This window comes from Semicossyphus pulcher, unplaced genomic scaffold, assembly GCF_022749685.1.
Source record: "Semicossyphus pulcher isolate SPU_LCO1_2020_fin unplaced genomic scaffold, fSemPul1.0.p SCAF_6, whole genome shotgun sequence".
Classification (NCBI taxonomy): Eukaryota; Metazoa; Chordata; class Actinopteri; order Labriformes; family Labridae; genus Semicossyphus; species Semicossyphus pulcher.
Genome location: NW_027211737.1, coordinates 4473041 through 4617219, shown reverse-complemented (window position 1 = coordinate 4617219; position 144179 = coordinate 4473041). Strand labels below are relative to the sequence as shown.

The following is a 144179-nucleotide window of genomic DNA, read 5'->3' as shown; positions in this document are numbered from 1 at the left end:
CTGATAGGTTAAACAGTATTATAGCTGTCATTAAGAGCAGAACAATATTATGTAATGAAAAGTAATGAAGTACATGTAGTTGGAAATGGAAATGCTTAAGTAAAGTAGTGGAGACTGGGAACCCCAGCAACACCTTTTTTCTAGACTAAACATTTGTTTGACTTGATATGTTATGGTCAGACATCCCTCGAGTTTTATTGGGATGAACCTGGTTAGACAACGTTCCAAACTTAGAGCTGTCGTTCCTCATGAAGCCACTGGAGGGAGCCTTTGCCAAACAGAGATAAAAGCTGTTTAAAGCGTGGACAGATGAGGTTCTTTCATTTTGAGAGCTTTGAAGCATGTGAACTCAGCTAAGATGGAGATTCTATTTTTAGAATCTTTTCTCACCAAAGCTGCATTGATATTTTGATCGGCACGATTTTTCAGGTTAATGAGAAAGTCAGAATAAAAGAAGCAAAAAGCTGTCTGCATGTATTACCAGTGAACGAAGGCAGTGGGAGAAGTCAAAGTCAAATTGTCACCGACCTGTGCTCTACCTGCAGGCAGCACTCTGCCTGAGCAGAAACAGCTTTCTAAGTCTAGTGGGGATAATGCTCTGTTATCAGAGCTCTGTTTCGGCAGCGCTGCAGTCCGTTCAAGGCCGCAGGCAGAGACAGACATAAAGACGTGAGTCATTTCACTGCTATGGAAACCAGTATTTCCCAGAGACAAAGCTCAGAACAGAGGAACACACGTTTACCTCACACAGTGTGGACTACAGCTGAAGCTTATATAACCAGAACATGTTGTCAAGTGTTCACAGACAATGCACCCCCCCTCTGTTCTCTCTGGTGCATTAACAAATGAGCTCTATACAAGGTGGGAGTGCTGTTAAGATACTGAGGCTTCACTGCAGTAGTAAAGTATTAGGGGCAGCAATAACAAAAAAAAGACATAGAGGAGGGGAAGTCATGTTTAAAATAAAGTCTAACTTTCAGCATTAGGGTCATAAGAATCGGAATCAGAAAGAACGAAATAAGCAAAAAATAAATAAAATAAATAAGAAAAAAGAAAAAAGAAAGCAAGAATTATTAGCTGGGGTTTTTTTGCATTTTGTGGAAATGAGAACAAGAATGTTGGAACAAGGTTAAAGTGTCAAGAATGATGTCAAAGGTTGAGAATAAATTTGAGAGGTCAACAATAAGGTCACACTGTTGACAGCGAAGTTGAAATGTTGAGAATAAATTCACAAAGTTGAGAATGAGGTTGAAATGTCAAAATTAAGTCTAAATAACCAGAAAAAAAGTGTAACTTTCAGTCATGATGAGGCAAAAGAGTAAGATTTACGTTTATTTGCATTTTGGGGACACAAAGGGAAATGTTGAAAACAACCAAACAGTTAGATAAAGTCAAAATCTCCAAAATAAAGTCAGTTTTTGGAAGAATGAAAAAAGTTAGATCAATAAAAGATGTCGAGACGAAAGCTTCTGACGTTATTCTAAAAATGCAATATTACAATAAAAACATCTTTCAACCTTTTTAATTTTCAGTCGACCACTGAACAAAGTGTTTCAAATCTTTGAAATCTTTTTCTTCAGAATAAGTCGGTTAATGCAAGCAAGGAGAGACATTTTACCTTTTGAAACTGGAGTTTTCTCCTACAGGAGAAACTTTTTAGCAGTAAAAATAAATAAATATACAAGAATTTAGAAAGTAGCTCATATGAATTAATGTGTCGTAATAAAACTCAATAAATAAAGTAAACATTAAACAAATAAATAATCTGATAAATAAATAAATAATTAAAAAAAATAAGTTGTTGGACGCAGTAGCCGACCACCAAAGCGAACCGGACGGAATCTATCTGTCCTGCTCGAGCGCACCTGGAGTGATTAACAGAAACACACACGGCGTCACAGAAGCAGCAGCAGCAGCAGCCCCCAATACACGCCGTGCCGAAAAACAACATTTAGGAAAGTTGATCCGCGTTAAGACTGCGCAGGAAGAATCATCTACAAATCCGAAAAGGCAGCCGGTAAGATGCTGAAATTTAAACTCTTTCAGAGACTGTTTGGGGCGTTAACTACTGTCAGTGCCCGGCCTGCTTGGGCTCCCGTTAACTCTATCAAGCCCCTAGACGATGTCTGACCACCATGACAATGTGTCTTTTTACTGTGTACAAGCTGGATGGTTATTCTCTTCAATCTGCCGTATTTGGATTTGAACATATTATCATGTTGATGATCGTTGTCACGTGGAAGCACGGCTTGATGACGTATTGTCTTGATCGATTGTGGGTTGTTGTGCTTAAGTTTTGTAGCAAACGAGGTGAAAAAGCAGAAGGATATTTAGGTTAGTTATAGGTAGCTTAAAAAAGGAATACAATTTAACATTACTTTGAATAAATGTGATAAAATCCCTATTACAAGACAGTAAAGTACATTAAATGTTAAGGCTTGGAGTTTAAAACAGCAGTTGGCAATAACTTTTTTTGCATTTAATTTCGGAAAAATGGATACAATGATCAACAACCACGTTTTATTTTATCCCCCTCCGTTTAATTCCACGTCCTACGCACACTGAGGCAAGTAGGCTGCTCACACAATACATTACATCCCTCTTCTAAATAGGTAAATAAATAAATAATACATGAATAAATAAATAAGATATATACATATATAATGCCCTTCTAACAGTTAAATTCCCGTGAAATAATCTAAAAAAATGAACGTTTTGTACTGTGTTCTACATTGTATTTTACAATACAAATAACAGTGTATTCTAATAATAAAGAGACCAACAAATCTTTTATTTCACACAAATTGCAACATGTGTGACATTGCCACAAACTCTGTGAACTGTATGTCTGGTCTCCCAGACCATGTGTGACACAACTGTGACTGTGCCTGTCCCTCATCAGTGTCAGTCTCTCGCGTGACCTCTGTGTCTTTGTGGTCTGCATCAGTCTCAGTATATGCAGAAATGTCCTGTGCATCTGAATGTGGAAACTCCCTCTCGCCTGTCTTCAGTAGAAGCTTCCTGTTCCTCCTGTAGAGTTTTCCATCTGGCGTGATGTTACACCCCACCCAAAGGCGGCCCTATGGGGCTAACAACTAGCCGCAGTGTGACCCAGAAATAACTATGTGAAACACTCAAATACATGGCATTTATTTAAGGACAACCAAAACATTAACTGAAGTCAACTGAAAATCAACCAAAACACAACATTACAAAATCCCTGCTGAGAGGCAGAACCACAGCAGTCCTCACTCTTCATATGTCATGACGGTTGTTTTGGAAACATACAGCCATAACAGGGAATTTCTTCAACACCCATACCTAGTTCTCACTAACTCGACCATTGATCAATTAATTTTTATATACTGTTATGAGAGAAAATAATAAATGTTTTTCTTAATCAAATTTACTTTAAATTAAAAAGAAAAATTCACGTTTTCAGTCACGTTTTCACAGCATCAACCTCCCAAGTTTCCCCTCTGTGATCGTCCGACACGGAAAATCTCCTGTGTGACGGACATGTATGAAAGGGCAACTTTTGGGCTGTTGATACCAACATCAGATTGATTAAATTCCATGTGATCAATGTGTAAATTATTAATGACCAATAAGCGATCATCAATTAACCCATCCCAAGTGAGAACTATGAAGGATCCCGGTTGTTGCTATCAGTCCACAACCACAGCTGGGTGCCATGTGTCACCTCTGTATTCTGACGTTTTCACCAGTTTGCAGCTCTGGCAGTTGTCTTGTTTGTCTGTCTTAGAAGCTCTTTTGCTTCATTTGATTGTCTTGCACTTGAGCTTTACCTTCAGGAGTCAGTAGAGTTGTGAATGTTATCAGTTTGGACTTAAGACGACGTCCCATCAACAGCTCGGCTGGAGAGACCCTTACACCCTTAATTTGGTGTGTTGCGGTATTCAAGCAGAACAATGTACGGGTCACTGTTGCTGCTTTGTGCCTTTTTGTGCTTGTTTTATACTTTGACAGTTTGTACTTTCTTTCTGCTTGTACATTAGACTGAGCCTGCCCTGGACTGGAAGCATCGTAGTGAAATTCCCAGCTCTCCGAAAATCCTTATAACTCACTATTGGCATACTGTGGACCATAGTGACTAATGACAATATCTGAAAAACCATGTGTTGCAGTTATTACTGCAATGAAGTCGACATTTGCATCTTCGTAATTTCTTTCTGGTTGTGTATAAGGAAAACAAAATCAGCAATCAAAGAGAGCCTCTACTTCCCTACAAACAGCACACTGAGACAATATGTCCCTGATTGAGTTGACATGCCTGGCCGATAGAGAATGGCTCGTGCTATTTCATTGCATTTCACTATCCCAAGGTGTGACTTAGGAAATGCTCAACAAAACACACTGCTCAAAAAAATTAAGGGAACACTTAATCGTCACAGTATAACACAAAGTCAGTTAAACTTCAGGGATATCAATCTGTCCATTTAGGAAGCACAAGTGATTGTGAATCAATTTCACCTGCTGTGGTGCAAATTAAAGAGACAACAGGTGCAATGGAGAGGCAAAAGCAAGACAACCCCCAAAAAGGGAATGGTTTTGCATGTGGTAGCCACAGACAGTTGCCGTCTTCTGATTCTTCCTGACTGATTTTTTGAGTTTTGTGTTCTGCTAGTGTCCTTGTCACTACTGGTAGCATGAGGCGGTACCTGCAGCCCAATCAGGTTGCACAGGTAGTCCAGCTCCTCCAGGATGGCACATCCATAGGTGCGGTCGCAAGGTTTGCTCTTTCTCCCAGCACAGTCTCAAGAGCATGGAGGAGGTACCAGGAGACCGGTTGTTACACGAGGAGAGCTGGACAGGACCGTAGAAGGGCATCAACCCAGCAGCAGGACCGATATTTGCTACTTTGTGCGCAGAGGAGCAGGAGGAGGACTGCCAGAGCCCTACAAAATGACCTCCAGCAGGCTACTGGCTTGCATGTTTCTGACCAAACTGTCAGAAACACACTCCATGAGTTTAAAGGGCGATTCTTCGCGTCCCCTCCCGACACAATCAGACACAAGTGGGTTTTCTTTTGACAGGTTTAATGAAGACTCGGTCTCCACCACGAACCGTGAAAACTAATAAAACAAATACACAGTATTAAGCATACAACACGTCAGCTCACACTAAGTGAGCATGATAAAGAAAATACAAATAAACGAAAGGAAATACACTCAAATTACCTCGTTGGCTGCATGCCAGGAAAGGAGCTTTGCTTTAGCTTCTGCCTTCGATCAAACCAGCTAGCATCATATTTATCAACGTTACGCTGGAGCATCCTGCATCCCCACTGAGGCTTTCAAAATAAAAGTCTTCCGCTTTCGCTAAAGATTTATAATACAATAAACGATATCACTCAGAAAACTTTGTGCAGATATAATGGCAACAGTAACACTCCCACCAAATCTCACAACTTTACTTTGGGATTTCTTAACACTTACACGAACTGTTGCAGGTAAATTCTTGAACCTTCATATTAAACATTACATTTAACATCACCTTAGTGCACATTAAGTGTGGTATCCCTTTTGAACATCAAATATTTTGCATAGAATGCCAGAAAATCATCACAATGACACTTAAGTAAAGGAAATAAAGGAAATCAGAAACCCGTACTGATAACCATTCACTGTCAGGATAAACACGGATTATTCAGTATAAATGTCAATGAATACTGATCAGATTAATCCGCTTCTAATAAAGTGACTAGCTTGTGTATGGGCCTCTCTAAGAGCACTGTTTTAGTAGTGGATTTCCCTTTTTCATGTGATGTGTTGTTACTAACCATCAATTTGACCTTTCTGACCCTATCATCTGATGCTACTTGCACTTCTAATACACGGGCCAGCTTCCATTCATTGCATGGGGCTTGGTCATCTTGTAACAACACAATGTCATTCACTTTCAGGTTTATTCTGTCCTTCTGCCATTTTTGTCTTGTTTGCAGATTCAGCAGATATTCCTTTTTCCATCGAATCCAAAATTCATTGGCTAAATGTTGAACTCGACGCCACATCTTTCTGAGGTAAAGATCTTCTTTGACGAACTGTCCGGGTGGAGGTAGGATTATGGTGGATTTCATTGTAAGAATATGATTTGGAGTCAATGGTTCAGGTGCGGTGAGTGGCCTGCTATTGATGATTGCCATCACTTCATAGAAAAATGTTCTGAGGGATGAGCTATCAAGTCTTTGTGCTGACTGGTCGAGAATGGCAGTGAGAACACTTCTTATGGTTCTAATTTGCCTCTCCCACACGCCACCCATATGACTTGCCGCTGGTGGGTTCCACACAAATTCGCACCCTAAAGCCTTCACTCTTTCTTCACTCATTCCTTGCAGAAGGTCTGCAAACTCTCGTCTTGCGCCAGTGAAATTAGTTCCCTGCTCGCTACGAAGTTGACGAACGTTTCCTCTGATAGCAATGAACGCTCTGAGAGCATTGATGAATGCATCGCTTGTCATATCGTCAACCATTTCAATGTGAATAGCTCTAGAGCATAGACAGGTGAGCAAAAGTCCATATCTTTTCTTCCGTCTTTCACGTAAAATGGACCAAAGCAGTCGATGTCGGTGTAGGTGAATGGAGGAGCCATTTCCATTCTGTCTTCAGGTAAGTTACCCATTTTCTGTGTTTCAGTGTATCTTCGGTACTTTCAACACTTAACCCATTTGTATATGTGTTTCGACACTGCACTGCTGCAGCCTCGGATCCACCACCCATTGGCTCGCAATTCATTTACAGTCATTCCACGACCCTGATGATGAATTTTCTCATGGAAGTGCTTGATAAGTAAGCCAGATAAGTGACTGTTTGGAAGTATCGCCGGATGCTTGATGTGTGGGTGTAACGAGGCTCGGCTTAGACGTCCTCCCACTCTCAAAATCCCTTCCTCATCGATAAAAGGACTCAGCTTGTAAAGCTTACTGTGCTTAGACTTCGTAAGGTCTTTTTTAGCTTTCAAGGTCTTTATCTCATCCGGGAACGCTTCCTGTTGAACTAGTTTCACAATTGCAAACTCTGCTTCCTTTCTTTCTTCTAAGTTTATGCTTTCATTGGTTGTTTGTTTTTTATTTTTACGTTCTTTGACCCATCGTTTCAATCTGGCGACTGCTTGAACTACTCTTGACCAGTCAGAAAACTTTTCAAGGCGGTCTAGCAATGATCGGTTCTCTCTTGCTTTAGTGTTGAACACATGAGCTTTGCGCAGTTCAGGATCATTGTCTTTAACATCTCCCACCTTGAACACTGTGTCAGGCAGTTCCTTTTGCCAGAGAAACTTTGGTCCAGTGAACCAACTGGAGGTCTTGAGTTGCTCTGCAGTTAATCCTCGAGATGCATAATCTTCTGCATTGTCCTCAGATGCAATGTAGGCCCACTGTTCAGGCTTTGTGCTCGACTTGATCCTTTGTATGCAATTTGCAACGAACACTTGAAATCTTCTGGCATCATTATTGATGTAGCATAGAACGACGGTGGAATCTGTCCAGAAGTATTCTTGCAGGTCTTGGATTTCTAATTCGTTGCGGAGCATGTCACTGGTTCGTACGGCAACCACTGCCGCATTGAGCTCAAGTCATGGTATTGTCGTCACTTTGGTTGGTGCGACTCTTGATTTTCCCATCACAGGAGAGCAGTGGACTTCTTTGGACTTGCTTACAACTCGCAGGTAAGAACATTCACCGTATCCAGAAGCACTCTCGTCAGAAAAATTATTTTAATTTCCATTTCAGATAGCTTGGGTAGGTCTTTAATCCAGGACTCCCATTGAGGTCTTAAGTTTTCTGGAAGGTCATCGTCCCAGCCAATCTTTTCCCTGCACATTTGCTGGAGAACTTGTTTTCCAAGAAGGATAAAAGGTGCTATGAATCCCAGCGGATCATACACAGAGGCTATTGTAGAGAGCACGCCTCTTCTTGTAAGTGGATTGGTCTTGACTTGGACTCTGAACTTGAATGAATCCGACGTGATGCACCACTCCACTCCGAGTGCTCTCTCCATGTGAGGCAAGCTCAATGCCATGTCTTGATCTTTGACTTTGGCGCGTTCCTCTTCTGGGATAGATGCAATCACAGCTTCACTATTGGAGACAAATTTGTGGAGCCTCAGTTTGCCTGTGGAGCAAAGGGTTCTGGATTCATTCACAAGCTGTATGGCTTCTTTCTCCGTAGAAACACTTGCTAATCCATCGTCCACATAGAAGTTTCTCTGTATGAAGCGTATGGTATCTTCGCTGTACTGACCTTGCCCTTGTACTGCCAAATGTTTCAGGCCAAAGTTGGCGCAGCCAGGAGACGAAGCTGCTCCAAACAGGTGGACTTTCATTCTGTAAACTGAGGGTGCGGCTTCCAGATTGCCGTTCTCCCACCACAAGAATCGTAAGTAATCCTGGTCTTCCTGTTTCACATGAAACTGGTGAAACATTCTCTCCACATCACAAGTAACTGCGATAAAGCTCTTTCTGAATCTGCACAGGACTCCCACCAACATGTTTGTCATGTCGGGCCCGGTAAGCAAATAGTCATTGAGAGATGTCTCTTGAAACTCAGCAGAACAGTCGAACACCACGCGTATCTTTCCAGGCTTAACGTTATGCTGCCTGTAACATCATCCAGCATGACCGGTTTGGCGGTGGGTCAGTGATGGTCTGGGGAGGCATTTCCTTGGAGGGCCGCACAGACCTCCATGTCATAGCCAATGGTACCCTGACTGCTGTTAGGTATCGGGATGAAATCCTCCAAGCAATTGTTAGACCTCATGGTGGTGCAGTGGGCCCTGGGTTCCTCCTGGTGCAGGACAATGCCCGGCCTCATGTGGCCAGAGTATGTAGGCAGTTCCTGGATGACGAAGGCATTGATGCCATTGACTGGCCCTCTCATTCCCCTGCCCTAAATCCAATTGAGCACCTATGGGACATTATGCATCTGTGCATCAGACGCCGCAAAGTACTGCCACAGACCGTCCAGGAGCTCACTAATGCCCTGATCTAGGTCTGGGAGGAGATCCCCCAGGACACCATCTGCCGACTCATCAGGAGCATGCCCAGATGTTGTCGGGAGTGCATAGAGGCACGTGGGGGCCATACACGCTACTGAGTCACATAATGAGTTGCCAAGATGACATTCACGCGAGTTGGATCAGCCTGTGATTTCAATTTTTTACTCTGATTTTTGGTGTAATTTTGAATGCAACCCTCAATGGGCTGATGGTTTTGGTTTCCACTGACCGTTGTTACATCATTTTATTCTCAACAAATTATACAATGTACATCAGTAAAGATTTTCCACTTTAATTATACGTTCAAAAAAATTAAGGGAACACTTTTGGTTTGGTGTGATGAGTTTTGCAGTTTCGGATCTCTGAAATAATTTAGATGCAGAAGAAATCCTGAAGGGCAGACGCAGGAAACGATGTCTCCCTATAGGTGTGTTTCGATAAAGTCGATAAATCTGTAACTTTCTTCATCCAGCTTGATCTGCCAAAACCCTTGATGGTCATCCAGCACTAAAAAGTATTTTGGATTCGGTATGCAGAACACAACCTCTTCAACTGTGAGTAGTGGGTAGTGCTCTGTTTTGAGATCCTATGGCTCTATGCATATCCTAGTCTTTTTTTCTGTGACCACACTCACAATCACAATAGTATCACAATACTATTCACCCAGTTGGTTGTGTCTATTTGCCTTGACTCCCATCTGTTCTATTCTGTGTAGCTCCTCCACTCCTTGATGCCACTGGAATCTTTCTCAGGGCATGCACAGTTGGTGTGATAGTTCGATCAATCTGGATGTGGTGTTTCCCTGGTAAACATCCTAAAACAGAAAACAAGTTATCAAAGTCCTTGAAAATGTTGTTTTCTTCTTCCACACCATATACAGAATCTGCTTTACCAGGCTTTGTGCATGTTGCTTTTCCCAGTATTACAGCAACATGTTGCTTCACCATTTAAAGCTCATGCCATGCGTTTTTGTCCCTTGTACAGACAGGTGAGTGCTTTTTTGCCTAATGGTGGCGTATTGTGGCCAAAATATGCAAAAAGCTTGCAGGTAGATTCTCTCTGTTCTTGAACTTACTGGACATCAGAGAAAAACTGTTTCTGCCGGAATTACATTGTACCTTGGACCCATGTCAAGATATGGTAATTAACAGGAGGAATTTGCCATTTAAGCTTGAGTCCAGAGCCCAACCAATACTGGATTTTTGGGGCATATGCCCTGAGATATATATATATATATATATATATACATGAAAAAGATGGCGCCAGTGTATTCGGCCTGCTGTCTGTCTCTGCAAACTTTGGTTGTGTTTCTGTTGTTTTTGTCGCTTGTCTCCTTTAATGTCAACTCTCTGATATATGATCGCCAAACACTCCTAAATCTTCGACCCTCTTTTGGAAATATGGGTCAGTTTCAACGAGATGGACAGAAAACAGTCTGTTTCCCGCTTCTCTCTGGTATACTGGCTTACCTCTACCGTGCCCCAGGTCCACCTGCGTGCAGAGGACGCAAACGTCGAGGGAAGCACAGGCTGGCTAGTGAAACTGAAAGCCTGTTTGGCGTGCTGTCCTGCTGCTTTTCCTGGATATACCGGGTCGATTTGTCATCGCTTCACTTCATGGCGCTCCGTGGATCCAATCAGCCCCTCTCTGTTTCCTGTGGTCGGCTCGGATGAGGGGCAGCCGACCAGGCGTCTCTCCTTTCCCTACTTCCGCGGGCCCGGGGTGAACTTACACAACCTGAGGCCACTTGCTCGGGCTCTACAGACGGCTACTGCCTCGGCTCCAGCTCCTGTTACGATGGCCCTGGTGAATGCTAGATCACTAGCTAACAAAACTTTTATTCTAAAGGATTTCTTTATGTCCCGCGGATTGGACTTTCTGTGCGTAACGGAAACATGGATGACTATCGGTGAGTCCAGTGCGTTCTGTGAACTTTTGCCACCTGATTGCACATACTTTAACTCCCCGAGGACATCAGGTCGCGGAGGAGGCATAGCGTCTGTTTACAGGGAAAGCTATATTTGTAAACGGGTCACAGGTCTGACAACTAGGACAAGGACAAGTTACAGGTGTCTTTCCAGATGTTGAAGGAGAGCTGGCGTACTTATCACAGAACTGCGAGAGCTGCTAAAGCCCCACATTTTTCTGATATTATTGCCTCTAACTGTCATAGTTCTCTTGTTCTGTTTAAAATCGTAACCTCTGTTCTTAACGCCCCACAATCAGCCTGCCTGGAGAACTCGATTGAAGTGTGTGAGAACTTTTTAACTGATAAGGTTTCGAGTATTAGGGCCCTCATTAGTCCTCCTTCTTATGAGCCCTCCATCTTTGAGCTTGTCAGAGCATGTGACAAACTGGTCAAAAACAGCAGTCTGCCCTTTTTGAGGGATACAGTTAGTCATATGAAGCCTGCTGGGTCTCCTAACGATCCAATCCCACCTCGTCTTTTTAAAGAGGCTTTTCCCACCTTGGCACCATATGTGCTCAATATTATAAACAGCAGCCTATCTAAAGGGACTTTACCTGTGAGATTTAAGCATGCAGTGGTGACACCATTGATAAAAAAGCCTGGCTTAGACTCTTCTGTACTGTCAAATTTTAGGCCAATCTCTAAACTCCCTTTTCTCTCTAAGATTTTGGAGAAAATTGTTTATTGCCAGCTGAAGTCATTCTTAGATGAGCACAACATTCTTTAGGTGTTCCAGTCTGGGTTTAAAACCCGACACAGTACTGAGTCGGCACTGTTGAGGGTTTTTAATGACATTTTTTTAGCCACAGACTCAGGTCCAAGAGAACCAAGACAACACAGTGACCAAACAGCTGCCTTCGACACAGTGGACCATCAGATCCTCCTGTCGCGCCTGGAGAACTGGTTGGGTATTCAGGGATGTGCTTTGGATTGGTTCAGGTCCTATTTAAAAGAGAGAAGTTTTTGCGTTCGTGTTGTAGCCGCTGAGTCTTCTGCAGCGCCTCTCACATGTGGAGTGCCTCAAGGCTCTATTCTTGGCCCCCTTCTCTTCTCACTGTACTTACTTCCTCTTGGATCAATTCTCCATTAACAAGGCATCACATTCCATTTTTATGCCGATGATAGCCAAATTAAGCATGGGAATGCCAATCCTCTTTTAGAGTGCTTTGCAGAAATGCAAAGGATACTTTAATTTTTGCTGCTTCGGCCTTAGCTCTGGCCCTTGTCGCAGCAGCGCTGACTGATGTCCGGGTTGACGTTCTGGAGTATTTGTGTGAAGCTGAGACTCGAGACCTCGTCTCCAGCTGAGACCAACGTTCCTCGTGGTCGCTCATCTTGCAATGTTTCTACGTGCTGTTCACAGTTGTTCAATTGCCTTTTCCCGCTGAGTGGGCAACATTTTACTATTCTGTCCTGGCTGACAGATAGCGAACAAATTTGAGAGACCCAGTAGATTTGACTGAAGTTGCTTTACTGAATGTTCTCAGTTATTTTTTGTAAAACTGCAACACAATGAAATATACACAATGTTACAATTGAAATTAAATATATGCAACTCTGGTCACACTTTTCTTCTTCCTTTTCGGGTAATCAGGTAAGTACATCACACTATTAAATGAGGCAAACAGTTTTTTACAGTATGCTTTCACAGGTAAGTAACAGTGTAAACACAGTAAACAGCAATATTGGTTCACACCTAAACATAGCATATAACACGAATGAGGCTTGACAATGGACTGAATTAGCCATAGAAGCTAAACTAGCCTCTTGCTAATGGTTAGTTTTGCGATTAGCATGAGCATAGTTAGCACGGTTTTTCGTGACTTAAAATAAATGTCTGAAACACCATCTTCAAGATCACAGTGCCACGAAACAACTAAAATAATCATTTGCATCCATACTCACTGTTGGCTCCACTCCAAGGCTCAGACAACCAACTCTCTGTGGTGGAGCACTTGTAGCTTATGCATGAACACTGAAAGTGCCTGGTCATTACAGCCGCAGTAACTCAAAATCACCACCAGGGGGAAACTTAACTTTTTCAGTCACCGACAGGAGTCAGAACAATATTTATCATTTGTCATTGTCATTTATCATCAGAGTGGAATGAAGTTAAAATTCTTCGGGTAAACTTATCAATCCCTTTCAAGTGGGGAAGATGCAAATTTATAACATAACTTGACAGTGGAAAACCCGGAATACGGGGAAACTTGAGAATTCTGGGAACTGTAAGCTGGAACAGCACAAGCAAAAAAACAAAAATATTGGGAAAGCAAAACAAAGCATCATTCAAAATTGTAATCATCTTTACATCTGTGAACAACCTGCTGATTAAATACTAAAGATGGCTGATCAAGCTGTCAGCAGGTCAGTTGAGCAACTCAAAGTGGAAAGGACAACAGCAAAAAGATCATTATCTCTCTTTTGGTCATCAGTTTTATCAGGACTTACAAAGACATGTCTGAAAAGAGGCTCAGAGACAGTTTGAATAAACTCACCATAGAAACTGAAAAAGTCATGGAGGCAAATGATGATGTAGAAACTGAAAACATTGCAGAGTTGGAGATAGGGCTGCACGATTAATCCAAATAAAATCATGATCTCGATTCATACTATGAATTCTATGCAATCTTATTTCTAAATGACAACGATTGTGTCGCATTTTCATTCAGGACATCAAAACAAGCGCTCCCCCTTTCTCCTTCAACAAATGACAATGTGGCGTTACACCACATGATTTAGAGCGGCAGTAACTGGCCAAAACAAACCCATGTGAGAGCGAGTCCAAGACACCGGCGAATGAGTGTGAGAAAAGTTGAGTGAGGAAACCTTACATTGCCTTATTGTCCTTACGAAGGACAACTAAATCGGCAAAATGAATCCAGAAGATGATGGTGAGAACGAGCTAAGGATTACCAACCAACCAATAAGAAGTGGCTGCGAACTTTATTGTTTTTGTCATGTTTGGATTACTTTTATCGGTCCCATTTCCATCCTGGCAGAGGCGAGCCATGGCTCCAGTGTTCACACCAGGGATCAGCTGATGGGACTCCATCACAGTGGCGTTGCTGGCGAGAGACCTGAAATCCTCAAGGAGCTAAGAAGGAACTACTAGGGCTGCAGAGCCGGTAAGGGGGGATGGCTAAGGAACTGTAGGCTCCGTGAACTGTCCGTTTGTGGAAGCACAGCATTAACTGTGACCAGAACAAGGTGCCGCTGTTAACGGGAGTACACTCCGTTATGCGAGGTGGCCTAATAAGTGAGAGTTCCCGTTAACAGGACAGGAACTAAGGCAGTGAGGGGCACTGGGGGGCAAGGCAGCATGACGGGGGAGCGTCACCACTCGAGTGTTTTTTTTCGTTTGGAAGATGTTGCGGGCATGAACTATGTTTTGACGTTGGACAACCCGGACTCATTTATGGGTGGCACAGTACAAAGATGTGTTGCCCTGGTGATCTGCATGACAGATTTCACATTCAGACACACACAGGGAAAAAGTCTAGCATTGCCAATGGACAAAAATAAAACAAAAACAGCTGATGCTTCAGATACCAACAAGACGGCGTCGGCCAACGTTAATGCTGACCAACCGCCAAAATCCAAGAAGTCAAGAAAATATGACAATGCTTACCTTGCTCTTGGATTTACAGCGAATATGGTAGAAGATGAAGAGAGACCTGACTGTTAGATTTTTGCTGCAGCTGCCAGACTTTTCAGACATGTTTGTTGTTTTCCTTAGCACAGATTGAACTTTGGTATTGTTCTGAAAAAGTTATTGCACATTTTATTATATTTCTATTTGAAAAAGTCTGATGGAGCAATTGAAATATATATATTTTTTTGCACAGCAAATTACCCACGATCACGATCTTGACTTTCTTTCAATAAATGTTAATTTGTGACAATTTTGTTGGGGCGGGGGGCCTGGAAATGTTTCTTTCTCTAAAGGGGGGCATGACAGAAAAAGTTTGAGAGCCACTGGACTAACATATATAAACATATATTTGATCATCATTAGCAATGACATACTGTATTAATAACACAATTGCAGCCCATGAGTCTGTTAGTATTTGTTTTATATAGAACGTGTCGATTCAGCTGTACTGTCTACTTTTTCATGCGGGTATCAGAGTCTGAATCAAGAGAAAGTAGGAGGGGGTTATGTTTTATCAGCAATATAGACATAGAAGTCACAAATAATAAAAATTATGATTGTTTATATGTACGTAAGACACACTGTGTTTATCTGGTATAATTTCCTGTATTTTTAAATCTTCATTTTCATGAAGATTCATGAAGCGCTTGCACTGAAGCACATAAAACAGTTCTGTTGTCCACAATTAATGTGCCTTTCCAATATCATGCACCCTTATATTTTTTGTTGCGTTTCTTTTTGTATCAGGTGAGTGCAATTAACATTTATATTAAGAAAAAAAGGTGAGAGAATCATGATCTCAGTTCTAAGCAAGAAAATTGTGATTCTCATTTTATCCAGAATCTTGCAGCCCTAGTTGGAGGTGGAGCGGGAAACATGAAGAAGCTGTGTTTAACTGAGCAGCAAAAAGCTGACCCAACAAAGAGATGAGAGTGAGTTGAAACTAAAGGAGGTCAAATTCCTAATTAAAAAAACTCTTTGGTCAAACCTTGGGGATGGGTTATTGTCTACAGCACATGAGGTGGCAGAGGCTGAGTGTGAGTGCATAGCTGTAAAACCAATGTGATTACCAGTCCTTGCAGGTGGTCAAGCATGAAAAGTCTGCCAAAAGAATTCATGGTCAGTGGAAATGGTGATCAGAAGGAGTTTCAGAGCTAACTAAGGGGCCTTGAACTCATCCTAAAACTGATATCCAGAAGGGTGGACTTAATACAGGACAGGATTGGGGATGCAGATGGATTGACATCATGCCTATCAACTCCAACTATCAAATACAAACCATCACATTGAAACGTACGGCCCTTCCAACGTAACCAGGATAGGAAGTTGCAGTTTCCCACAAAATAGGCACTATCAAGCTCACCCAGGCAGGGACGTCCCTTCCCAGGCATGAACATTTGGTCTGGGGCAGACTCCCTGCTAATGCACCTATGTAATTTTGCAGTACTGTTGTCATCGAACCAACAAGCTCTAAAGCAATGCCACAAGGTGTTTAGTGGGTTGCCCTGTCACACCTCTCTGGGGTGATAGGTGGGTACTGACGACAGTTGTGATACAATCTGACAAAGCTATCGCACTGAAAAAAACAAGCTGGCAACAACAACAACTGGCAGATGTGTCCACGTTTGGCAATCGAGAATCTGGATGCTTTTCAACGCCGACATGTGGTTGCAGAGAAACAGAAACCTCATGGCCTTGAAGAATGCTCACCCCTTACCACACCAGTTTGACTGTTTGGCTACTCTTGGAAGCAACTGCTTCTTCAGCATGATGGACCTAACCTCTGCCTTCCAAAACCCTGATGCACGAGGATGGCAAGATATACGCAGCCTTCACAACTGCCTCTGGACTGCATGAATACAACAGCATGCCACAGGGTCTGTCTGGAATCTTTGAGGACAGACTTCATACAGTGTTTCAGAGGCTGCGGGTGAAGAACTTGAAACTCACTCCTAAAAAGTGCCATTTGCTACAAAAACAAGTCAGCTTCCTTGGTCATGTCATCAATGATAGCGGTTTGTCTGTTGACCCTGCAAATGGGGGAAGATGGGTGCATTCGTTCTGTGCAGAGAACCAAATCATTCCTTGGCATGGTATTTCATTGCCAACATTCATCCCAAACTGTTCCTCCATCGCAAAGCCAGATCTATTACTTTTGCAAGCAAGATTCTTAGCACATCTCAGCAAAAATATCCAGCGCATAGACCTAACTTTTCACATGCATTCCACTTCAGGGCTATTGACTCGAGTTGCTTGCTGAAAGGCTGCAGGTTCACCATCCGTACATATAATAATCCAGTTACTTACCTCCTTACAACAAAGCCAAAACTTGACATGTGAAATCCACTGGGTGTCTTAGCTTGCATCCTACTTCTTTGATCTCAAGCACCTACCTGGGAAAAGAAACAGGGTGGCGAATGCATTGAGTTCAGACCCCTTTGTGAAAACCATTGACCAGTGACTGCTAAAGGTGCCGTATTCCACCCTGGCTCAGGGTCAGCTGCACTGCAGCTGGGATCAGAGCTCTTTGTCAGGCCCACTCGGTTTGGCCTTGCATGTCAAACAACTATCAGGTGCTCAGGATGTCTTGCCCATGCTCTCTCCACCCAAGAGTTATAGTTTAGACAACAGCAAGACCCTTCCATCTCTAAGGTGTCCTTTTGTTGATGCAGAAAGGTGATTATCTAGGCGAGAGTGGCATAGTGCTGATTCAAAGGTCCTTGTGTTTTTCAAGCAATGGGAGAAGCTGGAGGAGAAGCTGGAGGTCCATGATGATGTTTTGTATATGGTGACAAGAGATCCTGCAAGCAAGCAAAGAAGATGCCAGTATGTGTTGACTCAGACTCTTTCAAAGCATTGGGGCTCATGCAAGAAACTGCCCCAATCAACAGTCTCCTGAATGAAATAATTTTAAGCCTTGAATATTTCCTCTGCTGTAGTGCAAGCAGGCAGAGACTGACAAAAAAAAGTCCTCCTCCTGGACACGGAGCTCTTTAATATAGCCCACATAAACCATTAGCTGAGCACAGTTAGTGACATCTGTGGACTCATCCAGCTGAATGTTGATGCTGGACAGTATTTGTGAAAGCCCTTTCTTCTCCAATCTACCAGTCAGGGTCCAGGAAGCAGACACCCTCTCTTTTTTTTAAGAGTAGACTTAAAACCTTCCTCTTTGATAAAGCTAATAGTTAGGGCTGGCTCAGGCTTGGACCAGCCCATAGTTATGCAGCTATAGGTGTAGCCTGGGGATCTGACACACCGAGCTTCTCTCTCTCTCTCTCTCTCTCTCTCTCTCTCTCTCTCTCTCTCTGTCTCTTTCTCTTTCTCTGTCTCTGTGTGTGTGTGTGTCTCTCTCTCTCTCTCTGTCTCTGTCTCCCTCTCTCTCTCTCTCTCTATCTCTTATATTAATGCAGCTCATTAACTCTGTATCTTCTGGTCCCATTAACGTTACTAATCATATATCTTCCCGGGAGTTCTTGTGCTCCCTTGTATTTTATTTGTGTTTCATGCCGACTCTTGCCCCCGTCTTCCAGTAGGAGGTCCTGCCGACTCCTGCCCCTGTCTTACAGTCAGAGGCCCTGTGTTTGCTGCCCCTGTGTTCCAGACAGAGCTCCTGCCGACTTCTGCCACTGTGTTCCAGTCAGAGGACCTGCTAACTCTTGTCCTGTGTTCCAGTCAGAGGACCTGTGTTTGCTTCCCCTGTGTTCCAGTCAGAGGACTTGTGTTTCCTGTTCCTGTCTTCCTGTCAGAAGTCCTGCCGACTTCTGCCCTTCTCAGCCCCCAGCTCCTGCCGCGAGGTTTCGGCACCCAGTTCCGGCCAAATGGCGTTGACCACCAGTTCCTGCTGAAGGGCGTCATCCCTGTGTCTCCTGCCACAGTGTTCCTTTCAAAGGCCCTGCTGACTCCTGCCCCTGTGTTTCAGTCAGAGGCCCTGCCGATTCCTTCCCCTGTCATCCGGTCAGATGCCCTGCTGGCTCCAGCCCCTGTGTTCCAATCAGTGGCCATGCCGACTCCTGCCCCTGTGTTCCAATCAGTGCCCCTGCTGACTCATGCTCCTGTCATCCACTCAGAGGCCCTTGTAGCTTGAATCGCCTTGAAGTCAAATCCTGCATCTTTTTACAAAGTGCTCTGATCATTGGAACAGACACCTGCAGAGTCTGTAGAAGAGTGGTACAAATGGTCAATTTAGGTACCAACCATCCCCCAAGTTTACGACCCTTCTCACATTCCAGAGAAGATAATTCACATGCAGACACATCCTTTCTGCAAAGAATATAAGGACTGATTTTCCTATGCAATTGAAATGTACTTAAAGTAATGTTATGCTGAGTTAACATATTTTATATTTTAATACTGTGAAAATTGTTGTAACATGAATCTGAAACTGCAGTTCTCCTCATCCTGATCACACCTCCTCCTCATGTCTGTCTGATAACAAAGGAAGACCACATGTGGACACGTGAGATCATTTGATCCATTCATTTGATGTGCAGAAAGGTTTACCTGTGCATATGACATGTACGTGTACATGTACATGTATATACTTTTTTTCGTCATAATGGATGTTGCCATCAACCTTGTTGTTCAAGTGTTTAGTTCATTTAATCCATTTTCAACTGGTTTTATTCAACAATTAATATCAAGTGTTTGGTATGGTTCTTTAGTTGACAGAGCCCAACTTTTAAATATGGAGGAATTAAACATGAAGTAGGCAATATTGATTTTAAAGCTTTAAAAGAAATAATCTCAATCTCAGAGCCTTCTCCTCATGAGTGTGGCTAGAGAGGGACCACAGAGATTATAAAGCTGCAAGCAACTTCCTCTCGGACTCTTCTTCTTCTTCTCTCTTCTCCTGTTGCTCTTGTTCCTGACTCCTCTGAGTTCTCTTCCCCCCCTGGGGGGGGGAGGGTTGGCCACATGGCCTGTCCCAGGTTCTGCTGTCAGCTCATGCAGCCTGAACCTCTCCTGAAGTCCTGAGCCGTCAAGAACAGCCTTATTGTGTACTGGGCCACAGAACACCGCCAGTATCACTATGCTGATCCCGTGCTGCACTGAACGTGTTGAAGAAGCCGAATCCAGCAACCTTTTTCAAGGAGACTTTGCACAAAAGACACTCCCAAACGACGTCTGGCAAAACTGCCACAGACTTCACCCCAGCCAGAGAAAGGGGGGTGAAGATGAAGATGATTCAGCTTCCTGCTGAGCCAGAGAGAGATGGAGAAACCCGATTCAAGCCGAATCAGCCACGAGGGACAAAAGCCGCCTTGAAAAGGCCCGAGCGCCAAAAGAGAGTCTGCTGCCACACCCATCAGATGATCATCAGGTGATACAATTACATCTCCCATGTGTTGATGCTTGATGCTAAATTAACTAGGATTAATTAACATGAAACCTAAACCTAAAATCTTTTAAAATTAGAATTACTTTTGAATTGCTTCACAATCTTCCTTGGTGCCCTTTTAAACTCTCAACTGCCGAACAATGCATTAGTAATTAAATCCCATTTAATTCTAAATCATCAAAGAAACCAGTCAGAGATGCCTTCTACAATGTGATCCGTTGTCATTCACTTATTGTTCATCGTTGTATTCATTGTCCCTGTTTATTTCTTCATTAATATTCCGCTTAGAAGTAGTTCAATAAACCTTTCATTTATAAAGACCTTGATCCATGTGATTTGTGTGTATGAAATGGTAAAGTCACTGTACACCATGTCCAAGAACCTCGTAGCAACCCTGAGATCATGAGCCTAAAGTCATTAATTAACTACTAATAAGTTTTCCCTGTTTTGTCAAAATTGGGTGGCGTCCAACACTGAAATTAAGGTAAACCTAAATCCTTTTGCTATTTAATTAGTTATTAATCTTGCTACCCATTTACGCTACACCCTGCTGACTCCTGCTCCTGTGTACCAGTCAGCTGTTCAGGCCGACTCAGCCTGAATCCCCTGACCTCAAGGTCATAGTTCCTGCTGAGTGGCATAAGCCCCCAGTTCCTCCTGAATGGCGTTGGCAACGATTTCTGCTCCTGTGTTCCAGTCAAATGCCCTGATGTCTCCTGCCCCTGTGTACCAGTCAAAGTTCCTGCTGACTCCTGTCACTGTCTTCCAGTCAGAGCTCCTGCTGACTCCTGCCCGTCTTCCAGTCAGAGGTCCTGCCGACTTCTGCCCCGTCTTCCAGTCAGAGGCCCTCAGTTCCTTTTCCTATTCTGGCCCAGCAAGAGGTCTCTGCGAACTCAAGGCCCCAGTTCATGCCGGTTGGTGTCAGCCCCCAGTTCCTGCCAAACGCCGTGGGCCCCCAGTTTCTTACAACCGGCGATGGCCCCCAGTTCTTCCTCAACATCATCAATCCTGTGTTTCCTGCCCCTGTGTTCAAGTCCGATGCCCTGCCGACTCCTGCCTGTCTTCCAGTCAGAGGTCCTGTTTATTCCTGCCCCTGTGTTACAGTTGGAGGCCCTCCTGACTCATGCCCTTGTCTTCCAGTTGGAGGGCATGCCGACTGCTGCCCCTGTGTTCCAGTTGGCTTTTCAGGACGATTCTAAGCCTGAATAGGCTGACCTCAAGGCCCCAGTTCCTACCAAGCGGTGTTGACCCCCAGTTCCTGCCAAACGCCGTGGGCCCCCAGTTTCTTACAACCGGCGATGGCCCCCAGTTCTTCCTCAACATCATCAATCCTGTGTTTCCTGCCATTTTGTGTTCTAGTCAGAGGCCCTATGTTTCCTGCCCCTGTGTTCCAGTCAGAGGCCCTGCTTACTTCTGCCCCTGTGTTCCAGACTGATGCCCTTCTGATTTCTGCCCCTGTGTTCCAGTCAGAGGCCTTGCCGATTCCTGCCCTTCTTCCAGTCAGATGCCTTACTGACTCCTGCCCCTGTGTTCCAGTCAGTGGTCCTGCCAAATCCTGCTCCTGTTGTCCAGTCAAAGGTCCTGCTGACAGCTGCTCCTGTGTTCCAGTTGGTATTTCAGGATTATTCTAAGCCTGAAATGCCTGACCTCAAAGCCCCAGTTCCTGCTGAGTGGCATCGGCCCCAGTTCCTACCACTATGTTTAAGTCAGAGGTCCTGCTGACTCCGGCCCGTCTTCTACTTAGAAGTCCTGCTGAATTCTACCCTTGTGGTCCAGTCAGAGGTCCTGCTGACTCCTGACAGTGTTCCAGTTAGACGGCCTGTGTTGTCTGCCCGTATTCCAGTCAGAGGTACCGCCAACACCTGCCCTTGAATTCCATTCAATGGCCCTGTGTTTCCTGCTCCTGTGTTCCTGTTAGAGGCCCTGCTGACTCCTACCTGTCTTCCAGTCACATGCCCTGTTGACTCCTGCCCCTGTCTTCGAGTCAGAGGTCCTGCTGACTCCTGCCCCTGTGTTACAGTCAGATGCCCTGTTGACTCCCGCCCGTTTCAGTCAGAGGCCCTGCCGACTCCTGCCTGTCTTCCAGTCAGAGGTAACTCCAACTCCTGGCCTTGTGTTCCAGTCAGAGGCCCTGTGTTTCCTGCCCCTTTGTTCCAGTCACACCCCCTACTGACTCCTGCCCGTCTTCCAGTCCCATGCCCTGTTGACTCCCTCCCCTGCCTGTCCTGGCCTCAGAGACACAAGTCACACTTTCCTCCCTGAATCTGGTCTTGGAGCACATCAACAGTGAGATGCTTCAAGATCAAGAGGAAGACAGCACTCTCTCTCTCTTGTTACAGCAAATTACCACCAAGAATAGCAATGCAATCAATCCAAGTAAAACTTGATTCTGAAGTGAAAGTTGATGTGTCCCTTCCTGCAATCAGTGCAGATGCTAATCCACATGCTTGGTGGAAGGCACATATGGAAGAAATGCCAATGCTTTCGAAAATGGCCAGAAAGTGTGTTCAGTACAGGTAGCCATATAACTTTCTCCTCAGCGGTCAAGACTGAGCACTGAAAATGTTAACATGCACACATTTCTGCACTATAATATGAACTGAAAGGACAGGAAATAAGTGCACAATTTGTGAAAAAGGCCCTTATGCAGAAAGGTCATGCAGCCTTTAAATCCTTGTTGTTTCAGTGGGGGAGAGCTGTGTGAGCTGCTCCTCCTGTAGTTTGCCTTTCATGTGTATATTTTGCTCTAAATGTACATTTTTTTCCTCAAATTTTCTTGTTTGATTTTTAGTACTGCTTGCTTATTTTGTGATATATATATTATGATGTATATAATTTTATTTTAGTTCTTTTTTATTTGATACGTACCCCTTTTTAAATGGAGCCCCCAGCTAAAGAATTTCTCACAGTTGTACTTGTATAACCGGAATGACAATTAATATCTTGAATCTTGAAATCTATAGCTAGCTTGTATTTAATTAGTGATGTAGATCGTTTTTTTTTTTTTTTTCATTGTCACAGTATTATTTATCTTTTAAAAGGCAGCTACATTGTTTAAGTTAAAAGACAGCTAGATATTTTTTTTTAATTATTTTTCACTACGATTACAAGTTCTCTTCTCAGCTCCAAAAGAACTGTCGAAAAAATACACTAACTAAAAAAATACTAACAATTTTGTGATGTATTTGCTCACAAGAGCCATGCACACAGAGGTCAAGCAGCCTTTGACAACATTTTTGTTTAAAAGGGAAATGCATAGCTAATGTGTAGCTTAAAGGGACACAGACTTAGTTTATTTTTCTGTTAAAGTATTATTTTTATTTTTTATAAAGTATCATTTTTTTATCCATGTTTCCAATTCAAAAGGGAGAGAAAGATTATATTGTACTGTTTGTACAGTACATTAACATTTCTAAAGAATGTTCATGTGACTTTATACATTAGTAATTTTGTAAAATTAATTAATGCATAACAATCGTGAAACCGTGATAACCATCATATTAATAGACAAATAGTTTTAATGTGGAGCATAATAACATTCGCTAATTAAAAAAATGCAGTTGATGTGTATTTCATCTCTGTTGTAGTCCCACTTTAAATGTGTAACAGTCGTATTAGACCCTTTTGCTTTAATAGCTCCATGCCAGGATAATATGCGGTTATGATGCACGTACATATTAGCCCCTGAATGCATGCCTTCATAGCACATAGTTTATTTATTTATTTATTTTTGTGATACCTTTCTTCTTTGCTGGTTATTGAATTTGCTGGTTCTCTCATAGTAATAGATTAAAATATTGTCAATTTATCACTAATTAATACATGACAGTTCAGTGAACCTATCTCTGTTACGCCAGCAGAGGGCTCTATTACCTTGCTAATTATCCTGGTGTAAGACAATAAGCTACTGAAGTGCCCGATATCCTGCGCCTTTTACCTGTGATGTTAGATTTGTCATACATCTGCTCCACTGTTCACCTGCCTTCTCTCAGTTATTTTCCACTCACCATACACTCTGCCGGTCAGCCATTCCAACCTCATCAGCCAATGCTGCTCACCTGTGTATGCAGCTGCTTTCCATCTGCAATCAAGCCAGTATATAAGCCTCTCCTGCTCACTCACTCGTTGCCAGATAGTTCTTCTCCTTCCCATGCAACAATCTTAAGCATTGTTTCCCTTTCTCAATCCAAGTTTATTGTTGATTTTGACAACCCCTCCCACTCTGCCTGCCTGTCTTGTTTTGCTAGCTTGTTTTAGGTACTGGGAGTTGGCAGTTGTGGGTGGAGCTGGGGTGGTCGTTTGGCAATACCTGCCCACCTAAGCTGGGCCTCCAAAAAGGAATAAAGGCCTGCGTTTCTTAGAGTCTCAGTGTCTCAGGAAGAGCAGCAAAGATGACCTCATCAACGTCCTTCTAGACACAGTAAAGCCTCAAAGTAGGGCTAACCAAGCACTAGCCCAAACAGCACAGAAACAAATGGAGCATGAAATGGCACACACTCTTCCTTGCCCTGTATGCCACCACCTCAAAGTCAGGTAACTTTGATCACCCCAACTCCATTCCAGCCTATTCTACTATACCAGCTGCTTACAGTACATCTGTGGATGAGCAGACAGACCACCTGGACCTTCCCTTCCGACCTTCCTGTCTCTCACCTCCTAAAGCCCAGTTTGCCTTATTCCCTTGGTGCATTGCACAGCAATCTGACCTACCTCTCATGCACATATAACGGTCCAGCAGCAACCCAGGTCCCGCTTTGCAACCTCAGGCTTTGCATCAGGTCCTACCAGCAGAACAGCACTATTCACCACCACAGCCTACAGATTATATGCCTACAGCTGTTCCCTACGCACTGAATATAGAGCCCAGAGTTATTGAAAAGTGGAAGTCCCCTCATTTCATAACCTTGCAAGGAAAGATGAGACACAGTATATGATGTAAAGGATGGCTCTTATTAACCTATTGCCCCCAGATGAATTACAAGAACCACCTCCTTCTGGATCATCTCAAGGTGGATGCTGCTCGACGCCTGGCTCTAGAATATTCCAACGCTCCTAATTCATCACATGTGCACTTCAGGCCCTGAATGAGAGATATGAACAACCATTGAGGAAACTAAAGCCATCATGGAACTGCAAAATATTCGCCAAGGAGATGGGGAGGCGTTTGACAATTTTGTCCTGCAAATTTATTGACTTATTGAAATGCTTCAGACCCTGGGTCATGACGGATATGCTGACCTCTCATGTGGGGTCACTCTAAGAGGCTCTTGGAAAAACTTCCTGCTCACCACTACTGTCAGTTTAAGAGGTACATAATTATGTTAAAGCCCAAAGCTTGTACATATAACGTACTTGACTTCTCAGCCTGCCTACAACAGGAAGTCCGATGTAAGCCACGTGAGCCTCTGAGGCTAAAGCCCGTGAGCAGTACTGCAGTTCTGCATGACAGAGAAATAGAATCCAGCAAAACTCATACTTATACTCCTGCATCATCTCCAGCCCTTACGAAGCAATACAAAATAGACCAAATTATCCAGGGGATCAAAACCAATAAATGCTGCTATGCTCATCAGGCTGCACAGTTTGAGTTTTAGAAGCCTTGCTCCCTCTGCAATGGGAAACATCAAGATGTTAACGATCAGCAGAGGGGGGAAACCAGTTCGCTAATCCTCCCATTTCCTCTGTAGCCAACAAACCCCCAGCTCAGGTAACGTCCCAAAAAGGTCATCCTTCCAGAGTACATTATGGTAAATGATAAATGGACTGTACTTATATAGCGCTTTTCTAGTCTTAGCGACCACTCAAAGCTGCTTTTACACTACATGTCACATTCACACATTCCACATACATTTATACACTGATGGCGGAGGCTGCTACGTAAAGTGCCCAACTGTCAATCAGATATCACATTCAATTCATTCAGCAATTTGGGGTTCAGTGTCTTGCCCAAAGACACTTCGACATGTAGGCTGAGGGAGGTGGGGATCGAACCTCCGACCTTCCGATTGAAATACGACCGACTCTACCACTGAGCCACAGCGGCCCGGGATTATTATTATCTGGACAGAGCAACCACTAGTAGTCGTCCTAAAGATCAAGAAAGTTATCCTTTACAATGGAAAAGTAGGCAGTGCTGATTGATGGTTCTGAAAGGGCCATTCTTCTACCAGAAGCTGCAAGAGAGCTCCAGCTGCATGGAGAAGAGGAGGAACTAGTTCATAGAACTGTAGAACAGGATTTAATCATGACTGGGTCCACAGCTGCATTACAAATCTTCTCTGCTGAGAACCTTTAATGCAGATTTACAATAAATAATGCCTTTACCTCAGATGGACTTACCCTATCTGAACCTTTTTCATCCTGTCACAGCCCTACAGAAGAGGTAGAGTCACTTACAAGGGCTCCCATCTAAACGCCATAAACATTTCCGGCTGAGATAACACTCATTTGATCACTCCTATCGTAGGTCCAGGTCCACAAGGGTCCTTCAAGTGTCCCTGCAAGGTGTAAAAAGGTTGGTATGGGCGCGTCAAGCAAGGGACATCCAAGGTGATGTTGTCACCACTCACTGCTTTCACCCGTTCACCAGGCTGAATTGTTGCAGGATGTTGAGAGATTGTGGCAGCTCAAGACCCCATAGGCATCAGTGAGGATATCAAAGAGATGTTCCACCAGGTCTGTTACCTGCCTAAAGCTCTCCTACAATTCCTTTGAAGTGACCTAAAAAAGGAGGTACCCCCCAACTGTGCATGAATGGCAAGTACTTCCCTTTGGTACGATGTGCAGCCCGTGCTATGCCATGTATGACGTACAGATTTTTCTATGTGGTTATTACACAGCTGTTAAATAATTGATTCTGACTGGTTGATTACGGCATTCCGAGGTTTGCTTTTTATTGACATGAGACCGTTGCTATGAAGACCAGACCATTTCTAGGGATTCGGCTCTAATCACACAACTGTTATATCAATCTGCCGAAAGAAGTCTGGGAAATTTCACGTTGGTCTGTTTATATAGGGGGGGGGGGGGGGGAGAGACAAGAACAACAGACACAAAGCAATAAAGGTTAAAAGATGCAAAAACTGTAGGCTACGCCAGAGATCTGCAAAACTGAAGATGGCACAACATTAAATGTTGAATCAAAAAGAACAAGTAAATAGACTGACGGTGACGAGGGAGGAAACCTCAATCAGGTGCTGCGCTGATTCCTGCCTTCTTGTTCACCTTGTCTTACTTCAACATCTGTGGAAAAGTTTATTTCAATGTGAGTAACAGCAGCTATGTTTTAAAAAGGCTACAGAGTTAACCGTTGCTATGGACATAGCTCTCACTGTGATTGCTAAGAACGCAACCTGATCTCACAAACTCGTCAAATCAAATAATTCCGCAGAAAGTCCAGAACATTTCACTTGTGTCTGTTGATGCTGTGGCAAAAGGGTTAGTTTGCCTACTAATCTGCCTCACAACATGGAGGATCTTTTTAATATTATTTTTAATCTGTTTGGAGAGCATGAAACTTGGGATTGTTGGTTAATGGATGAAGAGTCACCCATAAAGGGGAAAAAAAGAGAGGAGGAGAACAGCACAGAAGCAGCAAGGGATGTTAAAAGACACAAGGAGCTCAATGAAAATTGCAAAATTGCATGCACAGCTTCCCTACCAGTGATAAAGCACACCATCTCCTGGACAAACCCAGGGCACTGCTGGCTACAGGTGACTTACCCACTGTCATCAGTCACCTCCCCAAAGAAGCTAGGTCAGATAGTTGTGAGTTTTAGCTGTCACAGAACTAGAGTGATGCAAAACAGCTAACACTAGGCATGCTCTGGAACTGTAAATCAGACACCCTCAGTTACCAGCACTATTCAGTTCCATATGGCCATCCTACAACGCACAACATTTATCGCATGCTGGCTAGCCAGTATGATCTGCTAGGCTACCTTATCCCTTACACCACCTGGGCCAAGGTACTGGTCCATCACCTGTGGGACAAAGAGCAGGCTTTGGTCAGACTCCACAACCCCGTTGCACTGGATAAAATCAGACTCCCGCAGATATAAAGTAATTATAGGCACCCGAGTGGCTGAAATCCAGGACCTCACCTCTCAGCATAATTGGCATCATGCCAATTCAACCAATAACCCAGCTAGCCGACGAAATAACCAAAGGCAAATCTCTCCAGGACTTTGTACCTCCCAAAGGATGGCTTAATGGCCCTTTGTTTCTCCATCAGCACTCTTTTCATTGGTCCCAGCACCCCACAGAAATGAAGACAGAGTTAAAAGAAGAACTGCACACATCTGCCTTTTGTGGTCTAACTCCACTGCCAGTCTTGTTTATACTGATGCTCACCTGTTTCCTACTTAACAAGCCTGTTAGAAGCTACAGCCCAGAGATCACAAGGCAGCAGATTGGGGGCTGCCACTGTGGATGACTTCAGAGAGTCTGGAAGAATCATCTTGCAACAAACACAACTAGGCAGTTGCAAGGAGGAAATCAATAACTTTAAAGGCGATAAACGTGCCACAAACCAGCAGGTTCAGCTGCCTAGCTCCTGAGTTTGACAGCACAATGCAGCTTATACGAGTAGGAGGGTGCCTTTGCAGAGCCACTCAACTGGACACAGACAAAGTTGCATCCCATAGTATTATGCTCAAAACATCCAGTCACTTGGCTCCTTTTCCAGCATATTGATAAGCAGTTATGTCACCCAGGCCCAGAAAGGGCCTTCTTTGATATCATCAGGACGTACTGTGAATCAAAGCAGCCAGGCAGTCCGTGACTACCAGCCTAACTGCCCAGGATGTAGACAGTGGCATGCTAAAGCTGTGACACCCAAGATGGCAGACTTACTTCCTGCTCGGCTATGCCTCCTAAAGCCAGCCTTCTACTCCACTGGAATAGACTGCTTTGAGCCATATTCTGTTAAATTGGGCCTCAGAGTTGAAAAAATTATGAGACGTATTCAAATACCTGACAACAACAGTGGTATATCTGGATCTCCTTTGCAGATTGCTTTTTACCTGTGATGTTTATTAGAACCAGAATCAGGTTTATTGCTATTATAGGTTTACACATACAAGGAATTTGTTTTGGTGGTTTGGTGCAGAACAATTTACACTAGAACTAGAATAAAAAAAGTAAAAGACTTAAATAGAATAAGATAATAAATAGGCAATAAGAATAAAAATATAAAAAGCAATACGTACAACAGGTGTGATTAAAAACTGTACAGATGTGCGGGATATTAGAGTGCAAAAGCTTACAGTATAAAGTTGAAGTTGAAAATAAAAATAGTGCAGTGTACAGATGATGTAAAAGTACAGTGTGTGTTAATGTAACGAATAGTCTGAATTAGAGTCTTAAACATTCATGGAATGTTGAGTGACTGACAGGCTGGATGAGAGTCCATGTCACGTGGGGGGGTGGGGATTTGGGGCCTTGTTGACGAGGCTGGCAGCAGAGGGGAAGAAACTGTTCCTGTGCCGGGAGGTTTTGGTCCTGATGGACTGCAGCCTCTTGCCAGAGGGGAGGGTCTCAAAGAGTCTGTGACCGGACTCAACGATGGACCTTTTTGATTGAGGGCCTGGCTGATGATGGTCCCCAGGAAGCGGAAAGACTCCACAGTGGTAACAGTGGTAACAGTGGAGTCACTGATAGTGATGGGGGCCGGTGTGACTGCTTTCTTTCTAAAATCTTTCTTTCTTTCTAAAATCCACAACCATCTCCACTGTCTTCAGAGCATTAAGCTCTGAGGTCCTGGCTGATGATGGTCCCCAGGAAGCGGAAAGTCTCCAAACCAGGTCACCAGATGGTCAATCTCCCACCTGTAGGCGTATTCATCCCCACCAGAGATGAGTCCAATGAGGGTGGTGTCGTCTGCGAACTGCAGGAGCTTGACGTACTGATGACTGGAGGTGCACCTGTTGGTGTACAGGGAGAAGAGCAGAGGGGAAAGAACGCAGCCTTGAGGGGAGCCGGTGCTGATGGTCCTGGAGTCGGAGATGTGTTTCCCCAGATTCACGTGCTGCCTCCTGTCGGACAGGAAGTCTGTGATCCACCTGCAGGTGGAGGCGGAGCTTGTTTTGAAGCAGAACCGGGATGATTGTGTTGAAGGCATAGCTGAATTCCACAAACGGGATCCTGGCAAAGGTTCCTGCTGAGTCCAGATGATGGAGGATGAAGTGGAGGGCCATGTTGACTGCATCGTCTACAGAACTGTTGGCTCTGTAGGCGAACTGCAGGGGGTCGCGGAGGCAAGGCTTGGTGTTTAAAATAGCATTTTGCAGTAACTTAAGTTGCATTTAATGTTGGAAAAAAGGTTCATCTAACCTGAATGGTTTCCCTAAATGTGCCTTCATGGCAGAAGTCACATTCAGCATGTTCAAATGTTGGTCATGGTGGCCAGCTGCTGAAGTAGCCTAGCTGGGTATGCATCACCAACACCTGCTGTAGCTAAAGTTGCTTTGGCCATGAAAAATCACATTGGTAGTAAATAGTCATGAGCAGGGCTGGATTTACCTGTTTGAGACCCCTAGGGCAAACACCTGTGGGCCCCCTTTGAGCCCCCGGAAATGTGATTATTTTTGAATTATTTTAATCATTCACGGCACATAGATTCCAGAACATTTTGTTGAGGAGTCATTAGTTAAAAATTCTATTACTTGTTAATCACTTAATCAGTTGTCAAAATGTTTGTACATTTTGTGTTGAAGTGGCTCATAATGCAAGAATGTAATTCGCTGGCTATGACTTCTACAGTGTGAGCATTTGCTGCTTTAATCTGTTGTATAATTTTAAACAGAAATAGCTTTTGCTCTTAATTGTTGGTCATTCAGCAAGAAATCAACATAAAACTATGCTCTAAACATTATGTCTTTTTTGAGCAAATAAAAGAATTCAAATAATCACTAAACAAGGAGAGATTTCACTTTGTCACTGATCAAAACTTTGTACCAAGTACATCCTGTTTCCATAGAAATAGGTGACCTTTTAATACCACATTAGGCGTTGATGCTTAAACAACCCATAAAAAGTGTATGTAAAGAAGAAAGTTTTGGTTACAACCAGTACTTTTTGTCAGTTAGGATATGTGTGTAGGTTACATTTCGTTTTGTAAATAACTTTACATTATGTACCTAATGGAAAGCGATTAAGTAAATTTAAAACTGTGTTTTGGTCTCACTCAGGACTGGAACTCTTGTCTTGTATCTGTGTGACCTCTCCATCACCCTGACTACAATCCCATGCAGACCTATATGTAAGAGATATAAGAGGTGCTGAAAAAAATCTATTCATGTCAGAATCGCAATACTTAATTTATACAATTCTGAATCGATTTAAAACTTCCACAAATCAATTTTTCGAAACATTTTTTTCCGTCCTCGGTAAATGTTCAACATCAGCCAGTTTGCACACGGCAAAGACGCTGTATGCATTGTTGGCCGTGCACCATTTCCGGCTTCCAGGTGGCGATATGCACTTTAAAGTTGTTTGCGATCCACCAGTAAACCTAGAGAAGAAGAAGAATTTCCAGCTTCCGTTGTACACAGAGTGTGTCGTCCTGGCTTGTTAGCTAGTTCTCAGCGTCGGTAATGTACAGGGGAAGCCTTGACCAATGCCCACAGAATAGCTCTTACCAAGATATTTGTGGAATTCACCACTCACTACATCACGGATGCCTGGCAGCTCGAGTCTCGTATACACACACAAGCTGAAAATCAATGTCTCAAAGAGCTGTCATGCATTATTGTGTGATTGTTTTGAAAAACATACAAAATAAGAGTTTTACAGTGTTATTTATGTAAAAATTTTAAATGGCAAGTTTCTGATAAATACAGAGGTAGCTGGCCTTAATTAAGTTTTTAAGTAGGTATTTCTTATTTTGCGTAACTTGCATTTGTTTTTCTTAAAATGTTACAGGTGAAGTCGAGTACTAAACAATGTTTTATTTTTGCAAGTTAATCGATAGTCCTGATGAAGACTCTGCTGAGTCAAAACGCGTTGACTTGAGCCATGTTATAATAAAGGATTTTTATTCTACACCTGTAGTGCCTGGAGTGCCTGGGATGCCTGTTGACTTCCCTTTCCACACCTTTGATTTATTCACCGTCAGATAGCTGGACAGTTTTTCTTATTCTCTGTACATTGTCTTTTGTCTTAGGTTTGCCTCTGTGTGTATATACATTATTGTATCAAATATAAATAATGCATAATCTTGAACACTTTTTACTGTGCTTTAATGGCATATAATAATTTGCCACTGTGGTTTTCTTAGCACACAGCAGACTGGAGTAAATCCTGAAATGAGCACCCCTTTGTAACAAATTGGGGCATTGATTGTCAATCGGGAATCGGTTTGAATCGAGAACTGATTTTGGATCAAATCGTGACCTTAAGAATCAAAATCGAATCAAGTCGTGAGATATTGAAAGATTCACACCCCTAAGTCAGTCACAGCCACTTAGTGTCTGGTTTTGACCGATTAGTTTGAGTTATCAAGTTGTTTTGCCCCCTGAAATAACCATTTAAAATAAAGTCACACAACTTAACAGAATAACTAACTGATTGAGACAGCAGTAGAACAGCAACTCCTGTTTACTGTGAGCTTAAATTACTGTTCATTTAATTTATTGTTTTTGCCAGTCAGTGGCAAAAACAAAAACATTTTTAGGATGTTCTTTGATTGGGGTGCATTTATCCATAAGCCTGTTTCGTTGCTGCTGACTTAAGCAATCTACTCAAACAATTCTAAAACATTTTGTACATGATGGTCATCTACACTCTAAAATATGTAAAACTGAAGCCCATGTTTGGAAAAAAAACATGTAACGAACCTCTTGTCCAAGCTTTTCCATTGTTGATGTTCGAGTCCAATGAACTCCTAAAAATATGAGGTAAAACAAATACTCCAAATAACTCATCAGCTCATTTCTTTACACCAAATATGAAACATGAAATATATGCTTTAGTTTATAAGACTTTTTATTGTGTCTTAAGGAAATCTGTTTTGGGAATATGTGGAAGTGTTTCACTCTTTTTGCCGGTCGAAATAAAAAAGAAATATTGCAAGAACCAATACAAGAAAAAGTGATTCACTCTGATGGGTTTTTCTGTGGTGAGACGGCTGTGATAGGACACGGGAAAGGAAACACACAAGAGATGTTAGCAGTTACATCAGCCACAAAGGGGTTACATAATTGTGTTTAACAAAATTCTCTAACATCTGCCCATTTAATATATATATACATCTCTATAAATCTAAGTGCCTTTTCTGTACAAGATATATAATATTTGCACAGTTTGCCTTCATAAGAAGACAAAAACCAATGTATCATTTACACGTTGTTAAATAGTACAGTATTCTCAACCCTTTAATGCAGACACTTGAGAGCTGCATTACTCACACATCTTATCATCAAACTCCCACATTTCTCTCGTAATCGCTATTACATCACTGTAGTAGGATTATGTCATTGTTTAAAAAAATAGAATATAACACTTAATAGAATTAGCCCAAAATACATTTTTGACAGCATGTCAATTTGGATTACTTGGCTCTTCTGTATTACTTTGGATTGTGGTTACAGTTATGAAATGAACAAATATTAAAATGAGTCAGCTGCATGGAACAAGCAGACGGTTTTGAAGGAAGAGACCAAATAAAATCCACACACGACTGACTGTACTGCTCTTTTCTACAGCCAAGGTTCACAACCAGTGCAGCTAATAACGCTCAGCTGTAGGCAACAGCATGCTTCTGCTAAACCAGCTGTAGTGCTTTAATTTAGTTCACAGCACAGGTTGAAAATTGATATGGCAATAAATTCATGCTGTAAAGACAAAAAGAAATAGCTCTTTTGTAGAACAGATCATAAATAAATCCTTTAAAAAGGACTCTCCAGTGATTTACTGTTGCACTTTCATAAAGTCTTGGTTTAACATTGGTCTTTTGTTGTCATCCACCAATGTTTATTTTTGTCATGTGTAACTCTTGGACTGATTATCTGCATACCCAACATGTTCTCACTCCCAACTTGTTAATAAGCAGCTTTGTCTGTGGCCTTTAGCATCAAAATATGACAATCTAGGTTCCCCTCTAGAATCAGTTTGGCACATGCAGGCAGGGCTAACATACAGTATGTATGCGACTGAGATAACCTACACACATTAGTAACTAACACATGATATATCAACAGTGTTGGGGGTTACAAAGTAATCCATTAGAGTACTTGGATTAATTTTTTGTTGTGACGAGTAATGTATCGTGTTAGTTTTGCAAGTCAAGTAATCTCTTATTGAGTTACTTTTTCATAAAAATGTCTGTTCTTGGAAAATAAATTGCCTTATTTCTCTTTTCCTGAACTGTTTCTGTTTCTTTCTCCATACCAGCAGAAGGTAGACAAAGCTGTGTCAGTGAGTAGCTAGCTAATTCAACAAGCGAGATGTCAGAGATGACAGCGTTTACTTCGCGTAAATATTCACATTATTCTGAATGTTTGGGTGAAAGGGACGAGAACAACATGACGGTGAAATGTAAGCTGTGTCTGGAGGATAAGTGCTCGTCAGCTGTGAAGAGCTCAACTTCAAATGTGAAGAAGCATCTGCAGCTAAACACAGCTCCACAACACTGGTGGGACAAAGAGCCTGTGTTGTATTGTTGTCATGGAAACAGCTGTGCCTAATACTGTATGCCTCTGCCCAGTACAATGTCAGACTTTTAGCATCATAAGGAGCTATAAAGGTTATACTGCGTCCGTCTTTCCTGTTATTAGGCTGCAGAGTTACAGATTATGGGCCGTAAACAAGGCTATGCAACGACGGTTGAGTCGATACATTCAAAGGTAGAGGTACAGCAGGCTACACGCCGTCCTCACAATATAACACACTTGTAACGAGTCGCTAAGGGGGTTTAATTTTTAGTAACGCAAAAGCAATCTAACGCGTTACTTTTCTCAGTAGGTAATGCAGTAACATAACGAGTTACTTTTTAAAGTGACGCCACTCAACACTGTCTATGAAGTACCCGACCTACATTACATTAGCTACTATAAAAAGCACTTCTTAAAAGAAGTCAAAACTGACTTTTGGTTTAACACCAGAGTGGAAGCAGGATCTTCTGGATTTGAAGTAACTGTGCCCGACCGCCACCCCAAGCATACATTTATGCTCTTTATAATAAGTCACCTAACTTCAACGGCACATCAAAACAATAAGCTAGACAGTGTGCAGAAATGACACTAGAGGGGAAGATACAGATCATACCAATTCTGACAACTTGGGATCAAGAACTGGGCAGCATATATTGTTTTTGGGTTGTCATGACTGCATTGAGCTTTGTCTACATGTACTGTATAAGTCCCTGTACATGTGTCATTGTTTTTTTAATGGGCAAAAATATAGGTATGGATTGACTGCAGAGCTGTTATATGACAGTAGGCTGCATTAGTTTTAGATGGTGGGCCCAATAAACTGGCCGTGAGCCGTTTGGACAGTTTTCTTGTCCCACAGTCAGTATGGCTTTCTTATTTTATACACACCTGAATAACATCGTCTGTTTCTGTCCCTCACAGTATGTGCACACCTCATTTCTATAACAGGAAACTCCAATGTGATCAGTGTTTCCTGTACAGTGCATTAGCAGCTCACTGATCCTTCATCAGCGCCCCACAGAGTGCAGGACCTCCATTGATCCTCACTGTACAGAGCTTGGCACATGCTGCACTTAAAGTTATTGGAAGAAGACATGAAATGAAATATGAGTGATGTATTAATGTAATCTTTGAAAATATTAAATATTCTTCTACTGTAAACTATTTGATATTATAAAAAGTTATAGAGAATCATTTCATGTAGGGAATATAAGCAATCTACAGTATATACAAACTAACACAGCAATAATGTTTGTGTAATACATATTTAAATACATATGGCAATACTGAAGAGGTGTTAAATGATTGATTGATGATTTAAACAAACATATGCTCTGAAAATAAAAGCACCATTTTGGTTTAAATGAAGGAGCTGCTTTTGTATAAATCTCTTGGGATTCAGAGTTTGATGAGGTTTGATTTCCATAAGCGGATGATTAGATTGTAGAAGTTAAAAGAATGATAAACTTAAATATACCAGATCCTCTTTATGATTAATTCTTATAAGGCAGACATACTGTCATTTTTGTGAATTCATTTTGCTATGATATGCTGCATTCCTCACAAATCAGGGAAAGTCATTACGGCAAACATGAGTCAAATGATAATTGCAAAAAGGTAGTTTGTTTTAACTACTGTAAATTTTAATAAGTGGTCTTGTCTGTTTAAAACATACTGTGTATACAGACTGGATGTAGCCATCGTTGTGCTACACCTTGCCGTAACATTTTGAAGCCTCAACTTTGGCATTTTGGCTGTTGCCATCTTGTTTTTGAGGCGCAAGAAGTGACCATATTTTCACCAGAGGATCCGAGCGGTTTAAATAATGCTAACGTCATTATCTTACACTAGCTTGGCCAGCAAGATGCATCCATTGTAACTCTATAGCCCATTTTTTTACTAGCCAAAATTAGCATCCAAATTGATGTCCCACTAAATGTACTAACTAAAAAAGTTAATACCCAAACGCTGAACACCACCTTTTTCACATGGCCATGCCAGCGACTTGTCGCTCACAGATGCCATGCCCTAAAGCACACCCTGCTTCATCGTATAATTTATTCTGAAAGGGACTATAATCCCAGTCTAGACGAATCACAGCAGCTTGGTTAGCAGCCTTATGCTTTCAAATATGTATATCTAGGTATGTCTGTGAAGGTTCCCAGTCACCCAGGTCATGGCAATTCTAAGCTTAATCCAAAAGGCAACTGGACTTGATTATAGTTCTTGAAGACATTTCACCTCTCATCCAAAAGGCTTCTTGAGTTCTAACTGACTGGTGGACAGAGCTAGAAATATAAGCCTCTGTAGGTCATTAGTATGCTAATAGATGTGTAATCAAGGGAGAGTCATTACCCTGAGCTGTTGACCTAATGGCAACAAGCATCGTTAGTACCCTCTGGTGTTGGTGGGTCGTTAGGTTCACATGATCCTGAGTGTGAGTGTGATCTTAGCTGTTTGGACAGAGAATTCAACACTGCATTGTAAGTGGGTGATAAGTGATGTCTTGGTGTCCTTTGTCCAAAGGACGCTCCTTTGAAGACAGCAGGGATCACATCCTGGCCAGAGAAGACCGCTTGTTTGAAAGAGGTGTCAAGGAAGGATCTATGTTAAGTCTGTGTGGTTGTGATTTTGTCCTTCCAACTTTATGTTCATAGTCACAGTATTTATTTTGGAGAGTACAATGTTCTTATGCTGATAGAGATACAAACTCCAAAGAGAATATATGAATTACAAGATGTATTTAAACTTAACAAACCTTTTAGAGCCTATGTCTGCCTCTGGAGCAGCTCTGCCTCCCCAGGTATTTTCTGAAGAATAAAAAACTACATGTCACCTGAAGACTGACTTGGTGGTAATACAGGTGGCCGTTTTTATATTATTTGGTGTGGAAACAGTTCTATCAGTACATACTATCAGTACTCCTGGTGAAACATGCAATAACATTATGGGTTTGAAAACTAATGAAACTCAATTGACTAGTGAAGGAAATGCAAGTAACATTTGACCCAGGTATGACTGTTATGGCAAATATTAATATGATATCCTTTTCTAGATTTAAATTGTGCAAATCTCTGTAGAGTGCAATCAGCAAGTACCCAACACATTTTCCAATAATTGTCTGCCTGCAATCAGAGTGAGGGTCATGATTATTGGACAATATCATGTGCAGTTCATATGGTTTCCTCAAAGCAGTCAGTGTCTTCTTAAACCGAGCTGCATAAAGTGCAAAGTCCTCCTACTAGAGTCCTGGTTCAACCACCAGGAAGTCAATGTGGTCCTTCTCTTTTGTCTTGAAGGCCTCAGCGATGATCCGGGCGGCGTCTTTATGCTCCCGACCTCTCAGCGAGATGCCGTTGACCTCCAGGATGACCTGACCCACCTTTATCTGGCCGCAGTTGTGAGCTGAACCTCCTTTCTGTAAACAGGGACATAATGGACACAAAAGAAGGAAAGGCTTAGAGAGAGCCTCATTCAGTGACTAATCAGTGATTAGTCAGGAGAAAACTGTTTCTGTTGTTATAACCACTTACAGTACACAGAAACTTTTCTACCATTTGGTACAAACTAGAGTTTCAGATCCTCCAATAATTGTACATTTTATTCTTGGATGTTTAGTGTAGTTGTAATAGCAGAGCTTTCCTCTGCATACACTTATAGAAAGGAAAGAGAGACCAATGAAGACACTGAGATGTCCTTAGTGATGTCTAAATGTGTGGTTCTATTTAATTCTTCCGAAACTGCCATAGGCCATGCTTAGTACTGGATATGATCCTTCTTGCACACTTGCAGGTCAAGTATCTCTCATTTTGGATAAGCTAACAGAGGTAGGTACAGGGAGCCTATTCTCATGTCTCCTTTTTAAGTTTATTACCATGCTGCTGAGTGTTTTCCCTTGCTTTGATTGGCATACCTGCTTCAAAGCAGCGAAAAGCTCCTTAGTATTGTATTTCTCCCTGATGTGTGCTTTCCCTCATTAAAGCCTGCAACAGGAGCTCCCTGGTCTCAGGGCAGAGGCTGCTACCTGGCAACTGGTTTTGCTTGTAGACGCAGAGTGATTTACAAATGAGCATAGACCCTCCCCACCTCAGGGTGTCTTGCCCGGACAGAGGGCTAAGAAAGTTCATTGTTTTGCAGCTAAAGTTGACAAGCTAGCCACTGAAATTGCTGAGATTAAGAGACTCCCTCTTAACCTTTAACTAGCAATCTGGAGGGGAGGTTGTGGAGCCTGTGGGCTGCTCACTCAGAGTAGGAGGAGGGTGCCCTGTCTACAAGAGCTTACTGTAGCCAGTTCTGTGAGGACAGGTCGGAACACAGGGAAATACAGGCTTCTAGATATGCTCTAACAGAGGGTTCCAGGAGACAGGAAAAATGGATCCAGTGCAGGTTCTGAGGCTGCCCCACCAACAGTTAATCCAAAGGTCCAACCAACACTGACCTGCTGGGGCCTGAATGAAGCAGGCGTTCAGGCTAGTACATTTTTTAGTCTGACTACAGTCGGCGATCTCACATATGATCAGGTACTCAGGAAGGAAATAGACTCCAAGAACTAGAACTGAAGACACAGCTAAGTGGGTTCTACTCAGTAAATGTTTCGATCCTGAAAGAGAGGGTGGGTTTTGCCCTATCCTGGATTTTAACACATTTCTTAAGAAGTAACCCATTTACAGGCTGAGTACAGCAGATGTGCTCCAAACCCAGATTCGGTAGGGACATCTTTAGTGATGAGGTGGGATTATATACTATGTACCCCCTATTCTATGGTCAGATCACATATGACTTGTTGATACAAAATATTTGACCTGCACATGTGGGAGAAGGATCATGTCCAGTGCTAAGCACCACCATTGGCGATTTACTACATTTCATAGAACCACAGTTATGCTTAAAACTCTTGTTTTGACTGCAACATGTTCATTCCCAACTCGTCAAACACAGCAGCTTGATCAATGATATGACAGGTACCACTGTAGCATCAGTTTTTCATGTGCAGGGCTCTGCTGTCAAATGAATCGTTGGGCCATGTTTTTCTTTTTAAAGGGTGTTTCTGGTATTTTTAGGGCCAATTTTTAGGTCCAAAAAATAAACAAAGCCCATTCCTACCATTGTGAGAGAAGGCTTTATTACAGTTTAATAAATAAAATTAATATTATACAGACATCTTTATATAAAATGGGATTGTGTTGGTGGATTTTTGATTAATTATCTCAGTAATTCTATAATCCTTGCTACAGACCTGCTTGTTTAATGCTGCCCTGCAGGTTTTATTTGTGGATGGAGGCCGGCACGAGTAATCCTCTTGTTGAGCTACAAATACTGTTTTTTATTAACAGGTTTTAGCATCTGCACCATTCACACTAATTAAAAGAAAATGCTGCAGCTGAAAAAATCCAATTAGACAACTGTAAAAACAGAATGTGAAGTTGGCTGCGACTGTAGCTTTCATGAGGTTTTCATTGTTTCAATACATGTGACTGTCAGTGATGCTAACACTAAATCCTGTTTTCCTGAGGGAATTCCCAGGAATATTATGGCTATAATCAACCAAAGTGGATAAGGTGGTAAACAAGTTAAAATAGGATCTCCAGTTGATGTTGTGTTGTCAGCAGGTTTCACTGTCATAAAATGGCCAAAACAAATCAGTTATTTCCGCACTTATTTGAAATTTTCAGTATTATGCACAAGTCATAGTTCTTCCCAGTTCCTACATGAAAAAGAAATTATCTTCTATTCCTGAACTTGAGATACAGGAAGTGAGTGATCTAATCTGTCATACTAAACATCGATTGTTCCGCTCTTACAGAAAGGGGAAGTTCTGAGGATTCAAGGTCACAACCAGGACTTCATTAAAAGCGTTTTGCAATGACAACAATCTCCATCCAGAAGAGCATTTTAGCACCATTTCAGAACTATTCCTTCATACACTCGTGAAAACGGTTATCACAGGACCATTCATTTACACTGGACATGCTGGTGTAAACAGACAAACAGAAAAAACACTGGTTCTCTGCTGGGACTTATCATTACCATCATATGCCTCTGCAGCCTTGTTTCCTTTTATCTTGTATTGCAGCAAAAAAATCCCCAATGACCCAAAAAGCATTTCCCCACCCGTGGACCAAAGAAAGAGATCTCTGAAAAACTGTTGATGGGACAAACTGCAAACAAGGTCGATTATGCCTCCTTATATTCATTAATTTTTCATGCTTGTGGATTTTAAATTAATAAAACTTTCTTAAGCCAAGAAAAGCAGTTTAGAAATCCCTGATGTCATCACAATGTAAGTCTATGGGCTGAAGCAGCAGCCAGGGCTGCTGGAGAAACACTACATACAATGTGATGACATCATGGATTTTCAAATCCCTTTTTTTGGCTCAAGGAAAGGTTCATAAAAATCATACCTCCATGAACTCTGAGGTTTTCTGTCAACAGTTTTACAGACCTGTCTTTTTTAATATCTATACGGAAAATATTTTGTGCTGCAGTGGAATATTTTCCTGCAGTACCTTGATTTACCACTGTGAAAATTGGAGTCAATCCCTTTTCCGTGCCTTTCTGAAAAATCCATGAGAAAGGCTGATGTTACTGACGCATCATAAGAACGATGAGACCCAATTAGCAAGCAAAAACCAAAGCAGAAAGTGTGACTTTTCGAACTCAAACAGGTTCTGCAGCATTTCCAAAAGTTTCAGTTTTAAAGGCTCTAGACGCCAGAGAGAGGTCGACACTTGGTGTAACAGCAGCAAAACAAATTAATGTATTAGTGCAGACTTGAGATGACGGAGATGAGTCATTTGTCATTAGAGTCTGTTTGCATGTGTGTGTGTGTGTGTGTGCGTGTGCGTGTGTGTGTGTTTGTGTGTCAATTTGTGCACTGTGTAACATGACCTTTTCTCTTCTACTCGGCGGTCAAACAGAGCCGTTGGGATAATCCATCCATCCATCCATTGATCCCCCCATCACTCAGGACAAACAGGACAAATTGCCTGATTCAATTTAATCCTCAGAGCTAAACATGTTTATTAGCTGTGACATTCAATTACAAAGCCGTAGCTGAAAACATCGCTGCAGGGCATGCAGGCCAAATTTAATGAATTCTTATTCTGCAGACTGGCCAAGACACTGTGGGTAGGGTAATGAATCAGACACACTCTCTGCTGCTTGTACAGCCATCACTAATGTGCCTATGAGCAAGGCATTAACCCGGCCTGCTTCACTGCAGCTACTTCTTGTGGCCAGAGGACGAAGCTGAGGTCATTATTAGCAGCTGACTCTTGTTAAAGCTGTAATGCATTAAAGGATTCAAGCATCCCACAGGCTGCATCACTGTGTTCTGTAAGACAAAACTCGAAATCAGACATATTACGGAGGAAATGAAAAGAAAGCTTTTCCAGCTGTTAAAGAGAGTTAAGGATGTAAGATTGGATGACTAAGATGCCTCATGTGTCAGAAGAATCTGTACTTGTGTCAGTGCGGGGAACGGAGGCAGGTCTGGATGCCAAACCCAATTCTTCCCCATACACAGCCATTCTTTTCCTCTGGCAGCGTCACTGACAGTTTTGGTCGAGTATCAAACCACCTGTTGACATGGAGGATTGTTCTGAAGGCGTTGAGAGGCACATTTTTTCTTCTTATCTGGCCACAACATGAAACAGACAGAATGAGCTCAGAGTTTTTGTCACTGAAACAAGCACAAAGTGTCCTCCCCACTCTGGGGGTGGAGCCTGTGACTGGGCGGGTTGGTGTGAGTGTTTGACTCACTCTGTCACATCAGCATAAGAAAATAATGTATGCATGTTTCTTTAATGTGAACATGAGATTATTGAGGGAATTAAAGCTCCTGTGAGGAACTTTCGGTTTGTGTTGATTTTGGCGCCCCCTGTGGACAAAGCCGTACCTCTTATCTCTTTGTCCTGCACATTTGTAAGTGGTGCTTTTTAACACAAAATCAACACAAAACCTGCTTTCTTTCATATGTCATGTCATATGTATCACTCACTTAAAATTTTCGCCCTGGAAAATGTAAACAAAGGCAGCGTGCAGTTAATCACTTCATCTGACACCTACCCCCCTCCAGTGCTTTCAGGCATTAGAAATGACTATATAAAAAGAATCAATCTTGTCGCTGATGGTCTGGTTTGCTTCTGTCATATAGAGTCATCAGAGTTAATTTCAGACTGTTTCATAACCAGTGAAAAACTCTTTAAGCTAGTGAGATGTGGGCTAATTTTCTGGTAGACTTCAATATAATCTGACGTCCTTATAGAAGCCCCCTGCTGACCAATAAAGAGAATAAAGGCTAAGGGCCTGTGTCCAATTATGCCGTTTTTTTGTGCTGGTGGCCCCTATATTCTATACAAAACGCAGTTCAGCGCTTTCAGCTCAAAATACCCACAGCGTCAGCTGTTTTCTGTCACTGCGCTCACGGCGCTCTCAGTTGAAAATAGTTCAAGTTTTGGAACACCGCAGCACATGTCAATGTCTCTTCTCCCTCACCGACCAATCAAAATCAAGAAGTGGCGGGACTTCAGATATCCACCTTGTCAACAACAATGGCGGAGGAGAAGCTAATTCTTTTCTAGTTTTCGAAGGTAGAATTTCCAGGGCAAGTTTATTTATGGAGCACCATTCATAAAGCCATGCTTGAATTCCAGGTGTAGAGCTGCTGCTAATTCCAGGACATGATTCCTTTACATCGTCTTCATGTTTTCTTTCTAAAGTTTCCTTGAATAAAAGCAATTAAGCACACAGAGCGATTTAAAACCGACTTAACAGTCACTTCCAAGGGAAGCGGAAGTGTTGCCTGAACTTTCCTGATCTAGCAACTTTAAGCGCCGGTGAGAAGCTCTGAAATCGAGGTTGTGGGCGCCGCCAGCGCATAAAGCGCTGTTAATGGACACAGGCCCTTAAGACACCTTAGCGTGAGCTTCTCTTTCAGATGCTACTTCCACTTCTTATGATCAGTCCGATAACAACTTATAGCTGAAAACCGTTCACTGTTTTTGCCCACAATAAATACTACTTTTTGTAGTGCCAGAGTTTTGTTTTCACTGCAGTTCACCCAAATCTCCTATCAAGTTTTGGAGCTGTGCGCGTTATTCTTTTACACATAAAACATAACACAGCAGACTCTCCAACTTGCAGGTTACATTAAAGGGCAGCAGGTGCCAAGCTTGACAAAGAAGAAGAACCTGTTATAAAAGAAGGAAATCTGTAGCCACAGCAAATAAAATATCCTGTTTGCCAAGCCTTTCGTCTACTCTGTCAAGTCAGCTGGGGTTAGAATGACTAATATTTAAATTTATTGTACACTTTAGTCTCTTCAACACCAACAGTGATTCAACTGTCTGTGTGTAACCATTTGGAAACCTGAGTGTCCCTTGATTAAATCCCCATGAAATTATTGGAATATAATTGGCCAAATGTGCATGTTGCTGTGTTGCCATGTTGAGCTGATTGTGGGGGACGTTGGGCTGATGAGCAGCTAAATGAGCGTGTGGGTCATCAGCATACAGGCTGACATTCCCTGTCATCCGCTGTCCTGAGTCTCACAGAGACGAGAGAAAGGAGTCATTGTTATGGAAATCGCTGCACAGTCACAAAACTCCTCAAGGATGCCCAGCGCATAAAACTAAGTTGTGCGTGCGCACGTGTGTGTGTGTGTGTGTGTGTGTGCTTGGGAGGGGGGGTGACTGCTGAGGTGACTGGGGCTGTAACTCATTCAGTGATTAGCTGATGTTATCGCCTCCACCCATCAGCCCATATAAAACACTTATGGAAATGTTCCACTTTGCTTTCTTGGTTCTTTGTTGAACTTGACAGATTGGGAAAGATGTCGGAGAGAAATATCAACAGCAAGACGCGTGTATGTAGGACTGATTGCTTCAGAGAGCTGCCGGTGCAAAACAAAGGTAAGACGCTGAAAGAAGAATAATCAGACGCTGAAGGTAGACAGAGTTTCTATTGAAAAGACTCGAGTGAATTTTCTCTGCATAATTTTTCATTTGAGTCAAGCTCAGTACCTTAAAGTAAAGACACTGAACACTGACACAGAACAAAGGCTTCTGTCCATAAATCAGCCAAACCCAGTAACACTGCTGTCTCACCTGAATGGTGACGATGCGTGGCAGAGGTTGGCGTGTGTTGGCTCCGCCCTCTATAGCGATGCCAAGGGTGTTGGCATTCTTCATCACTCGTACCAAGGTGGCCATGGTCGCTGGGACAGGGGAGGCCGTCTGCTGGGACACAAAGTGAAGACAAGTCACAAATTAGAGCAAGAAACAGCAAGATTAAACTTTATCTATCCAACACCGCAACATGTCGTAGATCTCGATCAGACCTGCAAACATACGTCAGAAGTAAGAGGCTACCTTACTTCTGACATAGGTGTTACTTTTGTTCTATTTCTGTGTTAACTGTTCTGCACTGAAACACCAGGAAAATTCCTTGTATGTGTAAACCTACTTGGCAATAAACTTGATTTAAACTTTACTGTGAGTGGTCAGGTGCATACCGGTGAGGTCGTCGGTTAGTTTAAACCTCTTACTCAGGCTTTTTCAAAGAACTACCTCTGTCACCCTGGATGTGTACCATAAATACTGTGGAAGGAAATGGTTTCAGTTTTCTTTGATCTTCATATTGTCTTTGTGTATCCTAAATTAGAGACCACAAACTATTAGTAGCTGAAGTAACAAACGCAATTATTTTTCCTTCTGGCAAATAAAACATAAATATGCTCACTAACTCCTAATTGGGACAATTACGTACAACAATGAGCACTTGTTTTCACTGATGACCTCTATGAGAGACTAGTGCCTGGTGGGGACAGGTGGCAAGTGAGGCAGAATCGAGACATTTTGTATATGTTTGGAAACTGTATGAGCTTCAGAGTAGTTAACATCCCAGCATGGCATTACTATTCTTTTCCCCTTTACTCTTCATTGTTTAACTGAATGAAATGATCTCCCTTTGGAGTTTGGAAGTGTACGACCATCAGCCACATGACTTTGACTCATCTGCAGCAGACTGCCAGGTATGCACCAGTCAGGAACAAAGATTATCTCCCAGGTGTGAGACATGAAGCTCAAAGCCAGACAGGACGAACTACCTCTGTTGTGTTTCTGTAACTGTGGCTCTCCTCTATATGTAAAGTGGATAGTTTAGTATTGTATAACTGCAGTAATTATAGGTTGCATGTGCAATAAAGACTAGCAGATACATAGATAAATGCTTTAAAGAAAATGGTACAAGAGTCGATCCTTAATTGTGTCTTTATTGTTACAGGAGCATTTGTATGTTTTAGATGTTAGAGCCGCTTTGAGCTGAGCTACATGTCGGTAAAGAAAACTGTGCAAACAGTTTTAACAAAAGTTTAGAAACATGCGTTTCTGATAAAGCTGGAAAACAAGGAGGAATAACTGAAACTGGAAAGGTAAAGTCTGAGGTTTAGGAGGGATGCTGAAGCAGTTTGAGTGTAAAGTGCTGTCTTTATCTTACCACACTGAATCTGCAATCCTCCCCGTATGGTTTATTGTTTGCTACAGCAAAAAACAATGCCTCTCTGTGTGATGCAGTCAGTGTTTGTGGCACTTAAAGGATTACATTTCACTGAAGTGCAGCTGAGAAATCAGATGAAACAGAAACATTTCTTTTTCTTGATGGTTTTCAAGATCTTTCTGGAGCTGTTTCATCTCCTCCTGCGACTTATTCACAGTTTCCTGCCTGTCAGCAGCTCCTCCTTTTCCTCGTGTTATTTACTCTGCATTGTAAGAGTACACTATTTTAAACATGTTTAGGATTTGCATGTAATGTTTATTTAGAACATGCCGAATTTGCTCAAAAAGATGTAAGCCGGTTAGGGTTGTTAAATTGGATCCACATTTTGGAAAATTCCTGTGATATTCCACATTTTACATATTATTCCAATTTTATTATCAAACTTCCTTGTATCTGTTTATGTTTACTGCATTGCAGAAAATCTTAGATCCCTATAAATATCCTTCTCTCTTTCTCCATCTCACCCTGCAGTAAAACTCTCCTTGTGATGATTGTGTATGATTAAACCTGCTTCATCTCTTGTGCCCGCTTTCATTATTTTATTGTAGATTTTATGTTCATTGTGGTTTTTATTATTATTTTAAATGTTTAATGCTTTTATTCTAAAGCACTTTGAATATTTGACTGAAGCTTTCTTGTCTTGCTGGAGTAATACAAGAGTTCAAAAGTTACTGCAGTTTGAAAGTGAATTTTACATTTATTTTTAGTGTTTTTTTTATCTAACCAACAGACTGGTGATGATTAAGCAAATACCAGCCGTCTGGTTATCCTATTAGCTTATAGCTTGCCTTTGATTCTTTTTAAATCATCCAGTGGTTGTATTCTGTGGACTTCTTTTCCTGCTGTGCCAATGGACTGTGCAAAACATCTGTGTGCTTTTGTCTGTGCATGAAATACGTCCGGAGTTTTTGAGCCTCTGTGATTAAAAATTTGCATCATGCAGTTATTTTATAATCTGCTTTAATGTTTTTGAGTTTGTACCAATTTCTCCTCTTTGTTTCTCAGTGTCTTGTGCCTGCTCTAATTTGAGGATTAGCCCAAATGGCACAGCTCATCTGTAATATTTTGACTATTCTTTTAAGCGTAATTTCTTTCACAATTATTTTCCCCCAGGTAAGATGGTAGAGGGTTTGAAGACAAACAAGACAAACCTCTAAATTACAAACACAGACCATTAAAAAAAACATCTTATTACACTCAAATAAGAAAACAAATTGAGTTTAAATGACTGTTTTGTCGTCCCATTTTGTTCTGTGAGTGATGGATTGTCCCTGACACTATCTCCTCCTCTGATGCAAATAAATTGAGACAGAGCGTACTTCATTTTTCTGTTAGTTTTCTAATCTGTTTGTTTTTTAATTGGCCTGCAGACACACAGAGAGCCCTCAGTGCTTTCAGCATTATGAGTCGGGGATAATTAATCTCACTGTCATGTGTGCAGTGCTTTCGTTTGTCTCTGAGAAAATGTGGTGTGAGTTATTTTTGCTAGCTTCATTTCCTAAAGCCAACGAAGGGAACAGAAAACATGATCAGCTGATCTTATAAACTAATAAGAGACTTGTTATTGATATTAATTGTGGCCTAAATCCAAACACATTTGTAAGTGTTGCAAACAGGTTTCCAATGTCGAAATAAAATCCTAAGAGTTTCACTGGAGTTGAGGTGTGCTCCGGTCACCTCGATGGTTTCATGTAAGGTGGCTTTATTTAAATCAAACATGTTTAAGTGAAAAGTAAGTTTCAAGTCTTGGCTCATATAAAAAAAAAAGTTAAATGACCTGAACGCTGTCAGAAACAAATAGCAGCGCTTTCTCCAGCGGGTAGACAGTAAACATGCAGGAGACTCCAGAGAGGCTGCTGTCCTCACTGAATGTGATGTCAGAGTTGGATGCTCGCTTGCTGTTAGCACGCAGTGTAAGTTTGGCAGCGAGTAGCTCCAGTGAATCAGTGTTGAAGCAGTGAGAGAGAAAATAACCCGCTAGTAGCCTGCTAACTCATAATGCTAACCTAGCTAACATTGGGGCCTGAAACAGCACAAAACACTGCACACACACGAGCAGCTGTGGCCAAAAGCTGCTTGTGTCTAAGCTCAAGTTTCATGTTTCCCCTTTTATATTTCCACCAAGACCATGGTGGGAAATAATCTCAACAGTGAACCAGTCTTTGTAAATGTTATTGTCTGTTATTGACACTTTCAATGTGAGGGAATTTCAGACTTAAACAGCATTTTTAAACTCTCATGCACTCTCATGCATAATTGTTGTTGAAGTGTTTTTTAAAAAAAATTTATGACAGCGAACTCACCTGTCTTGTGGCTCCTGCAGGAGGTGCGTGGGCCCCCAGCTGCTCCTGATGGCCCTGCTGGTTCTTGCTGGGTCGGGGGCTGCCGTCCTTACTGAGGCCTCCTGCCTCAGCAATATCCACCCCGCTGTCCTCACTCAGAGTCTGCCCGCTGTCTGACAGCTGGGACAGGGTGGCCCCTGGATGGGACAATGTCATGTTAGTGTACAGAGGCAGTACATACATGAGGACGGGTGTTGACTGATCTCGGATAGTGGCCCTCAGCACGGTTCATCGTGATAGTTGATATCACGATAGTGGTCGATAGTTTCATCTGTAATGGATATATAGTGCCTACAAAGGAAACTAATAAGAGAATAAGTTTAACTTATGAGTTAACTTATTAAGAAATTTAACTGTAACACAGTTGTACGAGTCTGGGACTCCATTACTTGGTAATACTTGTAGTGCTGAGAAATGAAGGAGCCTGAGACCCAAGAGAAAAATAATTTTGGGAACTCTACAAACTAAGATAAATTATAATTAAAGAGAAAGTAAACTTAAGCCCAAATACTGTTGCCTAGTTCTGACCAGACCTGATCTTATATTTTAATATATTTTGTATTTTAATGTGTTATTTTTGCTTAATGTCATTTTTCTTTTAAAGCTCTTAATGCTGTTTTTAACTGTGTAAAGCTCTTTGAATTGCTCTATGTATGAATGTCGCTTTAAATATACTTGCCTTGCCTATCGACATTTCTTTTTCTTATTGTGATGTCATTTCTTGGTGCTGTGAGAACTGACTTACGAGAGAAAATATTTAACTTTTGTGACTTGATGAAACAGACTGCTGATGAAGACTAACAATAAGTTACTAAGACAACTAAGCAGACAGAGAGACAGACAGACAGAGGGGGGCGGGGCCAGCAGCGGTGCAGAGAGCAGGTGTGCAGGTGTGTTTTGCAAAGTGATCAGATTAAAGTAGATTGTGAACTAAAACTTAATAAGGTGAAGAAGAGAATACAATTAAAGTGTGGAAGTAAGAAATATGCATCTAGAAAGAGGGTCAGTCTACATGTGATGTGCTTCTCACAGAAATCATTGATATATACGATTAATTGCAATCAATTAATTACAAAGCCTGTAATTAATAAGATTCATTTTTATTATCACCTGACAGCAATAGTTTTGATATGTGTGCATGCGCACAGACCTGGGTGCTACAACAAAATCCTCTTTCCCCACTGCTGAGAAGAATCCGAGAGGAAACACTGACAACCTTTTTATCTTCTTGTCATCATATCTGTACTGATGGCACTTTCCATATTGGTTTTTACTAACGTTATATCCTTAACCTGGTTTTATTTACCTGGTTTTTACTGATGGCATAGTATATTATTATTCTTATTTTTATCTTGTTTTTACTCAGGGTTACCCTTTTAGTCTCGAGCACTGTTGTCCCTTTATGTATCATGAAAAGGAGGCCGACTCACTCACTGCAAAGCAAATCTACTTACGGGTACAAATAAAGTAAACTAACCTAACCTGTAGGTTTTGTAAGTCATGCTCCTGTTTTGGTTTTAATTTAATAAAATTACAGAAATAACAAAAAAGACGTCATTAACAAATGTGAAAGAAGACGAAACGGAAGATAGAGGCACTGACTTTCTGTTGTGAAGAGATGAGAGATCAAGGCTCTACTTACTTTGGGTTTTATTTCAGATCATTTAAACAGGATCATACAAATATCCTGCAGCCAGACCGCAGGAGGGTTAAAAGGGTCCATCTATCGTATGTTCATATCTTCTTTACAGTAAATATACAGTGAAGTTATTGTGTATATAAACAATATAACCACACACTACTGGATTTCTGGACTTACTTTTAAGAAATATTGAATTATTTTATGTGGCACTATCACCTGTTTGTTGTACAAAGCTTTTTGTTGTTTCTATTTATTTTTACTTATTTTATAAAAATGTATCTGTTCTTCTCTCTTCAGTCCTGGCCCACAGCGGTCTTATCTTAGATTAAACACATTATTGTTTTCACTCACTCGCTCACAAGAGTCAGTATTTTTGTGATGTTGTGCACAGAATAATAAACCACACGTAGTCTCACAGCCAAAAACCTCTCCACAGTGTGAAACCTCATTGCATGTGTTGATGTGTGATATGTGAAGTTCCTTTTAGTAACACTGTGGTTGTAAAACATTTGTTATATAACAAAAATGATACAACGTAGTAAGCCTAAGTTAAATGTCAACCGTGGGTTAATTTCAAACAGAGCATGAGACAGGTGATTCTTCCTCAGGCTGAGACGTGTGAGGTTTATCTCTGATGACACTGATGCTGTGTGTGAGTGCTGGGCAGTGACCTTTCTCACATGCAACACACAAAGGTCAAGACTGTATGAAGGCTGCCTCATGTATGCACCGCCGGGGGGGGGCGAGCCGGTCAAAGGAAACTTTATCTTTGTCTTGGTTTTTACTTCATTCTGTGATGTGTAATTATCCAATATATTCTCTATATCTAAATAGTTCTTTTAACATTTCAGCATAAACTCCATCTTAGTTTATTCTTACCATTTTGTTCTTGTCACGATGCGTTTATGTTGTTACTTATGGAATCGAACTCTTTTTTTTTTTAATTCTGCGGTTGTGAAGCACTTTGTGATTTTTGTTTTGAAATAATTTTTACAGTAGAGAAACAATGGTGACATAAAGATAAAATATAATTTCTGTCCTTTTGCAGTCTACAAATGTTTGTCATTTTGTAATTGACTAAAAAAATTGGAAAAATGCAAAAAAAAAGTGAAACATTATATTTAATAATGCTGTTAAAAGGTGTAATCTCAAACTTTTTCATGTAAATAAAGGTCTGTTAAGTCACTATCTATCACCAATGAGGTAACACAATGGTGACTGAGCCTATGGCCCACTGATGAAAGTCTTTGCATTTGCACTATATCATATTTTTATGGCCCGGGTGTCTGTGGCGACATTCACGGAACAAATCACAAGTACGCCCAGTTAGCGACGCATCTTCCGCAAAAACCCTGGATGCTCGCTCATGTGTGCAAGTGTCCGCGCGAGCGCATACAAGAAGGTTCCCTCGACGACCGACCGTGTCGCTAGGGATGAGGATTTTCTGAAAGTTACATATAGCACCTTTAATTACAATATGGTCACTCCTGCCCAACAATGACAGAGGCCTTATGTTGTGCAATATGTGTGATTGACACTCGGAAGTCTTCTGGAGGTCAAAGGACTGTGAGGGAAATTCCTGTGATCAACATAACGTTTCATCCATGAACATGTGTTTGTGAATATGATCACGCCTTTGTCGAAAATTGATTCCTAACTAGTGAAGAAATGTGTCTCATGTGTTCACCATTGTATATGTGTGTTTATGTTGTAAGCCAATGATAAATAAGATCGCTCAATGTAAGGAAGTTTAGTCTGGATGGGAGTGTGAAACCCCTTCCTATGTGTGTTACGTTGTCTGCTGTATCAGAGAGATGTGAGTAAAAGAAGATTAGGGATGATTGATAGGGATATTGATTATTTAATGAACTCAAATGACATCCTGAGTATGTGTATCCTGTTGTTTTGTCAAAGCCTAAAGTCCACTGTCTCAAGCGTTATAAGAAGGGGAAGAAACTGTTACTCTACAGTCATTACAGGATGGCTCTTGCTTGCAAGCAATAATGGTCGACCACGTTACTGAAATGTTGTGCTGGCTGATATTTTGTTACCCTCTCTCACCAATCCTAGACAAAGACTGATTTTCAGTTGTCACGACAGGACGTTTCCAGGCAGGCTTTTATTCTGAAACATCTGCAGGAAACATAGTCTGTCATTGAAAATAGCTTAACAAAGGAGGCAAATTAAAGTTTTGGAATCAATACGTTCATGGAAACAGAACATCTGTGCAAAATACAAAGTCAATGTTGTGTAAATTAGATTAAAGCAGAATTTATCATGTGTGATATGTATTGGGACTGTGGGGGGCCTACATTAAGGTCCAGACTCCAGTATTTTGTGCTCGCATTTTTAACACTGTAAAAATAAGAAGAAGTGAATGAATATATCTGCTGTCACATTGTATATTTACTCCCTGCTATCAGTGATGTGTTATTTAATACAGTCATTGGTAAAGTTGCATTAGGTAAACAAATACGAACTCTATTGGTGTTATATCTTATGTTTAAGTATTATTTTTAAACTGTATATATTTCTAGTCAGGGAGACAACACACACACACACATACACACACACACACAGACACAGACTTGTGTACCTCTTTGCTGTGGTCTGGAGTCTGCAGACAGCCGGTTCATGTCAGTTACGATGATTTTCTGGGTGAGAGCCGGCGAGCAGGGCCGGTCAGGACTACAAGGTGGAGCAGCAGGTGTGATGAGGGAGGGGCAGGGGGAGGGGCATGGTGAGGGACGGGGTGATGGATGAGGGGACACCATGGGAGAGGCCGCTTTGGAAGAGGAGGCAGACTTTGACAAGACGGAGGACTTCTCGTAGGAGTTGGATCTGGAAGAGAGTCTGACAGACACCTCCGGCTTAGCAGAGTCCCGGTGGTGGAGGAAGCCCGGGCAGGTGTGGTGTCCCGAGCTGGGCCGGCTGTGGGGGGCAGCGTGGTGGTGGAAGTGATGGGAAAAGTGGGAGTGGTTGAGGTGTTCAGAGTCGGAGAGCTGGAGGGAGCTCTGGCAGGTGTGGTGGAGTTGATTGGGAAGCGAAGTGTGGTGGCAGGTACCAGAGCAGGAGTGGTGGGTGGAGACTGGGGAGGGCTGGCTGATGGTGGGGAGGGATTTAAGTGACTTGTGGAGGCACTCCTGAAGGAGCCGGGTGGGGCCACTGAAGAGGAGACTGGAGCTGGGCTGCACCAGCCGGGCTGAAGGCTTCCCTCTGAGCTCCCTCTCTCTGGACGGTCTGCTCTGAGCCTGGAGGGGAGCAGCTCTGAAGGGGGGAGGAGATTCAGCTGAAGCCTGCCTCTCGTCCTGTCAGGGAAAAGAAGGCAACAGGAAACGTGAATCAAGCATGATAGGTGCAGTTATCTCTCTGAGCTTAATAAGTAACTAAATAAAAAAATAGATAAAAATCCTTAAGATGTCAGTCCGGGTTGATTTAACACCTGTGGTTACTGACTTCTTTAATTCTGAAAAAGAAATGAGGAATTTCATTTTAATGCCTCTGTGTTGAATGTATGGCTATAGAGCTATGATGTTTGAGCTTAGCTTTGCAGAATGGAAAATTGGCAGTCAGGGAAAACAGCTAGCCTGGCTCTGTGGGATAATTAATCTGCAACGCCTCTGACGCTTTAAAGATGGTTCAATCTGTGCACAAACCAGGATGTAAAAGTGTTGTTTGACCATCCATCGCTCCATCTTTCTACACATCATGCATCATAAATGTCTGTCTTCCTAAAGTCCCCTGACTTGTTTGTGTCTGAGCGATGGTCTGTGTGAAGTCTCTCTGCTGCAGTCGGTGCAGTGATAATAATCCTACACTTTCTTGATGTGGGATGTAATGAACAGCTTTAATGGAGGTCCTAGTGGGACTCTCAGCTCTAAATCTCCTTATGAGAAGCTAATTAGGCCTCTCAGAATATAGAGGCATTGTGGTGCGATACATTTTATCTCCATTTTTAAACGGTATTCAAAGAGGGACAAGCATGCATCTAAACAAAGACTGGCACATACCAGTGCTATGCTTTGTAAGGCATTAATGTTCTCCCCCTCTCCTTTTTCCGTCCAGCCACCAGCAGAGCCGTCAGTCTGAAAGAAACAGTATGAAGCGTTTTAGTACCACATGGCTCATTCTGTTACTTCAGCCTACTTAATGCAGATGCCAGATGGATGGGATCTGCCCCACAGGACAACATAATGAGTGCAGGAAAGTTTGGACAGTTAGAACAAAGTGTTTGAGAGACAGCTTTTTATGCAACAGCTGAACTGTTTGAGGTCCTTTCAGGCTCGAGGCTCTTTTGTTTCATCTCTACAGAGTTTTCACAGTGGGCTTCAGGGAGCCCCAGGAGACTTTAAAGAGGTCCAGATCGTCTTCCAGTGTCATTCACTATGAATTAACATATGTGACACGAGTAAGACTATTGAAAATAAGAAGCTTACAACACATAGTACGTAGAAACCTGTGGGTTTGTTGTTTAGTCTGTTGGCTTGAACCAACCGCTCTGCTCCTGGAACCCGTTCTGTCGCCTGGGAGTCCTGTTCCATGATTTCTTTGGGGACTCCCTGAAAACAGTAATTCTTCGGGGGCTGTGCCTACCATCCTGTGTCAGACAGAGTGTTGTGTGTCTGATTCTCGTTGGCTCACAATGGTTGTCGTCTCTTTTTGGATAAAATACCTAAACTGTAATCTGCCTACAGATTCTACATTACTATGTAGAATCTGTAGGCAGGGAGATGGATTTTTAGTACAGGAAGTGTTCTGGTTTCCGTTGTACGCTTGTAGTCCAAGTTGTATTGACTAATCACGTATCAGCAGGCTGCAGCATATGCATGAAAAACAGTCCATGTGGAGAGCAAAAGCAGGCGGAACATAATCCGCTGTAATGACATCTCTGCTCCCATCAGCGTCATGTGACAACGATTTATCTTATTAATCTCTGAAACAGACATCTGCATGCTAACAGCTAACAATCTGTTCTAGATCTAAGATTCAACTTCACATAAACTCCCTGACGCTGTGCCATGAAAGCCGTTCAGCGTTTAGATTTCCCGACTTCCTTGAATGCATCAGAGATGATGGGTCCGCCCTCCGTTCAACAAACTTGTCATGTTAAAGTAGTTTTCTTCTCCTCTTGAGGACAGACCTGACAAAGCTTCATGTTGTTCCTAATCTGCATCATGATGTTGTTATTTCAGAAAACTGAAGAGCTGTTAATTAAAGTCGATCACAAGAAAATCTGTTTCTTTTTCGGCTTCATCCCGCTGAAGTCAGCCAGAGTGCAGCCTCTGTGTAACTTACTGTTTAAACTGAGACTCAGCACAAACAGATGAACACACGGTCGCTTCTCAAGTTGCTAAGTGGTCTGTAAACAATGTAGAACACGGGAAAGGAAGTCTTGGCTCGTTTATCGCTAAATATTGGCTTAATCAGATAACTGTAAAAATTCACCATCACTCCCAGAGGCTATATAGTCAGCCTAAACTGTGACCTCAAAAGTACTTCATGAAGCTGATCTTTGTGTTAACGTGCAGATTAAAGTTCCAGGAGAGGTCAGCCTGACTGAAACTTCACACAGAGATGATGTGTTTGTTTGTCATCATCCTTTAATGAAGAGACTCTTAGATGTGTGCTCCTTGTAACTTTACTGCTGCACAGCTGCAACCGGCTGCAACTGTTGATCAGCACCAGGGGATTACACTGGAATGTATGGATGACTAAACAGAGCTGAAATATAAAGAGATTCGGATTGACTAAATCATTTCCAAAAAAGTAATCCATGCAGATCTACTGTTTTGTTGTATGTGGTGAAACAGTTTGGTCAGGTTCAGGAAAAGATCATTGTTTGTGCTTAATCAATCCATCAGCATTGTATGTTGGTTTAACACACAGAGGTGTCCTGCGTTAGAGTGTAACAGCTTTTATTCTGAAAAACCATCCAGGCAAACTACTTTGTTTCTATGCAGTCCCAATTTATTTGTGGCAGGCCAAACCTTATCTCCTGGTGATTTTAAATCTCTAAACCTCCATATGGATCGTAAGCCTCCTTCTGACATGAGGAGCAGCACAGGTGTAAAGAATAAAGGGCTTTTCTTTTCACTTAACAACGTCTCCACGTGTTCACAGCATCAATCATTGAATGAGCTTTTCATGGCTGGATTAGAGGAGGGGTCACCACAACACCAGATTTACTTATTGAAAAAACTTTAATATTTCAGCTAAAATAAAATATGCTTTCTATTGGTTTTAAACTTAAACAGCAGCATCCTCCACTTATTTCCCATCAGAATCACACAGTTGTCTCTTAGACTCCATTTTAAAAAGTGAATCCATGCTCCAAAAGGTCTGTGGGGATTGTTATGTCATTATATTAATATAATCTTATTATTCCCTATTGAACTCTTGAAATGGAACTGGGCATTAAGGAATCAGTGGGAGGCAGATTTGGGGAATTATCCAATTTATATTTTAAATTGCTGTCGATTGTCTGAAATTAAGTGAATTGGCTAAGTTCAGTCCTTTACTGCAGGCAAGCAGCCACCACCCTCACACTCCGTCACACTCACACTTACGTTTCAGTTTCCGTTATTCTAGAAATCCATATTCAAAACTTTTCAGATGATTTTAAGACATATTACTTATACTGGAGTGAAGTAGCTCCCCTGATACACTGGAGCCATTCTGGTGCCCGAGGTGGGCTTAGGATTTAGTGTCCCACACCTCAAATGGTATACTATCAGTCATCTGCCACACAATACCATCTTTTAAATATATCGCATCACATTTGGCAACACAGTTATCCAGAAGAGACCAGATAAGATTTGATATTTTAATAAAGATCGAGTTTACTACAATGTGTATTTGAGGATCAGGACATCGTCGGGCCTTAGACCACGAATGAATTGATGAAACTGTATGCCCTCCTTATTCACAATCACAGTAATCACGGACATTTAATAAATGTGTACCTCATTTAACATTGACTAGAGATGGGAAAATGTCAAATTAATTTGTTAACACGAGTTTATTGTAAAATTACAATGTTTTTTAACTCTGTTAATGGACTCACTATACAGTACATATTTCAGATAGAGTTTATGTGGTGTAGTGCTGTACCTCTTATCATCTCTCTTTCCTCTCTCTGTCATGCTGCTGCCTCTCTTTCCCTTCCTTTCTCTATTACAGGGATTCCAAGTGTGGTGCGCGCACCCCCTGGGGTGCTCGAGCTGCCTCACAAACACATGGGAAAATAGGGTCTAGGTTGAAGTTATCCTTTAACGTGCAGAAAAGAACTCAAGTGAAAACGGAAACTCAGTACTTTTTATGTGTTAAATAAGCTTTACCATGGGGTTATTTCTAAGACTAATTATTTGTTAAATTATTTAACATTATTTAACTGAATTTCCCCCCAGGGATTAATAAAGTATTTCTGATTCTGATTTCTGATTCTGAAATGACCAGAAAACATGATATATCGTTATTGAGATATGTAAATTCCTATATCGTGATATAGGATTTTGGCCATATTGCCTAGCCCTACACCAAAACATAAATCAACAATCATTGAGACGGTACTAGAGGCCAAGTTCCCCCCCTCCCCTCTACTGAAGATCAAGTTTGACTTTTCCCACCTGTACCTGAACCTCTCACATCTCTGGTCTCCTCTCGTTGTAACTTGTGTCAGGAAGTGCGCAGTGAGTGAGCAGTCGAGCCAGTGAGAGAGAGAGAGAGACAGAGAGAGACAGTAGCAGAGTGACGGTGAATGCGAGCAGACAGAAAGGCTGGGATTGCAGGTGTCAGCCTGGCAGTAGGCTTATAATTTAGTTGACAAAAAGCTTCGCACATCCGTTTCAAAACAGGTGCGTAGGAGAGGAACAAGTCATACAACAAAACCAGGTTTTGCCTGATGAAGGTCTCGTACTGAAACATTGCAAATAAATGTCTTATATCTGTGAAGGCTTATAGTTAATGTCGTACCCGGGGCTGCATTCAAAACGTTTGAGGCTCAAGCCAGCGCTCCCCAGAACGTGGCGCCCTAGGAGACTGCTTATGTCGCCTATGCCTTGAGCTGGCCCTGGATACACATCTTACTCACAAAGTAAGATGACTTGTACTGCTTAAATGAGAAGGTCTATTGAACAGTCATTTTCATTATGGCAGGATTCTCTTCTGTCAATCATTCTGAAACACACAAATCAGAGCAGACCAGAGCACTGATCTTGGTCTGCCAAATAAAATGTATATAAAAATTGACTACATTATTTAATTTTAAAATGTACTCTTATGTACTGTAAATATAATCCAGCAGGGATGTGTCTGCAGATCATATCTCATTAGTCCCTGACATAAAGCGTAAAGCACTCCACCCCCTCTCTTGGCATGCTCCTACATTTTACACTATGTTAATTACAGCTATTGGCTCTTCATAATGACTATCTCGTAAGCCAACCTGCATAGAAATATCTATCTAATGAGACAACGAAGTGTCACAACTCAGTTTTGCTACAATGAATCTTACTGTTTCTCGCTGAGTAACTAACTGCCTGTAAATTAAACACAATTAGCTTTTTTATTGAGGGGTTGTAATTTCACCACCACAGTAATGAGTGTGTCAGCGCGGGCAATTACACAGACACATGGTGCTCTGCTGCAAACAGCGTCACCAGCAAGATTTTAAGGCAGCAAATCACACTAAGGCAGATGCAATATAAACACCAGGAGTCCGGCAGAGGGCCAGGATCATGCAGAGGGAAATGACTCTCACTTTGCTCGAGCTGAAACCAAACTGTTGTAGGATAAAGTTACTCTGTTGGGTTTTATAACAGGACGGACCGAAGGAGGAAGTGGATCAGAAGCAGTGACCTGGCAGAATGAGGTCTCCGGGGATGGATGGTGGAAACAGTGAAACATCAATATTACAGAGTCTCTGACCTGCCACAGAGAGGAGCTGATCTGTGTCAAAGACTGATGCCATGGAGCACCATGGAGGGAGGGGGAGCATATCAGTGTGGTGACCCTCACACACAGTGATCTGTGTGGATCCTCTAATAATGAAAGTCAGCTCTGAACGGGGGTTGGAGAAGAAGTATAATGCAATATTTCCTTCTGCAACATTTTGTCTTCTATATTTTCCAAATCCTAACTTGTCAAAACCAGCAGCTTGCTCAGTCGCCTCACTGTCCTCTAGTTCAGCGGTTTTCAAAGTGTGAGGCGCCAGAGGACTTCAGGGGAGGCGCAGCGTGAGAAAAAATAAACCAGAAAAACTAGAGAGAGAGAGAGACACGGATAATGGAGCGAGCAGAATGACAGTGTGAGACCATGTTAACTACAGCTTCATATTCAGTGTTGCCAACATTCGGCGACTCTCCAGACCCCCTTGGTGACTTTTTTACTAAAAAGTGACTAGCAACAAATTTAGTGACTTTTTTAGACCAGTGAAATATATCATATCCATGTCTGCTGCACGGAGTAATCACAGTTCACGGCTCCTTTGCCAACAGCTCCGAGTTACTCTCTCTCCTCTTGTCCCGTGCGCAGCAGGACTACACAGTCAGTCAGGGGCGGGCGGGGCTAAGCGTTATGCAAATGAATATGTGATGATGTTACAAATTAGCGTATGAGGTCATCTGGGGACTTCTAGCTACTTTTGGAGCTAGTGCTAGCTACTTTCATTGGAAAACAGTTGGCAACGCCGGTCATATTGAGACCAAGCAGTCTGTGGATGCTGGGGAATCTACACAGGTAACATATCAAGGTCAAGGTCAAGGTATCTTTATTTGTCTCCCGTGGGAGAAATTTGTCTCGGACAGAGGGGTCTGCTGCAGACAGCAGATATTTGAAGCATATTTTTAACACACGTGCTGGGACAGAGCCGCTCCAATGTAATTCAATGCTGCATTCTCCACCAGCCGAATATGCTGCGCAGGAGGTGGGCGTAATATGCGAGTCATTTTCTGCTCCCTTGTTTTACGCATTGAGTCTATTTCCCCCGCTGCTGCGCATCAGCGAAGCGTAGAAAGCCATTTAATGCAAAGTAAACACATGCCAACAACCAAGGAATCCGTTTTAAATGATGTGATCGCTTCATTTTGGCAAACTTCGATTTCAGTTTCCTATTTAAGTTATTGATCAGCTAGACGAGCAGGCTGGATTAATTTAAATGAGCAATTAATACGTACATTTGCTCAACATCCTATTAATTCATTGTCATTTAATTTCTACATCTTATATAAATACAGAATTTATGCAAAATTAAGAATTAAGTCTACAAGTCGGTTGCAAAGTTGATTTTTCTACTGTTTTCGGCAGACATACACATTTTGGCGACACTGCCCCTCCATTTATGGCCAGGAACTGCAACTACCATTGGCTAACTGAGACTCATCTATTTGCTGTAGTCGCAGCCAGTATAGATTGTAGATTGTAGATTCCTAGTTACAATGAATGATTTTAGTTGGGAAATTTGAGGCTGTTTTCAATTTAGTTAATAAATTGTGGAAGAGTCATTTAAGTTAGAGTGTGTGTGTGTGTGTGTGTGTGTGTGTGCATTTGAGAGAGAGAGAGAGAGAGAGAGATAGAGAGAGAGAGAAGTCGAGTGTCCTCTGAATGTTGGCCTGTCAGCAGTCATGTTCTAACCAATGACATCACAGAAGCTGGGGCCTTAATTAATACACAGCACACTGCCTCCACTAACAAGCTGCTTTGTGATTATTGAATTTATTTTTTCTGGAAAGCACTTTGTGCTCCTGTCTTGAAAAGTGCTATAGAAATAATGTATTATTATTATTATTATAATTTGTTTAACAGCCTTAAAGAGGACTGTGTAACTGTGGTTATTTTTAAAATGCACAACAGATGATTTTTTCACCTGTTTTAACCCATCATGTCCGTCAGTCGTCAGTCAGGAGACGCAGCTCATTGTATTAAATGCTGATGAAATCAACGAGCAGCACTTTGTGCAGTCAGCTTGCCGAGTATAGCTTACAGTGAGTCATTTTTATCAATATTAGTTGTCAGATTAACAACAAGCAGCCACGTAACAAGACGTAGCAACAAGGCGATCATCAGCGCAAAAGAACCTTGAAAAGTTTAAACTTCCAGCCTGAGTTTGTCCTGTCAGCGCTTATCTCGCTCCACTACGACTTAATTATTTGATAAAAATCTTTGAATAAGGTCACATTAATGAAGCAAAGTGGAACCAGTTCAGAAGGATTACCCCACACACTATTACACTGAATGTCACATTTTCAGCTAATATAGATAAGGGACGCACCGCAGCAGGGACGCTGAGTCCTGCGTCGTGGACCACAGGGGCTGCGTGGTTGCAGTGGCTCTGTGGATGCATCACTCCGATGCCTCCATGCCAGGCCTGGTGGGCCTCCCTCTCACGGTGCAGCACCAGCCTGTCGTACAGCTCCAGATCCTGAGGAGCCACCAGACTTCTTACTTCAGACAACATGGACAACTGCAGAGCGAGAGAGGAGAGAACATGACTGCTGTGTGTTAGATTTATTCATGATTACAGCATCTTTAAAATATTCACATCCTTCACATTGTGACCTTGGCCAAAAACAGCCCACACACTGTAAGCAGCCCAGGGCAAGATTAGACTCGGGTCTTACATTTCAGTTAAAGTACAGAAAAACATGTCAAGAGAGAAAAAGATCAACATGTTGTCGTTTAAACATGACACTGTTTCTAGACATTTTAAACACAGTTATGCTCCATTCAAAACTGCAATTACACAATTGCCTTTATTCACCTGTGAGAGTAAAAATCTACACAACAAGAATTAGTCTTTAACATTTAAACTTATAATGTCATTAAATTCAGAATATTCACATATATCAACATATTGATGAATTTGCAGTTCATTGAGTATCACTGTAGTAAGAGAACATACTGTATGACCCGGCCCATACTGACCGGTCTGGTACTGACAACCACAAATGTGACAAATATCTCATTTTTTGCAGCCAGGTTGTGCTGGTGTGAGAATTGAACGTTACATTAGATTTACAATATGTTTGCTTGACAGAGGTTTACAACACAGGAAAGTGAGTCAAAGAATAGATTACAGCAGGCAGCTGAATGTAACATAGGCCAACAGCTTGCAGCTAACCAGACGAAGGATAGGAAGGAACGCTGGACTTCAAAAAATGCCTGAATCTGCAGTAAACCAGATCATCCTAGTCTGCTTTACCATCTAAAGATCAGATCTGACCTAAGTCTCTGCCATGATACAACAGATTTGTTGTAAGTAACAATAACTCTGATTATATCTGATTGTAAGCAGCCAGGCTGTGAGGCTCTAAAGGTCTCTGGGATTAGTGCCTAAGGAGGCCGATGTTATGACCGGAGCACTGTCTCTGAGATTTACCCTCTCACTTGTTGGGAGAAGTTGACAAAAATTAAAAAATATTACAGCTGATTGACTTTGTAAAGAATAATTTGTAAAGACTATAAAATTCACTCACGTCTCCAGCAACACAAAAACTGAGAGTTAACAGTCTTGATGAGATGTTGTAACATAAGTTACAGAAGCATTTAATCTGAGTCGTGAGCTCTGCTATTTGCTTGTAAATCTGTGAAGGACAGTTTGGCACCAGGAGCTGAGGATGTGTAAGATTTACTGTCATGTAAAAAAACGGATGCATTCAAATGGAGGCAGATTGTTTGTGTAACACCTTCAGCTGGATGACACAGCTGACTTACTGCACTGTAATAGCTTTTTTTGTTTGGATATAAAATCCTCTGAAGGATGATCCTAATATATTTAACCTGGGATCTATATATTTTTGACATAATTGGCATCTAAATGACTAACAGGTAAACACTATGTTGGAACTGCTCCAGCAGATTGCTTCAGAAAAACGAAACGGCAGGAATGTAGTCGCAAGACAATGCAAACGATCAAAAGGTGCTTGTTTTTGCCACGGACAGGCTTGTTGTTTCTTTAAAAATCTGACAACTTTACAGAAAGGATCCATAGATAAGATATAAAGGTAACAATAACAAAACCATTTATCATCAATTATTAATTAAATCCACTTCATCCTCCAGGCCAAAAGCCGGATGTACAAATTCCCTAAACTGTTCCTGACATGTGAGTCACCACATCTTTTTTTACTACTTCTATTACTAACTTTTAGATACATTCAAGTTTTCTTCCTAAAGTACGTTGTGAACATTATTTCAGATTCAGAATATTCGGCTCTCTTATTGACCCCTACGAGGACCTCCTGTACTCTCCCCTCCGGCTGCTGTACCTTTGCATGTGTGTTGAAGAGCTCAAACAGAGCCATGGCCAGAGGCTCCACACCGATATGGCCCTCCTGGTACTCCTGCAGGTAGTAGACCATGGTCTGCCTCTCAGGGTCCGTCAGCAGCATGTAGGCCTGCTGCTCCAGAGACACCTGAGCACCTGGGGGGCCAACACCTCTGTACCCTGCAGGCTGGAAGGACAGATAGGGCAATGCATAAGGACAAATACATATAGGATAAGAAGAGTTATTTCCCTTTACAAGAGCCCAGGAGCAGATTGAAAGTCTTCAGATGTGTGCAGACCACCCCTCTCATCATGTGTACACATGGCAGTGCCCGAGCTTATCACACTCAGGGAAAGGCAGCACTTCAAAGCTGCAGGGCGGTTCTCAGTCAGAACTTGTTTGCCTTTCAGGCTCCATCATTGTTATCTTCATAAGCAGCTCGCCTTATGGAAACAGCTCTCTCACTGTTGGTAGACTGACTGACTTTCAGAGAGTTCCTGAGGCTTTATACCGACTGTGAAAACCTTTGTATTAAATAAAGAGAATAAATAGGACCCGGCAAGCTGCTGGGAAAGATTCTTCCCTCCCACAAAGATTTACCAACGTGGGGGCAAAACAAATAAATTGTTCATAAAATGGTGGGAATGGAAGTTTAAGAGCGCCTGCATTGACGCGCTTCAGATGATGAAGCTCCAGTCAGACACAACATTATAAATGAGACTGCAAAAGTCCATTAATGAGAAAGCTTTTCTCTGCATTAAAATACAGAGCTGAAGGCTAAGGCGCTCAGAGAGGACCGAAAGAGGAATAATGAAGACAATACAGGGATGAAGAGGAGCTCGCACTGTAATTTGTTGGATTGGAAAATCAATAGTTGAATATTGAATTTGACCTTGAGGCTCCTTCTGGCAGGTTATATGATTGACTTTATGTGCACTGACATTATAAAGAAGGAAACTGGCTATGATTGTGTCTGCTGTGAGAGGCCTGTAGCTGGGGACAAGAGTCAATGAAGTTAAGGCGATCAAGTGAAATGTGAATTAAAAAGCATCTGTGCTAAAACACTGACCATCCCTTTTGTAGATCAAAGAACAAATTATGGTAACAGTAGCAAAGTGACGGGGGAGAGATTAATCGAGTTGTTGCAGATTGATTGGTTGAAATTGTTTGGTGCTAATTTAGTTTTACCGGAAGAAAAAATTATCGGATTTTGATATAAAAATACGAAGAAATGGATTTTCTGTATTTTTTTTGGCCTATATTGTCAAATAGATGCAAAATTTTACCGGGGATGGGATCTAAAAGGATTTAAATGACGTTTTTCATTTCACCTCGACTTTAAAGGATAATTCCGCTATTTTTGTAAACCTGGGCCATATTTTACATGTAAGTAAGATCACCCAGTCCAACCCATCCTGTCTACGCCCTCCTGATTACCTTTTATGGAGTCCTGAGGGCTTTAACAGGAATTTTCAGTGGACAGGTTATGTTTATGTATAATGCAAAGAGGGCAGGGAGGTCGATGTGTACCTATAAAACAGATCATTTCCCTTCTGGACATTCACCCTTTAACCCAGGACATGGTTGACTATGAGCACCCGAAGGATGTGTTCAGCATGACCGTTTTGTGTTTGCAGTTAACAGTTTGCAGGTAAATTTAGGATGATTTTTCCCCCTATTATTTTGATTTGCTGGTGCAGATAAGTTGTATATGAAAATAACAGATTTGTTAGAGTTAGTATTGGCATGTGTAGTGTAGAGAGATAGAGAGAGAGAGAGAGAGAGAGAGAGAGAGAGAGAGAGAGAAGTCGAGTGTCCTCTGAATGTTGGCCTGTCAGCAGTCATGTTCTAACCAATCACATCACAGAAGCTTAATTAATACACAGCACACTGCCTCCACTAACAAGCTGCTTTGTGATAACCCTCCCTGTTCGAGTCACTAAGAAGCAAGCACTGAATACTACACATCCACTCCTGCAGAACCCATTCAGCTTTCAGAGCAGCCTCCTTTATACAGTCTTGATTGATTAATGGTTACCCAGCGGCTGCTGAAACGCTTGTTGGACATGCATTAAATCAACATGGCCACCCAACAGATCTTAAATTACAAAACTCATTAGGTCCGGGCTGCCTGGGGCACAGAGCTGTTTCTGAAGACTAGCTGCCTAATCATAGCAGAGCCTTTGATGCACACTGTGTTGTCTTTGTGCACATATTAGCATGTAGCTCAGCTGTTTACACTGTCAATGGGGTTCGTTCAACAAAAGGGACAACAGGAGGGAGGCGGGGAATTAGTAACACAGGATATAATAGAAAGTGCTGATAATTACCATAACAGTTGCATCAGACTGATTCATATTCACAGACATGGTGTCAATGTTGCAACATCCGTCTATCCACCTTCATCTCTGAAATATTGTAGATTCAGTTCTTTGTAGCTGATAATATCCCACAAGAACCTCATTTACATTGTGCTCACAGAGGGACCAGTGCAGCATAAGTTCTCAGCTACAACTTGTTAGCAGTCCTCTGTGTTAACAATCAGCCGCAACCTCTGGGGCTGAAGTATCAAAAGCTGCAGTTCCCGTTTTGTCCACTTGAGGCTGTCTCCAGCAGTGAGTCAGTCCCCATAGAGCCCCATGTTAAACTTTACAGCAGAAATAAACATGTTTACAGCCTGGTCCAAAAAACAGTTTGGGTCTCTGTAGCTCATTTCTCTCTTCATGACAACTGTACGATGAGAATCTTTATAGAACTCACCTGTTTACATTATATTAAGGCTTAAAGTGATGCATCATTAGGGGCGTGGCCTCTTTGAGTGACAGCTGGGAGCTGCTAGCTGTCTGTCACCTCAGCTAATTCCGCCTCTGAACTTACATGTACAACAGTACTGCAAATTAAAAGTCAGGTGAAAACAAGTGGTTTTTAATTTGATTTTAAAAATACCATGAAAGATTGTCCCTCTTATATCCAGACACAGTGAGGCCCACAGTTTAGAGGCACTACTTTTATGGGAGACATTGAAACCTGTTGAAAAGTTGGTGCAAGTTTTTTCATCACTGGCTACCACATCGCATTTTCCTTACTTCAAAGTTTATGCTGCAGTTATTTTCTAATGCTGAGCCAAATATGATGTGAGTGGGGAAATGTAAATAGTCACACTCTGATTTAACAACAGCTTCTTTTGTTTCCTATAAACTGAATATAAAATTATAAAAGAAAGTACACAGTTTGCAATCCCTGAAGCCCGCATACAAACATTACTCTTCTGGAAAGTTGTAGTGAACAAATAGATTTATGTCTGGCTGGGGTTTATACACTAATGCCTTTGAATACAAAGGCATTAGTGTATAAACCCGACAACAAACAATCACAGCAGAAGAGCTCAGTCAAAAATGTGACATAAATTCATGAGACATAATGCAAATATCTGCAACAACTTGACAACAAAACTTGGCACGACACAGAGACGATAGTACATCAGAAATAAATCCTTTCTGGAGAGCTTTAGCATCGGGGATCAATGTGCATCATTCCACTCAAATATATGTGCTCTATGGAGACAGAGGCAGAGGGCAGCTAGTGCCGTTCGGCAGACTGAAAGCAGGAAGAAACAGCAAGACTGGCTCTGCACACTGAATGTTAACAACACGATGTAGCACAGTACTTTTGAAAATTAAGATGATCATATTAGTAAATACTCATGATAATAACATGAGCCTAATAAGTGCACATTTTGTCAAACTGATTAAGATGTATGTGTTGAGTTTTCCGGTGGTTGTGAGCTCCCAGGAGCGTACTATAGCTAAATAACCCAAAATGTTTGTGTGTGACACGGTAAAGCATCTTTACTTTAACGCCAATGTTGACAGGGCCTACTCCATTGTGCTCAAATGCATAAAAATTAAATAGTGATAGTGTAAAAAATGTGACTGATATGAAAAATAAAGTTTGAGGGGAGTTTCTACATGAATGATTGGGAAGAGCTTAATTATGAGTGTGAATTTTCTGATTGACTCACATTATAACTAAACTTCCTACAAAGTTTTTATTATGACTTTAATTAATAATTAATGACATAATTAATTGAATATTAGTCCTGATCACAACTTTGTCTTGCCATGATTAAATGGTTGGTGGTGATATTGACGTTTAAAATGCTCCCCCCGAAGAAAACTCCGCTGCATATCAAATCAAGCGCTCCCTAAACTAACAGCCACTCCACCAGGGGGCGATGGAGTGGTTTTGGCTTCCCTTTTGGGGGAGCTGGCATGTCATGTGATGAGCGCCTACCTTGCAGCGGCAGTTTAGAGTGGAAGAGTAAACAACAGAGACGGTCGGAGAAACTAAAGTCAAATGTCTGGAACAGAAGACGAAGAGCTGGTCCCCTGAAACGGCTCGTCAGCGCTTGTTTGGGGGTGTTTCAGGTTTAGTGCGAGTGATGTTAAGAAGAAACAATAATCAGCAGAGAGGTCATGAAACCTGCATCTGATTAGAAAATTGCAGTAGGCCATATTGCGATTTCGATAAAATTTGGATTAATTGTTCAGCCATACCTCTGTGTTGTTTTTTTATTATGATCTAAAAATATACGTATCTGTTATGTCTTAAAGTGTTGTTTGTGCAAACATGTCATGGACATTAAGTTTAAGTTTAGGGCGAGTGATGTGAAGAAGAATCAACAATCAGCAGAGAGGTCATGAAACCTGCGTCTGTGCCGCAAAGCAGCACGACTAACTTGTTGAACACAATGAGATTACCCATGGTGCACCACATTCAGGTAAAGAAACAGATTTTAAGTCTTGGTTTGATGCTAAATTTGTACATGAGCCTGAATGCAGCACCAAGTGGAGCTGAAAGCCTTGCTCTGTTAAATTAATAAATAATCGTGATCTCAGTATTGTTCCAAATAATGGCCATAACCATGAGTGCTTCAGTTTTAAACATATCATCTATTTAATTTAAAGCAGAGAAATTTACAGAACAGGTGGGAAGTCTTTTAAACAATGGATGTTGTGTGTTATTTGAAAAGAAGCAAGAATGCCACTAAGTAGCTGATCACTAGAAAAATGTGGACATAGTTGATTGATGAAAATACAGCGGTATAATATTGACATGTTTGACGTTCTTACCTTTCCTAAAACAGGTGTAGCTCTGGCTGAGGAGGGTCTGCAACAGAGAAGGAAACAATGCATATCATTTTAAAGAAACAAACTTAATTGAAAGCATAAAAACATGTACGCCTCACCAACTTTTATGCATGAAGAACATTAAAAACACCATTAAAGCCCGGCCCACCCTGAGGCAGCACAGAGGCAACATGAGTTAATGATGTGTGGAGCTGAGAGACACCTTGTATGATTTCCAAAGCAGCAGCAGGGAGAGAAATTTATACCTCCCCAAATTCTCAATCAGGGCCAGCTCCATTAGGGAGACAGATGGAGGAGGGGGGGGTCTCCACACATTGCTTTACTGTCAAACACAATCCTTCATGTCTGGGACCTCCGAAACAGTGATGCAGCTTACATAAGATGAGATTTAGTTCACAGGACGACCATTTGGCCACGGTGTTCATTGTTCAGGAGAGAGAAGAAATACCTGCTGAGGTCTCCTCCACTCCGAGACGAACAGACAGAGTTTAAAACCAGCAAACACAATGAAGAAAGCAATTTCACTGTTCGGATATCTCTGACATCGAAGTTGTACATTTGCCAGAAACAAAAACTATTAAAATAAAGTTTGTATGAGTGTTTAAAGTAGTTTTGTATATTGTTGGTCTGTAATGCAGGTTTGTTTCCTTTCAGTAGCCGTCATGAGAGCGTAGGGTTACTGTCATGTGTGATGGTCACCCCTGGGGCAAACAGTGAGCATAGAAACGTGTGTTTCTGCAGCAGAGGGTCGCTCAGTCTTTCTCCTCTCTTGTGTGCAGAGAAAACAGGCTAAATATGCAACACAACCTACTTTTTTGGGGAGTCGTGGCTCAAAAAGGTTACTATAAACATTATTTTAGTTTTTGTACGTGGCAAATTTATGACTTTATAATCTCATAAATGTGCCATTATGTGACTTAGGATTTTTTTCTCAGAATATTACTCTTCCCCTCCGGCTCCATTCTTTTAAAAAATTTACAATGGCCCTAATACACTGTCGTAGATAAAGGAGTTTGGTGGCGTTGAAAGAAGGAATAAACAGTTGAAACTTTCCATTGAAGAGTCAAATCTGTTAGTATAGCCCCAGATAAACTAAGTTTTCTTATTGGACCTTCAAACAGGTGTTATTAAAATGAATGGTCATTCTCAACAGGTGAATTTATAATATCAACACTTGAGTCCAGAGATGGAAGTTACAAACATGTTTTAATCATTTAAATCCATTGTTTTATTCACTTCATAGCACTGAAACAAATCAGCACTGTCTCAGATTAGCATTTAAAGTTTAATACCAGATTTCACTTCACTTTCACTTGTTAATAAAATCTCATATCATGCTTTAGCTGTATATCTCAAAGGAAAGATAGAAACAGTTACCGTACATGGTGGGCTATGCGAGCACTTATAGAACTGAAGGTAACCTCTACTTCTCCTGGTCTCATTACTGAATAGGGAACAAATGATGTGTGTTACTGAAAAGAGGAAATTAAGAAAGATATTAACTTTCTTCAGCTTCCTTTGTGTTGTCTTCACTTTCAGTCATTTCCAGCAGCATCTGAAACGTGTAGAAGCAAAGAACCAATGACAGTTCTTGTCATCTATTGCAGCTGCCATAGCCCTGAACTGCAGTGACATTTGTGAAGAGGTACATGTGAGCTACTGTGTAGCCTAAAGTATGTAAGTATTGTAACCTCTAACACAACTGCTAATGAAAATTAATAATGTAGTTTCCTTTAGCAGTAATGCATTTCACAAAGTTTCTGACTCTGAAGTATCACAGTGCACCTCAGCTGAGCTGTCGGCGGCGTTTCAGTGAGAGAAGCTCAAACACACAAAGCTACATGATCCAGTTTAATCAGTTCATACTGAGGATTTCATGTTAAAGCTCATTTACTCATTTACACGGCGATAAAGGTAAGGTGGTTTCCTCCGTTTACCTTATAATTAATTTGTGGATAAAAGTTTATTCCTGTGATAAAAATAATATTTGACCAGGTCAGTAAACTACAAAGGGAAGAAGCAGTTATCAAACACCATTATGTCTCTGCTGCACTAGTATAGCGCACTCACCTTGAACTGCAGGCACTGACACTGGTCTGCATGCCAGCAGTGACGCTGGGGCTGGTAGCAGAGCCTGGGTTAGCTGTAGCGTTGGTCTCTGCGATGGCCTGACTGCAGATCCACTTGGTCTCATCCACCACAGTGCGTGCGTGGGGCAGACGACCCACATCCCTCACCTTCACCAGCAGGTGGCGTCCTGTTTTCAGGATGTGGACCGCCTCGTCGTGGGAGATGGTGACAAAGCTCTGACTGTTCACTTCCAGGATCTGGTCGCCCACCTGTAACAGACATGTATCATTCAAAAACCTCATTCTTCCTGACAAACACATAAATGGAAAGGGCCTTAATTTCCGAGGTGTCCACCTTCTATCCTCAGACTGTGAAATGTCACTCGTAGCCTAGAGTGATGTGTGGTGTTACAAGTGCAAGAGTATGACTCATGGAGTATAGCCTTTATACCAGACGTGACAAGTCTGGCCTTTGTCAGCAGTGTTGGACATTTGGTTAGCACTAGCTTCAGCATTTTCAGGTTCTAGTTAAACCAAAACTCTTAATCTTTTACATCCAACTTTTCTGATAACTATTGATCCACAAGTGAACATTTCGAGTCTGTCTCACCATTTGGTCAAAATAGCCTTTAACTAGTTAAATAGCATTTTGGCCTCCAATAGCTAACTTGTGAGCATTTTAATCGCATTGAAAATAGACTAGTGGAACATTTGTCAGACAATATATTTATTATTATGAGTTTCTTTAACAGGGACAATGCACATTCAGGAAGATTGCTGTAAATGTGCCAAAGTTAGCCAAGAGGCTATTTTTCATCTGTAGTTCCTGGACAGATGTTTTGAGTCACCCTAAAAACTTAAAAACAGAATATAAAATTTAAATGACGAAGTTATCAAAATCAAGTTAAAACATGCAACACAGAGGCTCGCAATACACGATATGCAACAAAACAAAAGATAAGGGTGTTCCTAAATATATGGACTAAATGATACCACACTGTGCTGCATTATTAGAAACTGTTACTAAAACATGCCAAGCAGAGGCACAGACAAAAAACATGCATAATATTACATAGCTACAAACATAACGACAGGTGACAGCAGTCAGCAGTACAGACAGCAGACTGAACAATATTGTGCAATTGTTTTAGTGCTGACAGGACTGAGAACTAATCAATCATTTCTTTAAATGAGTTTTAAATCAACTGTATGTAACCCGTTCTCTAATGGTTGCTGGGATGGAGTTCGATCCTAGTGCAGCTTTAACAGAGAAGGCAGACTGACTGAAGTTGCTTTTTCTAAGTGGGATAATGCAACCCCCTCTTGCAGCACCTCTTGAAACCCGATATGCGGTGGTTCTTATGCTGACAAACTGTCTGAGCAGAGATTACAGACCTTTTTCACCTGTGCTTTAAAATTAAGCTGGGAATCAACCATAACTCAGAGATACTTGTATTTGGATATGACCTGTAGTCTCTCCCCTAATACTAAAACATCTGGCTCAAACCTAGAACAACTTGTTTTGGTGAAAAACAGGCATACTGTTTTAGATACATTTAGTTGCAAACAGCATTGCTTCAAACCTGCTGTTACACGAACTGTGGTGTTTATCAGTTCATTAGCAACTTGTCTCTTATTGCTACCATGTACAAAGATTAAAAGTGTCATCTGCATACATTTGGATGACAAATCACTGATATATAGAGAAAATAGCAATGGTCCCAGAATAGATCCTAGTGGCACACCTGTGGACTGACACAGTGCAGCTGATTGATAATTCTGTACTCTGACATACTGAGATCGCTTTAACGAATATGATTCTATCCATCCAAGTGTATGTGATGAAAAGTTGAAGCTAGATAGCTTAGACATGAGAATTCTATGATTGACAGTGTCAAATGCCTTCTTGAAGTCAAGAAATACAGCTCCGACAACACCACCTTTATCTGTTAGAGATTAGATTCTTTCTGTAAAAAAATAGTTGGCTCAGTTGAATATTTGATGTAAAGTCAGCTCTTGCTTAAGCCACATCTCTTTTTAAACAGTGTTACTGTGGGTAATCCACAGACCTCACTGACAGGAGGTTATACCAGAGTGTCTTTGGTTGAAGGTTCTTCTTCTGAAAAACAATGAGATCTCTAAAAACTAAAATATATATAAATAAATTTGTTGTCATTGTTTATTTTTTGTAAGTCCCTTGAACGTTGAAGCCACAGGTAATAAAGATAGAAACCTGGAACTGGAGCATGGTTTCTTATGTAGTCAAGGGGCCAAAAATAATGGAAAGGTTCATCTAGATTCACCACTATCACAGCAGCATAACAGAGAGAACATCACATATACTCACTGAATAATGTTTTCTCCCTGAGGTTATGTGTGCACCACTATGCGTGCTTTGATTCCCAATCTCCATTTCAGGCAATATTTTCTTCTCTGTCTCAGCCTCAGGCCACAGATTTATCACCAAACAATGAGTAAGAAACCCAAGGTCAACTTTCCCAACTTGTTGACTTGTCTGCAGTGTGCCACACACAAACACACACACATAAACTAATACTGCATGAAGCTAATTATCCTCTTTTAGACAGCCAGAGTAAAGGTGACATCCTGGCTCACAGTGTGTCAGAGGAGAGTATCACAGATAAAACTATGCCATGACAGAAAGAAAGAAAACTGTGGTCATTGCTCTGTGGTCTGAGACGAGACACTCATGGCTCTTTCATAAAAAGCCTCTCTCTTCCAATTCATAATCTAAAGTGTTTTGGTCTCACTGTTTTGTGCTACAATGCTACTGTCATTAAACCTTTATAGTAAAGGTAGTTATGGCTGCATTGTAGTCCTAAAGCCGGAGATACACCAGAATCAAATTTAGAACCAGAATCAGTTTTATTAGCCAAGTTTGTGGGACATACTTAACTCTCAATGTACAGACACACAAACTGACATAAGACAAGGACAAGTTAGACAAAGTAACACTGACACTTAGACACTAAAAGCTAAAGCTACTATATACAGGCCTATCGATACAAATTTATATTGTATATATTTGCTTTTTAACCTTGCGTTCGCGTACACAACCGGCTGCATCGTGAACGTAACTGTTCACAGACTTGTCTATGCACTATGTGTGTTACCGGAGGATACCTCTAGAGGGCACACCAGGCTGAGGCCTTATGCAACTACTGTACGTGCAGGATGGAGAGAACAGGTTACTGTTATGCTTTTTCTGAGATCACAGCAGAAAAAGTGACAAAACGTTTGTGTGTTCAGTGGACAGAACACACCGTCGGCACTGTCCCCACTCCGTTTCTCCAACATCCTCCGTGCACGGAGGTAACGTTGAGTTTTGCAGGTTTCCATGTCGACTTCCAAAACAGAACTTTTCTGTCTCCAGCTGTTTGACAGGCATGTTTGTCTCTGTGCAGTGGCACTGACACATCGTACAGATGTGGATAATTGTGGACTTGGTCTATCAGCGTGTCTTCAGAACTTTCTGCCATTGTTGTCCCCGCTGCTGTGTTGACCCTGTCACATCCCCTCTGCCTCTACACTGCCCCTACTGTTCATGTGCATGCTGCATCTCACGTACATGTAGCGTTAATTTTTGAGGACATGCACAGCTGACGCTCCAAACAGACGCAATGAACATGTGGCAGCCGTCATGCGCACGTGATGCGCACGTCTCTGGCCTTGACCGATGAATTCTTACAGTATTTACATGAAACACTGATTAGAAAGGCTGCTTCCCAATTTAGAGAAACCAGCACGAGTAAACTCGATTTTAAAAGCATCCAACCAAAATAATTCCACTTTGCTGAACACAGGAACATGCTTAAGGTGAGGGAATAAAGTCACTCTCATCACTAACAGTATCACACAGCCTTTGATTGCTGTGTGACTAGCTCGCTAGCTCTGACTTAAAAAAGACTCTGGTCATGCACAATGAGTGGACATGCAGCATATGATCATGTAGTCTAATTACTGGCCTGTAACAGCAACAGATACTTTTTTCTCATTAGAGCATTTTATTTATTGATTTCTTCAGCATATAAAAATACTTTCAACATAAAAAAAAATTGAAAAAAATGAAATTGCCTCCCCTCGCTTTAAAGGGCCACTGACACAGTTCAGAATTAAATTCCACTCATTCAGACCCTGTCGCTCGCTTACAAAGCAGCAACAAAAATGGCTCCTGCCTACCTGAACGCCCTCATCCAGGTCTACACTCCGTCCCGCCCACTACGCTCTGCCAATGAAAGGCGCCTGGTACTCCCATCACAACAGGGCCCTAACTCTCTAACTGGACTCTTCTCCTCAGTCGTCCCCAGGTGGTGGAACGAGCTACCAAACTCCACTTGGTCCGCAGAGTCCCTTTCACCTTTAAGAAGAAGCTAAAGACCCAGCTCTTTATGAACACATCTGACCTTAATGATATTGATGCTATTGATGATGATGACATTAAGGATGTAGTTTATGCTGACGAGGATTTTCATGATGATGATGAAGACTATACTGATCTTGTTGATGTTGCTGTTGATGATTGTTATTATGAAAAAAAAAAAACGCCTGTCAGTACCAGTGTCCGATCGCACTTGAAGCTGTTTGTTGGCTCTTCCTGACTTTGTTCCCTCCTGTCTTGATCGTTGCTTGTGTTGTATTAACTCTCAGATGTACGTCGCTTTGGACAAAAGCGTCTGCTAAATGAAATTGTAACAGTGTAACATATCCTGACTTTAAAACACAGTACACCAAGTTAGTAACACGCCACCGTGACATCACCCATTGGTTTTCAGAGGTTGAGAGATCCAGAGGCGACCATATTTGGATGAGAGAGTGAATTTATATTGTCTCTATCCTGGTCGATAAGTTGCCATGACGGTGACTTCACAACCACAGGTAGTCACACTTAAAAAACACATAATTGACTGTATTTTTCATTTTACTGTATGTGACTCTAAATAAGACCACAGTTTATGAAATGAACAGCATGCTGTATTGAAGAAGTAACTAAAGACTAAGACCATGATCTTGTTAGGAAAATGTTTACAGAGATACTATAACAACTTGATAAAGGTCCTCCAGAGTCACAGAAGACATTATCCAAGTGTTATCCCAAACTAAGTCAGAGACTAAAACAGAAAATTATTTTTTTTCTGCAAACACTGTTGCCGTCTTCTTACATAAACAGATGTCTTTGCTTACATAATATTCATTCAGGTCTGCATCACTAATGGTCACCCTTTTGTTCAATAAAGAAGATTAATTGAGGATAAAGCTTTGCTAACACTTTGGAGCAATTTAGCCAAATGAGATCCAACTTGTAAAGCAGTAAAGTTAGCATTCAACAGAATATATGTTACTATTAAATGTATAATTGAGCCTGTTTGGAAAGACTGACACTGAGAAGGATGCAGATGGATGCAGGAAAACACAAGGGAGTGCTGAAAGCAGCAGAAAAACAGCTTCCTCTATATCACAGCAGGACAAGTGGAGGCAGAAATTAGTTATTGACTTCTCTTCTCCTCACCTCCCTGCACTCCCATGATTATGTAAAGCAGTGGCAGCAGGAGCCACTGAGGATAAGAGAAACCCTGATTTACATATTCTGCTGATAAATTACTGCCTATAGGGGCTCCACACACTGTCCCTTTACCCTCTGTGGCTACAATAACCTTCTGCACAAACACAACTCTGAACAACTATTATAATCAAAAGTATGTACAGTGTAACAGACACATGCCGAGAAACAGCGTGTGTCACTCCTTGATACTCTCATTTGACATCTGTGACCAAGTCAATACAACATCCCCTCCAACACCTGCAAGTCTCCCACTCCTGCTCTCCCTGCTGTAATGATTTACAGGTTGAGTTTCATTGATCTTTCACAATGAAGTGTGGAATAAAATGTGTGTGTGTAGAGTGCTGGGGGTGCATTTTATTTGTCCTCTTCACAGAGAGAGGGCAAACTGCTATTTTCAGCAGTGTGGCAGTTTTTTGGCCTGCAGGCTGTTACAGTGAGAGGAGAGTGGTTGTTAATGACACAGGGATCATTAACCCTAACCCAACATGAGGTGTTAAAGGAACATACCATGATCAGGAGTCAAATATCTACCTACTAAAATTAATCTCTCTTTCTCTCTCCTTCCTTATTTGAACCAGTGATTTTTTGATGGCACTTAAAAGCATCTCCACATCCTCCTCTGCCCAGGCGATAAAAACATCAGCATTTGTTGTTTGTTCCAACACGATCTGACAAGAGACCTCTTGTGATTGTGCAAATATGACTGTCCTCTCAACACCTACACAGGAGGTGTAGCGTGAGCAGCATGTAGTACAGCAGTAGGAGCAGCGGCTTCACTGCTCTGCGTCTGAACAGGACATGCTGTAAGAGGTGGACACAAACATTACTTTAAATGTGAGATCATTTAGCTCTGCGTCTGCTGGATGTGTAAATACCCCAACTTTATACATTATAGTTATGATCAGAGGTGGGTTTATCTGTAGTTTACTTCAGTGCTTTACTTTAGTACAAACTTTATACCTTTACTCCCTATATCTTTGCTTTAATATACACCAATCAGCCAATCAGCCATAACATTATGACCACCTGCCCTTTTGCTGCCAAAACAGCCCTGACCCGTCGAGGCATGGACTCCTCCAGACCTCTGAAGGTGTGCTGAGGTATACGGCACCAAGACATTAGCAGCAGATCCTCTAAGTCCTGTGCGTTGCGAGGTGGGGCCTCCATGGATAGGACTTGTTTGTCCAGCACATCCCACAGACGCTCGATTGGATTGAGATCTGGAGAATTTGTATTTCAGCATTATCCTGCTGAAAGAGGCCACTCCCATTAGGGAATAATGTTTCCATGAAGGGGTGTTCTTGGTGTGAAACAAGTTTAGGTAGGTGGTACGTGTCAAAGTAACATCCACATGAATGGCAGGAGCCAAGGTTTCCCAGCAGAACATTGCCCACAGCATCACACTGCCTACGCCGGCTCGCCCTCTTCCCAGAGTGCATCCTGGTGCCATGTCTTCCTCAGGTAAGAGACACACACGCACCCGGCCATCCACATGATGTAAAAGAAAACATGATTCATCACACCAGGCCGCCTTCTTCCATCGCTCCGTGGTCCAGTTCTGATGCTCATGGGCCCATTGTAGGTGCTTTCAGCGGTGGACAGGAGTCAGCATGGACACCCTGACCGGTCTGCAGCTACGCAACCTCATACACAACAAACTGTGATGCTCTGTGTGTTCTGACACCTTCTATCAGAACCAGCATTAACTTTTTCAGCAGTTTGAGCTACAGTGGCTCTTCTGTTGGACCGGACCACACGGCCCAGCCTTCGCTCCCCACATACATTACTGAACCTTTGTCACCCATGACCCTGTCGCGGGATCACTGGTTTTCCTTCCTTGGACCACTTTTGGTCTCTTGGGCCTCTGCAGACCGGGAACACCTCACAAGAGCTGCAGTTTAGGAGATGCTCCGACCCAGTCGTCTAGCCATCACTATATGGCCCTCGTCAAAGTCGCTCACACTCTTACGCTTACCCATTTGTTTGGATATCTGGATTATTCCACCTTCCCAAGATCAAGACAAACCTAAATGGATGGGCAACAACACAAACCAAAGATGCTTCCTTGGCGTATCCATCAGTGCATATAACTCAACACGTTACATGATGAAAACTATGTGTAAAAGACCTATCAAGACAAATCTAATGAGAGGGAAGCTAGTGCAGACAAGAGGCATCTAGTGAATGTGATGTCTGTGAGCGACAGGGAGAACTTGTAGCCACATGGATGAAAGTGAAGCAGCCAACATGGCCGATGACGTCGCGGCAGATATTTACCTTGTGTTTATTTATCTTTCAGAACAACTCACACTTACAGCCAGTGTTCATTGCATTAAAATGCAGTCACTTAATCAACTGTCTCTGTATTCATTATGCAATGGGAGTGCATTCTAACAGATACACACTCTGGGATACTGAGTGTAAGCAGCCTATTTTTTTCTAGCCTCCTTCACAGTCTAAGATTCCTTTTGTATGAATGTAATTGTGATAAAGTTAGATTGACTGACTGGCTGTAGGTCAGTGCTAAAGAAAAGCCCAACATTGACTCATATCTGTCTAATCTCTCTCCAGCATCTTCGATTCTTTCTGCTCTGATGATCTCTTTATGCAGTGAGAAGCCCACTCTGCTCTGTTGTCTGTGAAAGACACGGGCCAGCACAGCGGACATGACAGGCAAATCTGTGGCTCGACCTCAGGCAAGAGAGGAGCTGACACTAATTAAAGATCAAGTCCCGGCATGAGATACTCAGATACTGGGATGGATTACACACACACACACACACACACACACACACACACACACAGACTTTGGTCATGAGATCCATCTGGTTTGGCAGATTTTAAACAATATTGAAATATAATACTCCAACAGAGGAAGAAGATATCTCATCCAAACCAGTGAAATAGTAGGAAATAATACAAACACTGAATAAATATGAATATGTTGGTTTTCAAACATCTAATCTGGTGACACATCACCCTCTCCAAGGTTAGAAACAGCCTCTAATTAAATGGATTGAGAGCAGATTTATATAACTTTCTAATGGATATGGCCGAGCTTTCCATTCTCTTTAAGTAATGAACGGGCAGCAGCAAGTGTCACTGTGTTGAACAAATATATATGAGTAATATGACTTTCAGCCTGGCCTATTCATATACAGCTTATGATGGATCTACTACTTTCCCAGCAATGCTGAGTTCAGGAATATTTAAAATTACTGTTTCAAACTGCGTTAGAGGGTGCACTGCTGCTTTCAGCTTTATAGCAGCTAAACCATAAATCTAAACATCTGGCATCCTGCCCCAAATGGAACCAAGCGAAGGAAATATTTGCAATATGGCAAAGCTATATTGGATTCACATACAGATTCATGTGCTCCAAGACCCTCTTTGAAACAGGAACTACTCTTTTCTTTGGCATTTTGGCCAGTAGGTGGTGCTGGATGACACAGTGTCCAAAATTAATGAATTCTTCCTCTGGTAAACATGAATGTGCTCATTAAACCTCATGGTGATTGGTGATGTGTTACACAAGTAACCATAAGCATTCAGAATAATCCTCTTTGATCCATGATGATTTTAATGTGTCCCTACTACACTGGGGGATGTGTTGGGGGTGATAGACTCTGGTAGGATCTCTCAAGGAATTGGTCTCAGGAGAAGGACCAGGCTAAGAGAGATTCACAGGAACTTCAGCTGAGGTGGAGCGGTAGCAGCTTGGCCAGAAAGGGAAACAAGGGCCCCCTCCTGGATCCCAAATGGAAGAGGAGCTTAACGGTTAAACTGGTGGTTGGGCCTTGATTCACCTCTCAGACTGAGTAGGCTTGGCCAACACAGCCTGAAAAAACGGAGCTAATGCCCCTTGGCCCAACCATCCACAATTCCTACAACACAAGACAAGTAAGCAATGATAGGCATGGAAGCTGGGTGCTTTGTTATCTGATCAGCAGGCAAAGGATGAGACCTTGGTGTGCTGACCTCTTGCATCACCGATTGGTCCAAGGAAAGTAGGTTGTCATCTTTGTGGTTTGAAGGGAAGCAGAGCTGGTGCAGGAGGTAGAGTAGAATCTGCTAGTTATAGTTTGGCCCATGCATATTACTGGTTCTGGATCAAAACTTTGGAAATCTCCTTGTCTGACTTGCCCAGGGTGAGAGGTGCCAGGCAGATGTTGGGAAATCACACTCGACGAGAAAGTCACCTCTCGTGAGCTGTGATACAAAGGTCATCTGTGCTTTGGGTAGTGACTTGTAAAATAAGATGGTGAATACAAGCAGTCGAAAGCAGCTTCCTCCGTAACGTTGCTGGTCTCAGCTTTAGAGAAAGGGTGAGGAGTTTGGACAACCAGAGCTTGGGAGGAGAACTGCTGCTTCTTTGTTTCAAAAGGACCCAACTGAGGTGTTTCAGGCATCTGATTAGGATGCCTCCTTGGTGACTCCCTTTAAATGTTTTCCAGCCATGTCCAACTGGAAAGAGACCCCAGGGTAGGCCCAGGACTTTTAGGAGCGATCTAATCCAGCCTGAGTACCTGGGATCCCCAATGTGGAGCTTGATCACGCTGTGTGCAAGAGGAACTTCTGGAATACTTTGCTCAGCAGGGTGCCACCACAACCCCAGATAAGAGGAAGAGAATGGATTTTATTTCACGCATTAGTATGAGCGTTATTGCAGGGCAGTGACTGACAACTGAAGGGCCTGAACTTTACTTCCACCACAGCAAACCTTTGAAGATTGTATAGACGTGACTCTTAATAAGTACTATTAAACAAATGCATATGAAAGAAGCCGTATATTTGTTTTGCGATTATCACCTGCCACAGTGTCTCACCAACCCTCCATCTTATTTACCGCCACAACACAGGCAGACGGGAGGGAGGGATGGAGGTAAACAAGGGAAGAGGGATGGTTTTCCAGGAAATTATATTCAGCCTCTTTCTCCGCCTGCTGCTCCCACTCTAATGGCATCACTCAATCTGATGCACACACACACACACACACACACACACACACACACACACACACACTGTAAAGATGGACAGCAGCTCTTCTCCCCAATAATGAGTGTCTGCAGACCAGCAATGAATGGAAGCACATCTGTGAGACGCAGGTATCTGAGGTGAAGAGAAAGGATCCATTTCAATCACGCGCTCGTTCTCTCACCTTTCCCGCTTTAACATTTCCAGTCAGAGCATGTCAAAAGCTCCACTTCTGCAGCATGACCGGCCAATTCTCCGTGTTAAAAACAGAACCTCTTCATCTCTTTCTGTCAAAGGACCTGAGAAATGTCGTGCTGCGTCTTTAAAAGGAGAACATTTGAATTTTTGGGATGCCTTTCAAGCCCCTGCTTTTTAATCTCCTTTCCCTCAGTGAAGGCGATTTTTCTAAGATGTCCCATTTAGGTTGTACTGGTAAGAAATAAAATCATAATAAATAAATAAAAATGGATGTTTTATTTTTATCCCCAAGTAGGACACAGTGTGATATTATCTTGAAAGCCATATTGAGGTTTCAGCCACATTGTTTACAGGTAGGAAACACTGGCTTCTGTTCTTGTAGCCTGAGGCAGGATGAAAAATAGCACAGTGAGAGTGGCCTGCTTGTTGATGCAGAAAGCTGACCTGAAAGCACACAGCGGAGATTTAGATGGCTGAGAAACCATTTTTGCAGGCCTGTCACTGCAGTGCAGTCAGCTGGCTGACTGAGGCTGTTAGGCAGGTAGCAGATGTTAGCATCGCTAACAGGTTTAGCAGTCTAATAGGGAGCAGGTGGCATGAATGCTAACAGGTTCATCAGAATCAGGTAGCAGATGGTCTTAATGACAGCTGGCACAGTGCCAGAAGATCTTTACATCTACAACTAATACATCTACCAACAAGACTTTTAGGACCACCCCAGAGTTTGTCAGTGTTTCAGGATGTTCCACCACGAATCAAATGTATTTCACATTTCTGCAGAGCTTTTAGACAGTGTTCAAGACTGGCTAAAATACTGTCAACCTGCCAAAGTTATCTTTTACAAACATAATCCATCTGAAGCTACACACCTGTGCACAATATTCCCAAATCTGGCAACATTTCTTCGGCAGAATATTTTCCGCTGCATGAGCACACAGTTCTTTCTGCACACAGACAGAGAATGTAGGCAGCTTTTTCATTTCTTTCTTTCATTTCATCTGTCTGTATTAATGTAATATTTATTTGACAGGAGCAGCTGGAAATGGCTGGAACAGGTTCCTCAGAATCAGGTTACAGATGTTGATGATGACAGCTGGCACAAATCTTTACATAAACAACTAATTTAATGTATGAACGAGACCTTTAGGACCACACCAGTTTTTTAAGGTGTTCCACAAATTAAATGTATTTCACATTGCTGTTGACCTTTTAGGAAGTGTTCTAGTTTTATATGAAAGTGTTTGACTATATTTAATTTCCATCATGTCTGCTCGTATTTCTGTCAAGTTTGATGCAGTTGTATGCAGCGCAGAGTTTCGAAATACTGAGGGGGGAACTCACTGAGAATGAATTGTGGGCGCTGACAGCTCCATGAATTGCGCATCATTTGCCCCCGCTAGCTGCTCCGTCTCAAGGTCCAATTCACAAAGCAAACTGCACTGATGATATTCAAGCACAAACATGCCCATAAAATTTAGCAGATCTGTGCAGTTTGTTCTTGTTGTGTGTCTGATTGTGGAGAGAAGCTGCCTGCACCTCCTCTCTCTGCTGCGCGGTGCTGCGCTCTCAGGCATCAGCTGAGCGCACATGGATGGATCTCAACTCCATGCACAGATCGATGATGAGCAGGGAGAGGAGGGGGCGCTCTTTTAACAGTTTATTGTAAGGTCCAGACTCGACAGGTGTTTACTAGTTTAACTATTCGAACAGAGCTTTATTTTTTAAAGAGCGAGCGACAGCAGCTCGTCCGTATAATAATCCCCGTCGTCAATCATCGGCAATCTGGCAACTCTGGCAAATGCCACCTAGTGGGGCACCAGGCCACAAGAAGTATGGGGGGGGCGGGAATTGCAGGAGAAAAAAATCCACTTGCCGGCCGCGGCCCACTACTCCAAAAGACACAGCAGTTCAGGCTGGATTACAGAGCTTCTGAAAGGGATACGATCGTATCGGAGCGCTAATTGGAATGACACAACGGGAACGGTCTGCTCCCCGGTCTCTTCAAAAGTAGCCCAACTCTGCTGGAAAACCGTGGACCTGGCAACCCTGGCTTCGTATCCCATGACTTGATATGAAATTGTGTTTGATCATGAAGCCTGATGCTCCTCTTCAGCTCTGTGTTTGTAAAATACATGAACTACACAGCATCTGGACATATGACAGCCTGTGGAGACGATGTTTATACTAACAGTGCACGGAAATACAGACAGATCACGACGTTATTGATTCAGGTACAGAGCATCACACACAGATCTGTGTCATATCTGCTCCTCTCTTAAGACGCTCATGATGTGGAGACATGTTTTTTTCTTTATAAAGGTTGTGCATGGAAATACGGGAGTGATCGCTACCCTATTAAGTCAGGGGCAAAGCATGAGAACCACACACACTGCGCTGCATGATTATAAACTGCTCACTGCTGGATCACATTGTTATAAATTCCGCTAAACTGTTGTAGATCACACTCTGGATCATCTGTCTCTGACCCGCACCGTCCGTCCCTCTAGTAGGATTGTCCCGTATTAACCCCCCTCCCCCCCGATATTGCACCCAGAAAAATGGGCCACCAGCTCTCTGCAGACGGTAATATTTTCAGTCTAACTGCGCGGTGCTGTTGAATTAGGTGCTTTTTGCCACGAGCTCTGCAGCGCACTTTGGGGTGCATTTAACCCTCTGCGTGTGCTTGGAGAATCAGCCTTTTTATGTCATTTGCACAGGTTTAGCAGCCGCAAAAGCTGCACGCAATCCTTGAGTGAATTCCCCCTTTAGTCTGCAATTATATTTGTTACTACTGCATCACCACAGAGCACTACTGTAGATTTGACAACAAAAAGACAGCAGATGTGATATTCATTGTGATACATTTAATATCGCAGGCTAGTTTTAGTCTCTGTAAGCTTATTTCATATTTTACCCAAATAAACAGAAATCATAACCTTTTACTTCTGGGACACGCTCGGCTACAGATTATCAGACACACCATCTGCTGGATTGATTGTCATAAACCTTAGTACACATATTGTTCCACAGAAGATGAACTGGAATAACATGCTTATACCTTGTGTTTCATCGAACACCTTCATCATGTCCAAATATCAAGTTGTCCAGAAACTGTCTCTAAATTCCGGCAAATCTAATAATGTATTCCCAACAGCAACAGTGCTTCTCTTTCTGTTTAGTTTAGAAAGCCAACATGCCCCCCTCACTCTGTTATTATTACAAACATGCTACACACACAAAGGACCGAAATACACACATGCACAAACAGGACTCTATGGACATGCATTAATGGAGAGATGTGAGAGTGAGGGGGCTGCACATGGACATGCGCCCCGAGCAGTGGGAGAGTTATTGCCTTGCTCAAGGACTCAACAGTGCTCAGGAAATGACACGGCACCTCTCCAGCTACCTGTCCCTATTTCCATGCATGGTCCATATTGGGACTTGAACCGGCCACCCTTCGGTTAAGCTTAGCTACTGTCTACCCCAAACTAAAATGTGTTGTGTTACCATTTAGCACAAATGCTAATGCGTCAAGCCAAAAGTGTTTCAGGGGTGCTTTTCAGGCGCTCTTTTCACGCAGATCTCACACACTTTGATTTTACTCTTTGCAGATGCTTGGCCATGCCAATATGTGTCTCTGTGTATTTTGACCACGAACACACCCTAGCATGGAATCTGGGCTGGAAGCTGGAGATGTGCCAGTTCCTTTCCTTGGCACTGTCGAGGCGTCCTCTGTGCAGCCCCCTCACATCTCTCCATTACTGCATGTCCATAGAGTCCCGTCTGTGCATGTGTGTATGTGTGTATTTTGGGCCTATGTGTGTGTAGCAAGTTTGTAAAAGCAGTGAAAAAATTGAATTTCCCCTCTGGGATTAAAAATGTATGTCTTCTTTTTCTTCTTCCTCTTTAATGGAGCAGTCTTCGATGGATAGATGGTAGATCTGCCGCACTAGAGTAAATGTTTGTACCAAAATAGTCATGTAACTATGCTGAGAGTCTACTGCTTGCTGGAGCCACTTAAGAGCACGTTGCTTCTGTCCTCTGCTGTGTGCGTGACACAAAAAGCAAGCAGGCTTAGACCCAAACTGTCTGTCTGTCTATCCATATCCGTTTCAGTATATGCTCCTAAATACACACTAGCCTTCACACCAAAAGAAAATCAATGCTATTTAAAGATAATTGTTCAATTGTCCTCATTCCTACAAACTGTTCTGAGCAGAACCACCTAGAAGCTGGAGGGTGCGCCTCTGCGGGTAACCAGTCTGGTTGCTGTCTGCTACTTCAGGCTGTTTCTAAAACATCATTCAGCAAATAATATGAAAACTGGAAATATAAGAAAAAACACCTGCACTACGAACAAACCAGGCTTACATTTCACTTCCACTCACCCACTTTCAACAACATAATCCATCTAAATGTACACAAACGTGCAGAATATTACCAAATTCTGGCAACATTTCTGCCCAAAACATCAACGGAGAAGTTCTTCTGTCAGCACACAGACAAAGATCACAGGCAGCTTTTTAACTGTCATGACAGCTTTCTGTATTAGCCCAATATTTGACATGGTGGCTGGAAACATTGCCGTGTCAGCATTGTCTTATTGTGTGGTTCACTAAACCACAGAATAAGACAATGATTTGGGTCAGATCAGAATTAGAGTGAAAAACACAGACGCATTTCTACTGTCGGAACTACGCACCATATTTTTAATAAATGTATGTTTTGTAGGAATGTAGGAATAATATAAATGAATACATACAAGTAAACATAAATATCCTTGTAGATAACTTCATCCTCTGCATCATCTCAGGTGTAACAATGCTATCATTATAGGTTTACCTTTAGGGCTCCAACGTCTGCAGCAGATCCCGGGTCCACCCCAGTGATGTAGATCCCCAGGCCGTACTCGGCACCACCCCGGATCATCAGGCCGAGAGAGCGACCATCGTCCATGTTCAGGTTCACCTGCAGGAGAGACACGACATTCAGATCACTCAGTGTTGTCGGTAAACCCAACTATTCAGTGTGCAAATACAAAAGTACAAATATGGAGCACTCAGCGATAAGGACTTAAAGCATCCTTATTACTAATTAAAGACCAATAAATGCAGAGTGATTTCTATCTGTATAGATTCTCTTAGGCTTGACCATTGATGACATAAAAGCTGTTAATAAAAGACACAAATATAGATTTACAGATATAATTAACTCTGCACTTCATCCTTTGCTAGTTACCTTAACTTTGTTACTAAAAATGAGACTGATTCCACAACAGGGTCATGTGTCTCAGTGTGATCTTGAGTGCAAGTGGAAGGAAAGATGCAGCAAGGTGAGTCAATAATAATAAATGTAGATTTGTTCCACGATTTAACTTTCAAAGCTGGTTTATAGATCCATGTTGTTCACTTTGGTATAAATCCGTCTGCAAAGCAACGTGATCCAAAGTGATGCAAATGCTCCTCCTGTGTTTATCTTTTTGTAGGTGGAAGCTTAGGCAAAATTGTCCTTGAAATTTTAATGCCGACAAAGCCTTTGAATTAAACCGAGTATAGAGGCAGTGGGTCATTCAGTGTACGGTCTCAAAATGTACTGAGTGCAGCTCTCTGTAAGTGTGTGTTTATCAGTGCATGCAGGAAACACACTAGCTGCTGTTAATATTCTACGTGACAGTACAGCAGTGATGATGTGGTTGATGCTGCAGGCTTTGACTAGCTGTTCCATAGCTGCTCCTTATTAAAGTATTTCATGGCTACATATAAATGAACCAAACATCATGCTGTTTTTTCTTAAAATCCCCCTTTCATCACTGCAATCATTAAATTAAAAGCGAGGGAAACATAATGAAATAAGCTTGTCAAATAATTTCATTCGAGCCAATAAAACGTTTGGATGGCTTTCCTGCCAGTCCACCTACCAATCTGCTTCTCTGCCCGTGCACTCTGTGAATGAGCAGTGTCTTCAGTAAGCCAAAGAAAGCAAGTGCACGTCACACAAGAATGGCAAGGAGAGGTAGAATGATGATAATGATAAATGATCTTTGTGTATTTTAATGCTATATTTAACATATTTGATTTAAATGGAACAAATGTGAAAATACAGAGATTAAGTTTTTTATGTGTGTTAAATGTGTCTGGTTTTGTCTTGCTGTCTGAGAGTGTGAGTCCTTTTTGTTGCCCTGGTTGATGTAGAAAGTGTTTGCAGGAAGTTGGCGATGAGATGGTGGGATGAGAACATGCATCTTCAAACTGTAGTAGAAGAGTCACAGTTTGAGGGGAAGCTGGATGTGAGATAATCAAGTGGATTTGTGCATCATTGCAGGAATGTGTGAATTGTAGCGGACAGGTGTGATAAGGAGGGAGATGAACCTGAAGGTGAACTTCTCAATGTACAAGTCCATCCACGCTCCAGCCCTCATCTATGAGCTTTGGGTACAGAGGAAAAAGAGAGTCTCGGCTGAGTGTGGAGCCGGCTGCCCACGCGCTATCCTCAAGACCGCAATGCGCCACCCATTTGCCTGACCACACCTCATTTTAAGACCAACACACCCATAGGCTCTAACGTGGGCCTAAGATCACTTGCTATTTACACAATACGGCTGTTGGGCGTGAAAAGGACAACTGCGCTGGGTGGAATATAGCAATGACACTTGCACTGTGCCCTGGGGTGCTGCACGCTGGGGCGCTTTGCACCAGGTGGATAGGGCCCATGATATTTATTGTGCCAGTAGTTAGTCAGTACATGACTCCACCCATCGTGTGTTAGATTTGGGGATTCTGCACCTCATAATGCACAAGGATGTTAGTTTCCTCCTGGTAGAAGCTTTTATAGCTGAGCTGCTGCCCTCACCAAAGAGCTGCAGCGCAGAACAAAAGCCTTCTGTGGAAACACCAAAACCAACCACACTGTGCACCTTACACCTCTGATCAATATTTACTGAACGACACTAAAAAACGTTGACTGCTTATTAAGATGATTAATATTGAACCTGCATGTTATTATGTCGACACAGGTTGTGTCCAGATCTCCATGACCCCTGTGGACACTTATCTCTTTACTGTACCTGTCCAGAGGATGCCTAAGCAATATTCTCTAATGCGGGGTACACACTACAAGATAATCAAGTCGGGCATGATTTCCCCCTTCTGACAAAAGTAATCGAAGTGAAGATTTTTTTATGGTTCTAAAGATGATCGCTCCACATGCTCCTGTGGTGTGAGGGATGTTTAGAGTTTTTTTACTTCCCCTATCTGCTCGGGAGAACATCGTGGCCGCACTGATTTCAGATCATAAATATTAAACATGATCAGTATTTACGATCTGATATCCTGCTGTGTGGGGGGAACCCAGCCATGTTTGTTTAAACGCCATGTTGTTCATGACTGTTTAATCCGTTATTATCTGTCGTCATGGCTGGGCTCTCTCACATTTTAACATCTGTTAAAATCCTTCTGCTGTCAGACTTTGAATCTTTATGTGTAAAATGTAAACAAACTCTGTTTCTGCAGCGTGCTGTTAATCTGCTCGTCTGACACTGACGTGGTGGCAGCGGTTACACACATTCAAAATAAATACATAAACAAAAATTGTCCCGATCTTGTTGGCTTTTGCATGTCATATAAAGGCATCACTAACAGTCTTTTTCATTACCTGATAAAAACTCCTCACAGAAGCTTTAAAAGCCACTGGTGAAGATGTGATGTCACATGTTCACTGACAGATGTTTTCCTCTTAAGAAGCCAATGAATCATGACTAACGTATACAGTTGACCTCTGTAGGAGTTACAGCCAAAAACTCCACTGTTCACCTTTAGCTCACCTCCAGCTCATCCAAGCTCACGTCATTACCCCTCATCTGTGCCCCATTCAAATCTGCAGCGCTGCATTCAGAGGCACAGGCATTAACTGCACAGAGCTGCTTATGCAGCAGTTCTGAGCTGCTGTAGGATATTTGAACGCATCGTACGGCAGCGGAGGAGATGTCTTTCTCTTTTTTCAGCCCTTGTTTCTGCCTCAGTGAACCTCTGATCCCGAGAGAAGAGACGACTCGATAATAGTCTCTAACTGTTGATTCAATTATCACAAACTGAAACCAATCTCTGTTAGAATGATTCAGTTAATTGGTGGAGCTCTGAATGAACCTTATTTGTATAACTTTAAATCCTTTATGCTTCACTGCTCAGTTCTTAAACTTCTCTGACCCAAATTCAATACTTTGACTGTCATCCTGTAAAAACCAGGTTCACACTCTGAGGGAGTCGTCAGTGTTAGACTGCAAACAAAGCTTTAAGAAGTTGCTAATGATGCCATACAGCCTGTACTTGTACAGCACATAGAAACAATGTATAATGCTTGTTTGGAGATAGATATTTTCCCTCGTCAACATTGAACAGCATAAACAGCATTTTTATGGTGTTCAAATATGGATTGTTTTTGTAAAAATGTGACACATAGACTGCTGTTGATCACCGTTTGCACCATTAAATATCTTTTTACTGTCACATTAATGATATACAAGTAGTACCCTAATTTTGCATCACAACATGCTTAAAGCCTACTGTTGTAATTTAACATTAAATCTGTTGTTAATGTAAGAATGTAAGGTTAAGTAGAGGCTCCTATTGGATACAACAGACTATAAACCTTAACACCTAAACATCACCATGTGTCGCAGGTCATCAATAATGCACTAAACATGAAAACAGAAGAAAAAGGAACTTTTTCTTTGGATATTATATTGCAACACCAATCCGCCATAACATTATGACCACCTGCCTAATACTGTGTTTGTCCCCTTTTGCCGCCAAAACAGCCCTGACCCGTCGAGGCATGGACTCCACCAGACCTCTGAAGGTGTGCTGAGGTATCTGGCACCAAGATGTTAGCAGCAGATCCTCTAAGTCCTGTAAGTTGCGAGGTGGGGCCTCCAGGGATCGGACTTGTTTGTCCAGCACATCCCACAGATGCTCCATTGGATTGAGATCTGGAGAATTTGGAGGCCAAGTCAACTCCTTGAACCTCGCTGTCGTGTTCCTTAAACCATTAGGGAATACTGTTTCCATGAAGGGGTGTACATGGTGTGAAACAATGTTTAGGTCGGTGGTACGTGTCAAAGTAACATCCACATGAATGGCAGGACCCAAGGCTCCCGGCAGATCATTGCCCAAAGCATCACAGGAAAGAGACGCACACGCACCTGGCCATCCACATGATGTAAAAGAAAACATGATTCATCACACCAGGCCACAGAACCAGCATGAACTTTTTCAGCAGTTGGAGCTACAGTGGCTCTACAATACCATTTCAGGGTTTGGAACATGCAGATAAAGTGCGCATTTACTGTTGTAGTTTTCTGACCGGACCTGAGCTTATATCTGAATATATTTGTTCTTTTTTTGCTGTTTCTGCTGTTTAGATTTTATCTTGACTGAACAAGCTATGATGTTGCTTTCAAGGCTGGTTGTTAAAATGGATTTGGATGATTTTATCTATGTGCAAAACATGACAAAAGGAAAGACCTTAATAATGTTAAACAAATCTTACATCACTTACATTATTAAGGCATCCTCTTTGGGATTTCTCTCTAAGGTAAGTACAAAGGTTATCTAACAAAGTAAACATAAACCAACGTGTTATATATTTCAAATAATGCATGGGACATCAACAAAACAAGAATTAACCAAGGTAAAGTCCACTTGCAACTCACATGGTGGTTTCTTACTTCTCTGTTTGGTGTGAAAGGGAGTGACAGGTCTGAGGGCACGCCTTATAATGTCGGGAGGGGGGGCGTGATCAGGTGTGGCTGGTTAGGTGTAGTGATACAGGTGTGGTGGAGACTTGTGATTTTAACATTCACTTTGCTTTTTAATCTCTTGTTTTATGATGTGTTTCTTTGCTTTTGTTCTCTTGTGTAAAGCGTTTTGACACGTCTCGTTGCTGGAATGTTCTGTATAAATAAACTTGCCTTGCCTTCTGTTGGATTGGACCACACGGCCCAGCCTTTGCTCCCCGTGCACATCGATGACCCTGCCCATTGTTCCTGCTTCCAACACTTCGAGGACAAAATGTTCACTAGCTGCCTAACATATCCCACCAACTGACAGGTGCCATTGTAACGAGAAAAACAATGTTATTCCCTTCAGCTGTCAGCGGTCATAATGTTATGGCTGATCCAGACGTTTTTCCGATACAATCTTTTTTGTTTACACAAATATCTCCTGTTCAATCTTGCGGATGTTGTGGGTATCTCTGATGAATATATGTGTATCACCACCTTGGACAGAACTTGGGTGACTCATTTTTAGCAAGCATTTTATATTTCACAGTCAGTCAGTGTATAATGGTGATCTATCTAATCTGAAAGCTCGCCAACAGGTGTTTTTTTTTTTCCGGATGACTTGGTTTGAGTAAATCTCCTCTTGGGGTGCAGATGGAGTCACAGGCCTGTGGGGGGGACTTTGTTGTAGGATGAGTCTCTCTGCCAAAATGTCAGAACACGAAAGGTCAGGATGACTGTCCTCAGACGGCCATGTTTCAGTCCTGACCTCACTGCTCATAGAGCGGTGGGACAATTACAAAGACCTCTGTATCATCCTGATAATACAGAGACAGTCGCTGTTTAAAGACTAGGATAACCTGAACAGCACCTTTGCTCTCAGGGAAAATGACTCACTTTAAATCTGCCGAAGACTTCACTTAAGTGTCTGTTGTTCAGATGTTTCATTCATGATTAATTGTACCCCCCCCCCACACACACACACACACGCATTGTTCTCACCGTCCTCTCCTCCATGCCCGGCCCCTGCCTCTGGTTGGCCTCCAGGCTGTCGGGTGGTGGGGAGACGCTCCGGCCCTGAGGGTCCACCCAGCTGTACACGTGGTTGGTGATGTATCCTCCAGGGATCCGACCCATCGAACACACTGACATGGCCAGCTTCTTGCATCCCTTCAGCACCTGCAGCAGGAGAGGAGCAGGACATGATGCTTTGGCTATCATGCTACGGCTAAATAAATGCAACTAATGCAATAAATAGCCTTGTAGCCTTGTACATAAGGATATAAATGGTGGCTGCGTGTGGTGGCATCATTTCTAGAAATTTGGGTCACCACACACACAAAGAACATTTACACTGTTTGCCAGGTTTTGGTAACAAATGTTCCCCTTTCCCAGATTTCCCCATGGAGGCAGTCTGGGTGAGTCTGGCTAAAGGAGAAACGTAAACCAGCAGGATGATGGCCTGAGTAAACTCTGCGTGGAGCCTCACAGGATGCAGCTCAGTGTCGAGTTGTGCCTTTGCACTGCTGGAGAGAAGTCTTTCACACACAAAACAATTTCATTCACCTTTATTAAGATTTTATGAAGCAGCATGTTGTGGGAATTTGTGACACACACTGAAAGGTTTTTTGGATTAGAATCAAAATGCTCCTTTTGCTAGTATGTTAAGTATGAGTGTACTTTTGAGGCAACTGTACAAAGAACTCCAGATCCTATTCAGTGTCTGTCCACAACAGAGGGAAAACAATCCACAGTTCTCCATTGATGCTCTATATTGTGAACGAGTGCATGTTTGTATTGATTGTATTTAACTTGTTGTCCATGTACGACTGACTGCTGTGCAAAAACAAAACATGAGCAAAACGGCTTCTGATCAACAGATAGCTTTGCTAAAGTAACGGCTGCTAAGTGTATCAGGCTCCGAGCACAGTAAAGTGTTGGTGTTAACTCAACTAGCACAGGGGCTTCGGGAGTTCAGGATTATCCAGCCCGCAGTGGAAGCCACGGCTGCTACCATACAGTCAGAGAGCAGCAGAGCTCAGCGTGAGCACAGGGAAGACATGTAGCGCGGTGGTTTTCTTGCCAGGTTTGCCTCCTGGCATTGTGAGATTTCCCCACAGGACCCCACCTCAGGCCTCAGGAGACCTCTCTCTTACTAATCTCACATCCCCACCCTAATCAGCCTCGATGTCAGAGTCCAGGTTACCCTCACTGTAAATATCCTTGGACTTTTGCATGTGTTTTTGAATTAACATTGTTTCTGAATTTTGCCCGTTTTTTCTGGTGAATATCATCTGGACCTTTGCAGTGTGATTGCCCTTGTATGCACACTTTTTGTAAGTCTGATTTTCTGCCGACCTCTGAAGAGAATAACCCACAGTTCATAACGTTATAAACAGGGTTAACAAACAGTTTACATCCATCAGTGTAACAGAGGAGATATCTGTATATTGACAATATTTGAAAGAATACATCCCCCTTAAAACAAACCCAGAGGTAGGCCTACATTTAACAGGATGTCCCCGAGGTATTAGAAATGAGATGCTGAATGCTGTGGGGACATAAAAATATTCATTGCACATTCATTGAACGCAATATCCAATATGTACATAACTAATAAAATGTGCTGGTCCAGACTACCACACAAACTATTTCTGCACCCACAATCCTCTGTGAGGCGTTTTTCCAGCAGATTTGACTTTTACTTCTTTTATTTGATCCAGGGGTCGCACACCAAGCGGTGACTGTGAGTAACAATGCCCTCCTGTCTTTGAGCGCTGATATATTGTGTTGAATCACCGCAGCCTTTCATCGTTTCTCCTTCAGTGATTTCATCCTCCTTTCAGCTCTGCTATTTAAACCTCTGAAGCTCCCTGCCTCGTGCATCTGCTGTCACATCATTTAATTGTTTTATGAGAGAGGGACGGAATTAGCCCAGGCTTTCAGGCCACAGCGCTGACTATCAGTGTGACTCGCACAGACACCAGCCGAGACACAGCAGAGACACCAGGACACGGAGAGACAGAGGGTCAGGGTCAGGTCGTGTGTGGAGGGGATTCCTCCAAGTGCTCTTTTCTTCAATGAAACCTACGATCAGATCGAGTGATTAGCAACCTTTTCCAATGACAAAAGTTGGACTAAAACTGTTAAAAATGAAAATACAAAACTATAAGGACATTTTTAAAATGGTTTTACTCCAAGTGCAAGTCAATAAGTATAGGGCTGCACAATTATGGCCAAAATGATAATCATGATTATTTATTCATTTTAGTTTTTAAGTTCCATTTTGTGCAGCATTCAAATTTGATCAAACTAACACTTAACTGGGTTCTTTACCTGAATTTGGTGCATCTTCAAATGCAAAATAATGCAAATTGCATTGGTAATGTCAGTGTGTCTTCGGGAGTTGGGTAGATAGGGTGTCTCTGTGCAGCGTCTCTGTACTGGATGTCTGACGTGACGCTGGACGAGGACGGGGAGTAGCTTGTTCTTCCCCTCGCCTTCATACACTCATCATGCTGCACTTTGTGTTTGTTTTTTCAGCTGCTTGAATAAGTTAGTAGTGTTGCTTGGCATCGCAGACGCTGGTTTCATGACCTCTTTGCAGATTATTCTTTCTTGTTTAACATCACACTCCCTGAACCTGAAATATCTCCAAACAAGCGATGACGAGCCGTTTCAAAGGACCGGTGTTTCGCTTTAACGAGTGACTTGCAGCATTTGCAGACTTTTCCAAAGAAAATAACTTCGTAATAACAAGCAGCGTTCAAAACATGAGCGTTAGTACCCTTCATGACATGTTTGCACAAACAACACTTGAAAGACGTGACGCAGAAGTATATTTTGAGCTCGTAATAAAAAACAACAAAGAGGCATTCACAAGGACAGCCACGTATTCTCTTCCTGTTTTCAACAGCTGCTGTAACCACGACAACCACAGAAGCATTTGGCTGAAAGTCTCCAGTTGCGTTGAACCGAAACATCGCTCCACTCTAAACTGCCGCTGCAAGGTAGGCGTCGCTCATCACGTAACATGCCAGCTCCCCCAAAAAGTGGAGCCCAGTTTCTAGGGCGGAGCATTTTAAACGTCAATAATACTGTCAGTCATGTTTATTTCATCGTCGGAAGCTAAAGTCGTAATCAGCGCTAATAAACGATTAATTGTCCTACATACACGTATAGATTTCAATCAAAAGACTAAAACGAATTAAAATCAGGTGCCCGATTTCCGTCTAACCACCGCCAGTGTCCTCACACCTTCAGTGACGGGGGCTTCATGAGTAAGGAGTTTGTTCAGGGTTTATTTCAGAGGCTTTTTGTTTTCCATTTTTATCATCTGTCTGATCCAATATCGACACATCACACATTTTGTTTGTCTCCCACACGTTTCCAAACAGTGGCTGAAAAACAAACGATGTGGAGGAAGCATCTTTCACTATTTTTAGTCAGCGTGATGTTTATCTGACAACAAGGGCGGAAATTTCTGCCACAGCGTGAACACATTTGGCAGCTTGTGAGACATGAAAGCTGCTTGTATTTTGTTGTCTTTCCGTCTTGGTTTGTCTCTCTGACCTTTTGTTTCTGTCCGGTTCTGTTTTTAGGCTCTTTCCTGACACAGGAAACAACAATGAGTTATCATGTCAGTGCCTTGCTGAGGGACACTTCAACATGAAACATGGCTGAACGGCTGCTGTAGGAAGGGTCAGGGTTTTGATGCTTCTGCCTCAGGACGCTCCCTGTGGACATCAGAGCGACGTGTTACCCTGTTTTAGAATTTCTTTCTTATTCTCTGCAACTGTCTGCCGTTGGGGTTTCGATGTCCCAGAAACCAAAAAAAATAATCAGAGTCCAGGCCAGATTTAAAAAGTGTCTGGAGTCTGCAGCTGTCATTTAGTGTTTTACGTGATTTATGAAGTCTCCCTAATCACTCTGTCTCTCTGCCAGGATGATCACTGATCCTGAAACCCCAGACGGGACTTCAGACCACAGCCGCCACACATCTCTCCAGCAAACCTGGCTCCTTTAAACTCCCAATGTACCAACTGAAAGTGAACCTAAAGCTTCTGTGGCAGAGAAATAAATCACCTTGAAACTTTAAAACATGTTACATACCTCCCTAACACACACAGTACAAAACAAACATGGAGGATCTGGACAAAAAATGCCATGCAGTCGGACCCTCCTTATTCTCCCCCATCTGCTGTCTGTTTACAGCATGAATATGATCTTTAGAATTAGATTGTTTGACATTGTCTTGTTGCAAAGGATCTAACACACTTAAACGAAGAACAACCACAATGAAAGGGGGGAAGTGGGCAAGTCATGTCATTGCGTATTCATAGACATCTTGAACACTGGGCAACTCTAGTAATGCACCACTGCAACCAGCCTGGACAGGGTAAATTCTTGGATACAAATATAAATAAATAAATAAATATAAATTATATCATAATGGCAGAGAAATAAAGCCAGTGTAAACCCAAAAGCACGACTTAAAGACAGCCAGGTTAAGATACAATCTTAAATTCAACGTTAGATGCTCACTAGTCAGTCTACAAAGAGAAGATTGAGCAGTGCTGAATGAAACACAAACTGTCAGGTAGAAAACTCCTGAGTCACATGATTAAAACTTAAAGGGATAGTATAAATTCTTTAAAGTGGGGTTGAATGAGGTAGTTATCAATAGTAAGTGTACTATGTTCAGATAACAGTCAGCACGGCCCCCGTTAGCAGAAGCGGGCTGGGCACGGAAGCTAAGCTAAGTGCCCCTGCAGACGGGGTCAGGAGTACCACACACTTAAAAGAGTCCTACATATAAAGAAACATTTCAGTTTTTTATCAGCACTTCACATTGACGTCAGACAGCCCCTTCCCTTGACACTGTCTCACCCTGCACAACGGCCCTGTATACCTACGCATGCAGCCCACGGTATCACAACAGCTGTTTGTGTCAGCGGTTTGTAGAAGAGACAACAAATGAAATACAATGAAAATACACGTTTATGTAAACGATGACATGATGTTCACGGTTGGCACAAGAGGATATTTTTTTCCTGTGCATGCAGGAAGTGTATTGTTGGAACAGAAAGTGCCGTGGCTAGCACAGACTGAAATCAAACTTCACTTCTCTGAAGACGAAGTGCATAAACGAAATGCTGTTCACTTAAAAAAATCCAAACTACCCCTTTAATGAGTAAATGAGGGTGTTTCAGTGTACTTGTGTTTCTGCACGCATGGAGATGATGAAGAGCAGATCGCGTTGTCCAGATGCCATCTGCTAAGAGCTAACGCGCTCAAAGACAGCTCTGGATTCAGCGTTGGCAAATGGAGGAGTTAGCTCGTTACAAGCGTTAAGGCCCGCATGCAAAGGTCTGTTTTTTAAATTACATCAGCTTTAGTTGAAAAAGCTGTTGTCTGTTGTTAGCATGGCATCACAGCGATTCATTCTGTATACTCCTGAACTAATCAAGGAAATGTGAAGGAGATGAGAGAGTGGGCAGAGACTGACACAAACAGCCTAACTGATCAGGGCTGTGGCAAACAAGCAGCTCCAATGTTCTTCTGGGTAAAATCACTGTTTTTTTAATGGAGTCTGGTAGCTTTGCAGAGACTGATGAAACGGATGGTTCTGGTTTTGTCACCTTTTAGTTAAAAAATTAAGACGCGCTTTGATCAGACACATTTACCTTGAAACATTTTGTCATAGTTCCAAAACGTTTTGTACCAATGCGCCACTTCAGCTCCAAAGTATGTAAAAACAGGTCACAGGTTCTTTAAGGTTATTTTCTGTTCTAGCAGAACTGCTCCAATCTATCTTGTCCTTGAATAAAAGAGAGCGTATCTGCCCTGCTGAAGTGTCCTTGAGCAAATGACTGAGTCCCCTCGGCTCAAGGGCTGCTGTTCTGTTGTGAACATGACCTTTGGCCTCCGTGTGGAGGAAAATTACTGTTACAGACAGTTTCCCTCAGGGACCAATAAGAATTACATGTTCTCCTCCTAATTGATCTAATTACTCATGCAGAGTGTTTTTATGTGTAAACCTGCTCTCCTCCCTCCCGACACTTGGTGATGTGAGGTTTATGGATGGCTGTCCCGGCACCGTTGATGGATGATCCGTGTGTGTCTCAGCGCTGAATGTGTCATTCCAGCAGTGCTGTACTCATCAATCAGCACCTACTGAGCTTCTCCATCACCGCCAAAAGTAACAGACGCACCCAAGGACTGTGTGCGCTGGGTCGATGGGTCGAAGTGCTCCACCACACACGTGTACCCGCTTACGAACAGCATCACATCCAGACACAGAGGCTGCATTTTTAATGCTGTGTACTGTGGGACAGAGTTGCAAAGCACAGCACGTACGGCAGATGAGCAGCATCAGAGCCCCCAGAGCTGTGCACGTGATGAGTGAGAAGAGATTTCAACCTAAATTCAATTAATCAACCCCTCCTCCTGTCTGCAACAAACAACCGTGAAGCAGTATGAGGACAGGCAGGAGGCCTTCACCTGCACTCCTCTGAGTTATAGCAAAATCAGCAAGTCATTTAAGGGTGTTTGACTCTGCTTTTTATGGACCAAGTTTAACATCACAACCACAAACTCTCCACATGGTGTGCCGTAGACAGTAGGAAACCTGGACACACCATCTGTGAACTCATTTACTGTGTCCCAATTCTACACGCTCATTCTTAGCAGGGTTTTCAACACGAAAGCCTTTAGGAGGTGGTTCAGGTGGTTTAGTATAAAGAGCGACAAAGTCCACAGGTTTGTTGGTCTGAGACGGTGGATGAGTTAAACAAATACGGGATGTTCACCCAGGAGAGCGGGGTGCATGTCCAAGAGTCAGAGGAGGGAAGACGAAGAGTTTTCAGGTATCTGTAGTTACTTTCTGACAACTTTTAACTTTCCCTCTCTCTATTGTAACTTAGATATCTGGTTTCTGGTTTATTTAATTTTGTACCATTGTGTCGCCTTCCGGACATCAAGGCTGATTGCGAGGTAAATGGATGAGCAATAACGCATAGAAAAGACGATTCCATGGCATATCCGTCAGTGCACATCATGCAGGACAGATGGATAGTGACAAAAACAACGGAAATTATGTTTATTATATGAAACAGACAGAGAGGGAAACTGGAGCGTAGAGAAAAGAGGTGTCTAGTGAATGTCATGTCTGTGAGCGACCAGGAGAACTTGGAGTCACATGGATGAAAGTTAAGCAGCAAACATGGCCGACGACCAGCAGCAAGACCTCCTACATCCAACTGATTTATGTTCACATGAGTTCACATGATTTCAGTTTAACTGTCTCCAAATATGAGGTGAGCTTCAGTTAGCTTAGCACAGAAACAAGCGCTAGAAATGTCCTCCAGCGGGATAGAGCCTGTACGTTCCACTTTTACTTCAAGAAGTTTATAAGTACTTGTACATACACCAGTTTTGTTTAACACAACTATACTTGTGATTGTGTAATTTGGCCACCTCTGTCAAAAGTCAACATCAGTTACTATACTGTGTGTCGTCTTATGTTGAAATAATTAAATGTTTAGGAACCAAAATTACTTGGTTACGTTCAGAAAAGCCTCAGCGTATCTTCAGTGGAGCGATAATACTCATGTTCAGCCAGGGGGGTTAGGTGTGAAATCATACTAAGCAAATTGAGGCAGGGCTTTCCCCAAAGAAGACACACAGTAGTTAAGCCTATGGAAATTTGGCTTGAAATAGTATAGTCTCGATAGTCTCAATAATAATCCACAAAAATGTGAGTAAATAAGTTCTAACTTAGAAAGCGCAGTTCAATAACATTTTGACTTACATCTCCCCGGCTCTGCAGGAAGCAAACGACATCTGTAAAACATTTATTTCAACTGGTCTCTGAGAGGGAGCTACATATGCTATTCATATCATAGTTAGCAATTAGCCCTCACATGTCACATTAGCTTAGATGCCCCTTTTTGTTCTCACATCTATGCCAGATGTGTAGCATTAGCTAGTGATATATTATAACAGAGCAAACCCCAGGCACCAACACCTGCTGTCAAAAAACAGATCATCAACGGGGTGCTGAACTCCTGCAGCTGAAAATTTAAAATGGACTGACAATAATCACCTGCAGCCATTAATCACTCAGACAATGATCCTGCCGGGTGTCAATAACTGAGTAGCTGCTTTGTGACAATTAGTATGACTGATTGTTCGTGGAATTAAGTACAGATAATTGTGTAAAAGAGAACTGTAGTAAAAGAAGGAGGACACTTCTACAGGGGGTTTCTCTACAAAGCTAACTAAACCTCTTGTTATTTGCGAGAATATGAAATGTAAATCAGTCTAACATAAAAATGTCAAAGTAAAACAGATGCACAATGTAGCTGCAACATTTATGATGTGGTGACGTGACAGCAGCTGATACAGAAAGTGAACAGGGATAGACCCAGATATTTCTCCAGCCTCTTTAACAGCTCCATCATTTTTGTCCTCATCAGGTGTGAGGCTGTGCACTCTTCATTAACCCCACTGCAGCCACAATAACCTGCCATATAACACTGTCCCCTTCCACACATGATGAATAGGCTTGTTACTTTGTTGGCTGAGCTCAAGGCTGAAGTTTCAGCGAGCTTTGACAGGGTATAATTCACCCTGCCAGCCCTTTCAATAACACGAGCTGTATATCAAGGCACTCTGCTGGAAAACAGGTTTCACTTCAGTTTGTCTGAGCAGGCGGGGCGGGCCTGTAAACCAGTGAGAAGGAGATGCAGTCCAATAAAGTGAAAGGATTTGCTCTAAATTGAAATATCCATCTAGTGAAAATGTGACACCTGCTTAACAAGAGAATCAATAACACAAGTGTGTAAATTGATTGTCCTTTTACAGGAGAGTTGGCAAATTATGTTTGGCTGACATAAATACAGCAGTGCATAAACTAATACTTTATATACCTATGAAGCTGCTCAAGGAACAACAGCAGACGACCGTGTTCATACAACAGCATGTATACATAATGGACATAGCAAACGTGACGCCCCCCAATGGCTGTCGAATGCTTATTTGAGGCCTTAAGTTCGGCATTTTGGCCGTCGCCATCTTGGTTTTCTGAAATCAGTATGAAAATGTTTGGATGAGAGAGTCACGCTGGAGAGGAGCGAGGGGTTACTAAAACTAATGCCTCAATCCCACAGGATCCGTGTCCGGCGCACTCCGTCTGTGCCGCGGTTCTGGTCCGTCAGAAGGTGCGAGCCCTCGCCCACAGGAAGCGTGTCTGATCCGCAGCGGAGCGCTCGCCCAAGCAGCTTCACATGATCACAAGATCGCGGGAGAACTACAATAGCGCGTGAGAATTGCGAAATCACACGATAACATAGTCAGTTTGCACCTCTGAGGTTGATTATCTGCTCATTTGGGGATCATTCCGTGATTTTTGTGCTTCTACCATGGCTGAACGCACTACTTAATTAAAAGTGTTCTTTTTTCAAGATTTCACAGACACAGAACACACGCACACAGAACGCACCGGAGACGGATCCTGTGGAATTTGAGGGTAAGTTATACAGTCTATGCCTGTGGTGAACTCATCAGCATGCTGACTGGATGTTTAACCACAGTGTTCTCATATTACAGAATAAGATATGTGGACGGAGTAAAGGAGCTGAGAGAGCTTGTGGAATGTAGGATAGTTGCCGCTCATTGCCCACATCTCATCAGGGAAAGCGAGCAGCAGGTAAAAAGCACAAGTAACTTAGAGCCGGTCTTCACATAACTACGGCTCCTCTTCTCTGCCTCCCATGCACTGGCCACAGAAAATGAATCAAGGCATTAAACTAACACTAATTAGCTAATATGACAGGTATGGTGAGAACAACACAGATGACTTAGCACATGAATATAATTCTAGAATTATATTTTTAGATACTTTGTGAGATATTTGCATGAAAATGTCCAAAAGGCACCAACACAACTAATCTGTTATAGTTCAGTGACTGAATTAGCTGACGCGACACCTGTCAGTCCAAGAGGCCACGCCCCTGATGCTGCACAATTACCCCGACAATAACTTTAAGCCTTAATATAATTTATAGGGGTGAGATCATGTACAGATGTGTCAAATAGAGAAATGAGCGATAGACTCAAACTGTTTTTTGTAGCAGGCTGTAAACAGACTCACTGCTGGAGACAGCCTCAAGTGGACAAGAGAGGAACTACAGCTTTTGGCACTTCAGCATTGGCTTCCTTTCTCAGCTCTGGTAGATGGTGCTTGGTTCTTTCTTAAAGGCTCACAGTCCTTTGCAGAGGTTAGTGGTCATACTGGCCAGATTCCCGGGGAGTTAAGTGTAAATTGAGTCCTGTTTTCTCAAATTAAAACACACTGTCTTTATGAGATTGTTCCTGACCCCGTCTGGCACAGAGAGATCCAAATTCGCTTTATGTCCTCTCATCTTGATTACTGCATAGCTTTATTTACTCCCTTTAACCACCAGGCAGTGGCCTGAATCCAGCAAGTCATAATGCTGCAGCAAAACTGGAGAGTAAGAACCACACACTCCCTCCTGCTGGCGTCGTTACACACGATTTTCAATATTTCATGATAACCTCTGCGGTCTGTCAGGAACTCTTCTGTTCTACATCCAACTTTGTCCCTAAAAGGTTCTGATATATTGGGCAGCAGCTTGAAGAGAACAATCATTTATCTAGCCTCTTGGAAATGACTTGCTCTAAATTAAACATGGCAGGAGGACTGGTGAGTGAATGAATCTCGCTGTGTGTCTGACCTCAAAAGTTACCTGACTCAGCTGAAGAGCTGCTGGCACTGACTCTGCCAGGCCTCTTACTGCAATCCCGGCACTCAGTCCTCAGCCTCTGCCATCCACAGGGAGAAACAATGCAGTCCCAGCAGATGGTTCCAGTACACTAAGTAGACTGTTGGCACGCTGAGCGCCTCAGGCCTAACGCCACTGCAGTCAAACACCATTTAAACACTGAGGCAAAGGGACAAAGAATGGACACGTCTTCAAACACATTTTAACCAAGGCTCCATCATGTTTGCTCAGAAAGGTTTGAATCGATAGAGGGCCAACAGACCACAAGAGACATTTGACGCGTCAAGGACGGAAAAGCATTTGATAACAAATGATGGAGGCCTGCGATCTTCAGCGGGACAAGGTATTGTGGTTGCTCAGTAACTGACATCATTTACAGGTACACTAAATGGTATGGATCATGGGTCATTTTTAAACATTAGCTTTTTCTGTTTTGACAAGTCAAAACATCTACCATTATAGGGTCTATAGTCCACACACAAAGTCATGTGGTCAGTCCTAACAAAATGCAGTGACTGACGGACAAAGGGGATAGCCTTCTGGGGTCCTGCCGCTAAGAGGGCCCATAGAGGAAAAACAGCAATAACCTGCTTTAGTAAAATGCTGCCTGTTTTACAATGTAAACATGCTCTCCTTTTTTTTAACACAGTGTAAATTGAATCGTAGAGGGGCCGTACCTTGAGTGCTAGGCAGATCTCAAGTCACATGACTTGACTCGAGTCTCCCACCTCTGCTTCTGAGTTGCTGTATTTCAGTGACTACTTGACATAGCTGGACCGGCGCATAGAGCGGGATACCAAACAGGAAGGAGAAGAATAAGTCGGAGCTAACAGAGGCTTTTGACACAAACAATAGTGTAGCAATTAGAGCAGAAAATACTTTGTCTACTTTTTGCAAGCAAAAGGCAGAAATTTGTCTTTGACTTGTGTGTGCAAATACTATATGCCATATAAAACGCAGGGTAACACATTTACGCAAGGTGGCACATTTAAAGTTATTAAAAACACTTAAAACACAAATATACATAATAAAATCATAAAAAAACAAACTGAGCGACATTAAAAAATGGGTAAGAGGTTCTTAATGGTAAATATTAAAGGGGTGCAGTCTGAGGAAGCAGGCTGACTTAAAAGTGTCCTTATTAATGAAGATATTTTATGGCAACTGGGACAAACGATTTTTTTATAAATATTTTCTTCTCACAGGGGACTCTGTACTTTTTACCTGAAGGCAGGAGATGAAAGTGGTGGTTAATGGATGGCTGTGGCCCCTTTTTTCACACTTGGGCATCGGGCTGCCTTTCCATGATGACGGGACAGTTGGGTTTGTTTACAGCTTGTGATTGTGCTGCTTAGTTTAACCACGTTGGAAAGCGTTGCCTTGCTTTTGACCCTCATACCATGACACGATGTTAAGAGGAAAGACTTTTTTCACAAGAATTTGAACTTCTTCTGTGGTTAATAATGAGAGTCTTACATGTAAGTGTTCATGTTTGGGGTCATGTTGAGAGAGAAGGTGCATGCGTTTATATAAATAACATTTGTGACAGGGCCCTTTGGCTTGACCTTTCAGGGGACCAGCGTTGTCTGTGGGCTGTTGGATGTATTGTATGTCTTTTCCAGTATTGAAACAGGTAAATATATAAACACATATCAAATATATTACAGTTTTCCTATGGGTACACTTTACACTCTACTTTTTGATATGTAGCCTTTCTCCAGCTGCATTGCATGGGAAATTCATAACAATATGCCTCAGTTAACATGGAGCTCAGTAAATGCTGTTCAGTGTGTTGGAAACTGGGTCTGGTCCACCTCTCTGAGTACATGTGTGATTGATGAGCCTCATCCCACCGCTCTCCCAGATATGTCACCATTACCGCGGCACAGCAGCTCTTTGATGGGACATGAAAAGTTCTCCATTTTGTTTGACAGCTCAGTCGGTTCTGCTCGCAGAGGTTTGAGGGGGGTGATGAAAAGTTGGTGTGACAGGTGATCAGTCTCTAAGAGGAAGTAATTATAGATAGTTTAACTGTTGGCTTTATCGTCTCAGAGCAGGGTGTGAATTATAGAAGAACCGGCAGGAGTCACATATACCTCTCTGACAGCTCACAGGTGTGCCTGAGCAGCACAGCAGCAGGCTGAAGAACATAAATGTGTTCAGTGAGAAGGTACGTGAAGTTCTGTTGAGAGGGTTTGAAAACTACAGAACCAGTTGGAATCATCTGTGTATGGCTCGTAGTGTGTTCGAGCACCATGACTTGAAATGACCAAGAACACTGAAAAGCAAATGACTCAATAAAGCTACATTTAATACTTGGACATTGTGTTATCCGCTGTTTTTCATGGGGTCACTATAACAAGATGGCCAGTGAGTTTCACCTGCAGTTCGTCTGCCGCAAAATGTGATGTAGTGGTACAGCTACCGACTCTGGCTTTTTTGGTGCCCTATAGGCGAGTTTAGGATTTGGCACCCCACAGCACAAATGGTAAAAAAAAATCATTTTTCCTTTCTCTTTTCTTTTTAAATATATTGCATCTTGATTATAAGATTTGATATTGCAACAAAGATGGAGACTACTACAATCTGGGGGAGCTGGGTTTTATTTTTTAATCATAAAACATTTAATTTTAATGCAATTTCATGCACTCTTTATTATCCTTCAAAGTAATCATTGAAAATGTTAAAACGTTTGCCTTAACTGTTATCATTTAACATTTATTGACTAGAGTTGGAAAAAGATTACTCTGGTCTGGCAATTCACATCAAGGCCTTATTGTCTTATTGTCTTATGGATTTATGATTAGTGTGTGTGTGTGTGGGATTGGGAATGATTGTGTGTATGTATTTTTAAGCACCTTGAATTCTGTGTATGATGACAATAAAGGCTTCTTATCGTATTAATTCATTTGTTACTGTTAGTTTATTATGTGTCAGTGAAAGTGCAGTTGTTGCAACACCCACGGGTGCAACGTGCCTGCATCCATGAAACACAAAGTTTGTTCAACCGGGTTTTGGAGGGTAAAGGAGTTAGAAGTGGTGGGTACCGGGCCAGGGCTAAATTACTAGAGACCGTAGCTCAGATGTGAGCGTTTTTTTTTATCTGTACTTTTATCAAGTTTAGGTCTAAATTATTATCACTATGCAGCCTCTCCCTGCTCTCTGTTCCGGATCACTTGTAAATAAAAGGCCAATATGTTATCATACACAATGTTAGCATGTAGGAACATTTCTGATCCAACACCGTTAAGGTTTACACTAGCACAAGACGCTAGCTCAGCTAATACCCATCATTTACAAACAAGTTAAACCAAAGCTGTCTAGATGTAGTCTTCCTGGTTGGCTTTGTTTTTTTCACCATCTTAAAATGTAGGAGTAAATCGAGGCTCATTTAATCATCTGATCTGATGTGCTCCTGCTGAACCTGTAGCCACTCTGGTCCACTTGATGAGATAAGTAACTCATGATAAGGGCTGAAAGGATTGTTATGGCTGTGAACCATAGACTTTACACACTTACTTCTTCGTGTTTCAGTTGCCAACTATTTCTATGACTTTAAGCTAAGGTTAGCTAACGCTAGCATCCACTGGTAAAAGACAAACATTTCGCCTTGTAGTTGATCTATTTCACCAGGTCAGGGACACGTTATGAACACAGGGAGATGAATAAAAATACAGCTAAAGATGTTTTTAACTCAGAACGGTTAAAACAGTGAGAAAAACAGCACTGCAGCATATTGTAAATAGGAGATGTAGTGGCTTGGACATTTAACCGGATAGCATGAAAATAGAGCTTTATTATGATTCATCATTCACCTAAATTTGGCAAATTGCTGTGTAAAGTACGTGATTTGGTTTGTATGATTGTTTGGGGGGGGTTATTGATGAAATTGTTGAACTCCAATGAAGTCCTATTTTCTCTACAAAATCTAATTTTACTTAACACAGGTGTATACGGAAGCATATTGCTGTCAAGCCCAAATAAATAAAAAAGATCAGTATCATGTTATAACGTGATAAGTTTTGTTATAACAAGATATTTTCACATTATAACATAATCATTTATTGTTATAACATGAAACTGATCACATTATAACGTGATAAGTTTTGTTATAACAAGATATTTTCACATTATAACGTGATAAGTTATATTGTTATAACATTAAACAGATGTTTGAGTGAGGAAACATGTGGACGGACAAATTAGACTTTAAAACACATCATATAACACAACCTATGCTGCACTGAGAGGGGGAGAGCACCGGCACAGAGGGAGGGAGCGGGTGATCACGGACTGAAGCAATGAATAGATATACAACTTTGTTTGATCGTGACGTCTAATGATTCTCTACAGCTCTGTGAGAAATACAGTATACACAGCAGACTGGAGTCTCTGTCAACAGTGACAGACAGACAGACAGACAGAAAGATCCGCGTGATTAACACAGATCCTATTAAACATCTGTGTCCTCCACACTGCGTTATTATAAATTATGACCTGATCACAGGTAACAGCTCCTGCTCGTGTCATTCACAGCATGTGGAGAGACGTACTTTATACTTTATAGTAACTGTAACTCAATGATTGAAGATTTAATGCTTTCCGGTCAGCCCTACATGTGTTCAGCACAATACACGCGTGTGCGTCTCTCTCTGTTTCAGGTTTGCAGAGCATGTGTGACTTTCAGTAGGCTGAAACCTCCCCGCAATATCAGAACAAACATGTGGGGAGGGGCTAGAACGAGGGGAGATTGCCTAGTGCCACTAGTTAATCGATCGCAGAGGGTGGAAATGGGTTGCCAAATATACTACGACCATAAGCACCAATCCCGTGGGTGCTTTGGGGACTGAGCGTGTGGGAAACCCTAGTAGAGTTTGGCGCCGGTGGGTGCTCGGCAATCTCCGTGGGTGCTCGGGCCCCAGAGCATCGGCACCTATGAGTATGCATACACTGAGAAGGATTTTAAAATGCATGGGGCTTTACAGGAGAAAGAATCAGTCCGATCCTCTGGAGGTTGCATCTTTTCTCATGGATGAGCTGGAGGAGCACGGGAGGCTCCATGGATACAAGCTCCACCATCTCAGCTGCATCCAAGCTGTGTATGTGGTGACCCAAAGCACAGTGAGGCATATGTTAAAATTTCTAGACCTCCGTGGTGCTGAGCAAAGAAGCATAAATCGCCTGATGCGATGCATAATATCGGACTGATTCTTTCTCCTGTAAAGCCCCATGCATTTTAAAATCCTTCTCTGTGTACATACTTATCACAGTGCAATCCACGGTGCTCAGTAACAATAGAATCTCGCCATGTCTCAACCCAAACATAGAACTTTATCAAATCCTATAAATGAGCCATATTTTTCTATTTGTCCGTCCACGCGTTTCCTCACTCGAACATCAGCTTCATGTCATAACAATATAATTTATCACATAATAACTTCAGACATGAAAATATCTTGTTATAACAATAAACATTTTTCATTATAACGTGATACTGATCTTTTTTTATTTATTTCGGGGTGACAGCAATATGCTTCTGTAGGTATAAGAAGCAGAAGTGAGCAATAAAATTTTAGAGATTTATTGCTAAATCATGTCTTGGAATACCACATAAAAGACAGTACAGACTGGCTTAAAGGTTAAGAACCTCATATAGCTTTTACTAACCTGCTTAAGTACCACTTACACGATTTTATAATGCAGTGACAAATGCAGCCATTAACAGAAGACCTTAATGGTACTAATTACGTGCTGACCTGTTATCAGTCATTATTACAAGCCATTATCAGTCCACAGGCAACACAAAGTGTTTACTTCAGCTCATTCCTCAGCCATGTGTCTTCTCAGTCAGACTGTTAAGTTCCTATCTGTTATCTCGAACAGCACATGGTAAAGAAATATACGCCATTAAAGGAAGTACCCGACGTAAAAGTGTCTGCTCTGCCCAATTACAGCCCTGATACATGTTTAAAGTTTCAGGCTCCGCTAAAAAGAGCGACCTAGATAAACTGGAGGCAGCGATGGTTGTCTGCAACTAGAGCTTCACTAACAAATGGCACAAAATGCTGCATGATAAAGAAAGCCTCCGCAGGCGGGTCCATTCACTTTATTCAGCGCTGTATCACAACAGTGAATTAGAGGTTGAGGCAGAAGTGGCTGCTTTCTATTCTGGGCCCAACATTTCTGCAGGCTCAGAACCATCCAGGGCCAGAGAGGCAAAGATCAGCCCCATAACCGGCAGAGACGAGTGACACTCCAAGTGTGATTTGGGCTATATATGCATCCCCATGGTGCTCGAGCTGGGATGGAGTGGGTGGAAGAGGAGCTCTCAGCGGGCTTGCGTGGGGCAGGATGGGTGGGTGGACAAAGAGAGAGAGGGAGGAGAATTGTTCTTATGATAAAGATGGTGGATGGGTTTATTTTTACACCACAGGAGAGATGATGTGCGGGACAAGAGGGCAGTGCAGACGTCAGCGCTGGTCACTCAGTCTACAGGGGCCTCTCTGAGGGCCCTTCACTGTGACTGAATCGTTACTTCCGCCTCTAACCATCACTTATGCTGAAGTCACTCCCAGCGTGTTCTCTGCTCAGTCTGGAGATGAAGGTTTGGTTCAAAATAGTCTAAATCATCTGGAGTGTCCCTTGTCTCTCCAGGTTATGGTGATGTTCTTTGCCTAACAGTAACCTGAAGAGAAAAACAATCCACTTTGAACCAGCTTCTCTGACTCACGCTGCTTTCATGTACAATCAGACTTAATGGAAATACACATGACTTATGATCGACACGTATAATTATTTTTACTCTGACATCTTCCATTCAGCATCATAAGCTGTAAAAGTAATGCAGGCAACGACAAGTCCAATAAAAAAGGCTTTTAAATATATGCAAACAATGTTTTTATGTACGTATCAAGTTCACGTTCGAGCATTTTATAATTTCCCACCATAGACTGTGATAGACGTAGACACTAAGACGTCACACATGGGTTTGTCAACTGCCTCTGTTGAGCCTCAAGTCGGGTATTCTTGTCTTCTGGATCCAGAAGAGACCATATTTGGACAAGAGGCCAGCGCTGGAGAGGAGGGAGGGGCAAACACTGTTGTCAAAGTTATACAGTCTTTGCGACTAGCTAATTAATAAGCTGGCAAATGAGCTAATTGACCATTACATGTACAAACTTTAAGCCTTAATACAAATTAAACATGTTAGTGTTTTAAAAATCCACCCTTGTACAGTTGACATAAATACAGAAACATGCTTTATTCCTGCTGTAAAGTTGGACATTTTGACATGGGGCTCTGTGGGGATGGACTCACTTTTGGAGCCAGCCTCAAGTGGACACTCGAGGAACTGCAGTTTTTGGCAATTCAGTGTTCGTGTCATTTTTCAGCCCTGGAAGTTGCTGCTTTGTTTCTACCCAGCTGTTCCACCACAGGATGGATTCAAACCACACATATGAGCAGCAATGTCGAGAAAGTTTTTCTAAGTATACTTTTTCAGGTCTCACAGCTTATCAGAAGTTAATAAATGTCTCTTATCCACGCCTTGTCCATCCCCACGGGTGCTTTAAAGCAACAGTATACTGTAATAGATACATCATGTAAGCAGCTGGTAATCAAACAGATGCAGAGTGTGCTGAAAATCAGGTGTTACTGTGTTCCCAGCACTGTTCTCTCTCTCTGAGCCATCATGAAAGTCAGAGTGACTCATGCAGGGATGTGTCCCATGGTGCATTAGCTTCACATAATAAGGTGGTGTGTGTGTACGTGTGTGTGTGTGTGCGTGTGTGTGTGTGTGTGCGCGCGCGTGTGTGTGTGTGTGTGTGCAGAGAAGCAGACCATTTACTGCACAGGAGCACATGGAGCTCTGATAGCTGACAGCTCTGTACCATCTGACTGTAAACATATTTACTTTCATAAATATAAATACAAATAAACACGAGTTATGTAACGGTGTGTGTGTGTGTGTGTGTGTGTGTGTGTGTGTGTGTGTGTGTTTATGTCTGGTGTGTGAATCTGTGTGTGCGCATGAATATCAATAAACATACACAAACATGTATGAACCTTCCTGTGAGATGTAAAGCTGTAATGGTTTGCCTAAGTTGTGTTTTATTTTTCTTTATAGCTTAGTTTGTGTGTGTGTGTGTGTGTGTGTGTGTGTGTGTGTGTGTGTGTGTGTGTGCGTGTATGTGTGTGAAGTATATTGACTTAAATTGACTGTCACCTCACATCTCCCGTGCCAGCAGCTTTCATTTTCATGTTCATCCATCACAGTTACTGCACCTCATTCCCCTTTCTCTCCCCTTCTCTCTTTCCCCTGACACACAAACACACAAACACACACATACAAATTCCTGCATGCAAACATGTACAGAAATCAGATCACATGCAGGCATGTCTAAGTCTGAATATTATTATCTTATTGCAACTTGGGTCTGATCATTGATATCATAATCCTTATTTTGATTATGGTTACTAACTCTAATGAACCCGTTGCCCCTCCATCAACATCCAGTGAACCTCCAACACAGTCTCAGAGAGGGTTACATGTGCACTAATAACGAATTATAGCAAAGCCAATCAATGTGTCACCTTTCAAGGACACCAGTCACAAAAGGCTCCAGAGCCAAATAAAGGAAATGAAATACAGACAAAAAGAATGAAACAAAGATAAAAGTGTAGGGGAATTTTCAGGCTCTTTAACTGCAGAAATGATTTTCCATCCACTTCCTAATTGCATTGAAACAGCTGTTCAGCACAGAAGGTTTCAGTCTCATCAGGTTTAAATGAGAAATACAAGTGGGTGTCATCAGCTTACAAATGCTAACATGCTGCTAATACTACTGATCATCGGTCCTAGAGGAAGCATATGCAGATTTGGTTAGTTTATAAATGTTATTTTGTTGAGTTGGATCCGACCTAACCTTTTAAAACACAAAGTCCCACAACAATACAGACTAAACGGGGGAACACACCACAAGATAATCAAGCAGCTTTGATTCTCCCCTTCAGACAAAAATAAGCAAAGCCCTGATGTTTCGATGGTTCTAAAGATGATCTCTCCAGATGTTGTGGTGGGAGGGATGTTCAGAGTGATATTACTTCACTCTAACTGCGGCATGGCCGCAACGATTACGTAAATATTAAACATGTTCAGTATTTACAATCTGATATCCTGCTGTGTGGGGTGAACTCCGAGGACAGCCGAGCACGCTCTCTGTGGATCGTCACGTGGAACCAAACGATAGCCATATGGAGAAGCAAGCTGACTTCCAGCCCGTCGTCCGCCATGTTTGTTTACTCTCAAGTCTCGTTTGACCGGCAGAGATTTAGTGAGATTTCCAGCTGTGAGAGTCGGACTCTGGTTGTTGGTGAATGAATCTGTTAGTGTGTGATGTGCTGTTTGGGTCATATTGTTGCTCTCCACTCACTACAGGAACAAAAGTGTTCAGTCTATCATTGTTTGTCGTCATGTGTGGGCTCTCTCACATTTTACACATCTGTTCAGATTTTAAACGTCTTTGAGCGGTGGCCAGCCTAGCTGGCTAACGATGGTGCTGTTCTCAGAACTTTTGAGTACCTAGAAGATCGAGGCAGAAGTAGACAAACAACTTGTTTGCTCTGCAACATAAAATACAGTTTTTGTCAATGGAGTCTGGTTTACAGCTTGTTTCACTGATGCAGGCTGATCTAATCTTCTGGAATAAAACTTTACTGGTGGAAAACACGAGGAAAAAAAGGCTCAAGCGTAACATAAGTTCCCAAGTTGGAAACTTAAAAATAAATGAGAGTGAACGGATACAGCTGACTAACAGATGAAACAACATCCCCCTAAGCCCGACCCCACCCACCCACAGAAGATAAGAATACATGTAGTTACTTTACACATGACACCTAATCACACACACACAATAGTTCCTCCGTCATGCACACACACACTTTAGCTCACACACATACAGCACATACACACACACACACACGGTGACAGCTGTTCTGCTCTCTGATCTACAGTAGCTACAGTACGTGTCGGCTGCTCCTCCACATCAGGGAGCTGATTCCCATCGGCCTCTCCCACACACTGATGCCTGCTATCTAGAATATGCGCTTTGAAAAATGGAGAGCTGCGTTCAAGGACACTCGACAACAGCAGCAGCACCCAGCAGTGGAGTTTTGTTAGGGAAAGCAGCCGAGGGAGACGAGCAGTCAGCAAGGTTTGTTCTAATAACAGGCGGTCACGTCGTGTTGGCCTTATCAAACTGACAACAAAGGATAACTCTCCTACTGAAACACTTCCTCCTCCTCCTCCATCCGGCACGGAGCGATCGGAGGGAGAGCTGCTGTTTTTGGAGCGTGTTGGAGGCCTGATGTGAGAGTGGAGTCATTTGGTTGTGATTATGTAATGTTATTTCTCCACACACAAGTATGAGGCAGTCATTGTTTAAAAATAAAACCCAACAGTGGTCAGAGTCAGACCTACAGCACGCTGCTGTGAAACATTATGATCATACAAGCTTGATTCTACAAGCTTAAACCAAATACGGCATCAATACAGGCACAGAAAACCTTTTTTCTGCTCTTTCTTTTAGGAAAGTTGAGTCTGACGAGGATTTGACTTTGCAAACACATTTTTCAGTATTTGTTCAACGATAAAGCCCACTGGTGCTGGAATCGTCTTTTGTTCAGATATTTAATGTAGCAGACGCTTTTGTCCAAAGCGACGTACATCTGAGAGTTAATGCAACAAACAGCTACAAGTGCCACCGGACACAGGTGCCGACAGGCATTGCACAGAGGAAATGCAAAGGGTGTATAGAAGCAGAATTTTATTTTTTTCTAATCATCATCATCAGTAAGGTCAATATCATCCTCATCGACATCATCATTAGCATCAATATCATTAAGGTCAGAGGTGTTCATAAAGAGCTGGGTCTTTAGCTTCTTCTTAAAGGTGAAAGGGACTCTGTGGGCCGAATGGAGTTTGGTAGCTCGTTCCACCACCTGGGGACGACTGAGGAGAAGAGTCTAGTTAGAGACTTAGGGCCCTGTTGTGATGGGAGTACCAGGCGCCTTTCATTGGCAGAGCGTAGTGGGCGGGACGGAGTGTAGACCTGGATGAGGGCGTTCAGGTAGGCAGGAGCCGTTTGTTGCTGTTTTGTAAGCGAGCAGTATGAGCAGTGGAGGGATATGAACCGTGGAGTGACGTGTGGCATTTTGGGTTGATTGAAGACCGTTCACGCTGCTGCGTTCTGGATCATCTGCAGAGGTTTGAATGTGCATGCAGGAAGGCCTGCCAGTAGGGAGTTGCAGTAATCAGTGTGTGATATCACCTGTACCAGCAGTTGTGTTGCATGCTCTGAAAGGTAGGGTCTGATCTTCCTGATGTTGTACAGGGCAAATCGACATGGCCGAGCCAATCATGTCATCAGTCATGACGCCCAGGTTCTGGGCAGACTTAGTGGGTATGAGTTTAGTTGGTCCAAGCTGGATATTGATCTGTGGTTGCATAGAGGGACTGGCTGGGATGACAAGGAGCTTTTGAGTTGATCAGACAAACTTGGTGGCAACATGATCTTTATTTGGAGTGGTGCTTCTGCAGCACCTGTGTTCTGTCTCTTTTAGTTCTGTTTTTGTTCTCCTCTCATTTTCATTGATGAAAAAGTGCCTGCTCAGAGAACCAGACTGGACAGCTAAACAATGAGCTGAAACTCAGATAAAGTTTCCTCAGCCTGTTGACCCGGTAACGCTGTTTTCTCCTTGTCAGTGAAACGTTGATGTTGTAAGAATATTGATAATAGCTTATAATATAATTTCAGGCCAGGTTGCCCTTGACTTCCTCTGCAGCCGCGCTCATGCAGAGCGGGACCTTTATCGTAATTCATGTCAATGACACAGACTGCATGATATCTGTTATATCATTAGAAGCTGTAATTCCCCTGTTCGCCCTCCCTGCAGCATTTCTTACGAAATGTCCCCATGTCTCTACGTCTCAAGGACGGCATCCAGGAGACGCCTGCCTACTCGTCAAAGCAGTGGGGAGACAATTAATGAGAATGAAATCACAGAAATATCTATACCACTGCAGAACTGAGAACCACAACAGGATTAGCATGACACCAGTCAGCCACTTAGCACCTCTGTGCTGCATTAAAGCTGCTCTGACATACGCCTATTCAAAATAAGGATGACAACAGATCCCACAAGGCTGCACATGAGCTGTTGCATAGCAGTGATGCAGTCAGCAGAGCACTGGAGGAAAGAGTCCCTTCAGACTGCACAATTAAATGTGTGCTTTCATGCAAATTGCAATAAAGTAACAGTTAACAGAGGCAGGTTCCCATAATGCATCACTGACCTTGTGATATGCACTGAGCATTAAAGAGGAACTTGCAGGTTGGAGACCCCAGTGAACCAATGTGCAGGAAAATGATTTGGAAATTATACTTTGACCAAAATATATGAATTAATACAAAATACACCGGCTTCTGGAGTCTTTTTTTGTACGCTTTCTTATATTTCCTCATCGGGGGTTTTACATTAACAAGTATGGATGTAAATGCCAGTGTTGTCATTGAAGATGAAGAAATTGTTCATTCATATGCATACGACAGACCACAGGGTGATAATTCTGAGCCTGTAAGGCATCAAAGAGAGCAGGGACAGTCAGGAGAGACATGGAGCTGTGATGTGATCGGCGTTAGCTAGCGATATCTAACGCTGTGCTCACATCAAAATAGGGTAGCAACAACTAATCGATTGAATTGATTTAAATCGATGATTAAAATAGTTGCCAATGAATATTATTATTGATTAGTTGGGTCTTGGGTCATCATGCACGGCACGCGCTGTGAAAACGTCACTGGGGGCAGCCAGCCAATGCTTGTGTAGCTCACGTGATGAATTGAGGAAGGAAGTTAAAACATCTCCGGTCTCCTCTGGGATAAACATTAATTATTTTTCAATGAGGAGTATCTGTTTGTTGTGCAGTGCTGATGATGTGTCCGCCACCGGTAGATTAGAGTCCGCTGACGCGGACAAACGCACGATTACAGTTTCTAACATTCATTTAAAAACAAACGTAACGGACCGAAACTGTTTTCTCTCCTCTCCGTTTTGTGATGGGCCCTCAGCCGGGCCGCTGATGAAGCAGTGGAGGACAGCAGACCGTGGTAGTAAAGCTGTTGATAAGCTAACGCCACTGGTTAAGCTAATGTAACATTAACTCTTGATAACGCTAATGCCCGGCTTCATTAAACATCACAACATGGAGAGAAAACTGACGGAAAGTATTTCTGTCCGTCACGTTGTGTTTAAATTAACTTGTAATCGTGTGTTTGTCCGTCAGAACAACACTCATCTATCACTGATTAGCTGAAAGCTTAGCTTGGAGTATAAAATAACGTTATGGAGTTTTTGAATATTTCAAGCCGTTAGTCAGAGACAGACTAAAGTGAATCTTTCATTTATTCACAACAGAAACTTGAGCAATATCTGATTAAATATATTTTGGTTGGTTAAATTTCCCTGGCTGCATCCCCAATGCCTTTTTTTTATTGTAGTGTCTGTCTGTACTTAGTCAATCAACAAGGTATTAATTGAATTTATATTTTAACATTGCATTGTACAAGAAAACAAGATATAATATATTTTGTTTTGAATATAATGCTAATACTAAAATTGAGCTTTTGTTCTTTTTATCCGACTAATAATCGATTAATCGTAGAAATAATCGACAGATTAATCGATGATCAAAATAATTATTAGTTACAGCCCTACATCACAACACTGTAGAGTTTATCATATACCGAAGGCTATAACAAATCATGAGTAAGTGGGAGCATTAATACTTACCCATTACAGTTACTGATGGGCGAGTGACAGCCTGTGTCACTTGTGTTTCATATTGCCTTCTATAACAGTAAAAATACTATGTTTAATGGTTCCACAGCGGTGTGAGAGAGAGAGAGACAGAGGGGGAGAGAGAGTGATGACATGATGTTTGATGATGTTTCCTGATACTTTTGATAGGTGCTTGTGTGTCCCATCCCGAAGTCCCGTCTCTTCACCTGCACAGAACACACCAAGGAACGAACCCTCGCTCCGTTCCTCTTCCTGTTAGCAGATCGGTGGGCTCGATGTCCTGCCAAGCTACAATTTGTGCAACCAGCACAAACGCAAAACCATAATAAGAACTGCTGAAATTCAATTATTTCAGTAGTTAAACTACTGAAATAATATCTACACAATACGATACGACCGCTCAGACTCACTACCACTAACTTCTGCACATTGAGCTAAGGCACAGTCGGACAGGTGCATCGCACCCGTGGGTGTTGCGACACCCGCACTTGAAACCCGCACAATGAAACATAATACCCCCCCACTTTTTACTGAGTCATTGATGAAAACCTCTTGGTCAAGTCAGACTGACTTAACGGCGATCCAGCCAATCACAGCCGTTTGACCATCCCACCGGGCCAGCAAAGAGTTAAGAGCTGGAGCGGAATAAAGTTAAGTTGGTGCAGAAACCTTGTCACTCATTGCTGGCTGTCAGAATAGGGGTAAGAGCCAGGTCCGGCTCAGTGCACAGGTTTTAGTCGGTCCCCTGAGCGCCACATTCTGATGAAGCTCTGGTTTGAGCCTCAAATGTTTTGAATGCAGCCCCGGGTACGATGTTAAATATAAGCCTCCTGCCAGATTGACACCTTCACTCCCAGCCTTTCTCTCTGCTCGCATTTGTCATCAGTCTGACACTCACTCTCTTACTTGCTCGAACACTCACTCACTGCGCACTTTCCAACCCGTTACAACGAGAGAAAAAGAGACATGTCTGAGCATTCAGGTCCAGGTTTTAAAACTCAAACTCTATCTGTTAATAGAGGGGAGGGCAAGAAGTGGGCCTCTGTAATAGCCTACCTTCTTAATAATTCTGGATTCATGTTTTGATGACCAGACAGACAGACAGCAGCATGTGATAGAGAAAGGAAGGGAGACAAATGCAGCAGAATGTGATGGAGAGAGAGAGGGAAGAGATAGTAGCAGATGATGAAAGGTGCTGCACAATGCATAAACTATCTGAGAATGTGTATAGTGTCTATGAATGAAAAAGAAAAACCCTTTTAATATCACAAACTAATGGTAACAAATACATTTCACATTTTCCAACTCGAGTCAATAAATGTTAAATGATAACAGTTTAACCTTTTAAAATCAGTGATTCATCGATTACTTTGAATGATAATACAGAGAGCATCAAATTAAAGTGTTTCATGATAGAAAATCCTGGGGGACAATCCCCCAGACCCCCCTGCTGCTAATGTCCAAATACACATTGTAAAAATCTTTGCTTCAATCTTACAATCAAGATAACTGTGTTGCAAAATGGCATGCAATATATTTACAATTATATGTTGTGTGGCAGAAAAAGATGATTTTTTACCATTTGAGGTGTGGGGCCAAATCGTAAACTCGCCAAATGCACCAAAATAGAAAGAGCCTGCTGCTTAGAACCCCGAACGTTATATGATGCGATGTTGAAAAAAGAAAATTACAGTTCCGATGTTGATTATCTCTCATTTGGAGACACGCTGAGTACACTACTTAATAAAAAGTGTTCTTTTTTCAAGATTTCAGTGTGTTGTTGTTTTTGTGAAAACGGAAAGAACGGGAGTCTATTCCAGTCTGTACATGGCGTTTTATTTTGAAATGACCTGATGCTGTATGCTGTTTTCATGTGTGACTTCCTGTTTGGAACGATCTGCTCCGTTCAGCCTGACGCGTGATTGAAGCGGCCTCCATAAAAATAGAACTGGCGCGTATCTTTAGCGGAGAGATGCTTCTGGGACGCCGGAGACGGATCCTGTGGAATTTGAGGGTTGATGAAAACCAGTCACTTTTCCCTCTAAATTCATGCCCTTATGTCTCGTCAATAATATAAAAATCAGCTAGCAGGGAACGTTCCCACAACATCGGCCAACATCACCGACAAGTTCTAATTACGTTTGAAAGGAAACGTTTTAAGGATGTTTATCATTTCAAATAAAGTTCTTGTAACATTAAAACAAAACGTTTTAACTGTTCTGAAGATATTTTCAGGATGTTATTGAGGCCTGGGATGTCAGAACGCCTTTTATAACACATTTGCTCAATGTTACATAAAAACAAAGGTAGAACATGCTGACTGCGACATTCTGACGATCTTTCCAGGATGTTAGTACGGCCTGAACTATCAGAACGTGATTTATAAAACGTTCCTGAAATATGATCTGAACATTCTCAGTGCAACTTTCTGAACATGTATTCATTACCAGAACATCGCACGTCACATTCTCAGAACGTTCTTAGAACAAAACATTCCCTCCTGGGAACCTTTTCCACAGCTTTAACTGTACTATGTCACTTTGTCACTTTACATCATGTAAACAGCTGTATGATGTTTACATGTGGTGATGTGGTGATATAATATAAACACTTTGTATGGACAATAATGCATTGTATCTATTGAATTAATTGTTTCTTTAATGTGAACAGACTTTGACAGGATTCATGCACGTTTGTTGGCTTTATGGAAATGTGACTTCATCAGTCATTGTAAAAACTAAAATGTTAAGGTTAATATGATTCATCAGTGTAACACTGATGATAAAGTTAGCTGCAATATGGCATAGATTAGGTATAAATTAATAATCCAGCACAATGGAAGAAGGATAACAAGATCCTTTAGCTGTTAAGCATAAAACCGTTTCGCAATGATACCAAATCTTGCACCCATGGGTGGAAAATACTACATTTTATATCAGTCAGAAACCAGACAAAACCCAGAATTATGGATATCCTACTAATACTTTGTGTCAGTAACAAGCAGTAAATTATGCAGTGGAAGTCCCTGTGTCATAAAAGATCTTTCTTAAATGTATGACATTCACAATACAGTAATTATGTTCAGTGACTTATACAACATTGGCCTAGTTTGTATGAATTTAAGGAGCATTATGTTTTATGGAGCATTTCAAAATATGTAAGGAATTACATGAGAAGGAATAAAAGAAAACTTTGATGTGAATCCGGAGTTACTGTCCTGGCTTTTATTCTGAAAGTCTGTATTTACTGTCACTCCTTCACTGGACGTGTTTACATGATGAACAAAGCAAAAAGAAATCTCTACAATAATAGAAAACATTTCATTTCACATTACAGTGTGAATAACGCCCGACAGATCAGACCGCTTCCCTCAACAAGCTTATAGTTTTATTTCTGTGATTTGTAGCGTTAGTTTGAATTCTCCTCGTGAAGTCCATCAGCAATATCCCCTGTACTTCTTCTCCCACAGTTTTACTTTACTTAATATTTACACTTCAGCTTTAGCTGGAGATGCTGCAGAGAGAGAGCGAGCCTCAGATCCCAGAATCCTAATCTCACACAGAAATAAACAGAAGCAGATCGATGTTCTCTCTGCAGAGCAAACATCACTGAAAGGCCTCGCGAATATCTATGCCCACTTTAAGTTTCTTGTGCAGAAGCAGATTTTGTTGATACACATTTCTCTCCGGAGGATCTGCATCTTTAATATTCTGTCAGTGTTCTAAACAGGAAACACAACTCTCACCGGGATGAGAGCGAAGGCTGGAAGAGAGGCACAAACAGGCAAGGCAGAGAGAGAGAGAGGAAGGGCGAGTCAAAGGTCTGAGAGGCGAACAAGACACGTTTACAAGAGTGTGGCACGTCAAGATGACGGCTCAGACAAAGGGAAACAGAGCGCACAGAGACGGTGACGGACAGGTGATGAAGCCTCAGACAGATCTGTGACCACACTGAGTTCAACAGAGGCTCCTGGACTGATCCTGGATCTGCCCTCCCTGCACACTCATGCATCTCAGCAGATCAACAAACTCAGAAGAGCAAAAACAAATATCTATTATTGGTATATTTATACCAAGAATATATAATAAAACAGCATTCCCGTCATTCCAGGCAGTCGAATACAAGCCCAACCCTTTTGGTGTGTCATTAAGAAGCAATTGCATGTGTCTGTTTTCTTCCTGCCTACATGTGGTAAACATCAGTGTGGTTAGATTAAGGCAAGAAACGTTATGGTTGCAGTGAGGGAAGATATCATCGGGTAGGTTTCAGCAACAACCTAACATTTGCTTTTGGATTGACACATGACTTGAACCCCGGTCTGCTGGGTAAAGGTCCTGTGCTGTTTGGTAAAAAAAAACAATTCTGGTGATCAATTCAGCCTCTCGTGGACAAAATGAGACTTACAAAGACTTTTTCCCAACTTATCTCTACAGTGGCCCACAAGTGCAAACACACTGCAAGGGTACGGACGATTTACATTATGAGAAAAAGACTGCAATTCAGAAAGGCAATTCAAATTAAAAAAACATGCTGCAAACAAATGCATTAACAGCAAACACTCTGCAAATTCATATAGGACGCAAAGACAGAAGAAAACATGAGGAAAAGAAAAGTGCAATAAATCCAGTCAAAGTTTCTTTTGCACAGTTGTTGCATGGCCCTCAGAGACACTCCAGTGGATACGTGGTCTGATAATCAGTATATCCAGTGCCTCATCTTCCTCTCTCTCTCTCTCTCTCTGCCTCTGCTCTCGCGCTCGCTCTCTCTTCAATAATAAAGCAGTTCCACTGAGCGCCCCCTAGGGGCCTGGAGCACTTCCATTGCGATAGTTTGATTTGCAGTGTTTCTTTTGCCGTTAATGTACACTCACCGGCCACTTCGAATGTAATACAACCATAGACTGTATAAAAAGATGGAGGACATGACAGCTCCCTATAAGTGAAGCCAAAACATTTCAGGCGCCCCCTGTTGACTGGCTGCAGTATAGGTCATAAAGCCCGCCTCCTCCATGTTAACAGATGGGACATGAGTCAAACTATAAAATCAAAATACATGCCAGATACATTTTTCTCAAACATGGTTTCTGTCATTATAGCTAGTTATTATCATGCTGGTTTATGTCCAAGTGTTAATTTTTCTGACAAGTTTATTTTTAATTAGTTATTTGATGCTGTAAAAAGGATGATTGACAGCTCTGTTGACAAATACAGCTCCTGCAGCCGATCAGTTCCGGGTGAGCAGAGCGGAGGATGATCTGCGAGAGGAGACGTAATTAAAACAATCACTAAAGTCATTGAAGTTTCCATACCTGTGAACGTTAACCTCAGACCAACACAGAGAAGCTGTTCTGCTGTTAAACACGCCGGCGTGCGGGACCCTTGCTGTATTTTTGGTAAGTTAAGTGTGTGTTTGGGTTAGCGGAAGTGGCTACGACCGCTTCACTCGCCGATCTCTACTGCGCAGTCTCTGGCTCCATATGACGTCACCATCACAAGATGGCAGCTCCTATCACGGGGACTATTTTGGCATCAATTACGTACAATGGGAGCGGATGCAGACGCGTTGTCCATCTATATATACAGTCATTGAATCCAGTACACCAGCTCAGCCATGAGATTTGCTTTCACGTTGCCTGTAATGTGCAGGCTTTTTCCTAAGCTGTCATAGAGGTGTTAATTCAATGATATTTCAGCGTCAAGCTCATAATTGCTGGTGGGCCGTACTGAGCTGCATTATATTCAGAGGTCTCTGATACTCCCCCTCATGTATGTAAATAGGGAGGACAAAAAATTAGAGACACATCAATATAATGTCGTTCAGGACAACACCAACTTTAACGACGGCCTCAGTTATAAACATCATTTAATTTACACACTTCAGACTCTCAACCAAAAGTCAACAAAAGCTAAACTTCATAAAAGCAGAATGCATGGCAGCGCTGTTGTGTTGAACTGCATCAGATTGTACAGGTGTACCTAATAAAGTGGCCGGTGAGTGTATTTGTTTCAGCTTTTTACAGCATGTTTTTTCATTTGCAGCGTGTTTCTGTCGTTACATTCTTTTTGGACTTTCACGTGTGTTTTTGAATACTTTGTTTCTGAATTGTCGGCCTGTTTCTAGTAACTTGAATTGTTCGTTCCACCGTAGCTTTCACGACCCAAAAAAAAAAACATCCCTGTACACGCTCAAACTATTTTCCCCTGTTTCTAAAGACTATAAAATGGTAACTGTTTCCCGCCCTTTATTCTTTAGTCATAAACACAGGAGAGGAGGAGTTACATATTTTAAAAAAATCTCCAGATTTATATCCAAAAGCCGCAGATCTTCAAGTGTCTCTCGTTTTGTTAACTCGCTTTCTTGGAACAGTTATAAGTGTATAACTCGGAAACGTGTGATTTATGTTAACTTGTATCGAGACACTAGGGTTGTTTTAGTTTGGGAACTGGGCACTAGGGTTTAGTCGATTTATTTTTCACACATCCGTTGTCGCACCACACCGAGGGAGATTTTGGTTGTTAGTGATACATTAGTTTACGGGTGGCTGCTTATATGTGTCTTTTTGTTTTCTACAGGCAAGATTAGAGTAGTCAGAAAGGGTTTTTCTTTTCACTTCTTCGTTTTCTTTTAAAGCAGCAAGGCAGCGTGTAAATGAGTGGTAGGAAGATGTCTTCAGTTTTGTTTGGTTATTGATTTGGCGCCTCCTGCAGCCCTTTGTTCCCTGCCTCATCTAGCTGCTTTTTCAGTTTAACTATTTCTGGTGAGCTGCTTACAACTTTATGTGTTTATGTATCTTTTTATTTTGCTCATGAAAAATTGCTGAAAAATGGCTGATTACATTGGCGTTATGTTGCTTCCCTTACCCCTACACCTTTACTGGGTTGTAACAATGATAAATACAATTCGCCTCTCTGGTCCGACTTCATCGCAGCGACATACCAGAAGGAATTAAAAGTCAATTTCTTTGAATGAACTCAAAATTTAAACTGCTACAGTTCTTCAGAAAACCATTAAAATCCTTTTGATGCTGCAAGCCGAAGTTGCACAGGAATATAATTCACAGAAGACAGGATTGATTTTATGTAAAAATTCTACTTCTTCCTCCGAGTAGTCGCAGCGAGTGCATCGTCCTGACTGCAGGGAGGTCTGTGCATGCTGATGGGTGAGTGCAGGTGGCAGATATGGAAATGGAAAATGAAATACTCTTCCCCTGTTCAATCTGGTTTCCATGTTGGTACACTTTAAGCCCATCACAGTACATGTCCCCTTCATGGCTTGAACTCTGTGTTAAGCATCTGATGAAGCACACGACTAAGACAGCAGTACCCCTCTCTTCCTTGAATTTAACAATCATGCCTCTGAAGTCACTCTGCTGCTGTGTTGTCTTTCGGGGAATTAGAGGCTTCTGTGTAAAGGTCTCTGCCCTCGTGCCTGCTGGGGTAAAAATAGCATCAGGTTTGGAGTCAGTTTGCTCCTGAGCTGTGAGCGAGCTCCTGGCTGCTTCCTCCTGAATGAATAAACGGAGGAGGAGGAGGAGGAGGAGGAGGAGGAGGAGTGAGCTTTTCACTAGACCAGGTCTATTTTGCTTACAGTAAAATACATTCAGTGTGTGTGTGTGTGTGTGTGTGTGTGTGTGTGTGTGTGTGTGTGCGAGCAAAGCCCACAAAGGAAACGCTACCTTGCATAATAGTGACTTTTACATGATGTGTATGTGTGTAGAATTTGGGATTAGGAGGAAGCACAGGAGCAGCTGAGCTTAATTTGTGGTCAGCGTGTAACGAGGAGCTTACAGCAGCTTTAGACAGAATAACAGAGAACACACGGAGTCAGTCAGTCAGTCAGTCAGTCAGTCACCTCACACAGAAAGACAACTATGTCGTGTGACACATTTTGATCACAGTTATTTCAAATATACATTGTTCATCTGTATGTTAACTATCAGCAGTATTGTCAGAGTGTTACTGACATAATGATCATGACTCTCCTTTTAACACATTAAATTCCTTAGCCTGTAAACATAGTTGTAAAAAGCCTCTGAAAGAGCTATGAATGATGTCATAGTGATGTCATCAGGGTTATCTCAGCCTGGGCGTGGAGACATTCGATCAGCAGGTTTCTGGTAATGAACTGCACTGAAATGATGGTGTGATGACAGGGTGGACATGAACGGAAATCCGTCTCATAGTTTCTGTGATGGTCAGTCTGGATGGAGCGTCTGACTGACACGCTGACCGACATGCCTTCCACAGAGCCACTTTGATAGCATGATTAAAAGGAATGGTATAACCCGCTCATCCACCTGCTACTGTCCATTAACGGTGTAAAACGGATGTCCAGAGGGGGCTGAGTGAGACTGTTGTCAAAGTCTGAAATAAAATTCATAAAAGCTAGAGAATAACTTACTTACTTATTTTCAGGATAGGCCTGTATTTCTACTGCAGATTTAGTCAAATCCTGTGGTTTTGTCCCATGCTTGCCTTCAAGTAAACCTGGGTGGAGCCAGTTAACTAGATGTTTTGCACCTGGGAAGGCTGTGCCTGGTGTATTTAATGTGGGGTGCTAACTACAAGATTAGATGATTTTGGGCCCAATTCCCCCTCCAGAAAAAGAGTCAGCAAAGTCCTGATGTTTTGATGGTTCTAAGGATGATCTCTCCAGATGTTCCTGTGGTGTGAGGATTGTAAGGAGTGATTTTACTTCCTTCTTCTCCTCAGAAGAACATCGAAGCACGTAGATCGTCACGTGGAATGAGACGATAGCCAATCAGGACGCAAGCTGACTGAGGGAGGAAGCACGACAACCGCAGCCATGGCGACAAACGTGAAGCATAAAGTAACATGTACAGCCCATGTTCACGCCATCTCCACCACTTCATCCACAGTTTGTTCTTTTTTCTACCTGAATTTTCAGTAAAAAGTCCAAAAACTATCATCACCAATTCTTCCTGCCCGTCGCCGCCATGTTTGTTTACTCTAAAGTCTCTTTTGAGCGCCAGAGATTTAGTGAGATTTCCAGCTGTGAGAGTCGGACTCTGGTTGTTGGTGAATGAATCTGTTAGTGTGTGGTGTGCTGTTTTTGTGTAATCGTTGCTCTCCACACACTACAGGAACAAAACTGTTCAATCTGTCATTATCTGTCGTCATGTGTGGGCTCTCTCACATTTTACACATCTGTTTTTATAAATAATAGTTTGAATGACGATAAAAAATGTGCGCGGTCTCCCTCTTTGTCCGGCTCAATGACAACATGGACCTTGAATTTAAGCTCGTTCATCACTGAATTGTGAACTAATTTCAGCCTTGTTGTCGGCTCTTCCTGTCATGTGAGGGAGAATGTACCAAGTGTTGGATTGTTCACCCATTAATAGGGAACGTGAGCTGGCCTTACACAGGTTTTAATTCTACTCGTGATCTGGTATAGTTGTTGTTTCACCACTAGCGACTCAAAAATGTGCAAGTAATGCTCTCAAGTTTTATCGCAACATGTACCTGTTGACTTTTTATCTTGGACTAAATATTTTGTACCGATGCATTCAGAGTTTGTTTTGATCCACGCTGTAGAAGGGTCCTTTAACAGTGTCTAAAGACAGAAATGAGACATTTTCTACAGGAAGCAGAGGAAGCAGCTCCTCCCAATTTTAACTCTGATCATTAGAACATTTGGGCTGCTGTAACACTGTGATGTCATCACACCGAGGTCTCATTAAGGTCCAAAATGTTCCTCCCAAATAATACGTGTTTTTTGATAGTTTGAAGCTTTTCTAAGAGAGTACTTTTATTGAGAACCTCACTTGTTCTTGTGTTCAGGGCAAGCCCACTCATTAATTTCCCTCTGGTATTTCTCCACAACACTTTCCTACACAATTGTTGGACTTAATCTAGATTAAATACACTTATGTTCACAAATGAGCTCCTCTGTGTATGCGGCTGCCTTTACCACCCTGCTGGTAAACAGCTTTGAAGTCACGCTTCAGACGAGGAAAGGCCTCGGTGCAGCAGGACTTAAATGTTAGCAGCCTTATTAAAAGCTGTAATGAATGAGTCAGCTCTTGATGAGAACAGGGACGTGGACCTGGGACAAGGGGAGCACCCGGCCTTTAGCGGGAGCTGGAAATATAAATCTGCATTCACACGCCTCTGAATATTAATGAGTCTAATAATGAAACAGCACGCCTGTCCCAGGGGAAATATCATTATGGATGCACAGGAAGCATAAAACCTTTGAGCTGCAGCAAAGCTGAGCAATATAAAAGAGTTTTATTGAATTTATGTACCGAGTCGTGTTTTACTGTTTAACTGTTTCTCTGTTTCTGTTAACCTTACATTTTGACCTTCTGTACTCTTCCTATTGAACAACTAGTGTCAGATGTTAGCCTGCTTTCACAGGTCCATGTGTTTATGTAGCATTTAACCTTATGGAAAAATGAACCTAACCTTTTGCAGGTCTTTGTGATAAACAGTGACAGACATGTGAATCCAACCATCAATCATTCTGCAATCTGCTAAGTAAAAGACTCCAAAACCTGACAGGGTCCGTCTGAGTGTTACTGTGCTTTGAGTCTTTATTTAGGAGGTTTCTCTCTCACTTACTTATGCGGCCTTTGCAGATTAAAAGAGATCACACTTTACAATGTGTCTAATTACCTTAATAGAATAACTGCACAGTCTCTTAACAGAGCTCTCTCCGAGATTGAATCGAGTCCCCCACATTGAGGCCCTGTTTACACCTGCATTAACAGGCATCCTGAGTTATGCTATCACAGCCTTAAAGAGCAGCTCCAGTCATGTTTTAAGACATGTAAAACGCTCTGCTTGAAATAATAAATTGTGTCTGATATGTTTTTTCTGAAAAATGCATTTAATCACCTTGAAAAAATCCTTCCAAGGCATCTCCTCCTTCAAATATTATATAATATATTATATAATATCAAATATTCCTGAATCTGTATAGTCCCCGCCCACTATGTGCTACGTTTCTCCTTTCGTAAAATTACAGCTGAAAACAAAACACGTCTCTGCCATCGTTTAGTGGCAACTTGTTGAAACTTAGCTTGAAATATAGTAATTAGTAACAGTAACGTTAACGTTAGTAGTGAGTTTGCAAACATAACGATGACGGTTACAGCCAGCTCGCACATCACCGAAGTGGTTGCCATAGGTTACACATAATGATATGCATAGCGTCACCCTGTCTATTAACGGGATTGGCTCCTTAGGTTTGTGACGTCTCAAACCTGCCAATCTCTGTCCTTGGTACACTGCAGTTTAAAAGCAGACAGGCCCAGCCATGGAGATGACTGCTGATGTTGTCCCTGATTTGTCTTGTAGCACATGAAGAACACCACATGGAGATGTTTACAAGGTTAAACACTGGATTTTAACTGGAGGGGGGCTTAAAGTTCAGGTGTAAACACATCCAGGACGGAGTGAAGAAAAATTGAGATCCACCCTTGTTCAGCGATGGTCTGGGACTAGTGTTAATTTTGTTGACAAAAATGATGATGATAAATGTTTTTCATGACGAAGACGAGATGTTGACGACTGACCACTGGCTATAATTGGTAATTACAGTGTCCCTTTGTCAACTCTTGGTTTTCCTGGCTGATGGTCGCTTTCCTTTTTAGACTGTTTGCTTCATCTGAGCGTCGAATTTGTTTCTTTTTCTTTGGATTTTCACTTATTTTTGGAAACATAAACATATAACCCGAGCTCAGGATCTATGTTAGAACACTGTCAGGACTTTGTTAATGAAAGGACGGAGCTTTACAGCCAAGTTAACCTGTATGGGCTGATTGAATTAGTTTAAACAGAGAAAAAGTTTTCACTAAAATGTAATGAGTAGTTAATGACTAAAAGGGTCAAAATTATTTAAATGTGACTAAAACTAATAAACATGTTTTAAGACTGAGACTAAATCTAAAATAGCTGCCAAAACTAACTCTGTCTGGGCCCACATGCCCACATTTGATTGGCAGTGTGTACGCAAATGTGTCCTTGGCCACAATGAAGGACCACCTACTCTCTGCAACCATGTGATGTTGTGTGACAAACCCCTTTGATTGTTTTTCTCGCCTGATTTCTCAGCTGAGTCTCGTGACATTTTAGTGGAGTATTCAGTATAGTGGGCTGTAATCAGTAAGGGACAGTGCATTTGATCCGGACAGAGGCAAGAGACAAGACTGCTTTCCACTTGTGATGGATCACCTAGGATGTTAAAACCAGGTGTAAGCAGCCTTTTAGTCTCCTCCTCTTCCTCCATCTTAACCTTCTTCGGTTCATCCTGCACTGACTGGCCTAAAAGGACAATCATCCTCTTCCATGTGTCCATTCAGTCAACATCAACGTCCTTGATTACGTAATTGACGACTGTTGTGGCCTGAGCCTGCTGCTCTTTCACGTCTGCCCTTCTGTAGAAGTTTTTATTAGAGATAAAACCTGACAACTACTCTTTCCAACAATGAAGAACCAAACACAAACTTCCTCTAAACACAATAAACAATGCAGAATTGCCCGTTTGTCTGAGGGGATGAACAAAATAAGTTGCAGCACAGTGAGAGCTCTGTCAGGGTAAAAGCAGCTGTTCCACCTGTTTCCCCTCCTGATGCTCTGATTTAATAAAGCCGCGTTCAGGCAGGTGAAAAAGCCTCTTTATTTGTTCTTCAATAAGACGTTGCCCAAGGCTCGAGCCATTCAGCCTCCAGAAAAGAAAGTCTTGTTTCTGTTTGGAAAATTGCTGTAGATGGAGCGTATTAGAGTCTGACTCGGTGAGAAAAGCTTGCAAGGTCATAAAAAGAAATCCAGGTGACAGACAGTAAAAATACTCGCAGCAAATAAAGCATTTATGTCGAGGATAATAAAACAGCACATCACAAGGCATTAGGTTGCAGCAGAGTAGCGCTTCACAATAAACCAAGGTACCAAAATTGGCAGTTATCATACAGTGAAAGTTTACTTATATGTGGTATTCAATTCTGTCGCATTAGGATGTAATATTTGGTGAGATGATTATAAAGCGTTTGTTCAAACCTAAAAACCTTCTGCTTTCTCAAACGCAGCCATAACAACTGAGTAACACGTGTATGTCGCTGCCTTGAGACTTTAACCTGAACTACTCTGTGAAGTATAGTTCCTCCCACATGCTCTTCCCTCTATCGTCATTTTTCTGTTGCATCAAGCAGATGAAACCTCAATGTAGACCTTTAACACAACAGTAGGTTTCCTGATTTGTGTGTTTTCCTCCTACGCAGGAGTTTCTATATTTTAAAACCAGGGAGATATTTAAACACAGTAAACAGGCTGTAATGGCTGCAACGTAATCCCTTGGAGCTAAAGGGCCCTAACAAAGTGGTCAAAGTGTTTTTTCCTACCTGTGGCCTTGAGCTTTGGGTAGTGACCGAAAGAATGAGGTCGCGGATAGAAGCGGTCAAACTGAGTTACCTCCGGGCTCAGCCTTAGAGATAGGGTAAGGAGCTCAGACATCCGGAGGGAGCTCAGAGCCGCTTCTCCACCTGAGCTCAATTTTGAGCGTCATAGCAAAGTGTGTGATTACTTATGTACATGTGATATTTTTTAGGTTTTTTATTTTTAATAAACTTGTAAAAATGTCTAAAAACCTGTTTTCACTTTGGCAGTGTGGGCGACTATGATTTTTGAATAAAGTATATCTCTTAGAGTAAGTCTGTAACGTGACATCATGTGGACAAAGTGAAGGGGTGTTTCACAGTTAAAGAGTGGATCTCTGTTGTCTGATACGCTCCTATCTCCTTTGTGAAGCACTGCAAGCGAGCTAGCGCTGCAGCAGATGCTAATCTCCCCAAACTCTGTCACTGCATCGATGCATGATCGTCACCTTCCGCATCACGTTACATCAAGTCCACACGTCTAATAACTGTACATCAGAGTAAAACCCATCACATTGTGTTGTATCTTTTCACTGTAACTCTGGTATTTAGTGAAGTAGAAGTGAAACTGTATTTCACACCATGATGTTAAACTAACGGTCTGCGGATCACCTGCGTGCCAAACCGTGGGGGGATCCGTACGGATCACGGATCAACTGCAATTTGCGTTACACCTCTACCTGCTTCTATCAGTCAGTTTGTGTGTGTCTGGGAATGTGTGACTTTGGACTTTCATCCTGGTTAATAAGGTTTTGTTGTTGGTCACATGACCATGCTGCACGCGGACAGGTGCAACGCCAGAGACACAGAGAAGAGGTGGGTAAGCAGCAACTTGTAGATCCCGTGTGTTTTGTTTTGCTTTTCTGTTGGTCTACCAGGCGAACACGGTAACTATAAAGTTATTCTAACTTGTTAATTTACTGTTTAACTTTCTTAGGAAGAAATTATGAATCACAGTGTTTGTTTTAATGTTATTTTAAGCTAAATGTCAGAACAATCAGAGCCTCATTTTTAGTGGACATACGTTGATATGCCTTGTTACGAGTACTTTGCAGCCATTACAGTCCGTCTCTCACTTGTTGGTTGAACAATCTCCTTCAGCAAATCCAAAACTGTATTTTTGCCTAAAGCTGAACCTTTACCTGTACCTGCCTGCTCCGTTACCTCTTTATTATTGAGTACTTCATTTGGGAGTGTCACTGCTAGCCTTTTAGCTTAGCATCAGTTCTTCTTCTGATAAATCACAGTTCTGCTCCTGCCAGTTGTCTGCACTTCTCTCTTTCCCTCTCGTCTGACATTTACAGGCTACTGTCCATAAACTTTTTTTTTAACATAAATTTGCCTGAAGGCTTGTTGCCCTGATCTCCATAATTTGTAGGATTTTTTCTCTTCTTCCTGATGTGGCACGCTGAGGCTGTTGAGTGCCATGAATGCATGTCCACAAAATTTGCATAGAATCTGCAAAAGAAAACGCTAAAGTATGCATGTTTCTATCTCCCACTGTTATGTGGATATTAGGTACGGTAAGCCACGAGGGTAAACGCAATACAACAGCTCAAAAGATTTCATAACGACAAACAAGCTGCAAATTCAGAGACAAAGCAAATTCAGTGTAAATATTAACCTGCTGTAAAGTCTTGTTTCCATTGCTTTAGTTGCATTTGCTGTCATCAGTTTTCAGAGTGTTTCTTCACACCCAGGTTTTTTATATTGAGAATATGGTTAATAACAGGGTGCACTGTATGCAGGCAGGGTCTGGGATGGCAGTAAAATCACTTTTCTTAATGCAGAGTATCCACAGCATGGAAGATGTAAATTAGCATATAGCCCAACCCATTGCCAAACCTTAATGTTCATCTATTGTCTAAAGGTCATCTATTGTTTCAGGTGAAAGGTCACAGAGACAGATATCTCAAAACCTGCACCAGCCAATACTGTGTGCATGCCCAGAGGTTAAGTGTAAAAATATGTTTGTTCAAACTGACCCTTTAATCACTTGTTAAAGCCTTCACCTTTAATTCACTTAATGAGATACTAACTGTATTACATGTTTACTAAAACTGTCCACGTGCAGTGGTGTTGATAAATCTATCAAGAGAAACAACATTAAAGCAGAACCAGACCGATAAACATGTTGGCCAATATCGGCCTCTGATGTACTGTATCTGTGTCAGTGTTGCCAGTAGAAGCCTGATTGTATGAAGACAGAGGGAGAAATGGTCCTTCTCTCTTTATTTATTCCCTCAGTAAACATGGTCCTTATGAGTTGCTCTAGTTTCAAGTCTTCTTCAACACAGCATGACGTTCAGTTAGTCAATTATGCTGCCATCTAAAGTCACAGGGACCATAAAGCGGGGGAGGATTTGGGGCAGGGCTACCTGTGATTGACAGGTCGTCATTTCTGATTATGAAAAACATGACTGCCAAAAAGCCACGGCTCAAAAGGGGGTTCAACAACAAATATGTGAAGTCAAGGTGGCTACGTCCACTTCTCATAGCCATGCAGAAAGTAAATACTTTGGGTGATTTGAGTCGTGTCATCATGAAGTTTTCCAAGCAGAAGGCGATAGTTTAAAATCCTCTCATGGCTGGCGACAACCAAAAGATGTTTAAAATCTGAACAGATAAAGCTTAAATGTGAGAGAGCCCACACATGACGACAGATAATGACAGATTGAACAGTTTTGTTCCTGTAGTGTGTGGAGAGCAACGATTACACAAAAACAGCACACCACACACTAACAAATTCATTCACCAACAACCAGAGTCCAACTCTCACAGCTGGAAATCTCACTAAATCTCTGGCGGTCAAACGAGACTTTAGAGTAAACAAACATGGTGGACGACGGGCAGGAAGAATTGGCGATGATAGTTTTTGGACTTTTTACTGAAAATTCAGGAAGAAAAAAGAACAAACTGTGGATGAAGTGGTGGAGATGGCGTGAACACAGGCTCTGCATGTTACTTTATGCTTCACGTTTGCTTTTGTCGCCATGGCTGCGGTTGTCGTGCTTCCTCCTTCAGTCAGCTTGCTTGCTGATTGGCTATCGTTTAGTTCCACGTGACGATCCACAGAGAGCGTGCTCGGCTGTCCTCGGGGTTCCCCCCACACAGCAGGATATAATATTGAACATATTTAAGATTTGAAATCTTTGTGGCCACGAGCAGATCGGGGGAAGTAAAATCACTCTTAACATCCCTCCCACCACAGCAACATCTAGAGAGATCATCTTTACAACCATCAAAGAATCAGGACTTTGCTTATTTTTGTCTGAAGGGGGAATCAGGCCCAAAATCAGAGCACAGCACAGTTTGCAGCACATGTAGCAGAACATCACAGCTGAGCGGACGCTGGTCCGATATGTTCTTAATAAAGTTTTTTTCAAGACGGTAGTCATCTGAGTACCTTTACACAGTCGCATCATGTTAAATCCTTCTAGATAAGATCTACTTATATTCCAGCTCATATATTCAGTAAAATCGCACCAGTCTCAAAAATCTAATCATGTTGGATCCTCTGACATGTAGTTCTTGTTGTTTGCTGCTGTTTAAAAGAGAAAGAGGCCTTCATTCAGTCTGCGTCTGACCATTTAGGTTCATCTTGGGACGCTCTGCCAGCGGCTCAGAGCATTAAGACACAGTCAAGTCAAGTAGAAGAATGAATAAAAAGAAAGTATAGCTGATCTGGAGGCAGCTTCTAACGGGACCTGAGGGCCTGCAGAGGAAGCAGCGCTGTCACTAACTACTGTTGTTTTGTGGAGCAGCAGTGCATGGCCCGATGCTTCTGCTGTAATGCACGTTCTGTCTGCCTGCAGCATGCAAAGTTTACATCTACACATCTGCACACAAGCAGGTTCACACTCACTGCATGGGCTCTTCTTATTTGTTATCAAGGATAAACTCTAGTTTAATAAGTAAGAATTAGTTGAAGGTTTAAACTCTCTCTCTCTCACGCACACACACTTCCTACCTTCACAGCATCTATGTGAGTGACATTGTCAAACAGCAGGTCGTTCACGGTCACTATCTGGTCCCCGACCCTCAGCCCCTCTCTCTCCGCTGATGAGCCCGGCTCCACCAGGGACACGTAGATCCCCACGCCGTGCTCAGACCCCCCACGGATGCTGAAGCCCAGACCCTCGTGGCTCCTGGAGCGCGTGAGGGTGACTTGGCGCATTTCTCCAAACGGACTCTCGAAGAACTGCGGAGCCATGGAAGCCGACAGTTCCGCGGCCGCCATGAAACCGTCCTGACAGCCGGGGGTGAGCGGCTGCTCGTGGACAGAGCTGACATATTTTTGCAGAGTTGGGTCGCCCTCGTCACCGAAACCCTCCGCGCTGCCGTTGCTGGGGATGAGGTCCGTCTTCAGGTAGAGTCCCTCTGAGGTGTACTGGTCGAACAGCAGCTGGTCGGACCTCGGGATGACCAAGCGCAGCATGGGCAGCAGCTGGCGTTTTCCGGGCGTGTTGAGAATCACTTTGAGAGTTTGGACCAGGTCGAAGACGTTGCGCTTGGCGTGGTACACATTGAGGCAGTGGATGAACTGCTCTCTCTCCAGGTCGCTCAGCAGCAGGTTGAGAGCGTTGTGGAGCCGCCGGACGTTCGCCGAGAGCGCACGGCCGCCCGAGCCGGCCGAGGTCACCGATGTGTTGAGCGAAACGCGCTCCAGATCAGCGCTCATCCTACAACATAACGGGGACTCAGTGCCTCAAACAGAGCGGAGGGCGGAGCGGGCATTTGTTAACGCGCTGTTCGAGTCGATCTTCCCGTTTGAAAGCAAACTGTGCAGCAGCTCCGCGCGCATCGGGCAACTTCAACAGGTGACCGGAGATCTGCGCGCGTAACGGCGCTGATGTGTCAGCTCCAAACAAACCATCTCCACAGTCGTTGCTCTCATTCTTCTTGCACGGAATAACATTTAAAACATTACTGTCCTGGTTGTCTTTTATTCCATGCACATCAAAAGCTGCTGCCCTCACCGGGACGAGCCTCCGCGATTCAAACAGTGTCCGGTGAAATATCTGAAGCCCGGCAGATGAAATCCGTGACGGCTCACTTTATCAAAGGAAATCATCAAATGGTCCTTTAATTAACACATGACCTTCTCCGCGTTTGTTCTGCCCACAGAACCCACAGAACAAACTCGGAGACGGTGCGGTTTCTGTGACGGAGCCTCCTGTGTGCGCAAGTGTCAGCAGCGCTGAATTGGAGGCTCTGCGTGTAGGAAATGACGCAGATGTGTGTGTGTGTGTGTGTGTGTAGCTTATGTGTGTGCCTGTGTGTGTATGTGTTGCTTAGATACTGACAGCACTACTCACCCTTATTTAAATGATTATTTTTGGCAAGCCATTAGCTGATGTCATACATAGTTGAGTGAAAGCAGGAATAGCACAAGTTTAAAGTACAGCGAACTCCACAGAGAGGTGAAATGTCCGAACGGAGGTGGGTTTTTTTTGTTTTGTTTTTTTATCTCTGCTTCAGACATCTCTGTAGATTTTCTCAACAAGTGAAAAACAAATGTGTGCATTGCTCTGTGTTGATCCTGGCAAGGTGTTGGTCGGCTCACGTGGACACAGATGACAGTAGGTGTCTGCCTGTCAGCCTTTAAGCTGATCACGGTGCATTAAATGCCTCCCTGAGACTCCTTGTCATAACTAGAGCCTGAGGCTATTTTTAAACCGCTATTTCTAGAAGCCCTGAGTTGTCTTCCTTCTCCTGACAGCAAAGATCTCCCTCTGTCTGTCTGGCCCACTCAAATAATGACAGACCCAGGGAACAGTGCTGCCACAGCAGGGTGCAGCTGAGGAGAGGCTGCAGCCCAGCTGGGCCTCCACCCTGGGGTGGTGTTCAGTCAACACTGTTAAACACTAAAACCACATAATTTACTGTATTTCTCATCACATTAGCATGTTCCCCTCCAGGCGCATGTAAATTGACCCTGCTGCCATCCACTGTGTTGACCCGCCCCTCCATCACTCCTTTCCCCTCACTCTGTTTTACAGAGTAAAAATAAGGCATGTGGCCACTGTGAAGCCATTTTTGTGCGTCGAAAGGTTGATGTGCCAAGATTAGTGCCAAGCCCAAAAATATAAAACACTAAGGCAAGGCAAGGAAATGTTATTGTTAAGGCACGTTGCATATGTAAGTGCTTTACACACTGCATCAAAGCAGAAAGTGACCAGAGGGTGACTGAAGTGATTCATGCCGAGGGGGGGCAGGAATGTCTGCACTAAATTTCATTGCAGTTCATTCAAAAGTTGTGAAAACATTTCAATTAAAAGAACAATGGTCAACCTCATGGTGGTGCTAGATGTAATGTCACACGATCACCAGTCACTGGGACCCATCCTCTGGGGACCATAAATGTTTTACATGTAATCTTAATCTATCCTGTAGTTGTTGAGATGTCTCACTCTGCGTTCAAATGTTGGACAGGTGTCAGGGGAGTACATGATTTTTTTTGCTCGCAGATCTGACTTTAGCTTTTCATTAAAAGTTTCACTTGCATGAAATTAGTTTTGAGCATAGAATGTCCCCTTCTCACTCAAACGTGTGCATTGTCCTATTTGTGCGTATTAAAGGAGCGGTGGGAGTGTTCTTAGTTATGCAGGGCATTACTTCATAAATCTAAGTGATGTCAGTGGGAAGTGAAGACACATTAATGCCCATCAAACAACAGAGGGTGGTTACACTCTGAAAGTGTTATATTGCTTCTCATTCTCACCCACACTTTGTAGGAGTTTCTTTGCGTTTTTTCATGTTTCTGTAGTTTTTGTTGTGTCAATAAACTTTTTATTAACACAAAGTGTTCTACAGCTGGTTTTATAATCAAAGTGAAATTTGTGTTACTGTAAACTGTTAATACACATTAAATAAACAAGTTTCAATCATAAATCTGAAGAGGTTTCGTACCTGGTTGAGTTTTCTGTAGAGACCGACTGTAACACATTTTGATCAGGATCACGGCCATCTTGAATGTACACCGATCAGTGTAATTTGCTTTGTGACCACAGGGTGGTGGACAAAGTGTCCATGAATGAGACCAACGGGTCTAAGTTTCGCAGAATTAAATATTATGGTGCTGTGAAGCCAAAATGTAATGTCCCCGTATGAGGACGCAGGGTCTCAGGAGGCTAAAGTTGATACTTGTGGTCTTGCAGACAGATCTGACAAAGAATAAATGTTACTTTTTACAAATCTGTGTCATGATGTTTTTATTTCTATATTCTTTCAACCCGTTCATAGCAATTTTGGTTCATAGCGCTGTAGTAAGCCGTAGTGTGACTTGCTGGATGCAATGAAACAGCCACTCAGCGGAGACAGATGGACAGTTGCAGAATGGTAAATGGACTGCATTTATATGGTGCTTTTCTGTTCTTCAGACCACTCAAAGTGCAAGATGTCACATTCACACTTTCACACTCACATCCACATACAGATGGCAGAGGCTGCCATACAAGGTTCCAACCTGTCCATCAGAAACCAATCTAATCATTCACACGCATTCTCACCCTGTTGGCCATGCCTTTGGGAGCAATTTGGGGTTCAGTTTCTTGCACAAGGAGACTTCAAAATGAAGATTTCAGGGGCTGGGGATTGAACCATTGGTCCACCAATTGGAAGACAACCCACCTGCCTCTGAGCCACAGTGTCAAACTTCAAGCTGTGCCTGAACAGGTCATCAAAGAGGGAACTTATTAGCCCCAAGAAGCTGAAAGGGACAGTGAGAGAAACTGGAGAAGGAGAAGTTAACTGTGTGGGCCTCTAGGTGATATTGTGAACCCAGACATGATAGCATTGGTTATATCTGGAAGGGCTAATATTTGAAGCAACAACAATAAATAGAAATTATTGTGAGGACAAATTGGCTCAAGGCAAAATTCAGTTTGCTTTTGTTCACAGCTGTAAGCTTTAATTTAGAACAACTGAGCAACTAACTGAAAGCAGACAAATAGTGGGGCGATTTTTTAAATAAAATTGACTGATTTTGTAAATGTCTTGATGTCATATTGAAATTTAGGTCTGAGTCCATGACTATGACTAGATTTTTTAAATTGCAACACTTATTCTGTGCTTGAGACGATGGTCACCTGTTGGTATGAGTATATAAAAAGATGTATTGTCTTAATTAAAAACGTAAACATTGTAAGATATTTTGTTAAATCTGAGATAGTTTTTGAATTTTGAATAGTATATTTTGAATGGAAGAGGCCCAAGAATAGAGCCTTGAGGAACTCCATGTCTTATTGCATGTTCAGATGTGTAATTACCTCAAAACAAATAAAACGTTCCCTTTCCTGTAAATAGAATTTAAATCAGTTAAACAATGTGTCAGAGAGTCGTACTCTTTTTTTTTCAGACTTTGTAACCTGGCTTGGGACATAAGTTCTCTATCCCAAAATTTCAAACATGGTCACTTCAGTTGCAGGACCCTGCAGTAAAGTTAGTAATATCTAGATACCCCTTCATAATAATGCAATCAATTTAGAGATGCTTCTACGTCTTGGAAATGCAACAATAATTCAGACGCGGTACTACTCCATCTCCCCCCAACACTGATGTACTTCTGCACTCTGTGTACTACGTCACTTGACTTTAACAGCACATCAAAACTTAAATAGAGAACAGAATACTGAAATGAGGCTTGATGAGTCCTTACTGCTTCATAAATGAAAGCGTTGGGTTAATGTGTAAGCAGCCGTATTTGATGATTTGGGGTTTGAGTAAGAGCCACTGCAGGGATTGCTATAATCTGTGAATAAATTGATCCAGAAACAGATCACAACCTTTATAATGTGTTGAGAATATAAGAAAGAGATAAAGAGGGGGGTATTTGCATACAGTCACTACTTCTATGTGTCTTGTCCTGAAGGTAAAACAGGGAAAAACTTATATTCTGAAACCTGCTTTCTTGGACTGCTGAGCTCCAGTTGATAATACGCTTGCTGCTATAAAATCCCAACAGTTTGCACGCTGATTAGCTTCTGATAGGGTTGAAAAATACGGCAACATTTACGGTGAAACAATGTAAATTTGTCTACTAACAGTCACTTAATTAAAGTGTTTATAGGCGCGTTTAATGCAGAGATAGCTCTCATTTAATGTTCCTGGCTGAGTCGAACACTGGGGGCAATGCTGCAAATCAATGAGCAGGACTGTTTAATGGTTATTTGGTGTTAGAGGAGTTTTACATCAGTAGGATAAAGTGTCCATTTAAGGTATTTAATTAATTGGAATAGCCCCAAAATATATTTCAGTGTTTGATATATTAGGCTGTGTTCAACTGAATTTCTGAAAAGTTAGATACAATATGAAGTGTATGATACTGTAGTATACATTTACTGCGATAGAAGACTTGATCCATATTGCCCACAAAGCTGCCAAAAAAACATCTACTTTTTCTTAATTAATGAGAACGGCAGAATGGAGTGAGACAGAACAAGGGCAGAGAGCTTAATGTGCATTCACTCCCCACCCCGCTCTCTTACAGCTTCCTCTGGGCTCTACAGATTCATCTACCGCCTTGAACTTTTTATAACCCAGAGTAATAAACGTCCCCCTTTCTCAACAGACCTCCCACAGAAAGTGGAAGCTCTTCCTCCTGAAGACAGAGCTGGATCAAACAGAGCCGTGTTAGAGTACAGGGTTTAGTTTGGACTTAAAGTAAGTGGAGGGGGAGAGCGAGGTTTTATCTCGAGAGAACATTAATCCACTCCCTCTCTGCGTTTAAACTCTCAACAACTCAGCAGCAGATCCACCTGTCCGGCTTCTTATCCAACAGTTCACATGACCCAATAATAAGGCTTAAGATTAAGAAGGAAACATGGAGGTGTCTCTCTAAAAAATATTTCATAATCAAAGTAACACATACAGGGCTTAAATGGAGAAAGAACTGTGTGTATAGTTATTTTGGCATCCATTTTACCCGTTTATTGCAACTCAATCTCAGCTAAATCTGTTTATTTCGGGGTCATACAGCTATGGTCAAATAAAGCCAACATGTGACTTTAAAAATACAGTGAAACTGCCACTCAGCGGAGACAGATGGACCGGCGCTCCACAGCTGAAACAGAACGCCGGTAGTTGGTGTCCATCACAGAGAGGAGAGTTCATCCAGACCGAGTTCATGGAGGAGGGGAAATGAACTCTGTGCTCCTCTCAGTGCAGTTATAAACCCAGACATGATGGTGTTTTGTTTTTTGATGTATCTGGTGGAGCACAGGTTGAGCAAACAAACACAAATGATCCTGAGGTCAGGGGGGCTGCTGTGGCTCAGTGATAGAGTCGACCCCTGACTGCTACAGTGAACATGCCGGTGTGTGCTTGGACAAACTGCTCCCGGTGGCATAGCCATCAGTGTGTGAATGGGATTAGTGCCCAGATTAACAGTTGGGCAAGACTATGAAAGTCTATAAAAGTGTTCTTTCAGTGCAGTCAATTTACTCCCGCTGGTAAAAATAAATTTCAAATCAGCACCCTTTTTTTTTTTAATCTTAAAAACTATATCAAATGATTACAAGCAATGCAACAGATGTTACAACATCTTAGTACTAATAACACTCTAGATCAATTCCAGTCTGTCTATCGGTCCCACCATAGCACAGAAACCACTTTGTTAATGGTAATTTCAGCTGATTCAAATATGTCTGTCCCCCTTTTACGATTGATCATCCCATACTAATTGATCGACTGGAGAAATGGGTGGGTCTCTCAGGCAAAATTTTCATGTGAATAAATGTCTGTTAAGTCACTATCTATTGCCGAATGAAATAACACAGTGGTGATTGAGCCTATATGGACCACTGATGAAAGCCTTTGCATCTGCAGTATAGTATTATTACAGACTGTGTGTCAGTGGCGACATTCGCAGAAAAAATCACAAGCGTCACCCAGTTAGTGACGCGTTTTCCATCAGCCAGCAGTGGTTGGTCTGTCAGAGAGGGTAGGCGGAGCTAAGCGACTGCTTTTCCGCTCTCTGCAAGTGTTGCGAGTAAACAGTAATCCACTATGGCTGAACAAACAAAGAAAAGATGGATGACTACAGATACAACTTCAACAATAAGTGAAAATCCAAAGAAAAAGAAACAAACTCGACGCTCAGATGAAAACAAACAGTCTAACAAGGAAAGAGACCGTCTGCGAGGAAAATCAAGAGTTACAAAGTAACAAAGGGAGCCAACCGTGGACATTTGGTTAAATTTGGAAGTGTCCTCCCGTAATTACAGTATATCTCCATTAGGTGGCGCCCAATAGAACGAACCGAAATCTTCGAGATTGTCAGTTTAACTGGTTTCGTTCAGGCTTGTCAGACAGAAAATTCTTTGTTAGTCTTGGTGATTGTGTCTCAGCAACATTTGATATTAATTATGGTGTTCCTCAGGGAAGTATTTTAGGTCCTCCTCTTTTCCCTTTACATGCTTCCTCAGGGTAAAATAATCATAATGTCAAATATCATTGTTACGCTGATGATACACAACTATACACAGTGCTTTAAATTCTCTCTGTCTCAAAGATATTGATCTCTGGATGAGTAAAAACGTTTGAAATTCTCCTTGTCAGTCCAAAAACAGAGCAGCAGAGACTAGTTTTTACCAGGCTCTCCAACCAAATTAAAACACGTTACAGATTTGGCAATGATTTTAGACAGTGATCTTAATTTTATTAGCCCTTTTAACAAGGTTGCAAAAGGATGCTGAAATGCTAATACATGCTTTTATTACCAGCCGCTTAGATTATTGCAACTCTCTTTTTACTGGTCTCCCAAAAATTACAGTTAATCCAGAATACCACAGCCAGGATTTTAACCAACACAAAGAAAAGAGGCCACATGACCCATCTTCTCTCGTCTCTGCACAGGCTACCTGTTTCTTTTAGAGTTGATTTTAAAGTACTCTTACTCATCTTTGTACAGGGCCTTACATAATTTAGCACCTATATATATCACCGACTGCCTCTCATTTTATATCCCAACTCGTACTCTCAGATCTTCCACTGCCTTTCTCGTAGAAGTTCTTAGAGTACTCCACAAGAACTCTGGTGAGGCAGCTTTCAGTTTTTATGGCCCTAAATTGTGGAACTCCCTCCCCCTGAATCAGGACAGCAAACTCCACTGGAATTTTTAAAAAGAAATGAAAGACCCATCTTTTTAATCTGGCTTTTAATTGGGGTCCACTTTATTATATCTTTGATTATATGTTATTTTTTTTTATCAAGTTGATTCGGTTGTTTTGCTTTGCTTTGTTTGTTTTCTATTGCTTTTCTTCTTTTTCATGCATTAATATTTCTGTTTTTAATTGTAAATGTTTGATTCTGATCCTGTTTTGTTCAGCACTTAGGGATACATTTTTGCATGAAAAGTGCTACAAATAAAGTTGTCATTATTTACTTGTTGTGATGGAATGACCGTCTATATCTGTTCAAAACACTAATAACACATATTCTGCTGTTCATTTTCAGCTCATGGAATATTTGTGCATTTTTGGTGGAAACCAAACTAGAGCTGAAAGTTAAGTCAGGTGAACACAAACATGACTCTGAAAATGATGTTCCCTCTATGTCTGCCAGATATGTAAAAAGCAACAGTTTGCTAAGATGATAACTTTGTAATATGAATATGTGTACAAACACACAGCGGCTCATATGTCTTTCACAGCATGAAGAGTTGTGGTCCGTGATGTTTTGAACCAGGCCTGCTGCAGGGCTCTACGGACGGAGTTCTATCACTTTGGTCAACACTGGAATGAAACGCTACTGCATGAAGTTAATTTACAGATTCATAGTTTTTAGTAAATGCTCAATGGACTGTACTTACAGTGCTTCTCTAGTCATTCAAAGCGCTTTTTACACTACATGTCACATTCACCCATTCACACACTGATGGCAAATGCCTAAGTGCTAATCTCCACTCAGGATCTATATCATATGGCTATACCTTTTTGGAGCAGTTTAGGGTTCAGTGTCCTGCACAAGGACAGTTTGGCATGTAGGCTAACTGTAGCAGTCAGGGATCGAACCCCCTACCTTCTGATTGAGACATGACCTACCACTGAGCCACAGCCACCACTTTGTACCTTGTTCAAGCTGTGGTGATGCCTGAACCAGGTACATTTTTTGTAATTTGTCCACTACTTTGAATTTTCTCCAAATACCTACAAAACAATAACATTTAATCAGCAGTAACTTTAATGAGAAAATGTTAGATTGCTAAGGTGCTAAAATGTGTTAGCATGTAGTTTAAAGCACCACTGTGCCTGAGCCAACGACCTATACACTTTTGAATTCAGATTTTATATATTTGCAGTCTTAACAGTACATAACTATGATTTTCATTACATCAGCTTTTGAATGTAATTCAGTTGAATACAGAGCTTCATCCTCACACTGTGAATCTTGGAAACAAGCTGAAGAGAAAGCACTCGGGGCTGTTGCCTCGCTGCACAGAGAACAGTCGTTTGTTGACTGACTGTTCTCTGTATGTAAAGTTAATAACTCCCACTGTATTCGTCCTCGCTCTGAGCGGCTCGGGCAGGGGCAGGTGGGTGTTGATTCTGTGCGCTGGGAGAGCAGAGCAGTAATTAGAGGCCCTGTGTTTCATAAGCCATTTGAATGGAGCTTTCAGCGCCTCCGGTGCCCCCACCTTGCTGTTTTTACATCTATCATTTGTGACGACAGCTAAAAGCACCTGACATTTCCCTCGCCTGCAATTAATGCCCAAGCTGGTGAACTTCCCACGGTTCTGAGGGAGTCAAGGTCTCCCGTCCAACTCTGCCTAATATACAGACACAAGGACTGCTATCTTTAGCCCACCACCCAGACACACACAGTGAGGAGGATGTGAAAGGTGCCTGAGTGCTTGATGTATAATCAAGGTATAACACTCAATACACGTCAGACTGAGGAAGTGCCAATCTGAATATGTAGCTTTGAGTATGATAAAG

At 42.1% G+C, this 144179-nt stretch overlaps 1 protein-coding gene across 1 annotated transcript; it reads right to left on the bottom strand.

Moving 5' to 3' along the window:
• Window positions 1-37871: 37871 nt before the first annotated feature.
• On the bottom strand, window positions 37872-134923 carry whrnb (whirlin b). Its single transcript, XM_069683670.1, has 12 exons — window positions 134213-134923; window positions 92185-92361; window positions 86250-86375; window positions 70653-70921; window positions 68565-68601; window positions 63433-63618; window positions 61437-61628; window positions 54181-54255; window positions 52767-53478; window positions 48490-48665; window positions 44737-44868; window positions 37872-38048 (listed from the first exon to the last, which is right to left on the bottom strand). The coding sequence occupies exons 1-12, from the start codon at window positions 134921-134923 to the stop codon at window positions 37872-37874; spliced, it is 2970 nt and encodes a 989-aa protein (XP_069539771.1).
• Between the last annotated feature and the right edge of the window lie 9256 nt (window positions 134924-144179).

Coding starts and splice junctions, on each gene's coding strand:
- whrnb (XM_069683670.1), bottom strand. CDS start 134,923: ATGAGCGCTGATCTGGAGCGCGTTTCGCTCAACACATCGGTGACCTCG. Junction 68,602..70,652: donor GTCAGTGCCTGCAGTTCAAG/GTGAGTGCGCTA, acceptor TCTCTGTTGCAG/ACCCTCCTCAGCCAGAGCTA. Junction 54,256..61,436: donor GACTCAGCGTCCCTGCTGCG/GTGCGTCCCTTA, acceptor TGTTTCTTTCAG/ACTGACGGCTCTGCTGGTGG.